Below are 144,179 nucleotides of genomic sequence, written 5' to 3'. Positions count from 1 at the left end.
CACCCGTCCCCTAATCCTAAGCCGTACGCTGACACTAACCCAGGCCCTCACACGTCCGCTCCCCCTAAAGCGTGGTCGTACCCTCACCTGGACCCTAAACCGTCCCCATCCCCTAACACTAACCCTAGCCCGAACCCTAACCCTAACCCTTCCCCGAAGCCTGACCCTCACCCGTCCCCTAATCCTAACCCGTACGCTGACACTAACCCGCGGCCTCACACGTCCGCTGCCCCTAAAGCGTTGTCGTACCCTCACCTGGACCCTAACCCGTCCCCGTCCCCTAACCCTAACCCTAGCCCGAACCCTAACCCTAACCCTTCCCCGAAGCCTGACCCTCACCCGTCCCCTAATCCTAACCCGTACGCTGACACTAACCCGCGCCCTCACACGTCCACTCCCCCTAAAGCGTGGTCGTACCCTCACCTGGACCCTAAACCGTCCCCGTCCCCTAACCCTAACCCTAGCCCGAACCCTAACCCTAACCCTTCCCCGAAGCCTGACCCTCACACGTCCCCTAATCCTAACCCGTACGCTGACACTAACCCGCGCCCTCACACGTCCGCTCCCCCTAAAGCGTTGTCGTACCCTCACCTGGACCCTAAACCGTCCCCGTCCCCTAACCCTAACCCTAGCCCGAACCCTAACCCTAACCCTTCCCCGAAGCCTGACCCTCACCCGTCCCCTAATCCTAACCCGTACGCTGACACTAACCCGCGCCCTCACACGTCCGCTCCCCCTAAAGCGTTGTCGTACCCTCACCTGGACCCTAAACCGTCCCCGTCCCCTAACCCTAACCCTAGCCCGAACCCTAACCCTAACCCTTCCCCGAAGCCTGACCCTCACCCGTCCCCTAATCCTAAGCCGTACGCTGACATTAACCCACGCCCTCACACGTCCGCTCCCCCTAAAGCGTTGTCGTACCCTCACCTGGACCCTAAACCGTCCCCGTCCCCTAACCCTAACTCTACCCCGAACCCTAACCCTAACCCTTCACCGAAGCCTGACCCTCACCCGTCCCCTAATCCTAACCCGTACGCTGACACTAACCCGCGCCCTCACACGTACCCTCCCCCTAAAGCATTGTCGTACCCTCACCTGGATCCTAAACCGTCCCCGACCCCTAACACTAACCCTAGCCCGAACCCTAACCCTAACCCTTCCCCGAAGCCTGACCCTCACCCGTCCCCTAATCCTAAGCCGTACGCTGACACTAACCCGCTCCCTCACACGTCCGCTCCCCCTAAAGCGTTGTCGTACCCTCACCTGGACCCTAAACCGTCCCCGTCCCCTAACCCTAACCCTAGCCCGAACCCTAACCCTAACCCTTCCCCGAAGCCTGACCCTCACCCGTCCCCTAATCCTAAGCCGTACGCTGACACTAACCCGCGCCCTCACACGTCCGCTCCCCCTAAAGCGTTGTCGTACCCTCACCTGGACCCTAAACCGTCCCCGTCCCCTAACCCTAACCCTAGCCCGAAACCTAACCCTAACACTTCCCCGAAGCCTGACCCTCACCCGTCCCCTAATCCTAACCCGTACGCTGACACTAACCCGCGCCCTCACACGTATGCTCCCCCTAAAGCGTTGTCGTACCCTCACCTGGACCCTAACCCGTCCCCGTCCCCTAACCCTAACCCTAGCCCGAACCCTAACCCTAACCCTTCCCCGAAGCCTGACCCTCACCCGTCCCCTAATCCTAACCCGTACGCTGACACTAACCCGCGCCCTCACACGTCCACTCCCCCTAAAGCGTTGTCGTACCCTCACCTGGACCCTAACCCGTCCCCGTCCCCTAACCCTAACCCTAGCCCGAACCCTAACCCTAACCCTTCCCCGAAGCCTGACCCTCACCCGTCCCCTAATCCTAACCCGTACGCTGACACTAACCCGCGCCCTCACACGTCCGCTCCCCCTAAAGCGTTGTCGTACCCTCACCTGGACCCTAAACCGTCCCTGTCCCCTAACCCTAACCCTAGCCCGAACCCTAACCCTAACCCTTCCCCGAAGCCTGACCCTCACCCGTCCCCTAATCCTAAGCCGTACACTGACACTAACCCGCTCCCTCACACGTCCGCTCCCCCTAAAGCGTTGTCGTACCCTCACCTGGACCCTAAACCGTCCCCGTCCCCTAACCCGAACCCTAACCCTAACCCTTCCCCGAAGCCTGACCCTCACCCGTCCCCTAATCCTAAGCCGTACGCTGACACTAACCCGCGCCCTCACACGTATGCTCCCCCTAAAGCGTTGTCGTACCCTCACCTGGACCCTAACCCGTCCCCATCCCCTAACCCTAACCCTAGTCCGAACCCTAACCCTAACCCTTCCCCGAAGCCTGACCCTCACCCGTCCCCTAATCCTAAGCCGTACGCTGACACTAACCCGCGCCCTCACACGTCCGCTCCCCCTAAAGCGTTGTCGTACCCTCACCTGGACCCTAACCCGTCCCCGTCCCCTAACCCTAACCCTAGCCCGAACCCTAACCCTAACCCTTCCCCGAAGCCTGACCCTCACCCGTCCCCTAATCCTAACCCGTACGCTGACACTAACCCGCGCCCTCACACGTCCACTCCCCCTAAAGCGTTGTCGTACCCTCACCTGGATCCTAAACCGTCCCCGTCCCCTAACCCTAACCCTAGCCCCAACCCTAACCCTAACCCTTCCCCGAAGCCTGACCCTCACCCGTCCCCTAATCCTAAGCCGTACGCTGACACTAACCCGCTCCCTCACACGTCCGCTCCCCCTAAAGCGTTGTCGTACCCTCACCTGGACCCTAAACCGTCCCCGTCCCCTAACCCTAACCCTAGCCCGAACCCTAACCCTAACCCTTCCCCGAAGCCTGACCCTCACCCGTCCCCTAATCCTAAGCCGTACGCTGACACTAACCCGCGCCCTCACACGTCCGCTCCCCCTAAAGCGTTGTCGTACCCTCACCTGGACCCTAAACCGTCCCCGTCCCCTAACCCTAACCCTAGCCCGAAACCTAACCCTAACACTTCCCCGAAGCCTGACCCTCACCCGTCCCCTAATCCTAACCCGTACGCTGACACTAACCCGCGCCCTCACACGTATGCTCCCCCTAAAGCGTTGTCGTACCCTCACCTGGACCCTAACCCGTCCCCGTCCCCTAACCCTAACCCTAGCCCGAACCCTAACCCTAACCCTTCCCCGAAGCCTGACCCTCACCCGTCCCCTAATCCTAACCCGTACGCTGACACTAACCCGCGCCCTCACACGTCCACTCCCCCTAAAGCGTTGTCGTACCCTCACCTGGACCCTAACCCGTCCCCGTCCCCTAACCCTAACCCTAGCCCGAACCCTAACCCTAACCCTTCCCCGAAGCCTGACCCTCACCCGTCCCCTAATCCTAACCCGTACGCTGACACTAACCCGCGCCCTCACACGTCCGCTCCCCCTAAAGCGTTGTCGTACCCTCACCTGGACCCTAAACCGTCCCTGTCCCCTAACCCTAACCCTAGCCCGAACCCTAACCCTAACCCTTCCCCGAAGCCTGACCCTCACCCGTCCCCTAATCCTAAGCCGTACGCTGACACTAACCCGCTCCCTCACACGTCCGCTCCCCCTAAAGCGTTGTCGTACCCTCACCTGGACCCTAAACCGTCCCCGTCCCCTAACCCGAACCCTAACCCTAACCCTTCCCCGAAGCCTGACCCTCACCCGTCCCCTAATCCTAAGCCGTACGCTGACACTAACCCGCGCCCTCACACGTATGCTCCCCCTAAAGCGTTGTCGTACCCTCACCTGGACCCTAACCCGTCCCCATCCCCTAACCCTAACCCTAGTCCGAACCCTAACCCTAACCCTTCCCCGAAGCCTGACCCTCACCCGTCCCCTAATCCTAAGCCGTACGCTGACACTAACCCGCGCCCTCACACGTCCGCTCCCCCTAAAGCGTTGTCGTACCCTCACCTGGACCCTAACCCGTCCCCGTCCCCTAACCCTAACCCTAGCCCGAACCCTAACCCTAACCCTTCCCCGAAGCCTGACCCTCACCCGTCCCCTAATCCTAACCCGTACGCTGACACTAACCCGCGCCCTCACACGTCCACTCCCCCTAAAGCGTTGTCGTACCCTCACCTGGACCCTAACCCGTCCCCGTCCCCTAACCCTAACCCTAGCCCCAACCCTAACCCTAACCCTTCCCCGAAGCCTGACCCTCACCCGTCCCCTAATCCTAACCCGTACGCTGACACTAACCCGCGCCCTCACACGTCCGCTCCCCCTAAAGCGTTGTCGTACCCTCACCTGGACCCTAAACCGTCCCCGTCCCCTAACCCTAACCCTAGCCCGAACCCTAACCCTAACCCTTCCCCGAAGCCTGACCCTCACCCGTCCCCTAATCCTAAACCGTACGCTGACACTAACCCGCGGCCTCACACGTCCGCTGCCCCTAAAGCGTTGTCGTACCCTCACCTGGACCCTAACCCTTCCCCGTCCCCTAACCCTAACCCTAGCCCGAACCCTAACCCTAACTCTTCCCCGAAGCCTGACCCTCACCCGTCCCCTAATCCTAACCCGTACGCTGACACTAACCCGCGCCCTCACACGTCCACTCCCCCTAAAGCGTGGTCGTACCCTCACCTGGACCCTAAACCGTCCCCGTCCCCTAACCCTAACCGTAGCCCGAACCCTAACCCTAACCCTTCCCCGAAGCCTGACCCTCACCCGTCCCCTAATCCTAACCCGTACGCTGACACTAACCCGCGCCCTCACACGTCCGCTCCCCCTAAAGCGTTGTCGTACCCTCACCTGGACCCTAAACCGTCCCCGTCCCCTAACCCTAACCCTAGCCCGAACCCTAACCCTAACCCTTCCCCGAAGCCTGACCCTCACCCGTCCCCTAATCCTAACCCGTACGCTGACACTAACCCGCGCCCTCACACGTCCGCTCCCCCTAAAGCGTTGTCGTACCCTCACCTGGACCCTAAACCGTCCCCGTACCCTAACCCTAACCCTAGCCCGAACCCTAACCCTAACCCTTCCCCGAAGCCTGACCCTCACCCGTCCCCTAATCCTAACCCGTACGCTGACACTAACCCACGCCCTCACACGTCCGCTCCCCCTAAAGCGTTGTCGTACCCTCACCTGGACCCTAAACCGTCCCCGTCCCCTAACCCTAACCCTAGCCCGAACCCTAACCCTAACCCTTCCCCGAAGCCTGACCCTCACCCGTCCCCTAATCCTAACCCGTACGCTGACACTAACCCGCGCCCTAACACGTCCGCTGCCCCTAAAGCGTTGTCGTTCCCTCACCTGGACCCTAAACCGTCCCCGTCCCCTAACCCTAACCCTAGCCCGAACCCTAACCCTAACCCTTCCCCGAAGCCTGACCCTCACCCGTCCCCTAATCCTAAGCCGTACGCTGACACTAACCCAGGCCCTCACACGTCCGCTCCCCCTAAAGCGTGGTCGTACCCTCACCTGGACCCTAAACCGTCCCCGTCCCCTAACCCTAACCCTAGCCCGAACCCTAACCCTAACCCTTCCCCGAAGCCTGACCCTCACCCGTCCCCTAATCCTAACCCGTACGCTGACACTAACCCGCGGCCTCACACGTCCGCTGCCCCTAAAGCGTTGTGGTACCCTCACCTGGACCCTAACCCGTCCCCGTCCCCTAACCCTAACCCTAGCCCGAACCCTAACCCTAACCCTTCCCCGAAGCCTGACCCTCACCCGTCCCCTAATCCTAACCCGTACGCTGACACTAACCCGCGCCCTCACACGGCCACTCCCCCTAAAGCGTGGTCGTACCCTCACCTGGACCCTAAACCGTCCCCGTCCCCTAACCCTAACCCTAGCCCGAACCCTAACCCTAACCCTTCCCCGAAGCCTGACCCTCACCCGTCCCCTAATCCTAACCCGTACGCTGACACTAACCCGCGCCCTCACACGTCCGCTCCCCCTAAAGCGTTGTCGTACCCTCACCTGGAGCCTAAACCGTACCCGTCCCCTAACCCTAACCCTAGCCCGAACCCTAACCCTAACCCTTCCCCGAAGCCTGACCCTCACCCGTCCCCTAATCCTAACCCGTACGCTGACACTAACCCGCGCCCTCACATGTCCGCTCCCCCTAAAGCGTTGTCGTACCCTCACCTGGACCCTAAACCGTCCCCGTCCCCTAACCCTAACCCTAGCCCGAACCTTAACCCTAACCCTTCCCCGAAGCCTGACCCTCACCCGTCCCCTAATCCTAAGCCGTACGCTGACATTAAGCCACGCCCTCAAACGTCCGCTCCCACTAAAGCGTTGTCGTACCCTCACCTGGACCCTAAACCATCCCCGTCCCCTAACCCTAACTCTAGCCCGAACCCTAACCCTAACCCTTCACCGAAGCCTGACCCTCACCCGTCCCCTAATCCTAACCCGTACGCTGACACTAACCCGCGCCCTCACACGTACCCTCCCCCTAAAGCATTGTCGTACCATTACCTGGACCCTAAACCGTCCCCATCCCCTAACACTAACCCTAGCCCGAACCCTAACCCTAACCCTTCCCCGAAGCCTGACACTCACCCGTCCCCTAATCCTAAGCCGTACGCTGACACTAACCCGCTCCCTCACACGTCCGCTCCCCCTAAAGCGTTGTCGTACCCTCACCTGGACCCTAAACCGTCCCCGTCCCCTAACCCTAACCCTAGCCCGAACCCTAACCCTAACCCTTCCCCGAAGCCTGACCCTCACCCATCCCCTAATCCTAACCCGTTCGCTGACACTAACCCGCGCCCTCACACGTCCGCTCCCCCTAAAGCGTTGTCGTACCCTCACCTGGACCCTAAACCGTCCCCGTCCCCTAACCCTAACCCTAGCCCGAACCCTAACCCTAACACTTCCCCGAAGCCTGACCCTCACCCGTCCCCTAATCCTAACCCGTACGCTGACACTAACCCGCGCCCTCACACGTATGCTCCCCCTAAAGCGTTGTCGTACCCTCACCTGGACCCTAAACCGTCCCCGTCCCCTAACCCTAACCCTAGCCCGAACCCTAACCCTAACCCTTCCCCGAAGCCTGACCCTCACCCGTCCCCTAATCCTAACCCGTACGCTGACACTAACCCGCGCCCTCACACGTCCACTCCCCCTAAAGCGTTGTCGTACCCTCACCTGGACCCTAACCCGTCCCCGTCCCCTAACCCTAACCCTAGCCCGAACCCTAACCCTAACCCTTCCCCGAAGCCTGACCCTCACCCGTCCCCTAATCCTAACCCGTACGCTGACACTAACCCGCGCCCTCACACGTCCGCTCCCCCTAAAGCGTTGTCGTACCCTCACCTGGACCCTAAACCGTCCCCGTCCCCTAACCCTAACCCTAGCACGAACCCTAACCCTAACCCTTCCCCGAAGCCTGACCCTCACCCGTCCCCTAATCCTAAGCCGTACGCTGACACTAACCCGCGCCCTCACACGTCCGCTCCCCTTAAAGCGTTGTCGTACCTTCACCTGGACCCTAAACCGTCCCCGTCCCCTAACCCTAACCCTAGCCCGAACCCTATCCCTAACACTTCCCCGAAGCCTGACCCTCACCCGTCCCCTAATCCTAACCCGTACGCTGACACTAACCCGCGCCCTCACACGTATGCTCCCCCTAAAGCGTTGTCGTACCCTCACCTGGACCCTAACCCGTCCCCGTCCCCTAACCCTAACCCTAGCCCGAACCCTAACCCTAACCCTTCCCCGAAGCCTGACCCTCACCCGTCCCCTAATCCTAAGCCGTACGCTGACACTAACCCGCGCCCTCACACGTCCGCTCCCCCTAAAGCGTTGTCGTACCCTCACCTGGACCCTAACCCGTCCCCGTCCCCTAACCCTAACCCTAGCCCGAACCCTAACCCTAAACCTTCCCCGAAGCCTGACCCTCACCCGTCCCCTAATCCTAACCCGTACGCTGACACTAACCCGCGCCCTCACACGTCCACTCCCCCTAAAGCATTGTCGTACCCTCACCTGGACCCTAACCCGTCCCCGTCCCCTAACCCTAACCCTAGCCCCAACCCTAACCCTAACCCTTCCCCGAAGCCTGACCCTCACCCGTCCCCTAATCCTAACCCGTACGCTGACACTAACCCGCGCCCTCACACGTACGCTACCCCTAAAGCGTTGTCGTACCCTCACCTGGACCCTAAACCGTCCCCGTCCCCTAACCCTAACCCTAGCCCGAACCCTAACCCTAACCCTTCCCCGAAGCCTGACCGTCACCCGTCCCCTAATCCTAACCCGTACGCTGACACTAACCCGCGCCCTCACACGTCCGCTGCCCCTAAAGCGTTGTCGTACCCTCACCTGGACCCTAAACCGTCCCCGTCCCCTAACCCTAACCCTAGCCCGAACCCTAACCCTAACACTTCCCCGAAGCCTGACCCTCACCCGTCCCCTAATCCTAACCCGTACGCTGACACTAACCCGCGCCCTCACACGTATGCTCCCCCTAAAGCGTTGTCGTACCCTCACCTGGACCCTAAACCGTCCCCGTCCCCTAACCCTAACCCTAGCCCGAACCCTAACCCTAACCCTTCCCCGAAGCCTGACCCTCACCCGTCCCCTAATCCTAACCCGTACGCTGACACTAACCCGCGCCCTCACACGTCCACTCCCCCTAAAGCGTTGTCGTACCCTCACCTGGACCCTAACCCGTCCCCGTCCCCTAACCCTAACCCTAGCCCGAACCCTAACCCTAACCCTTCCCCGAAGCCTGACCCTCACCCGTCCCCTAATCCTAACCCGTACGCTGACACTAACCCGCGCCCTCACACGTCCGCTCCCCCTAAAGCGTTGTCGTACCCTCACCTGGACCCTAAACCGTCCCCGTCCCCTAACCCTAACCCTAGCACGAACCCTAACCCTAACCCTTCCCCGAAGCCTGACCCTCACCCGTCCCCTAATCCTAAGCCGTACGCTGACACTAACCCGCGCCCTCACACGTCCGCTCCCCTTAAAGCGTTGTCGTACCTTCACCTGGACCCTAAACCGTCCCCGTCCCCTAACCCTAACCCTAGCCCGAACCCTATCCCTAACACTTCCCCGAAGCCTGACCCTCACCCGTCCCCTAATCCTAACCCGTACGCTGACACTAACCCGCGCCCTCACACGTATGCTCCCCCTAAAGCGTTGTCGTACCCTCACCTGGACCCTAACCCGTCCCCGTCCCCTAACCCTAACCCTAGCCCGAACCCTAACCCTAACCCTTCCCCGAAGCCTGACCCTCACCCGTCCCCTAATCCTAAGCCGTACGCTGACACTAACCCGCGCCCTCACACGTCCGCTCCCCCTAAAGCGTTGTCGTACCCTCACCTGGACCCTAACCCGTCCCCGTCCCCTAACCCTAACCCTAGCCCGAACCCTAACCCTAAACCTTCCCCGAAGCCTGACCCTCACCCGTCCCCTAATCCTAACCCGTACGCTGACACTAACCCGCGCCCTCACACGTCCACTCCCCCTAAAGCATTGTCGTACCCTCACCTGGACCCTAACCCGTCCCCGTCCCCTAACCCTAACCCTAGCCCCAACCCTAACCCTAACCCTTCCCCGAAGCCTGACCCTCACCCGTCCCCTAATCCTAACCCGTACGCTGACACTAACCCGCGCCCTCACACGTACGCTACCCCTAAAGCGTTGTCGTACCCTCACCTGGACCCTAAACCGTCCCCGTCCCCTAACCCTAACCCTAGCCCGAACCCTAACCCTAACCCTTCCCCGAAGCCTGACCGTCACCCGTCCCCTAATCCTAACCCGTACGCTGACACTAACCCGCGCCCTCACACGTCCGCTGCCCCTAAAGCGTTGTCGTACCCTCACCTGGACCCTAAACCGTCCCCGTCCCCTAACCCTAACCCTAGCCCGAACCCTAACCCTAACCCTTCCCCGAAGCCTGACCCTCACCCGTCCCCTAATCCTAAGCCGTACGCTGACACTAACCCAGGCCCTCACACGTCCGCTCCCCCTAAAGCGTGGTCGTACCCTCACCTGGACCCTAAACCGTCCCCGTCCCCTAACCCTAACCCTAGCCCGAACCCTAACCCTAACCCTTCCCCGAAGCCTGACCCTCACCCGTCCCCTAATCCTAAGCCGTACGCTGACACTAACCCGCGGCCTCACACGTCCGCTGCCCCTAAAGCGTTGTCGTACCCTCACCTGGACCCTAACCCGTCCCCGTCCCCTAACCCTAACCCTAGCCCGAACCCTAACCCTAACCCTTCCCCGAAGCCTGACCCTCACCCGTCCCCTAATCCTAACCCGTACGCTGACACTAACCCGCGCCCTCACACGTCCACTCCCCCTAAAGCGTGGTCGTACCCTCACCTGGACCCTAAACCGTCCCCGTCCCCTAACCCTAACCCTAGCCCGAACCCTAACCCTAACCCTTCCCCGAAGCCTGACCCTCACCCGTCCCCTAATCCTAACCCGTACGCTGACACTAACCCGCGCCCTCACACGTCCGCTCCCCCTAAAGCGTTGTCGTACCCTCACCTGGACCCTAAACCGTCCCCGTCCCCTAACCCTAACCCTAGCCCGAACCCTAACCCTAACCCTTCCCCGAAGCCTGACCCTCACCCGTCCCCTAATCCTAACCCGTACGCTGACACTAACCCGCGCCCTCACACGTCCGCTCCCCCTAAAGCATTGTCGTATCCTCACCTGGACCCTAAACCGTCCCCGTCCCCTAACCCTAACCCTAGCCCGAACCCTAACCCTAAACCTTCCCCGAAGACTGACCCTCACCCGTCCCCTAATCCTAACCCGTACCTGACACTAACCCGCGCCCTCACACGTACTCTCCCCCTAAAGCGTTGTCGTACCCTCACCTGGACCCTAAACCGTCCCCGTCCCCTAACCCTAACCCTAGCCCGAACCCTAACCCTAACACTTCCCCGAAGCCTGACCCTCACCCGTCCCCTAATCCTAAGCCGTACGCTGACACTAACCCAGGCCCTCACACGTCCGCTCCCCCTAAAGCGTGGTCGTACCCTGACCTGGACCCTAAACCGTCCCCGTCCCCTAACCCTAACCCTAGCCCGAACCCTAACCCTAACCCTTCCCCGAAGCCTGAACCTCACCCGTCCCCTAATCCTAACCCGTACGCTGACACTAACCCGCGGCCTCACACGTCCGCTGCCCCTAAAGCGTGGTCATACCCTCACCTGGACCCTAAACCGTCCCCGTCCCCTAACCCTAACCCTAGCCCGAACCCTAACCCTAAACCTTCCCCGAAGACTGACCCTCACCCGTCCCCTAATCCTAACCCGTACGCTGACACTAACCCGCGCCCTCACACGTACTCTACCCCTAAAGCGTTGTCGTACCCTCACCTGGACCCTAAACCGTCCCCGTCCCCTAACCCTAACCCTAGCCCGAACCCTAACCCTAACCCTTCCCCGAAGCCTGACCCTCACCCGTCCCCTAATCCTAAGCCGTACGCTGACACTAACCCAGGCCCTCACACGTCCGCTCCCCCTAAAGCGTGGTCGTACCCTCACCTGGACCCTAAACCGTCCCCGTCCCCTAACCCTAACCCTAGCCCGAACCCTAACCCTAACCCTTCCCCGAAGCCTGACCCTCACCCGTCCCCTAATCCTAACCCGTATGCTGACACTAACCCGCGGCCTCACACGTCCGCTGCCCCTAAAGCGTTGTCGTACCCTCACCTGGACCCTAACCCGTCCCCGTCCCCTAACCCTAACCCTAGCCCGAACCCTAACCCTAACCCTTCCCCGAAGCCTGACCCTCACCCGTCCCCTAATCCTAACCCGTACGCTGACACTAACCCGCGCCCTCACACGTCCGCTCCCCCTAAAGCGTTGTCGTACCCTCACCTGGACCCTAACCCGTCCCCGTCCCCTAACCCTAACCCTAGCCCAAACCCTAACCCTAACCCTTCCCCGAAGCCTGACCCTCACCCGTCCCCTAATCCTAACCCGTACGCTGACACTAAGACGCGCCCTCACACGTCCGCTCCCCCTAAAGCGTTGTCGTACCCTCACCTGGACCCTAACCCGTCCCCGTCCCCTAACCCTAACCCTAGCCCGAACCCTAACCCTAACCCTTCCCCGAAGCCTGACCCTCACCCGTCCCCTAATCCTAACCCGTACGCTGACACCAACCCGCGCCCTCACACGTCCACTCCCCCTAAAGCGTTGTCGTACCCTCACCTGGACCCTAACCCATCCCCGTCCCCTAACCCTAACCCTAGCCCGAACCCTAACCCTAACCCTTCCCCGAAGCCTGACCCTCACCCGTCCCCTAATCCTAACCCGTACGCTGACACTAACCCGCGCCCTCACACGTCCGCTCCCCCTAAAGCGTTGTCGTACCCTCACCTGGACCCTAAACCGTCCCCGTCCCCTAACCCTAACCCTAGCCCGAACCCTAACCCTAACCCTTCCCCGAAGCCTGACCCTCACCCGTCCCCTAATCCTAACCCGTACGCTGACACTAACCCGCGCCCTCACACGTCCGCTGCCCCTAAAGCGTTGTCGTTCCCTCACCTGGACCCTAAACCGTCCCCGTCCCCTAACCCTAACCCTAGCCCGAACCCTAACCCTAAACCTTCCCCGAAGCCTGACCCTCACCCGTCCCCTAATCCTAAGCCGTACGCTGACACTAACCCAGGCCCTCACACGTCCGCTCCCCCTAAAGCGTGGTCGTACCCTCACCTGGACCCTAAACCGTCCCCGTCCCCTAACCCTAACCCTAGCCCGAACCCTAACCCTAACCCTTCCCCGAAGCCTGACCCTCACCCGTCCCCTAATCCTAACCCGTACGCTGACACTAACCCGCGCCCTCACACGTCCGCTCCCCCTAAAGCGTTGTCGTACCCTCACCTGGACCCTAAACCGTCCCCGTCCCCTAACCCTAACCCTAGCCCGAACCCTAACCCTAAACCTTCCCCGAAGACTGACACTCACCCGTCCCCTAATCCTAACCCGTACCTGACACTAACCCGCGCCCTCACACGTACTCTCCCCCTAAAGCGTTGTCGTACCCTCACCTGGACCCTAAACCGTCCCCGTCCCCTAACCCTAACCCTAGCCCGAACCCTAAACCTAACCCTTCCCCGAAGCCTGACCCTCACCCGTCCCCTAATCCTAAGCCGTACGCTGACACTAACCCAGGCCCTCACACGTCCGCTCCCCCTAAAGCGTGGTCGTACCCTCACCTGGACCCTAAACCGTCCCCGTCCCCTAACCCTAACCCTAGCCCGAACCCTAACCCTAACCCTTCCCCGAAGCCTGACCCTCACCCGTCCCCTAATCCTAACCCGTACGCTGACACTAACCCGCGGCCTCACACGTCCGCTGCCCCTAAAGCGTGGTCGTACCCTCACCTGGACCCTAACAAGTCCCCGTCCCCTAACCCTAACCCTAGCCCGAACCCTAACACTAACCCTTCCCCGAAGCCTGACCCTCACCCGTCCCCTAATCCTAACCCGTACGCTGACACTAACCCGCGCCCTCACACGTCCGCTCCCCCTAAAGCGTTGTCGTACCCTCACCTGGACCCTAAACCGTCCCCGTCCCCTAACCCTAACCCTAGCCCGAACCCTAACCCTAAACCTTCCCCGAAGACTGACCCTCACCCGTCCCCTAATCCTAACCCGTACGCTGACACTAACCCGCGCCCTCACACGTACTCTACCCCTAAAGCGTTGTCGTACCCTCACCTGGACCCTAAACCGTCCCCGTCCCCTAACCCTAACCCTAGCCCGAACCCTAACCCTAACCCTTCCCCGAAGCCTGACCCTCACCCGTCCCCTAATCCTAAGCCGTACGCTGACACTAACCCAGGCCCTCACACGTCCGCTCCCCCTAAAGCGTGGTCGTACCCTCACCTGGACCCTAAACCGTCCCCGTCCCCTAACCCTAACCCTAGCCCGAACCCTAACCCTAACCCTTCCCCGAAGCCTGACCCTCACCCGTCCCCTAATCCTAACCCGTACGCTGACACTAACCCGCGGCCTCACACGTCCGCTGCCCCTAAAGCGTTGTCGTACCCTCACCTGGACCCTAACCCGTCCCCATCCCCTAACCCTAACCCTAGCCCGAACCCTAACCCTAACCCTTCCCCGAAGCCTGACCCTCACCCGTCCCCTAATCCTAACCCGTACGCTGACACTAACCCGCGCCCTCACACGTCCGCTCCCCCTAAAGCGTTGTCGTACCCTCACCTGGACCCTAACCCGTCCCCATCCCCTAACCGTAACCCTAGCCCAAACCCTAACCCTAACCCTTCCCCGAAGCCTGACCCTCACCCGTCCCCTAATCCTAACCCGTACGCTGACACTAAGCCGCGCCCTCACACGTCCGCTCCCCCTAAAGCGTTGTCGTACCCTCACCTGGACCCTAACCCGTCCCCGTCCCCTAACCCTAACCCTAGCCCGAACCCTAACCCTAACCCTTCCCCGAAGCCTGACCCTCACCCGTCCCCTAATCCTAACCCGTACGCTGACACTAACCCGCGCCCTCACACGTCCACTACCCCTAAAGCGTTGTCGTACCCTCACCTGGACCCTAACCCATCCCCGTCCCCTAACCCTAACCCTAGCCCGAACCCTAACCCTAACCCTTCCCCGAAGCCTGACCCTCACCCGTCCCCTAATCCTAACCCGTACGCTGACACTAACCCGCGCCCTCACACGTCCGCTCCCCCTAAAGCGTTGTCGTACCCTCACCTGGACCCTAAACCGTCCCCGTCCCCTAACCCTAACCCTAGCCCGAACCCTAACCCTAACCCTTCCCCGAAGCCTGACCCTCACCCGTCCCCTAATCCTAACCCGTACGCTGACACTAACCCGCGACCTCACACGTCCGCTGCCCCTAAAGCGTTGTCGTTCCCTCACCTGGACCCTAAACCGTCCCCGTCCCCTAACCCTAACCCTAGCCCGAACCCTAACCCTAAACCTTCCCCGAAGCCTGACCCTCACCCGTCCCCTAATCCTAAGCCGTACGCTGACACTAACCCAGGCCCTCAAACGTCCGCTCCCCCTAAAGCGTGGTCGTACCCTCACCTGGACCCTAAACCGTCCCCGTCCCCTAACCCTAACCCTAGCCCGAACCCTAACCCTAACCCTTCCCCGAAGCCTGACCCTCACCCGTCCCCTAATCCTAACCCGTACGCTGACACTAACCCGCGCCCTCACACGTCCGCTCCCCCTAAAGCGTTGTCGTACCCTCACCTGGACCCTAAACCGTCCCCGTCCCCTAACCCTAACCCTAGCCCGAACCCTAACCCTAAACCTTCCCCGAAGACTGACCCTCACCCGTCCCCTAATCCTAACCCGTACGCTGACACTAACCCGCGCCCTCACACGTACCCTCCCCCTAAAGCATTGTCGTACCCTTACCTGGACCCTAAACCGTCCCCGTCCCCTAACACTAACCCTAGCCCGAACCCTAACCCTAACCCTTCCCCGAAGCCTGACACTCACCCGTCCCCTAATCCTAAGCCGTACGCTGACACTAACCCGCTCCCTCACACGTCCGCTCCCCCTAAAGCGTTGTCGTACCCTCACCTGGACCCTAAACCGTCCCCGTCCCCTAACCCTAACCCTAGCCCGAACCCTAACCCTAACCCTTCCCCGAAGCCTGACCCTCACCCATCCCCTAATCCTAACCCGTTCGCTGACACTAACCCGCGCCCTCACACGTCCGCTCCCCCTAAAGCGTTGTCGTACCCTCACCTGGACCCTAAACCGTCCCCGTCCCCTAACCCTAACCCTAGCCCGAACCCTAACCCTAACACTTCCCCGAAGCCTGACCCTCACCCGTCCCCTAATCCTAACCCTTACGCTGACACTAACCCGCGCCCTCACACGTATGCTCCCCCTAAAGCGTTGTCGTACCCTCACCTGGACCCTAAACCGTCCCCGTCCCCTAACCCTAACCCTAGCCCGAACCCTAACCCTAACCCTTCCCCAAAGCCTGACCCTCACCCGTCCCCTAATCCTAACCCGTACGCTGACACTAACCCGCGACCTCACACGTCCACTCCCCCTAAAGCGTTGTCGTACCCTCACCTGGACCCTAACCCGTCCCCGTCCCCTAACCCTAACCCTAGCCCGAACCCTAACCCTAACCCTTCCCCGAAGCCTGACCCTCACCCGTCCCCTAATCCTAAGCCGTACGCTGACACTAACCCAGGCCCTCACACGTCCGCTCCCCCTAAAGCGTGGTCGTACCCTCACCTGGACCCTAAACCGTCCCCGTCCCCTAACCCTAACCCTAGCCCGAACCCTAACCCTAACCCTTCCCCGAAGCCTGACCCTCACCCGTCCCCTAATCCTAACCCGTATGCTGACACTAACCCGCGGCCTCACACGTCCGCTGCCCCTAAAGCGTTGTCGTACCCTCACCTGGACCCTAACCCGTCCCCGTCCCCTAACCCTAACCCTAGCCCGAACCCTAACCCTAACCCTTCCCCGAAGCCTGACCCTCACCCGTCCCCTAATCCTAACCCGTACGCTGACACTAACCCGCGCCCTCACACGTCCGCTCCCCCTAAAGCGTTGTCGTACCCTCACCTGGACCCTAACCCGTCCCCGTCCCCTAACCCTAACCCTAGCCCAAACCCTAACCCTAACCCTTCCCCGAAGCCTGACCCTCACCCGTCCCCTAATCCTAACCCGTACGCTGACACTAAGACGCGCCCTCACACGTCCGCTCCCCCTAAAGCGTTGTCGTACCCTCACCTGGACCCTAACCCGTCCCCGTCCCCTAACCCTAACCCTAGCCCGAACCCTAACCCTAACCCTTCCCCGAAGCCTGACCCTCACCCGTCCCCTAATCCTAACCCGTACGCTGACACCAACCCGCGCCCTCACACGTCCACTCCCCCTAAAGCGTTGTCGTACCCTCACCTGGACCCTAACCCATCCCCGTCCCCTAACCCTAACCCTAGCCCGAACCCTAACCCTAACCCTTCCCCGAAGCCTGACCCTCACCCGTCCCCTAATCCTAACCCGTACGCTGACACTAACCCGCGCCCTCACACGTCCGCTCCCCCTAAAGCGTTGTCGTACCCTCACCTGGACCCTAAACCGTCCCCGTCCCCTAACCCTAACCCTAGCCCGAACCCTAACCCTAACCCTTCCCCGAAGCCTGACCCTCACCCGTCCCCTAATCCTAACCCGTACGCTGACACTAACCCGCGCCCTCACACGTCCGCTGCCCCTAAAGCGTTGTCGTTCCCTCACCTGGACCCTAAACCGTCCCCGTCCCCTAACCCTAACCCTAGCCCGAACCCTAACCCTAAACCTTCCCCGAAGCCTGACCCTCACCCGTCCCCTAATCCTAAGCCGTACGCTGACACTAACCCAGGCCCTCACACGTCCGCTCCCCCTAAAGCGTGGTCGTACCCTCACCTGGACCCTAAACCGTCCCCGTCCCCTAACCCTAACCCTAGCCCGAACCCTAACCCTAACCCTTCCCCGAAGCCTGACCCTCACCCGTCCCCTAATCCTAACCCGTACGCTGACACTAACCCGCGCCCTCACACGTCCGCTCCCCCTAAAGCGTTGTCGTACCCTCACCTGGACCCTAAACCGTCCCCGTCCCCTAACCCTAACCCTAGCCCGAACCCTAACCCTAAACCTTCCCCGAAGACTGACACTCACCCGTCCCCTAATCCTAACCCGTACCTGACACTAACCCGCGCCCTCACACGTACTCTCCCCCTAAAGCGTTGTCGTACCCTCACCTGGACCCTAAACCGTCCCCGTCCCCTAACCCTAACCCTAGCCCGAACCCTAAACCTAACCCTTCCCCGAAGCCTGACCCTCACCCGTCCCCTAATCCTAAGCCGTACGCTGACACTAACCCAGGCCCTCACACGTCCGCTCCCCCTAAAGCATGGTCGTACCCTCACCTGGACCCTAAACCGTCCCCGTCCCCTAACCCTAACCCTAGCCCGAACCCTAACCCTAACCCTTCCCCGAAGCCTGACCCTCACCCGTCCCCTAATCCTAACCCGTACGCTGACACTAACCCGCGGCCTCACACGTCCGCTGCCCCTAAAGCGTGGTCGTACCCTCACCTGGACCCTAACAAGTCCCCGTCCCCTAACCCTAACCCTAGCCCGAACCCTAACACTAACCCTTCCCCGAAGCCTGACCCTCACCCGTCCCCTAATCCTAACCCGTACGCTGACACTAACCCGCGCCCTCACACGTCCGCTCCCCCTAAAGCGTTGTCGTACCCTCACCTGGACCCTAAACCGTCCCCGTCCCCTAACCCTAACCCTAGCCCGAACCCTAACCCTAAACCTTCCCCGAAGACTGACCCTCACCCGTCCCCTAATCCTAACCCGTACGCTGACACTAACCCGCGCCCTCACACGTACTCTACCCCTAAAGCGTTGTCGTACCCTCACCTGGACCCTAAACCGTCCCCGTCCCCTAACCCTAACCCTAGCCCGAACCCTAACCCTAACCCTTCCCCGAAGCCTGACCCTCACCCGTCCCCTAATCCTAAGCCGTACGCTGACACTAACCCAGGCCCTCACACGTCCGCTCCCCCTAAAGCGTGGTCGTACCCTCACCTGGACCCTAAACCGTCCCCGTCCCCTAACCCTAACCCTAGCCCGAACCCTAACCCTAACCCTTCCCCGAAGCCTGACCCTCACCCGTCCCCTAATCCTAACCCGTACGCTGACACTAACCCGCGGCCTCACACGTCCGCTGCCCCTAAAGCGTTGTCGTACCCTCACCTGGACCCTAACCCGTCCCCATCCCCTAACCCTAACCCTAGCCCGAACCCTAACCCTAACCCTTCCCCGAAGCCTGACCCTCACCCGTCCCCTAATCCTAACCCGTACGCTGACACTAACCCGCGCCCTCACACGTCCGCTCCCCCTAAAGCGTTGTCGTACCCTCACCTGGACCCTAACCCGTCCCCGTCCCCTAACCGTAACCCTAGCCCAAACCCTAACCCTAACCCTTCCCCGAAGCCTGACCCTCACCCGTCCCCTAATCCTAACCCGTACGCTGACACTAAGCCGCGCCCTCACACGTCCGCTCCCCCTAAAGCGTTGTCGTACCCTCACCTGGACCCTAACCCGTCCCCGTCCCCTAACCCTAACCCTAGCCCGAACCCTAACCCTAACCCTTCCCCGAAGCCTGACCCTCACCCGTCCCCTAATCCTAACCCGTACGCTGACACTAACCCGCGCCCTCACACGTCCACTCCCCCTAAAGCGTTGTCGTACCCTCACCTGGACCCTAACCCATCCCCGTCCCCTAACCCTAACCCTAGCCCGAACCCTAACCCTAACCCTTCCCCGAAGCCTGACCCTCACCCGTCCCCTAATCCTAACCCGTACGCTGACACTAACCCGCGCCCTCACACGTCCGCTCCCCCTAAAGCGTTGTCGTACCCTCACCTGGACCCTAAACCGTCCCCGTCCCCTAACCCTAACCCTAGCCCGAACCCTAACCCTAACCCTTCCCCGAAGCCTGACCCTCACCCGTCCCCTAATCCTAACCCGTACGCTGACACTAACCCGCGACCTCACACGTCCGCTGCCCCTAAAGCGTTGTCGTTCCCTCACCTGGACCCTAAACCGTCCCCGTCCCCTAACCCTAACCCTAGCCCGAACCCTAACCCTAAACCTTCCCCGAAGCCTGACCCTCACCCGTCCCCTAATCCTAAGCCGTACGCTGACACTAACCCAGGCCCTCACACGTCCGCTCCCCCTAAAGCGTGGTCGTACCCTCACCTGGACCCTAAACCGTCCCCGTCCCCTAACCCTAACCCTAGCCCGAACCCTAACCCTAACCCTTCCCCGAAGCCTGACCCTCACCCGTCCCCTAATCCTAACCCGTACGCTGACACTAACCCACGCCCTCACACGTCCGCTCCCCCTAAAGCGTTGTCGTACCCTCACCTGGACCCTAAACCGTCCCCGTCCCCTAACCCTAACCCTAGCCCGAACCCTAACCCTAAACCTTCCCCGAAGACTGACCCTCACCCGTCCCCTAATCCTAACCCGTACGCTGACACTAACCCGCGCCCTCACACGTACCCTCCCCCTAAAGCATTGTCGTACCCTTACCTGGACCCTAAACCGTCCCCGTCCCCTAACACTAACCCTAGCCCGAACCCTAACCCTAACCATTCCCCGAAGCCTGACACTCACCCGTCCCCTAATCCTAAGCCGTACGCTGACACTAACCCGCTCCCTCACACGTCCGCTCCCCCTAAAGCGTTGTCGTACCCTCACCTGGACCCTAAACCGTCCCCGTCCCCTAACCCTAACCCTAGCCCGAACCCTAACCCTAACCCTTCCCCGAAGCCTGACCCTCACCCATCCCCTAATCCTAACCCGTTCGCTGACACTAACCCGCGCCCTCACACGTCCGCTCCCCCTAAAGCGTTGTCGTACCCTCACCTGGACCCTAAACCGTCCCCGTCCCCTAACCCTAACCCTAGCCCGAACCCTAACCCTAACACTTCCCCGAAGCCTGACCCTCACCCGTCCCCTAATCCTAACCCTTACGCTGACACTAACCCGCGCCCTCACACGTATGCTCCCCCTAAAGCGTTGTCGTACCCTCACCTGGACCCTAAACCGTCCCCGTCCCCTAACCCTAACCCTAGCCCGAACCCTAACCCTAACCCTTCCCCAAAGCCTGACCCTCACCCGTCCCCTAATCCTAACCCGTACGCTGACACTAACCCGCGACCTCACACGTCCACTCCCCCTAAAGCGTTGTCGTACCCTCACCTGGACCCTAACCCGTCCCCGTCCCCTAACCCTAACCCTAGCCCGAACCCTAACCCTAACCCTTCCCCGAAGCCTGACCCTCACCCGTCCCCTAATCCTAACCCGTACGCTGACACTAACCCGCGCCCTCACACGTCCGCTCCCCCTAAAGCGTTGTCGTACCCTCACCTGGACCCTAAACCGTCCCCGTCCCCTAACCCTAACCCTAGCACGAACCCTAACCCTAACCCTTCCCCGAAGCCTGACCCTCACCCGTCCCCTAATCCTAAGCCGTACGCTGACACTAACCCGCGCCCTCACACGTCCGCTCCCCTTAAAGCGTTGTCGTACCTTCACCTGGACCCTAAACCGTCCCCGTCCCCTAACCCTAACCCTAGCCCGAACCCTATCCCTAACACTTCCCCGAAGCCTGACCCTCACCCGTCCCCTAATCCTAACCCGTACGCTGACACTAACCCGCGCCCTCACACGTATGCTCCCCCTAAAGCGTTGTCGTACCCTCACCTGGACCCTAAACCGTCCCCGTCCCCTAACCCTAACCCTAGCCCGAACCCTAACCCTAACCCTTCCCCGAAGCCTGACCCTCACCCGTCCCCTAATCCTAAGCCGTACGCTGACACTAACCCGCGCCCTCACACGTCCGCTCCCCCTAAAGCGTTGTCGTACCCTCACCTGGACCCTAACCCGTCCCCGTCCCCTAACCCTAACCCTAGCCCGAACCCTAACCCTAAACCTTCCCCGAAGCCTGACCCTCACCCGTCCCCTAATCCTAACCCGTACGCTGACACTAACCCGCGCCCTCACACGTCCACTCCCCATAAAGCATTGTCGTACCCTCACCTGGACCCTAACCCGTCCCCGTCCCCTAACCCTAACCCTAGCCCCAACCCTAACCCTAACCCTTCCCCGAAGCCTGACCCTCACCCGTCCCCTAATCCTAACCCGTACGCTGACACTAACCCGCGCCCTCACACGTACGCTACCCCTAAAGCGTTGTCGTACCCTCACCTGGACCCTAAACCGTCCCCGTCCCCTAACCCTAACCCTAGCCCGAACCCTAACCCTAACCCTTCCCCGAAGCCTGACCGTCACCCGTCCCCTAATCCTAACCCGTACGCTGACACTAACCCGCGCCCTCACACGTCCGCTGCCCCTAAAGCGTTGTCGTACCCTCACCTGGACCCTAAACCGTCCCCGTCCCCTAACCCTAACCCTAGCCCGAACCCTAACCCTAACCCTTCCCCGAAGCCTGACCCTCACCCGTCCCCTAATCCTAAGCCGTACGCTGACACTAACCCAGGCCCTCACACGTCCGCTCCCCCTAAAGCGTGGTCGTACCCTCACCTGGACCCTAAACCGTCCCCGTCCCCTAACCCTAACCCTAGCCCGAACCCTAACCCTAACCCTTCCCCGAAGCCTGACCCTCACCCGTCCCCTAATCCTAAGCCGTACGCTGACACTAACCCGCGGCCTCACACGTCCGCTGCCCCTAAAGCGTTGTCGTACCCTCACCTGGACCCTAACCCGTCCCCGTCCCCTAACCCTAACCCTAGCCCGAACCCTAACCCTAACCCTTCCCCGAAGCCTGACCCTCACCCGTCCCCTAATCCTAACCCGTACGCTGACACTAACCCGCGCCCTCACACGTCCACTCCCCCTAAAGCGTGGTCGTACCCTCACCTGGACCCTAAACCGTCCCCGTCCCCTAACCCTAACCCTAGCCCGAACCCTAACCCTAAACCTTCCCCGAAGCCTGACCCTCACCCGTCCCCTAATCCTAACCCGTACGCTGACACTAACCCGCGCCCTCACACGTCCGCTCCCCCTAAAGCGTTGTCGTACCCTCACCTGGACCCTAAACCGTCCCCGTCCCCTAACCCTAACCCTAGCCCGAACCCTAACCCTAACCCTTCCCCGAAGCCTGACCCTCACCCGTCCCCTAATCCTAACCCGTACGCTGACACTAACCCGCGCCCTCACACGTCCGCTCCCCCTAAAGCGTTGTCGTACCCTCACCTGGACCCTAAACCGTCCCCGTCCCCTAACCCTAACCCTAGCCCGAACCCTAACCCTAAACCTTCCCCGAAGACTGACCCTCACCCGTCCCCTAATCCTAACCCGTACCTGACACTAACCCGCGCCCTCACACGTACTCTCCCCCTAAAGCGTTGTCGTACCCTCACCTGGACCCTAAACCGTCCCCGTCCCCTAACCCTAACCCTAGCCCGAACCCTAACCCTAACACTTCCCCGAAGCCTGACCCTCACCCGTCCCCTAATCCTAAGCCGTACGCTGACACTAACCCAGGCCCTCACACGTCCGCTCCCCCTAAAGCGTGGTCGTACCCTGACCTGGACCCTAAACCGTCCCCGTCCCCTAACCCTAACCCTAGCCCGAACCCTAACCCTAACCCTTCCCCGAAGCCTGAACCTCACCCGTCCCCTAATCCTAACCCGTACGCTGACACTAACCCGCGGCCTCACACGTCCGCTGCCCCTAAAGCGTGGTCATACCCTCACCTGGACCCTAAACCGTCCCCGTCCCCTAACCCTAACCCTAGCCCGAACCCTAACCCTAAACCTTCCCCGAAGACTGACCCTCACCCGTCCCCTAATCCTAACCCGTACGCTGACACTAACCCGCGCCCTCACACGTACTCTACCCCTAAAGCGTTGTCGTACCCTCACCTGGACCCTAAACCGTCCCCGTCCCCTAACCCTAACCCTAGCCCGAACCCTAACCCTAACCCTTCCCCGAAGCCTGACCCTCACCCGTCCCCTAATCCTAAGCCGTACGCTGACACTAACCCAGGCCCTCACACGTCCGCTCCCCCTAAAGCGTGGTCGTACCCTCACCTGGACCCTAAACCGTCCCCGTCCCCTAACCCTAACCCTAGCCCGAACCCTAACCCTAACCCTTCCCCGAAGCCTGACCCTCACCCGTCCCCTAATCCTAACCCGTATGCTGACACTAACCCGCGGCCTCACACGTCCGCTGCCCCTAAAGCGTTGTCGTACCCTCACCTGGACCCTAACCCGTCCCCGTCCCCTAACCCTAACCCTAGCCCGAACCCTAACCCTAACCCTTCCCCGAAGCCTGACCCTCACCCGTCCCCTAATCCTAACCCGTACGCTGACACTAACCCGCGCCCTCACACGTCCGCTCCCCCTAAAGCGTTGTCGTACCCTCACCTGGACCCTAACCCGTCCCCGTCCCCTAACCCTAACCCTAGCCCAAACCCTAACCCTAACCCTTCCCCGAAGCCTGACCCTCACCCGTCCCCTAATCCTAACCCGTACGCTGACACTAAGCCGCGCCCTCACACGTCCGCTCCCCCTAAAGCGTTGTCGTACCCTCACCTGGACCCTAACCCGTCCCCGTCCCCTAACCCTAACCCTAGCCCGAACCCTAACCCTAACCCTTCCCCGAAGCCTGACCCTCACCCGTCCCCTAATCCTAACCCGTACGCTGACACTAACCCGCGCCCTCACACGTCCACTCCCCCTAAAGCGTTGTCGTACCCTCACCTGGACCCTAACCCATCCCCGTCCCCTAACCCTAACCCTAGCCCGAACCCTAACCCTAACCCTTCCCCGAAGCCTGACCCTCACCCGTCCCCTAATCCTAACCCGTACGCTGACACTAACCCGCGCCCTCACACGTCCGCTCCCCCTAAAGCGTTGTTGTACCCTCACCTGGACCCTAAACCGTCCCCGTCCCCTAACCCTAACCCTAGCCCGAACCCTAACCCTAACCCTTCCCCGAAGCCTGACCCTCACCCATCCCCTAATCCTAACCCGTACGCTGACACTAACCCGCGCCCTCACACGTCCGCTGCCCCTAAAGCGTTGTCGTTCCCTCACCTGGACCCTAAACCGTCCCCGTCCCCTAACCCTAACCCTAGCCCGAACCCTAACCCTAAACCTTCCCCGAAGCCTGACCCTCACCCGTCCCCTAATCCTAAGCCGTACGCTGACACTAACCCAGGCCCTCACATGTCCGCTCCCCCTAAAGCGTGGTCGTACCCTCACCTGGACCCTAAACCGTCCCCGTCCCCTAACCCTAACCCTAGCCCGAACCCTAACCCTAACCCTTCCCCGAAGCCTGACCCTCACCCGTCCCCTAATCCTAACCCGTACGCTGACACTAACCCGCGCCCTCACACGTCCGCTCCCCCTAAAGCGTTGTCGTACCCTCACCTGGACCCTAAACCGTCCCCGTCCCCTAACCCTAACCCTAGCCCGAACCCTAACCCTAAACCTTCCCCGAAGACTGACCCTCACCCGTCCCCTAATCCTAACCCGTACCTGACACTAACCCGCGCCCTCACACGTACTCTCCCCCTAAAGCGTTGTCGTACCCTCACCTGGACCCTAAACCGTCCCCGTCCCCTAACCCTAACCCTAGCCCGAACCCTAACCCTAACCCTTCCCCGAAGCCTGACCCTCACCCGTCCCCTAATCCTAAGCCGTACGCTGACACTAACCCAGGCCCTCACACGTCCGCTCCCCCTAAAGCGTGGTCGTACCCTCACCTGGACCCTAAACCGTCCCCGTCCCCTAACCCTAACCCTAGCCCGAACCCTAACCCTAACCCTTCCCCGAAGCCTGACCCTCACCCGTCCCCTAATCCTAACCCGTACGCTGACACTAACCCGCGGCCTCACACGTCCGCTGCCCCTAAAGCGTGGTCGTACCCTCACCTGGACCCTAACAAGTCCCCGTCCCCTAACCCTAACCCTAGCCCGAACCCTAACCCTAACCCTTCCCCGAAGCCTGACCCTCACCCGTCCCCTAATCCTAACCCGTACGCTGACACTAACCCGCGCCCTCACACGTCCGCTCCCCCTAAAGCGTTGTCGTACCCTCACCTGGACCCTAAACTGTCCCCGTCCCCTAACCCTAACCCTAGCCCGAACCCTAACCCTAAACCTTCCCCGAAGACTGACCCTCACCCGTCCCCTAATCCTAACCCGTACGCTGACACTAACCCGCGCCCTCACACGTACTCTACCCCTAAAGCGTTGTCGTACCCTCACCTGGACCCTAAACCGTCCCCGTCCCCTAACGCTAACCCTAGCCCGAACCCTAACCCTAACCCTTCCCCGAAGCCTGACCCTCACCCGTCCCCTAATCCTAAGCCGTACGCTGACACTAACCCAGGCCCTCACACGTCCGCTCCCCCTAAAGCGTGGTCGTACCCTCACCTGGACCCTAAACCGTCCCCGTCCCCTAACCCTAACCCTAGCCCGAACCCTAACCCTAACCCTTCCCCGAAGCCTGACCCTCACCCGTCCCCTAATCCTAACCCGTACGCTGACACTAACCCGCGGCCTCACACGTCCGCTGCCCCTAAAGCGTTGTCGTACCCTCACCTGGACCCTAACCCGTCCCCGTCCCCTAACCCTAACCCTAGCCCGAACCCTAACCCTAACCCTTCCCCGAAGCCTGACCCTCACCCGTCCCCTAATCCTAACCCGTACGCTGACACTAACCCGCGCCCTCACACGTCCGCTCCCCCTAAAGCGTTGTCGTACCCTCACCTGGACCCTAAACCGTCCCCGTCCCCTAACCCTAACCCTAGCCCGAACCCTAACCCTAACCCTTCCCCGAAGCCTGACCCTCACCCGTCCCCTAATCCTAACCCGTACGCTGACACTAACCCGCGCCCTCACACGTCCGCTGCCCCTAAAGCGTTGTCGTACCCTCACCTGGACCCTAAACCGTCCCCGTCCCCTAACCCTAACCCTAGCCCGAACCCTAACCCTAACCCTTCCCCGAAGCCTGACCCTCACCCGTCCCCTAATCCTAAGCCGTACGCTGACACTAACCCAGGCCCTCACACGTCCGCTCCCCCTAAAGCGTGGTCGTACCCTCACCTGGACCCTAAACCGTCCCCGTCCCCTAACCCTAACCCTAGCCCGAACCCTAACCCTAACCCTTCCCCGAAGCCTGACCCTCACCCGTCCCCTAATCCTAAACCGTACGCTGACACTAACCCGCGGCCTCACACGTCCGCTGCCCCTAAAGCGTTGTCGTACCCTCACCTGGACCCTAACCCTTCCCCGTCCCCTAACCCTAACCCTAGCCCGAACCCTAACCCTAACTCTTCCCCGAAGCCTGACCCTCACCCGTCCCCTAATCCTAACCCGTACGCTGACACTAACCCGCGCCCTCACACGTCCACTCCCCCTAAAGCGTGGTCGTACCCTCACCTGGACCCTAAACCGTCCCCGTCCCCTAACCCTAACCGTAGCCCGAACCCTAACCCTAACCCTTCCCCGAAGCCTGACCCTCACCCGTCCCCTAATCCTAACCCGTACGCTGACACTAACCCGCGCCCTCACACGTCCGCTCCCCCTAAAGCGTTGTCGTACCCTCACCTGGACCCTAAACCGTCCCCGTCCCCTAACCCTAACCCTAGCCCGAACCCTAACCCTAACCCTTCCCCGAAGCCTGACCCTCACCCGTCCCCTAATCCTAAGCCGTACGCTGACACTAACCCAGGCCCTCACACGTCCGCTCCCCCTAAAGCGTGGTCGTACCCTCACCTGGACCCTAAACCGTCCCCGTCCCCTAACCCTAACCCTAGCCCGAACCCTAACCCTAACCCTTCCCCGAAGCCTGACCCTCACCCGTCCCCTAATCCTAACCCGTACGCTGACACTAACCCGCGGCCTCACACGTCCGCTGCCCCTAAAGCGTTGTGGTACCCTCACCTGGACCCTAACCCGTCCCCGTCCCCTAACCCTAACCCTAGCCCGAACCCTAACCCTAACCCTTCCCCGAAGCCTGACCCTCACCCGTCCCCTAATCCTAACCCGTACGCTGACACTAACCCGCGCCCTCACACGGCCACTCCCCCTAAAGCGTGGTCGTACCCTCACCTGGACCCTAAACCGTCCCCGTCCCCTAACCCTAACCCTAGCCCGAACCCTAACCCTAACCCTTCCCCGAAGCCTGACCCTCACCCGTCCCCTAATCCTAACCCGTACGCTGACACTAACCCGCGCCCTCACACGTCCGCTCCCCCTAAAGCGTTGTCGTACCCTCACCTGGAGCCTAAACCGTACCCGTCCCCTAACCCTAACCCTAGCCCGAACCCTAACCCTAACCCTTCCCCGAAGCCTGACCCTCAGCCGTCCCCTAATCCTAACCCGTACGCTGACACTAACCCGCGCCCTCACATGTCCGCTCCCCCTAAAGCGTTGTCGTACCCTCACCTGGACCCTAAACCGTCCCCGTCCCCTAACCCTAACCCTAGCCCGAACCTTAACCCTAACCCTTCCCCGAAGCCTGACCCTCACCCGTCCCCTAATCCTAAGCCGTACGCTGACATTAAGCCACGCCCTCAAACGTCCGCTCCCACTAAAGCGTTGTCGTACCCTCACCTGGACCCTAAACCATCCCCGTCCCCTAACCCTAACTCTAGCCCGAACCCTAACCCTAACCCTTCACCGAAGCCTGACCCTCACCCGTCCCCTAATCCTAACCCGTACGCTGACACTAACCCGCGCCCTCACACGTACCCTCCCCCTAAAGCATTGTCGTACCCTTACCTGGACCCTAAACCGTCCCCATCCCCTAACACTAACCCTAGCCCGAACCCTAACCCTAACCCTTCCCCGAAGCCTGACACTCACCCGTCCCCTAATCCTAAGCCGTACGCTGACACTAACCCGCTCCCTCACACGTCCGCTCCCCCTAAAGCGTTGTCGTACCCTCACCTGGACCCTAAACCGTCCCCGTCCCCTAACCCTAACCCTAGCCCGAACCCTAACCCTAACCCTTCCCCGAAGCCTGACCCTCACCCATCCCCTAATCCTAACCCGTTCGCTGACACTAACCCGCGCCCTCACACGTCCGCTCCCCCTAAAGCGTTGTCGTACCCTCACCTGGACCCTAAACCGTCCCCGTCCCCTAACCCTAACCCTAGCCCGAACCCTAACCCTAACACTTCCCCGAAGCCTGACCCTCACCCGTCCCCTAATCCTAACCCGTACGCTGACACTAACCCGCGCCCTCACACGTATGCTCCCCCTAAAGCGTTGTCGTACCCTCACCTGGACCCTAAACCGTCCCCGTCCCCTAACCCTAACCCTAGCCCGAACCCTAACCCTAACCCTTCCCCGAAGCCTGACCCTCACCCGTCCCCTAATCCTAACCCGTACGCTGACACTAACCCGCGCCCTCACACGTCCACTCCCCCTAAAGCGTTGTCGTACCCTCACCTGGACCCTAACCCGTCCCCGTCCCCTAACCCTAACCCTAGCCCGAACCCTAACCCTAACCCTTCCCCGAAGCCTGACCCTCACCCGTCCCCTAATCCTAACCCGTACGCTGACACTAACCCGCGCCCTCACACGTCCGCTCCCCCTAAAGCGTTGTCGTACCCTCACCTGGACCCTAAACCGTCCCCGTCCCCTAACCCTAACCCTAGCACGAACCCTAACCCTAACCCTTCCCCGAAGCCTGACCCTCACCCGTCCCCTAATCCTAAGCCGTACGCTGACACTAACCCGCGCCCTCACACGTCCGCTCCCCTTAAAGCGTTGTCGTACCTTCACCTGGACCCTAAACCGTCCCCGTCCCCTAACCCTAACCATAGCCCGAACCCTATCCCTAACACTTCCCCGAAGCCTGACCCTCACCCGTCCCCTAATCCTAACCCGTACGCTGACACTAACCCGCGCCCTCACACGTATGCTCCCCCTAAAGCGTTGTCGTACCCTCACCTGGACCCTAACCCGTCCCCGTCCCCTAACCCTAACCCTAGCCCGAACCCTAACCCTAACCCTTCCCCGAAGCCTGACCCTCACCCGTCCCCTAATCCTAAGCCGTACGCTGACACTAACCCGCGCCCTCACACGTCCGCTCCCCCTAAAGCGTTGTCGTACCCTCACCTGGACCCTAAACCGTCCCCGTCCCCTAACCCTAACCCTAGCCCGAACCCTAACCCTAACCCTTCCCCGAAGCCTGACCGTCACCCGTCCCCTAATCCTAACCCGTACGCTGACACTAACCCGCGCCCTCACACGTCCGCTGCCCCTAAAGCGTTGTCGTACCCTCACCTGGACCCTAAACCGTCCCCGTCCCCTAACCCTAACCCTAGCCCGAACCCTAACCCTAACCCTTCCCCGAAGCCTGACCCTCACCCGTCCCCTAATCCTAAGCCGTACGCTGACACTAACCCAGGCCCTCACACGTCCGCTCCCCCTAAAGCGTGGTCGTACCCTCACCTGGACCCTAAACCGTCCCCGTCCCCTAACCCTAACCCTAGCCCGAACCCTAACCCTAACCCTTCCCCGAAGCCTGACACTCACCCGTCCCCTAATCCTAAGCCGTACGCTGACACTAACCCGCGGCCTCACACGTCCGCTGCCCCTAAAGCGTTGTCGTACCCTCACCTGGACCCTAACCCGTCCCCGTCCCCTAACCCTAACCCTAGCCCGAACCCTAACCCTAACCCTTCCCCGAAGCCTGACCCTCACCCGTCCCCTAATCCTAACCCGTACGCTGACACTAACCCGCGCCCTCACACGTCCACTCCCCCTAAAGCGTGGTCGTACCCTCACCTGGACCCTAAACCGTCCCCGTCCCCTAACCCTAACCCTAGCCCGAACCCTAACCCTAACCCTTCCCCGAAGCCTGACCCTCACCCGTCCCCTAATCCTAACCCGTACGCTGACACTAACCCGCGCCCTCACACGTCCGCTCCCCCTAAAGCGTTGTCGTACCCTCACCTGGACCCTAAACCGTCCCCGTCCCCTAACCCTAACCCTAGCCCGAACCCTAACCCTAACCCTTCCCCGAAGCCTGACCCTCACCCGTCCCCTAATCCTAACCCGTACGCTGACACTAACCCGCGCCCTCACACGTCCGCTCCCCCTAAAGCATTGTCGTATCCTCACCTGGACCCTAAACCGTCCCCGTCCCCTAACCCTAACCCTAGCCCGAACCCTAACCCTAAACCTTCCCCGAAGACTGACCCTCACCCGTCCCCTAATCCTAACCCGTACCTGACACTAACCCGCGCCCTCACACGTACTCTCCCCCTAAAGCGTTGTCGTACCCTCACCTGGACCCTAAACCGTCCCCGTCCCCTAACCCTAACCCTAGCCCGAACCCTAACCCTAACACTTCCCCGAAGCCTGACCCTCACCCGTCCCCTAATCCTAAGCCGTACGCTGACACTAACCCAGGCCCTCACACGTCCGCTCCCCCTAAAGCGTGGTCGTACCCTGACCTGGACCCTAAACCGTCCCCGTCCCCTAACCCTAACCCTAGCCCGAACCCTAACCCTAACCCTTCCCCGAAGCCTGACCCTCACCCGTCCCCTAATCCTAACCCGTACGCTGACACTAACCCGCGGCCTCACACGTCCGCTGCCCCTAAAGCGTGGTCATACCCTCACCTGGACCCTAAACCGTCCCCGTCCCCTAACCCTAACCCTAGCCCAAACCCTAACCCTAAACCTTCCCCGAAGACTGACCCTCACCCGTCCCCTAATCCTAACCCCTACGCTGACACTAACCCGCGCCCTCACACGTACTCTACCCCTAAAGCGTTGTCGTACCCTCACCTGGACCCTAAACCGTCCCCGTCCCCTAACCCTAACCCTAGCCCGAACCCTAACCCTAACCCTTCCCCGAAGCCTGACCCTCACCCGTCCCCTAATCCTAAGCCGTACGCTGACACTAACCCAGGCCCTCACACGTCCGCTCCCCCTAAAGCGTGGTCGTACCCTCACCTGGACCCTAAACCGTCCCCGTCCCCTAACCCTAACCCTAGCCCGAACCCTAACCCTAACCCTTCCCCGAAGCCTGACCCTCACCCGTCCCCTAATCCTAACCCGTATGCTGACACTAACCCGCGGCCTCACACGTCCGCTGCCCCTAAAGCGTTGTCGTACCCTCACCTGGACCCTAACCCGTCCCCGTCCCCTAACCCTAACCCTAGCCCGAACCCTAACCCTAACCCTTCCCCGAAGCCTGACCCTCACCCGTCCCCTAATCCTAACCCGTACGCTGACACTAACCCGCGCCCTCACACGTCCGCTCCCCCTAAAGCGTTGTCGTACCCTCACCTGGACCCTAACCCGTCCCCGTCCCCTAACCCTAACCCTAGCCCAAACCCTAACCCTAACCCTTCCCCGAAGCCTGACCCTCACCCGTCCCCTAATCCTAACCCGTACGCTGACACTAAGCCGCGCCCTCACACGTCCGCTCCCCCTAAAGCGTTGTCGTACCCTCACCTGGACCCTAACCCGTCCCCGTCCCCTAACCCTAACCCTAGCCCGAACCCTAACCCTAACCCTTCCCCGAAGCCTGACCCTCACCCGTCCCCTAATCCTAACCCGTACGCTGACACTAACCCGCGCCCTCACACGTCCACTCCCCCTAAAGCGTTGTCGTACCCTCACCTGGACCCTAACCCATCCCCGTCCCCTAACCCTAACCCTAGCCCGAACCCTAACCCTAACCCTTCCCCGAAGCCTGACCCTCACCCGTCCCCTAATCCTAACCCGTACGCTGACACTAACCCGCGCCCTCACACGTCCGCTCCCCCTAAAGCGTTGTCGTACCCTCACCTGGACCCTAAACCGTCCCCGTCCCCTAACCCTAACCCTAGCCCGAACCCTAACCCTAACCCTTCCCCGAAGCCTGACCCTCACCCGTCCCCTAATCCTAACCCGTACGCTGACACTAACCCGCGCCCTCACACGTCCGCTGCCCCTAAAGCGTTGTCGTTCCCTCACCTGGACCCTAAACCGTCCCCGTCCCCTAACCCTAACCCTAGCCCGAACCCTAACCCTAAACCTTCCCCGAAGCCTGACCCTCACCCGTCCCCTAATCCTAAGCCGTACGCTGACACTAACCCAGGCCCTCACACGTCCGCTCCCCCTAAAGCGTGGTCGTACCCTCACCTGGACCCTAAACCGTCCCCGTCCCCTAACCCTAACCCTAGCCCGAACCCTAACCCTAACCCTTCCCCGAAGCCTGACCCTCACCCGTCCCCTAATCCTAACCCGTACGCTGACACTAACCCGCGCCCTCACACGTCCGCTCCCCCTAAAGCGTTGTCGTACCCTCACCTGGACCCTAAACCGTCCCCGTCCCCTAACCCTAACCCTAGCCCGAACCCTAACCCTAAACCTTCCCCGAAGACTGACCCTCACCCGTCCCCTAATCCTAACCCGTACCTGACACTAACCCGCGCCCTCACACGTACTCTCCCCCTAAAGCGTTGTCGTACCCTCACCTGGACCCTAAACCGTCCCCGTCCCCTAACCCTAACCCTAGCCCGAACCCTAACCCTAACCCTTCCCCGAAGCCTGACCCTCACCCGTCCCCTAATCCTAAGCCGTACGCTGACACTAACCCAGGCCCTCACACGTCCGCTCCCCCTAAAGCGTGGTCGTACCCTCACCTGGACCCTAAACCGTCCCCGTCCCCTAACCCTAACCCTAGCCCGAACCCTAACCCTAACCCTTCCCCGAAGCCTGACCCTCACCCGTCCCCTAATCCTAACCCGTACGCTGACACTAACCCGCGGCCTCACACGTCCGCTGCCCCTAAAGCGTGGTCGTACCCTCACCTGGACCCTAACAAGTCCCCGTCCCCTAACCCTAACCCTAGCCCGAACCCTAACCCTAACCCTTCCCCGAAGCCTGACCCTCACCCGTCCCCTAATCCTAACCCGTACGCTGACACTAACCCGCGCCCTCACACGTCCGCTCCCCCTAAAGCGTTGTCGTACCCTCACCTGGACCCTAAACCGTCCCCGTCCCCTAACCCTAACCCTAGCCCGAACCCTAACCCTAAACCTTCCCCGAAGACTGACCCTCACCCGTCCCCTAATCCTAACCCGTACGCTGACACTAACCCGCGCCCTCACACGTACTCTACCCCTAAAGCGTTGTCGTACCCTCACCTGGACCCTAAACCGTCCCCGTCCCCTAACCCTAACCCTAGCCCGAACCCTAACCCTAACCCTTCCCCGAAGCCTGACCCTCACCCGTCCCCTAATCCTAAGCCGTACGCTGACACTAACCCAGGCCCTCACACGTCCGCTCCCCCTAAAGCGTGGTCGTACCCTCACCTGGACCCTAAACCGTCCCCGTCCCCTAACCCTAACCCTAGCCCGAACCCTAACCCTAACCCTTCCCCGAAGCCTGACCCTCACCCGTCCCCTAATCCTAACCCGTACGCTGACACTAACCCGCGGCCTCACACGTCCGCTGCCCCTAAAGCGTTGTCGTACCCTCACCTGGACCCTAACCCGTCCCCATCCCCTAACCCTAACCCTAGCCCGAACCCTAACCCTAACCCTTCCCCGAAGCCTGACCCTCACCCGTCCCCTAATCCTAACCCGTACGCTGACACTAACCCGCGCCCTCACACGTCCGCTCCCCCTAAAGCGTTGTCGTACCCTCACCTGGACCCTAACCCGTCCCCGTCCCCTAACCGTAACCCTAGCCCAAACCCTAACCCTAACCCTTCCCCGAAGCCTGACCCTCACCCGTCCCCTAATCCTAACCCGTACGCTGACACTAAGCCGCGCCCTCACACGTCCGCTCCCCCTAAAGCGTTGTCGTACCCTCACCTGGACCCTAACCCGTCCCCGTCCCCTAACCCTAACCCTAGCCCGAACCCTAACCCTAACCCTTCCCCGAAGCCTGACCCTCACCCGTCCCCTAATCCTAACCCGTACGCTGACACTAACCCGCGCCCTCACACGTCCACTCCCCCTAAAGCGTTGTCGTACCCTCACCTGGACCCTAACCCATCCCCGTCCCCTAACCCTAACCCTAGCCCGAACCCTAACCCTAACACTTCCCCGAAGCCTGACCCTCACCCGTCCCCTAATCCTAACCCGTACGCTGACACTAACCCGCGCCCTCACACGTCCGCTCCCCCTAAAGCGTTGTTGTACCCTCACCTGGACCCTAAACCGTCCCCGTCCCCTAACCCTAACCCTAGCCCGAACCCTAACCCTAACCCTTCCCCGAAGCCTGACCCTCACCCGTCCCCTAATCCTAACCCGTACGCTGACACTAACCCGCGCCCTCACACGTCCGCTGCCCCTAAAGCGTTGTCGTTCCCTCACCTGGACCCTAAACCGTCCCCGTCCCCTAACCCTAACCCTAGCCCGAACCCTAACCCTAAACCTTCCCCGAAGCCTGACCCTCACCCGTCCCCTAATCCTAAGCCGTACGCTGACACTAACCCAGGCCCTCACACGTCCGCTCCCCCTAAAGCGTGGTCGTACCCTCACCTGGACCCTAAACCGTCCCCGTCCCCTAACCCTAACCCTAGCCCGAACCCTAACCCTAACCCTTCCCCGAAGCCTGACCCTCACCCGTCCCCTAATCCTAACCCGTACGCTGACACTAACCCGCGCCCTCACACGTCCGCTCCCCCTAAAGCGTTGTCGTACCCTCACCTGGACCCTAAACCGTCCCCGTCCCCTAACCCTAACCCTAGCCCGAACCCTAACCCTAAACCTTCCCCGAAGACTGACCCTCACCCGTCCCATAATCCTAACCCGTACGCTGACACTAACCCGCGCCCTCACACGTACCCTCCCCCTAAAGCATTGTCGTACCCTTACCTGGACCCTAAACCGTCCCCGTCCCCTAACACTAACCCTAGCCCGAACCCTAACCCTAACCCTTCCCCGAAGCCTGACACTCACCCGTCCCCTAATCCTAAGCCGTACGCTGACACTAACCCGCTCCCTCACACGTCCGCTCCCCCTAAAGCGTTGTCGTACCCTCACCTGGACCCTAAACCGTCCCCGTCCCCTAACCCTAACCCTAGCCCGAACCCTAACCCTAACCCTTCCCCGAAGCCTGACCCTCACCCATCCCCTAATCCTAACCCGTTCGCTGACACTAACCCGCGCCCTCACACGTCCGCTCCCTCTAAAGCGTTGTCGTACCCTCACCTGGACCCTAAACCGTCCCCGTCCCCTAACCCTAACCCTAGCCCGAACCCTAACCCTAACACTTCCCCGAAGCCTGACCCTCACCCGTCCCCTAATCCTAACCCTTACGCTGACACTAACCCGCGCCCTCACACGTATGCTCCCCCTAAAGCGTTGTCGTACCCTCACCTGGACCCTAAACCGTCCCCGTCCCCTAACCCTAACCCTAGCCCGAACCCTAACCCTAACCCTTCCCCAAAGCCTGACCCTCACCCGTCCCCTAATCCTAACCCGTACGCTGACACTAACCCGCGACCTCACACGTCCACTCCCCCTAAAGCGTTGTCGTACCCTCACCTGGACCCTAACCCGTCCCCGTCCCCTAACCCTAACCCTAGCCCGAACCCTAACCCTAACCCTTCCCCGAAGCCTGACCCTCACCCGTCCCCTAATCCTAACCCGTACGCTGACACTAACCCGCGCCCTCACACGTCCGCTCCCCCTAAAGCGTTGTCGTACCCTCACCTGGACCCTAAACCGTCCCCGTCCCCTAACCCTAACCCTAGCACGAACCCTAACCCTAACCCTTCCCCGAAGCCTGACCCTCACCCGTCCCCTAATCCTAAGCCGTACGCTGACACTAACCCGCGCCCTCACACGTCCGCTCCCCTTAAAGCGTTGTCGTACCTTCACCTGGACCCTAAACCGTCCCCGTCCCCTAACCCTAACCCTAGCCCGAACCCTATCCCTAACACTTCCCCGAAGCCTGACCCTCACCCGTCCCCTAATCCTAACCCGTACGCTGACACTAACCCGCGCCCTCACACGTATGCTCCCCCTAAAGCGTTGTCGTACCCTCACCTGGACCCTAACCCGTCCCCGTCCCCTAACCCTAACCCTAGCCCGAACCCTAACCCTAACCCTTCCCCGAAGCCTGACCCTCACCCGTCCCCTAATCCTAAGCCGTACGCTGACACTAACCCGCGCCCTCACACGTCCGCTCCCCCTAAAGCGTTGTCGTACCCTCACCTGGACCCTAACCCGTCCCCGTCCCCTAACCCTAACCCTAGCCCGAACCCTAACCCTAAACCTTCCCCGAAGCCTGACCCTCACCCGTCCCCTAATCCTAACCCGTACGCTGACACTAACCCGCGCCCTCACACGTCCACTCCCCCTAAAGCATTGTCGTACCCTCACCTGGACCCTAACCCGTCCCCGTCCCCTAACCCTAACCCTAGCCCCAACCCTAACCCTAACCCTTCCCCGAAGCCTGACCCTCACCCGTCCCCTAATCCTAACCCGTACGCTGACACTAACCCGCGCCCTCACACGTACGCTACCCCTAAAGCGTTGTCGTACCCTCACCTGGACCCTAAACCGTCCCCGTCCCCTAACCCTAACCCTAGCCCGAACCCTAACCCTAACCCTTCCCCGAAGCCTGACCGTCACCCGTCCCCTAATCCTAACCCGTACGCTGACACTAACCCGCGCCCTCACACGTCCGCTGCCCCTAAAGCGTTGTCGTACCCTCACCTGGACCCTAAACCGTCCCCGTCCCCTAACCCTAACCCTAGCCCGAACCCTAACCCTAACCCTTCCCCGAAGCCTGACCCTCACCCGTCCCCTAATCCTAAGCCGTACGCTGACACTAACCCAGGCCCTCACACGTCCGCTCCCCCTAAAGCGTGGTCGTACCCTCACCTGGACCCTAAACCGTCCCCGTCCCCTAACCCTAACCCTAGCCCGAACCCTAACCCTAACCCTTCCCCGAAGCCTGACCCTCACCCATCCCCTAATCCTAAGCCGTACGCTGACACTAACCCGCGGCCTCACACGTCCGCTGCCCCTAAAGCGTTGTCGTACCCTCACCTGGACCCTAACCCGTCCCCGTCCCCTAACCCTAACCCTAGCCCGAACCCTAACCCTAAACCTTCCCCGAAGCCTGACCCTCACCCGTCCCCTAATCCTAACCCGTACGCTGACACTAACCCGCGCCCTCACACGTCCACTCCCCCTAAAGCGTGGTCGTACCCTCACCTGGACCCTAAACCGTCCCCGTCCCCTAACCCTAACCCTAGCCCGAACCCTAACCCTAACCCTTCCCCGAAGCCTGACCCTCACCCGTCCCCTAATCCTAACCCGTACGCTGACACTAACCCGCGCCCTCACACGTCCGCTCCCCCTAAAGCGTTGTCGTACCCTCACCTGGACCCTAAACCGTCCCCGTCCCCTAACCCTAACCCTAGCCCGAACCCTAACCCTAACCCTTCCCCGAAGCCTGACCCTCACCCGTCCCCTAATCCTAACCCGTACGCTGACACTAACCCGCGCCCTCACACGTCCGCTCCCCCTAAAGCGTTGTCGTACCCTCACCTGGACCCTAAACCGTCCCCGTCCCCTAACCCTAACCCTAGCCCGAACCCTAACCCTAAACCTTCCCCGAAGACTGACCCTCACCCGTCCCCTAATCCTAAGCCGTACCTGACACTAACCCGCGCCCTCACACGTACTCTCCCCCTAAAGCGTTGTCGTACCCTCACCTGGACCCTAAACCGTCCCCGTCCCCTAACCCTAACCCTAGCCCGAACCCTAACCCTAACACTTCCCCGAAGCCTGACCCTCACCCGTCCCCTAATCCTAAGCCGTACGCTGACACTAACCCAGGCCCTCACACGTCCGCTCCCCCTAAAGCGTGGTCGTACCCTGACCTGGACCCTAAACCGTCCCCGTCCCCTAACCCTAACCCTAGCCCGAACCCTAACCCTAACCCTTCCCCGAAGCCTGAACCTCACCCGTCCCCTAATCCTAACCCGTACGCTGACACTAACCCGCGGCCTCACACGTCCGCTGCCCCTAAAGCGTGGTCATACCCTCACCTGGACCCTAAACCGTCCCCGTCCCCTAACCCTAACCCTAGCCCGAACCCTAACCCTAAACCTTCCCCGAAGACTGACCCTCACCCGTCCCCTAATCCTAACCCGTACGCTGACACTAACCCGCGCCCTCACACGTACTCTACCCCTAAAGCGTTGTCGTACCCTCACCTGGACCCTAAACCGTCCCCGTCCCCTAACCCTAACCCTAGCCCGAACCCTAACCCTAAACCTTCCCCGAAGCCTGACCCTCACCCGTCCCCTAATCCTAAGCCGTACGCTGACACTAACCCAGGCCCTCACACGTCCGCTCCCCCTAAAGCGTGGTCGTACCCTCACCTGGACCCTAAACCGTCCCCGTCCCCTAACCCTAACCCTAGCCCGAACCCTAACCCTAACCCTTCCCCGAAGCCTGACCCTCACCCGTCCCCTAATCCTAACCCGTATGCTGACACTAACCCGCGGCCTCACACGTCCGCTGCCCCTAAAGCGTTGTCGTACCCTCACCTGGACCCTAACCCGTCCCCGTCCCCTAACCCTAACCCTAGCCCGAACCCTAACCCTAACCCTTCCCCGAAGCCTGACCCTCACCCGTCCCCTAATCCTAACCCGTACGCTGACACTAACCCGCGCCCTCACACGTCCGCTCCCCCTAAAGCGTTGTCGTACCCTCACCTGGACCCTAACCCGTCCCCGTCCCCTAACCCTAACCCTAGCCCAAACCCTAACCCTAACCCTTCCCCGAAGCCTGACCCTCACCCGTCCCCTAATCCTAACCCGTACGCTGACACTAAGCCGCGCCCTCACACGTCCGCTCCCCCTAAAGCGTTGTCGTACCCTCACCTGGACCCTAACCCGTCCCCGTCCCCTAACCCTAACCCTAGCCCGAACCCTAACCCTAACCCTTCCCCGAAGCCTGACCCTCACCCGTCCCCTAATCCTAACCCGTACGCTGACACTAACCCGCGCCCTCACACGTCCACTCCCCCTAAAGCGTTGTCGTACCCTCACCTGGACCCTAACCCATCCCCGTCCCCTAACCCTAACCCTAGCCCGAACCCTAACCCTAACCCTTCCCCGAAGCCTGACCCTCACCCGTCCCCTAATCCTAACCCGTACGCTGACACTAACCCGCGCCCTCACACGTCCGCTCCCCCTAAAGCGTTGTTGTACCCTCACCTGGACCCTAAACCGTCCCCGTCCCCTAACCCTAACCCTAGCCCGAACCCTAACCCTAACCCTTCCCCGAAGCCTGACCCTCACCCGTCCCCTAATCCTAACCCGTACGCTGACACTAACCCGCGCCCTCACACGTCCGCTGCCCCTAAAGCGTTGTCGTTCCCTCACCTGGACCCTAAACCGTCCCCGTCCCCTAACCCTAACCCTAGCCCGAACCCTAACCCTAAACCTTCCCCGAAGCCTGACCCTCACCCGTCCCCTAATCCTAAGCCGTACGCTGACACTAACCCAGGCCCTCACACGTCCGCTCCCCCTAAAGCGTGGTCGTACCCTCACCTGGACCCTAAACCGTCCCCGTCCCCTAACCCTAACCCTAGCCCGAACCCTAACCCTAACCCTTCCCCGAAGCCTGACCCTCACCCGTCCCCTAATCCTAACCCGTACGCTGACACTAACCCGCGCCCTCACACGTCCGCTCCCCCTAAAGCGTTGTCGTACCCTCACCTGGACCCTAAACCGTCCCCGTCCCCTAACCCTAACCCTAGCCCGAACCCTAACCCTAAACCTTCCCCGAAGACTGACCCTCACCCGTCCCCTAATCCTAACCCGTACCTGACACTAACCCGCGCCCTCACACGTACTCTCCCCCTAAAGCGTTGTCGTACCCTCACCTGGACCCTAAACCGTCCCCGTCCCCTAACCCTAACCCTAGCCCGAACCCTAACCCTAACCCTTCCCCGAAGCCTGACCCTCACCCGTCCCCTAATCCTAAGCCGTACGCTGACACTAACCCAGGCCCTCACACGTCCGCTCCCCCTAAAGCGTGGTCGTACCCTCACCTGGACCCTAAACCGTCCCCGTCCCCTAACCCTAACCCTAGCCCGAACCCTAACCCTAACCCTTCCCCGAAGCCTGACCCTCACCCGTCCCCTAATCCTAACCCGTACGCTGACACTAACCCGCGGCCTCACACGTCCGCTGCCCCTAAAGCGTGGTCGTACCCTCACCTGGACCCTAACAAGTCCCCGTCCCCTAACCCTAACCCTAGCCCGAACCCTAACCCTAACCCTTCCCCGAAGCCTGACCCTCACCCGTCCCCTAATCCTAACCCGTACGCTGACACTAACCCGCGCCCTCACACGTCCGCTCCCCCTAAAGCGTTGTCGTACCCTCACCTGGACCCTAAACCGTCCCCGTCCCCTAACCCTAACCCTAGCCCGAACCCTAACCCTAAACCTTCCCCGAAGACTGACCCTCACCCGTCCCCTAATCCTAACCCGTACGCTGACACTAACCCGCGCCCTCACACGTACTCTACCCCTAAAGCGTTGTCGTACCCTCACCTGGACCCTAAACCGTCCCCGTCCCCTAACGCTAACCCTAGCCCGAACCCTAACCCTAACCCTTCCCCGAAGCCTGACCCTCACCCGTCCCCTAATCCTAAGCCGTACGCTGACACTAACCCAGGCCCTCACACGTCCGCTCCCCCTAAAGCGTGGTCGTACCCTCACCTGGACCCTAAACCGTCCCCGTCCCCTAACCCTAACCCTAGCCCGAACCCTAACCCTAACCCTTCCCCGAAGCCTGACCCTCACCCGTCCCCTAATCCTAACCCGTACGCTGACACTAACCCGCGGCCTCACACGTCCGCTGCCCCTAAAGCGTTGTCGTACCCTCACCTGGACCCTAACCCGTCCCCGTCCCCTAACCCTAACCCTAGCCCGAACCCTAACCCTAACCCTTCCCCGAAGCCTGACCCTCACCCGTCCCCTAATCCTAACCCGTACGCTGACAGTAACCCGCGCCCTCACACGTCCGCTCCCCCTAAAGCGTTGTCGTACCCTCACCTGGACCCTAACCCGTCCCCGTCCCCTAACCCTAACCCTAGCCCAAACCCTAACCCTAACCCTTCCCCGAAGCCTGACCCTCACCCGTCCCCTAATCCTAACCCGTACGCTGACACTAAGCCGCGCCCTCACACGTCCGCTCCCCCTAAAGCGTTGTCGTACCCTCACCTGGACCCTAACCCGTCCCCGTCCCCTAACCCTAACCCTAGCCCGAACCCTAACCCTAACCCTTCCCCGAAGCCTGACCCTCACCCGTCCCCTAATCCTAACCCGTACGCTGACACTAACCCGCGCCCTCACACGTCCACTCCCCCTAAAGCGTTGTCGTACCCTCACCTGGACCCTAACCCATCCCCGTCCCCTAACCCTAACCCTAGCCCGAACCCTAACCCTAACCCTTCCCCGAAGCCTGACCCTCACCCGTCCCCTAATCCTAACCCGTACGCTGACACTAACCCGCGCCCTCACACGTCCGCTCCCCCTAAAGCGTTGTCGTACCCTCACCTGGACCCTAAACCGTCCCCGTCCCCTAACCCTAACCCTAGCCCGAACCCTAACCCTAACCCTTCCCCGAAGCCTGACCCTCACCCGTCCCCTAATCCTAACCCGTACGCTGACACTAACCCGCGCCCTCACACGTCCGCTGCCCCTAAAGCGTTGTCGTTCCCTCACCTGGACCCTAAACCGTCCCCGTCCCCTAACCCTAACCCTAGCCCGAACCCTAACCCTAAACCTTCCCCGAAGCCTGACCCTCACCCGTCCCCTAATCCTAAGCCGTACGCTGACACTAACCCAGGCCCTCACACGTCCGCTCCCCCTAAAGCGTGGTCGTACCCTCACCTGGACCCTAAACCGTCCCCGTCCCCTAACCCTAACCCTAGCCCGAACCCTAACCCTAACCCTTCCCCGAAGCCTGACCCTCACCCGTCCCCTAATCCTAACCCGTACGCTGACACTAACCCGCGCCCTCACACGTCCGCTCCCCCTAAAGCGTTGTCGTACCCTCACCTGGACCCTAAACCGTCCCCGTCCCCTAACCCTAACCCTAGCCCGAACCCTAACCCTAAACCTTCCCCGAAGACTGACCCTCACCCGTCCCCTAATCCTAACCCGTACCTGACACTAACCCGCGCCCTCACACGTACTCTCCCCCTAAAGCGTTGTCGTACCCTCACCTGGACCCTAAACCGTCCCCGTCCCCTAACCCTAACCCTAGCCCGAACCCTAACCCTAACCCTTCCCCGAAGCCTGACCCTCACCCGTCCCCTAATCCTAAGCCGTACGCTGACACTAACCCAGGCCCTCACACGTCCGCTCCCCCTAAAGCGTGGTCGTACCCTCACCTGGACCCTAAACCGTCCCCGTCCCCTAACCCTAACCCTAGCCCGAACCCTAACCCTAACCCTTCCCCGAAGCCTGACCCTCACCCGTCCCCTAATCCTAACCCGTACGCTGACACTAACCCGCGGCCTCACACGTCCGCTGCCCCTAAAGCGTGGTCGTACCCTCACCTGGACCCTAACAAGTGTCCGTCCCCTAACCCTAACCCTAGCCCGAACCCTAACCCTAACCCTTCCCCGAAGCCTGACCCTCACCCGTCCCCTAATCCTAACCCGTACGCTGACACTAACCCGCGCCCTCACACGTCCGCTCCCCCTAAAGCGTTGTCGTACCCTCACCTGGACCCTAAACCGTCCCCGTCCCCTAACCCTAACCCTAGCCCGAACCCTAACCCTAAACCTTCCCCGAAGACTGACCCTCACCCGTCCCCTAATCCTAACCCGTACGCTGACACTAACCCGCGCCCTCACACGTACTCTCCCCCTAAAGCGTTGTCGTACCCTCACCTGGACCCTAAACCGTCCCCGTCCCCTAACCCTAACCCTAGCCCGAACCCTAACCCTAACCCTTCCCCGAAGCCTGACCCTCACCCGTCCCCTAATCCTAAGCCGTACGCTGACACTAACCCAGGCCTTCACACGTCCGCTCCCCCTAAAGCGTGGTCGTACCCTCACCTGGACCCTAAACCGTCCCCGTCCCCTAACCTTAACCCTAGCCCGAACCCTAACCCTAACCCTTCCCCGAAGCCTGACCCTCACCCGTCCCCTAATCCTAACCCGTACGCTGACACTAACCCGCGGCCTCACACGTCCGCTGCCCCTAAAGCGTTGTCGTACCCTCACCTGGACCCTAACCCGTCCCCGTCCCCTAACCCTAACCCTAGCCCGAACCCTAACCCTAACCCTTCCCCGAAGCCTGACCGTCACCCGTCCCCTAATCCTAACCCGTACGCTGACACTAACCCGCGCCCTCACACGTACTCTCCCCCTAAAGCGTTGTCGTACCCTCACCTGGACCCTAAACCGTCCCCGTCCCCTAACCCTAACCCTAGCCCGAACCCTAACCCTAACCCTTCCCCGAAGCCTGACCCTCACCCGTCCCCTAATCCTAAGCCGTACGCTGACACTAACCCAGGCCCTCACACGTCCGCTCCCCCTAAAGCGTGGTCGTACCCTCACCTGGACCCTAAACCGTCCCCGTCCCCTAACCCTAACCCTAGCCCGAACCCTAACCCTAACCCTTCCCCGAAGCCTGACCCTCACCCGTCCCCTAATCCTAACCCGTACGCTGACACTAACCCGCGGCCTCACACGTCCGCTGCCCCTAAAGCGTGGTCGTACCCTCACCTGGACCCTAACAAGTGTCCGTCCCCTAACCCTAACCCTAGCCCGAACCCTAACCCTAACCCTTCCCCGAAGCCTGACCCTCACCCGTCCCCTAATCCTAACCCGTACGCTGACACTAACCCGCGCCCTCACACGTCCGCTCCCCCTAAAGCGTTGTCGTACCCTCACCTGGACCCTAAACCGTCCCCGTCCCCTAACCCTAACCCTAGCCCGAACCCTAACCCTAAACCTTCCCCGAAGACTGTCCCTCACCCGTCCCCTAATCCTAACCCGTACGCTGACACTAACCCGCGCCCTCACACGTACTCTCCCCCTAAAGCGTTGTCGTACCCTCACCTGGACCCTAAACCGTCCCCGTCCCCTAACCCTAACCCTAGCCCGAACCCTAACCCTAACCCTTCCCCGAAGCCTGACCCTCACCCGTCCCCTAATCCTAAGCCGTACGCTGACACTAACCCAGGCCTTCACACGTCCGCTCCCCCTAAAGCGTGGTCGTACCCTCACCTGGACCCTAAACCGTCCCCGTCCCCTAACCTTAACCCTAGCCCGAACCCTAACCCTAACCCTTCCCCGAAGCCTGACCCTCACCCGTCCCCTAATCCTAACCCGTACGCTGACACTAACCCGCGGCCTCACACGTCCGCTGCCCCTAAAGCGTTGTCGTACCCTCACCTGGACCCTAACCCGTCCCCGTCCCCTAACCCTAACCCTAGCCCGAACCCTAACCCTAACCCTTCCCCGAAGCCTGACCGTCACCCGTCCCCTAATCCTAACCCGTACGCTGACACTAACCCGCGCCCTCACACGTCCGCTCCCCCTAAAGCGTTGTCGTACCCTCACCTGGACCCTAAACCGTCCCCGTCCCCTAACCCTAACCCTAGCTCGAACCCTAACCCTAACACTTCCCCGAAGCCTGACCCTCACCCGTCCCCTAATCCTAACACGTACGCTGACACTAACCCGCGCCCTCACACGTCCGTTCCCCCTAAAGCGTTGTCGTACCCTCACCTGGACCCTAACCCGTCCCCGTCCCCTAACCCTAACCCTAGCCCAAACCCTAACCCTAACCCTTCCCCGAAGCCTGACCCTCACCCGTCCCCTAATCCTAACCCGTACGCTGACACTAACCCGCGCCCTCACACGTCCGCTGCCCCTAAAGCGTTGCCGTTCCCTCACCTGGACCCTAAACCGTCCCCGTCCCCTAACCCTAACCCTAGCCCGAACCCTAACCCTAAACCTTCCCCGAAGCCTGACCCTCACCCGTCCCCTAATCCTAAGCCGTACGCTGACACTAACCCAGGCCCTCACACGTCCGCTCCCCCTAAAGCGTGGTCGTACCCTCACCTGGACCCTAAACCGTCCCCGTCCCCTAACCCTAACCCTAGCCCGAACCCTAACCCTAACCCTTCCCCGAAGCCTGACCCTCACCCGTCCCCTAATCCTAACCCGTACGCTGACACTAACCCGCGCCCTCACACGTCCGCTCCCCCTAAAGCGTTGTCGTACCCTCACCTGGACCCTAAACCGTCCCCGTCCCCTAACCCTAACCCTAGCCCGAACCCTAACCCTAAACCTTCCCCGAAGACTGACCCTCACCCGTCCCCTAATCCTAACCCGTACCTGACACTAACCCGCGCCCTCACACGTACTCTCCCCCTAAAGCGTTGTCGTACCCTCACCTGGACCCTAAACCGTCCCCGTCCCCTAACCCTAACCCTAGCCCGAACCCTAACCCTAACCCTTCCCCGAAGCCTGACCCTCACCCGTCCCCTAATCCTAAGCCGTACGGTGACACTAACCCAGGCCCTCACACGTCCGCTCCCCCTAAAGCGTGGTCGTACCCTCACCTGGACCCTAAACCGTCCCCGTCCCCTAACCCTAACCCTAGCCCTAACCCTAACCCTAACCCTTCCCCGAAGCCTGACCCTCACCCGTCCCCTAATCCTAACCCGTACGCTGACACTAACCCGCGGCCTCACACGTCCGCTGCCCCTAAAGCGTGGTCGTACCCTCACCTGGACCCTAACAAGTCCCCGTCCCCTAACCCTAACCCTAGCCCGAACCCTAACCCTAACCCTTCCCCGAAGCCTGACCCTCACCCGTCCCCTAATCCTAACCCGTACGCTGACACTAACCCGCGCCCTCACACGTCCGCTCCCCCTAAAGCGTTGTCGTACCCTCACCTGGACCCTAAACCGTCCCCGTCCCCTAACCCTAACCCTAGCCCGAACCCTAACCCTAAACCTTCCCCGAAGACTGACCCTCACCCGTCCCCTAATCCTAACCCGTACGCTGACACTAACCCGCGCCCTCACACGTACTCTCCCCCTAAAGCGTTGTCGTACCCTCACCTGGACCCTAAACCGTCCCCGTCCCCTAACCCTAACCCTAGCCCGAACCCTAACCCTAACCCTTCCCCGAAGCCTGACCCTCACCCGTCCCCTAATCCTAAGCCGTACGCTGACACTAACCCAGGCCCTCACACGTCCGCTCCCCCTAAAGCGTGGTCGTACCCTCACCTGGACCCTAAACCGTCCCCGTCCCCTAACCTTAACCCTAGCCCGAACCCTAACCCTAACCCTTCCCCGAAGCCTGACCCTCACCCGTCCCCTAATCCTAACCCGTACGCTGACACTAACCCGCGGCCTCACACGTCCGCTGCCCCTAAAGCGTTGTCGTACCCTCACCTGGACCCTAACCCGTCCCCGTCCCCTAACCCTAACCCTAGCCCGAACCCTAACCCTAACCCTTCCCCGAAGCCTGACCCTCACCCGTCCCCTAATCCTAACCCGTACGCTGACACTAACCCGCGCCCTCACACGTCCGCTCCCCCTAAAGCGTTGTCGTACCCTCACCTGGACCCTAAACCGTCCCCGTCCCCTAACCCTAACCCTAGCTCGAACCCTAACCCTAACACTTCCCCGAAGCCTGACCCTCACCCGTCCCCTAATCCTAACACGTACGCTGACACTAACCCGCGCCCTCACACGTCCGTTCCCCCTAAAGCGTTGTCGTACCCTCACCTGGACCCTAACCCGTCCCCGTCCCCTAACCCTAACCCTAGCCCAAACCCTAACCCTAACCCTTCCCCGAAGCCTGACCCTCACCCGTCCCCTAATCCTAACCCGTACGCTGACACTAAGCCGCGCCCTCACACGTCCGCTCCCCCTAAAGCGTTGTCGTACCCTCACCTGGACCCTAACCCGTCCCCGTCCCCTAACCCTAACCCTAGCCCGAACCCTAACCCTAACCCTTCCCCGAAGCCTGACCCTCACCCGTCCCCTAATCCTAACCCGTACGCTGACACTAACCCGCGCCCTCACACGTCCACTCCCCCTAAAGCGTTGTCGTACCCTCACCTGGACCCTAACCCATCCCCGTCCCCTAACCCTAACCCTAGCCCGAACCCTAACCCTAACCCTTCCCCGAAGCCTGACCCTCACCCGTCCCCTAATCCTAACCCGTACGCTGACACTAACCCGCGCCCTCACACGTCCACTCCCCCTAAAGCGTGGTCGTACCCTCACCTGGACCCTAAACCGTCCCCGTCCCCTAACCCTAACCCTAGCCCGAACCCTAACCCTAACCCTTCCCCGAAGCCTGACCCTCACCCGTCCCCTAATCATAAGCCGTACGCTGACACTAACCCGCGCCCTCACACGTCCGCTCCCCCTAAAGCGTTGTCGTACCCTCACCTGGACCCTAAACCGTCCCCGTCCCCTAACCCTAACCCTAGCCCGAACCCTAACCCTAACCCTTCCCCGAAGCCTGACCCTCACCCGTCCCCTAATCCTAACCCGTACGCTTACACTAACCCGCGCCCTCACACGTCCGCTCCCCCTAAAGCGTTGTCGTACCCTCACCTGGACCCTAAACCGTCCCCGTCCCCTAACCCTAACCCTACCTCGAACCCTAACCCTAACACTTCCCCGAAGCCTGACCCTCACCCGTCCCCTAATCCTAACACGTACGCTGACACTAACCCGCGCCCTCACACGTCCGTTCCCTCTAAAGCGTTGTCGTACCCTCACCTGGACCCTAACCCGTCCCCGTCCCCTAACCCTAACCCTAGCCCAAACCCTAACCCTAACCCTTCCCCGAAGCCTGACCCTCACCCGTCCCCTAATCCTAACCCGTACGCTGACACTAAGCCGCGCCCTCACACGTCCGCTCCCCCTAAAGCGTTGTCGTACCCTCACCTGGACCCTAACCCGTCCCCGTCCCCTAACCCTAACCCTAGCCCGAACCCTAACCCTAACCCTTCCCCGAAGCCTGACCCTCACCCGTCCCCTAATCCTAACCCGTACGCTGACACTAACCCGCGCCCTCACACGTCCACTCCCTCTAAAGCGTTGTCGTACCCTCACCTGGACCCTAACCCATCCCCGTCCCCTAACCCTAACCCTAGCCCGAACCCTAACCCTAACCCTTCCCCGAAGCCTGACCCTCACCCGTCCCCTAATCCTAACCCGTACGCTGACACTAACCCGCGCCCTCACACGTCCGCTCCCCCTAAAGCGTTGTCGTACCCTCACCTGGACCCTAAACCGTCCCCGTCCCCTAACCCTAACCCTAGCCCGAAACCTAACCCTAACACTTCCCCGAAGCCTGACCCTCACCCGTCCCCTAATCCTAACCCGTACGCTGACACTAACCCGCGCCCTCACACGTATGCTCCCCCTAAAGCGTTGTCGTACCCTCACCTGGACCCTAACCCGTCCCCGTCCCCTAACCCTAACCCTAGCCCGAACCCTAACCCTAACCCTTCCCCGAAGCCTGACCCTCACCCGTCCCCTAATCCTAACCCGTACGCTGACACTAACCCGCGCCCTCACACGTCCACTCCCCCTAAAGCGTTGTCGTACCCTCACCTGGACCCTAACCCGTCCCCGTCCCCTAACCCTAACCCTAGCCCGAACCCTAACCCTAACCCTTCCCCGAAGCCTGACCCTCACCCGTCCCCTAATCCTAACCCGTACGCTGACACTAACCCGCGCCCTCACACGTCCGCTCCCCCTAAAGCGTTGTCGTACCCTCACCTGGACCCTAACCCGTCCCCGTCCCCTAACCCTAACCCTAGCCCGAACCCTAACCCTAACCCTTCCCCGAAGCCTGACCCTCACCCGTCCCCTAATCCTAAGCCGTACGCTGACACTAACCCGCTCCCTCACATGTCCGCTCCCCCTAAAGCGTTGTCGTACCCTCACCTGGACCCTAAACCGTCCCCGTCCCCTAACCCGAACCCTAACCCTAACCCTTCCCCGAAGCCTGACCCTCACCCGTCCCCTAATCCTAAGCCGTACGCTGACACTAACCCGCGCCCTCACACGTCCGCTCTCCTTAAAGCGTTGTCGTACCCTCACCTGGACCCTAAACCGTCCCCGTCCCCTAACCCTAACCCTAGCCCGAACCCTAACCCTAACCCTTCCCCGAAGCCTGACCCTCACCCGTGCCCTAATCCTAAGCCGTACGCTGACACTAACCCGCGCCCTCACACGTCCGCTCCCCCTAAAGCGTTGTCGTACCTTCACCTGGACCCGAAACCGTCCCCGTCCCCTAACCCTAACCCTAGCCCGAACCCTATCCCTAACACTTCCCCGAAGCCTGACCCTCACCCGTCCCCTAATCCTAACCCGTACGCTGACACTAACCCGCACCCTCACACGTATGCTCCCCCTAAAGCGTTGTCGTACCCTCACCTGGACCCTAACCCGTCCCCGTCCCCTAACCCTAACCCTAGTCCGAACCCTAACCCTAACCCTTCCCCGAAGCCTGACCCTCACCCGTCCCCTAATCCTAAGCCGTACGCTGACACTAACCCGCGCCCTCACACGTCCGCTCCCCCTAAAGTGTTGTCGTACCCTCACCTGGACCCTAACCCGTCCCCGTCCCCTAACCCTAACCCTAGCCCGAACCCTAACCCTAAACCTTCCCCGAAGCCTGACCCTCACCCGTACCCTAATCCTAACCCGTACGCTGACACTAACCCGCGCCCTCACACGTCCACTCCCCCTAAAGCGTTGTCGTACCCTCACCTGGACCCTAACCCGTCCCCGTCCCCTATCCCTAACCCTAGCCCCAACCCTAACCCTAACCCTTCCCCGAAGCCTGACCCTCACCCGTCCCCTAATCCTAACCCGTACGCTGACACTAACCCGCGCCCTCACACGTCCGCTCCCCCTAAAGCGTTGTCGTACCCTCACCTGGACCCTAAACCATCCCCGTCCCCTAACCCTAACCCTAGCCCGAACCCTAACCCTAACCCTTCCCCGAAGCCTGACCCTCACCCGTCCCCTAATCCTAACCCGTACGCTGACACTAACCCGCGCCCTCACACGTCCGCTGCCCCTAAAGCGTTGCCGTACCCTCACCTGGACCCTAAACCGTCCCCGTCCCCTAACCCTAACCCTAGCCCGAACCCTAACCCTAACCCTTCCCCGAAGCCTGACCCTCACCCGTCCCCTAATCCTAAGCCGTACGCTGACACTAACCCAGGCCCTCACACGTCCGCTCCCCCTAAAGCGTGGTCGTACCCTCACCTGGACCCTAAACCGTCCCCGTCCCCTAACCCTAACCCTAGCCCGAACCCTAACCCTAACCCTTCCCCGAAGCCTGACCCTCACCCGTCCCCTAATCCTAAACCGTACGCTGACACTAACCCGCGGCCTCACACGTCCGCTGCCCCTAAAGCGTTGTCGTACCCTCACCTGGACCCTAACCCTTCCCCGTCCCCTAACCCTAACCCTAGCCCGAACCCTAACCCTAACACTTCCCCGAAGCCTGACCCTCACCCGTCCCCTAATCCTAACCCGTACGCTGACACTAACCCACGCCCTCACACGTCCACTCCCCCTAAAGTGTGGTCGTACCCTCACCTGGACCCTAAACCGTCCCCGTCCCCTAACCCTAACCGTAGCCCGAACCCTAACCCTAACCCTTCCCCGAAGCCTGACCCTCACCCGTCCCCTAATCCTAACCCGTACGCTGACACTAACCCGCGCCCTCACACGTCCGCTCCCCCTAAAGCGTTGTCGTACCCTCACCTGGACCCTAAACCGTCCCCGTCCCCTAACCCTAACCCTAGCCCGAACCCTAACCCTAACCCTTCCCCGAAGCCTGACCCTCACCCGTCCCCTAATCCTAACCCGTACGCTTACACTAACCCGCGCCCTCACACGTCCGCTCCCCCTAAAGCGTTGTCGTACCCTCACCTGGACCCTAAACCGTCCCCGTCCCCTAACCCTAACCCTACCTCGAACCCTAACCCTAACACTTCCCCGAAGCCTGACCCTCACCCGTCCCCTAATCCTAACACGTACGCTGACACTAACCCGCGCCCTCACACGTCCGTTCCCTCTAAAGCGTTGTCGTACCCTCACCTGGACCCTAACCCGTCCCCGTCCCCTAACCCTAACCCTAGCCCAAACCCTAACCCTAACCCTTCCCCGAAGCCTGACCCTCACCCGTCCCCTAATCCTAACCCGTACGCTGACACTAAGCCGCGCCCTCACACGTCCGCTCCCCCTAAAGCGTTGTCGTACCCTCACCTGGACCCTAACCCGTCCCCGTCCCCTAACCCTAACCCTAGCCCGAACCCTAACCCTAACCCTTCCCCGAAGCCTGACCCTCACCCGTCCCCTAATCCTAACCCGTACGCTGACACTAACCCGCGCCCTCACACGTCCACTCCCTCTAAAGCGTTGTCGTACCCTCACCTGGACCCTAACCCATCCCCGTCCCCTAACCCTAACCCTAGCCCGAACCCTAACCCTAACCCTTCCCCGAAGCCTGACCCTCACCCGTCCCCTAATCCTAACCCGTACGCTGACACTAACCCGCGCCCTCACACGTCCGCTCCCCCTAAAGCGTTGTCGTACCCTCACCTGGACCCTAAACCGTCCCCGTCCCCTAACCCTAACCCTAGCCCGAAACCTAACCCTAACACTTCCCCGAAGCCTGACCCTCACCCGTCCCCTAATCCTAACCCGTACGCTGACACTAACCCGCGCCCTCACACGTATGCTCCCCCTAAAGCGTTGTCGTACCCTCACCTGGACCCTAACCCGTCCCCGTCCCCTAACCCTAACCCTAGCCCGAACCCTAACCCTAACCCTTCCCCGAAGCCTGACCCTCACCCGTCCCCTAATCCTAACCCGTACGCTGACACTAACCCGCGCCCTCACACGTCCACTCCCCCTAAAGCGTTGTCGTACCCTCACCTGGACCCTAACCCGTCCCCGTCCCCTAACCCTAACCCTAGCCCGAACCCTAACCCTAACCCTTCCCCGAAGCCTGACCCTCACCCGTCCCCTAATCCTAACCCGTACGCTGACACTAACCCGCGCCCTCACACGTCCGCTCCCCCTAAAGCGTTGTCGTACCCTCACCTGGACCCTAACCCGTCCCCGTCCCCTAACCCTAACCCTAGCCCGAACCCTAACCCTAACCCTTCCCCGAAGCCTGACCCTCACCCGTCCCCTAATCCTAAGCCGTACGCTGACACTAACCCGCTCCCTCACATGTCCGCTCCCCCTAAAGCGTTGTCGTACCCTCACCTGGACCCTAAACCGTCCCCGTCCCCTAACCCGAACCCTAACCCTAACCCTTCCCCGAAGCCTGACCCTCACCCGTCCCCTAATCCTAAGCCGTACGCTGACACTAACCCGCGCCCTCACACGTCCGCTCTCCCTAAAGCGTTGTCGTACCCTCACCTGGACCCTAAACCGTCCCCGTCCCCTAACCCTAACCCTAGCCCGAACCCTAACCCTAACCCTTCCCCGAAGCCTGACCCTCACCCGTGCCCTAATCCTAAGCCGTACGCTGACACTAACCCGCGCCCTCACACGTCCGCTCCCCCTAAAGCGTTGTCGTACCTTCACCTGGACCCGAAACCGTCCCCGTCCCCTAACCCTAACCCTAGCCCGAACCCTATCCCTAACACTTCCCCGAAGCCTGACCCTCACCCGTCCCCTAATCCTAACCCGTACGCTGACACTAACCCGCACCCTCACACGTATGCTCCCCCTAAAGCGTTGTCGTACCCTCACCTGGACCCTAACCCGTCCCCGTCCCCTAACCCTAACCCTAGTCCGAACCCTAACCCTAACCCTTCCCCGAAGCCTGACCCTCACCCGTCCCCTAATCCTAAGCCGTACGCTGACACTAACCCGCGCCCTCACACGTCCGCTCCCCCTAAAGTGTTGTCGTACCCTCACCTGGACCCTAACCCGTCCCCGTCCCCTAACCCTAACCCTAGCCCGAACCCTAACCCTAAACCTTCCCCGAAGCCTGACCCTCACCCGTACCCTAATCCTAACCCGTACGCTGACACTAACCCGCGCCCTCACACGTCCACTCCCCCTAAAGCGTTGTCGTACCCTCACCTGGACCCTAACCCGTCCCCGTCCCCTATCCCTAACCCTAGCCCCAACCCTAACCCTAACCCTTCCCCGAAGCCTGACCCTCACCCGTCCCCTAATCCTAACCCGTACGCTGACACTAACCCGCGCCCTCACACGTCCGCTCCCCCTAAAGCGTTGTCGTACCCTCACCTGGACCCTAAACCATCCCCGTCCCCTAACCCTAACCCTAGCCCGAACCCTAACCCTAACCCTTCCCCGAAGCCTGACCCTCACCCGTCCCCTAATCCTAACCCGTACGCTGACACTAACCCGCGCCCTCACACGTCCGCTGCCCCTAAAGCGTTGTCGTACCCTCACCTGGACCCTAAACCGTCCCCGTCCCCTAACCCTAACCCTAGCCCGAACCCTAACCCTAACCCTTCCCCGAAGCCTGACCCTCACCCGTCCCCTAATCCTAAGCCGTACGCTGACACTAACCCAGGCCCTCACACGTCCGCTCCCCCTAAAGCGTGGTCGTACCCTCACCTGGACCCTAAACCGTCCCCGTCCCCTAACCCTAACCCTAGCCCGAACCCTAACCCTAACCCTTCCCCGAAGCCTGACCCTCACCCGTCCCCTAATCCTAAACCGTACGCTGACACTAACCCGCGGCCTCACACGTCCGCTGCCCCTAAAGCGTTGTCGTACCCTCACCTGGACCCTAACCCTTCCCCGTCCCCTAACCCTAACCCTAGCCCGAACCCTAACCCTAACACTTCCCCGAAGCCTGACCCTCACCCGTCCCCTAATCCTAACCCGTACGCTGACACTAACCCACGCCCTCACACGTCCACTCCCCCTAAAGTGTGGTCGTACCCTCACCTGGACCCTAAACCGTCCCCGTCCCCTAACCCTAACCGTAGCCCGAACCCTAACCCTAACCCTTCCCCGAAGCCTGACCCTCACCCGTCCCCTAATCCTAACCCGTACGCTGACACTAACCCGCGCCCTCACACGTCCGCTCCCCCTAAAGCGTTGTCGTACCCTCACCTGGACCCTAAACCGTCCCCGTCCCCTAACCCTAACCCTAGCCCGAACCCTAACCCTAACCCTTCCCCGAAGCCTGACCCTCACCCGTCCCCTAATCCTAACCCGTACGCTTACACTAACCCGCGCCCTCACACGTCCGCTCCCCCTAAAGCGTTGTCGTACCCTCACCTGGACCCTAAACCGTCCCCGTCCCCTAACCCTAACCCTACCTCGAACCCTAACCCTAACACTTCCCCGAAGCCTGACCCTCACCCGTCCCCTAATCCTAACACGTACGCTGACACTAACCCGCGCCCTCACACGTCCGTTCCCTCTAAAGCGTTGTCGTACCCTCACCTGGACCCTAACCCGTCCCCGTCCCCTAACCCTAACCCTAGCCCAAACCCTAACCCTAACCCTTCCCCGAAGCCTGACCCTCACCCGTCCCCTAATCCTAACCCGTACGCTGACACTAAGCCGCGCCCTCACACGTCCGCTCCCCCTAAAGCGTTGTCGTACCCTCACCTGGACCCTAACCCGTCCCCGTCCCCTAACCCTAACCCTAGCCCGAACCCTAACCCTAACCCTTCCCCGAAGCCTGACCCTCACCCGTCCCCTAATCCTAACCCGTACGCTGACACTAACCCGCGCCCTCACACGTCCACTCCCTCTAAAGCGTTGTCGTACCCTCACCTGGACCCTAACCCATCCCCGTCCCCTAACCCTAACCCTAGCCCGAACCCTAACCCTAAACCTTCCCCGAAGCCTGACCCTCACCCGTCCCCTAATCCTAACCCGTACGCTGACACTAACCCGCGCCCTCACACGTCCGCTCCCCCTAAAGCGTTGTCGTACCCTCACCTGGACCCTAAACCGTCCCCGTCCCCTAACCCTAACCCTAGCCCGAAACCTAACCCTAACACTTCCCCGAAGCCTGACCCTCACCCGTCCCCTAATCCTAACCCGTACGCTGACACTAACCCGCGCCCTCACACGTATGCTCCCCCTAAAGCGTTGTCGTACCCTCACCTGGACCCTAACCCGTCCCCGTCCCCTAACCCTAACCCTAGCCCGAACCCTAACCCTAACCCTTCCCCGAAGCCTGACCCTCACCCGTCCCCTAATCCTAACCCGTACGCTGACACTAACCCGCGCCCTCACACGTCCACTCCCCCTAAAGCGTTGTCGTACCCTCACCTGGACCCTAACCCGTCCCCGTCCCCTAACCCTAACCCTAGCCCGAACCCTAACCCTAACCCTTCCCCGAAGCCTGACCCTCACCCGTCCCCTAATCCTAACCCGTACGCTGACACTAACCCGCGCCCTCACACGTCCGCTCCCCCTAAAGCGTTGTCGTACCCTCACCTGGACCCTAACCCGTCCCCGTCCCCTAACCCTAACCCTAGCCCGAACCCTAACCCTAACCCTTCCCCGAAGCCTGACCCTCACCCGTCCCCTAATCCTAAGCCGTACGCTGACACTAACCCGCTCCCTCACATGTCCGCTCCCCCTAAAGCGTTGTCGTACCCTCACCTGGACCCTAAACCGTCCCCGTCCCCTAACCCGAACCCTAACCCTAACCCTTCCCCGAAGCCTGACCCTCACCCGTCCCCTAATCCTAAGCCGTACGCTGACACTAACCCGCGCCCTCACACGTCCGCTCTCCCTAAAGCGTTGTCGTACCCTCACCTGGACCCTAAACCGTCCCCGTCCCCTAACCCTAACCCTAGCCCGAACCCTAACCCTAACCCTTCCCCGAAGCCTGACCCTCACCCGTGCCCTAATCCTAAGCCGTACGCTGACACTAACCCGCGCCCTCACACGTCCGCTCCCCCTAAAGCGTTGTCGTACCTTCACCTGGACCCGAAACCGTCCCCGTCCCCTAACCCTAACCCTAGCCCGAACCCTATCCCTAACACTTCCCCGAAGCCTGACCCTCACCCGTCCCCTAATCCTAACCCGTACGCTGACACTAACCCGCACCCTCACACGTATGCTCCCCCTAAAGCGTTGTCGTACCCTCACCTGGACCCTAACCCGTCCCCGTCCCCTAACCCTAACCCTAGTCCGAACCCTAACCCTAACCCTTCCCCGAAGCCTGACCCTCACCCGTCCCCTAATCCTAAGCCGTACGCTGACACTAACCCGCGCCCTCACACGTCCGCTCCCCCTAAAGTGTTGTCGTACCCTCACCTGGACCCTAACCCGTCCCCGTCCCCTAACCCTAACCCTAGCCCGAACCCTAACCCTAAACCTTCCCCGAAGCCTGACCCTCACCCGTACCCTAATCCTAACCCGTACGCTGACACTAACCCGCGCCCTCACACGTCCACTCCCCCTAAAGCGTTGTCGTACCCTCACCTGGACCCTAACCCGTCCCCGTCCCCTATCCCTAACCCTAGCCCCAACCCTAACCCTAACCCTTCCCCGAAGCCTGACCCTCACCCGTCCCCTAATCCTAACCCGTACGCTGACACTAACCCGCGCCCTCACACGTCCGCTCCCCCTAAAGCGTTGTCGTACCCTCACCTGGACCCTAAACCATCCCCGTCCCCTAACCCTAACCCTAGCCCGAACCCTAACCCTAACCCTTCCCCGAAGCCTGACCCTCACCCGTCCCCTAATCCTAACCCGTACGCTGACACTAACCCGCGCCCTCACACGTCCGCTGCCCCTAAAGCGTTGTCGTACCCTCACCTGGACCCTAAACCGTCCCCGTCCCCTAACCCTAACCCTAGCCCGAACCCTAACCCTAACCCTTCCCCGAAGCCTGACCCTCACCCGTCCCCTAATCCTAAGCCGTACGCTGACACTAACCCAGGCCCTCACACGTCCGCTCCCCCTAAAGCGTGGTCGTACCCTCACCTGGACCCTAAACCGTCCCCGTCCCCTAACCCTAACCCTAGCCCGAACCCTAACCCTAACCCTTCCCCGAAGCCTGACCCTCACCCGTCCCCTAATCCTAAACCGTACGCTGACACTAACCCGCGGCCTCACACGTCCGCTGCCCCTAAAGCGTTGTCGTACCCTCACCTGGACCCTAACCCTTCCCCGTCCCCTAACCCTAACCCTAGCCCGAACCCTAACCCTAACACTTCCCCGAAGCCTGACCCTCACCCGTCCCCTAATCCTAACCCGTACGCTGACACTAACCCACGCCCTCACACGTCCACTCCCCCTAAAGTGTGGTCGTACCCTCACCTGGACCCTAAACCGTCCCCGTCCCCTAACCCTAACCGTAGCCCGAACCCTAACCCTAACCCTTCCCCGAAGCCTGACCCTCACCCGTCCCCTAATCCTAACCCGTACGCTGACACTAACCCGCGCCCTCACACGTCCGCTCCCCCTAAAGCGTTGTCGTACCCTCACCTGGACCCTAAACCGTCCCCGTCCCCTAACCCTAACCCTAGCCCGAACCCTAACCCTAACCCTTCCCCGAAGCCTGACCCTCACCCGTCCCCTAATCCTAACCCGTACGCTTACACTAACCCGCGCCCTCACACGTCCGCTCCCCCTAAAGCGTTGTCGTACCCTCACCTGGACCCTAAACCGTCCCCGTCCCCTAACCCTAACCCTACCTCGAACCCTAACCCTAACACTTCCCCGAAGCCTGACCCTCACCCGTCCCCTAATCCTAACCCGTACGCTGACACTAACCCGCGCCCTCACACGTCCGTTCCCTCTAAAGCGTTGTCGTACCCTCACCTGGACCCTAACCCGTCCCCGTCCCCTAACCCTAACCCTAGCCCAAACCCTAACCCTAACCCTTCCCCGAAGCCTGACCCTCACCCGTCCCCTAATCCTAACCCGTACGCTGACACTAAGCCGCGCCCTCACACGTCCGCTCCCCCTAAAGCGTTGTCGTACCCTCACCTGGACCCTAACCCGTCCCCGTCCCCTAACCCTAACCCTAGCCCGAACCCTAACCCTAACCCTTCCCCGAAGCCTGACCCTCACCCGTCCCCTAATCCTAACCCGTACGCTGACACTAACCCGCGCCCTCACACGTCCACTCCCTCTAAAGCGTTGTCGTACCCTCACCTGGACCCTAACCCATCCCCGTCCCCTAACCCTAACCCTAGCCCGAACCCTAACCCTAACCCTTCCCCGAAGCCTGACCCTCACCCGTCCCCTAATCCTAACCCGTACGCTGACACTAACCCGCGCCCTCACACGTCCGCTCCCCCTAAAGCGTTGTCGTACCCTCACCTGGACCCTAAACCGTCCCCGTCCCCTAACCCTAACCCTAGCCCGAAACCTAACCCTAACACTTCCCCGAAGCCTGACCCTCACCCGTCCCCTAATCCTAACCCGTACGCTGACACTAACCCGCGCCCTCACACGTATGCTCCCCCTAAAGCGTTGTCGTACCCTCACCTGGACCCTAACCCGTCCCCGTCCCCTAACCCTAACCCTAGCCCGAACCCTAACCCTAACCCTTCCCCGAAGCCTGACCCTCACCCGTCCCCTAATCCTAACCCGTACGCTGACACTAACCCGCGCCCTCACACGTCCACTCCCCCTAAAGCGTTGTCGTACCCTCACCTGGACCCTAACCCGTCCCCGTCCCCTAACCCTAACCCTAGCCCGAACCCTAACCCTAACCCTTCCCCGAAGCCTGACCCTCACCCGTCCCCTAATCCTAACCCGTACGCTGACACTAACCCGCGCCCTCACACGTCCGCTCCCCCTAAAGCGTTGTCGTACCCTCACCTGGACCCTAACCCGTCCCCGTCCCCTAACCCTAACCCTAGCCCGAACCCTAACCCTAACACTTCCCCGAAGCCTGACCCTCACCCGTCCCCTAATCCTAAGCCGTACGCTGACACTAACCCGCTCCCTCACATGTCCGCTCCCCCTAAAGCGTTGTCGTACCCTCACCTGGACCCTAAACCGTCCCCGTCCCCTAACCCGAACCCTAACCCTAACCCTTCCCCGAAGCCTGACCCTCACCCGTCCCCTAATCCTAAGCCGTACGCTGACACTAACCCGCGCCCTCACACGTCCGCTCTCCCTAAAGCGTTGTCGTACCCTCACCTGGACCCTAAACCGTCCCCGTCCCCTAACCCTAACCCTAGCCCGAACCCTAACCCTAACCCTTCCCCGAAGCCTGACCCTCACCCGTGCCCTAATCCTAAGCCGTACGCTGACACTAACCCGCGCCCTCACACGTCCGCTCCCCCTAAAGCGTTGTCGTACCTTCACCTGGACCCGAAACCGTCCCCGTCCCCTAACCCTAACCCTAGCCCGAACCCTATCCCTAACACTTCCCCGAAGCCTGACCCTCACCCGTCCCCTAATCCTAACCCGTACGCTGACACTAACCCGCACCCTCACACGTATGCTCCCCCTAAAGCGTTGTCGTACCCTCACCTGGACCCTAACCCGTCCCCGTCCCCTAACCCTAACCCTAGTCCGAACCCTAACCCTAACCCTTCCCCGAAGCCTGACCCTCACCCGTCCCCTAATCCTAAGCCGTACGCTGACACTAACCCGCGCCCTCACACGTCCGCTCCCCCTAAAGTGTTGTCGTACCCTCACCTGGACCCTAACCCGTCCCCGTCCCCTAACCCTAACCCTAGCCCGAACCCTAACCCTAAACCTTCCCCGAAGCCTGACCCTCACCCGTACCCTAATCCTAACCCGTACGCTGACACTAACCCGCGCCCTCACACGTCCACTCCCCCTAAAGCGTTGTCGTACCCTCACCTGGACCCTAACCCGTCCCCGTCCCCTATCCCTAACCCTAGCCCCAACCCTAACCCTAACCCTTCCCCGAAGCCTGACCCTCACCCGTCCCCTAATCCTAACCCGTACGCTGACACTAACCCGCGCCCTCACACGTCCGCTCCCCCTAAAGCGTTGTCGTACCCTCACCTGGACCCTAAACCATCCCCGTCCCCTAACCCTAACCCTAGCCCGAACCCTAACCCTAACCCTTCCCCGAAGCCTGACCCTCACCCGTCCCCTAATCCTAACCCGTACGCTGACACTAACCCGCGCCCTCACACGTCCGCTGCCCCTAAAGCGTTGTCGTACCCTCACCTGGACCCTAAACCGTCCCCGTCCCCTAACCCTAACCCTAGCCCGAACCCTAACCCTAACCCTTCCCCGAAGCCTGACCCTCACCCGTCCCCTAATCCTAAGCCGTACGCTGACACTAACCCAGGCCCTCACACGTCCGCTCCCCCTAAAGCGTGGTCGTACCCTCACCTGGACCCTAAACCGTCCCCGTCCCCTAACCCTAACCCTAGCCCGAACCCTAACCCTAACCCTTCCCCGAAGCCTGACCCTCACCCGTCCCCTAATCCTAAACCGTACGCTGACACTAACCCGCGGCCTCACACGTCCGCTGCCCCTAAAGCGTTGTCGTACCCTCACCTGGACCCTAACCCTTCCCCGTCCCCTAACCCTAACCCTAGCCCGAACCCTAACCCTAACACTTCCCCGAAGCCTGACCCTCACCCGTCCCCTAATCCTAACCCGTACGCTGACACTAACCCACGCCCTCACACGTCCACTCCCCCTAAAATGTGGTCGTACCCTCACCTGGACCCTAAACCGTCCCCGTCCCCTAACCCTAACCGTAGCCCGAACCCTAACCCTAACCCTTCCCCGAAGCCTGACCCTCACCCGTCCCCTAATCCTAACCCGTACGCTGACACTAACCCGCGCCCTCACACGTCCGCTCCCCCTAAAGCGTTGTCGTACCCTCACCTGGACCCTAAACCGTCCCCGTCCCCTAACCCTAACCCTAGCCCGAACCCTAACCCTAACCCTTCCCCGAAGCCTGACCCTCACCCGTCCCCTAATCCTAACCCGTACGCTTACACTAACCCGCGCCCTCACACGTCCGCTCCCCCTAAAGCGTTGTCGTACCCTCACCTGGACCCTAAACCGTCCCCGTCCCCTAACCCTAACCCTACCTCGAACCCTAACCCTAACACTTCCCCGAAGCCTGACCCTCACCCGTCCCCTAATCCTAACACGTACGCTGACACTAACCCGCGCCCTCACACGTCCGTTCCCTCTAAAGCGTTGTCGTACCCTCACCTGGACCCTAACCCGTCCCCGTCCCCTAACCCTAACCCTAGCCCAAACCCTAACCCTAACCCTTCCCCGAAGCCTGACCCTCACCCGTCCCCTAATCCTAACCCGTACGCTGACACTAAGCCGCGCCCTCACACGTCCGCTCCCCCTAAAGCGTTGTCGTACCCTCACCTGGACCCTAACCCGTCCCCGTCCCCTAACCCTAACCCTAGCCCGAACCCTAACCCTAACCCTTCCCCGAAGCCTGACCCTCACCCGTCCCCTAATCCTAACCCGTACGCTGACACTAACCCGCGCCCTCACACGTCCACTCCCTCTAAAGCGTTGTCGTACCCTCACCTGGACCCTAACCCATCCCCGTCCCCTAACCCTAACCCTAGCCCGAACCCTAACCCTAACCCTTCCCCGAAGCCTGACCCTCACCCGTCCCCTAATCCTAACCCGTACGCTGACACTAACCCGCGCCCTCACACGTCCGCTCCCCCTAAAGCGTTGTCGTACCCTCACCTGGACCCTAAACCGTCCCCGTCTCCTAACCCTAACCCTAGCCCGAACCCTAACCCTAACCCTTCCCCGAAGCCTGACCCTCACCCGTCCCCTAATCCTAACCCGTACGCTGACACTAACCCGCGCCCTCACACGTCCGCTGCCCCTAAAGCGTTGTCGTTCCCTCACCTGGACCCTAAACCGTCCCCGTCCCCTAACCCTAACCCTAGCCCGAACCCTAACCCTAACCCTTCCCCGAAGCCTGACCCTCACCCGTCCCCTAATCCTAAGCCGTACGCTGACACTAACCCAGGCCCTCACACGTCCGCTCCCCCTAAAGCGTGGTCGTACCCTCACCTGGACCCTAAACCGTCCCCGTCCCCTAACCCTAACCCTAGCCCGAACCCTAACCCTAACCCTTCCCCGAAGCCTGACCCTCACCCGTCCCCTAATCCTAACCCGTACGCTGACACTAACCCGCGGCCTCACACGTCCGCTGCCCCTAAAGCGTTGTCGTACCCTCACCTGGACCCTAAACCGTCCCCGTCCCCTAACCCTAACCCTAGCCCGAACCCTAACCCTAACCCTTCCCCGAAGCCTGACCCTCACCCGTCCCCTAATCCTAACCCGTACGCTGACACTAACCCGCGCCCTCACACGTCCGCTCCCCCTAAAGCGTTGTCGTACCCTCACCTGGACCCTAAACCGTCCCCGTCCCCTAACCCTAACCCTAGCCCGAACCCTAACCCTAACCCTTCCCCGAAGCCTGACCCTCACCCGTCCCCTAATCCTAACCCGTACGCTGACACTAACCCGCGCCCTCACACGTCCGCTCCCCCTAAAGCGTTGTCGTACCCTCACCTGGACCCTAAACCGTCCCCGTCCCCTAACCCTAACCCTAGCCCGAACCCTAACCCTAACCCTTCCCCGAAGCCTGACTCTCACCCGTCCCCTAATCATAAGCCGTACGCTGACATTAACCCACGCCCTCACACGTCCGCTCCCCCTGAAGCGTTGTTGTACCCTCACCTGGACCCTAAACCGTCCCCGTCCCCTAACCCTAACTCTAGCCCGAACCCTAACCCTAACCCTTCACCGAAGCCTGACCCTCACCCGTCCCCTAATCCTAACCCGTACGCTGACACTAACCCGCGCCCTCACACGTACCCTCCCCCTAAAGCATTGTCGTACCCTCACCTGGACCCTAAACCGTCCCCGTCCCCTAACACTAACCCTAGCCCGAACCCTAACCCTAACCCTTCCCCGAAGCCTGACCCTCACCCGTCCCCTAATCCTAAGCCGTACGCTGACACTAACCCGCTCCCTCACACGTCCGCTCCCCCTAAAGCGTTGTCGTACCCTCACCTGGACCCTAAACCGTCCCCGTCCCCTAACCCTAACCCTAGCCCGAACCATAACCCTAACCCTTCCCCGAAGCCTGACCCTCACCCGTCCCCTAATCCTAAGCCGTACGCTGACACTAACCCGCGCCCTCACACGTCCGCTCCCCCTAAAGCGTTGTCGTACCCTCACCTGGACCCTAAACCGTCCCCGTCCCCTAACCCTAACCCTAGCCCGAAACCTAACCCTAACACTTCCCCGAAGCCTGACCCTCACCCGTCCCCTAATCCTAACCCGTACGCTGACACTAACCCGCGCCCTCACACGTATGCTCCCCCTAAAGCGTTGTCGTACCCTCACCTGGACACTAACCCGTCCCCGTCCCCTAACCCTAACCCTAGCCCGAACCCTAACCCTAACCCTTCCCCGAAGCCTGACCCTCACCCGTCCCCTAATCCTAACCCGTACGCTGACACTAACCCGCGCCCTCACACGTCCACTCCCCCTAAAGCGTTGTCGTACCCTCACCTGGACCCTAACCCGTCCCCGTCCCCTAACCCTAACCCTAGCCCGAACCCTAACCCTAACCCTTCCCCGAAGCCTGACCCTCACCCGTCCCCTAATCCTAACCCGTACGCTGACACTAACCCTCGCCCTCACACGTCCGCTCCCCCTAAAGCGTTGTCGTACCCTCACCTGGACCCTAAACCGTCCCCGTCCCCTAACCCTAACCCTAGCCCGAACCCTAACCCTAACCCTTCCCCGAAGCCTGACCCTCACCCGTCCCCTAATCCTAAGCCGTACGCTGACACTAACCCGCTCCCTCACATGTCCGCTCCCCCTAAAGCGTTGTCGTACCCTCACCTGGACCCTAAACCGTCCCCGTCCCCTAACCCGAACCCTAACCCTAACCCTTCCCCGAAGCCTGACCCTCACCCGTCCCCTAATCCTAAGCCGTACGCTGACACTAACCCGCGCCCTCACACGTCCACTCCCCCTAAAGCGTTGTCGTACCCTCACCTGGACCCTAAACCGTCCCCGTCCCCTAACCCTAACCCTAGCCCGAACCCTAACCCTAACCCTTCCCCGAAGCCTGACCCTCACCCGTGCCCTAATCCTAAGCCGTACGCTGACACTAACCCGCGCCCTCACACGTCCGCTCCCCCTAAAGCGTTGTCGTACCTTCACCTGGACCCTAAACCGTCCCCGTCCCCTAACCCTAACCCTAGCCCGAACCCTATCCCTAACACTTCCCCGAAGCCTGACCCTCACCCGTCCCCTAATCCTAACCCGTACGCTGACACTAACCCGCGCCCTCACACGTATGCTCCCCCTAAAGCGTTGTCGTACCCTCACCTGGACCCTAACCCGTCCCCGTCCCCTAACCCTAACCCTAGTCCGAACCCTAACCCTAACCCTTCCCCGAAGCCTGACCCTCACCCGTCCCCTAATCCTAAGCCGTACGCTGACACTAACCCGCGCCCTCACACGTCCGCTCCCCCTAAAGCGTTGTTGTACCCTCACCTGGACCCTAACCCGTCCCCGTCCCCTAACCCTAACCCTAGCCCGAACCCTAACCCTAACCCTTCCCCGAAGCCTGACCCTCACCCGTCCCCTAATCCTAACCCGTACGCTGACACTAACCCGCGCCCTCACACGTCCACTCCCCCTAAAGCGTTGTCGTACCCTCACCTGGACCCTAACCCGTCCCCGTCCCTTAACCCTAACCCTAGCCCCAACCCTAACCCTAACCCTTCCCCGAAGCCTGACCCTCACCCGTCCCCTAATCCTAACCCGTACGCTGACACTAACCCGCGCCCTCACACGTCCGCTCCCCCTAAAGCGTTGTCGTACCCTCACCTGGACCCTAAACCGTCCCCGTCCCCTAACCCTAACCCTAGCCCGAACCCTAACCCTAACCCTTCCCCGAAGCCTGACCCTCACCCGTCCCCTAATCCTAACCCGTACGCTGACACTAACCCGCGCCCTCACACGTCCGCTGGCCCTAAAGCGTTGTCGTACCCTCACCTGGACCCTAAACCGTCCCCGTCCCCTAACCCTAACCCTAGCCCGAACCCTAACCCTAACCCTTCCCCGAAGCCTGACCATCACCCGTCCCCTAATCCTAAGCCGTACGCTGACACTAACCCAGGCCCTCACACGTCCGCTCCCCCTAAAGCGTGGTCGTACCCTCACCTGGACCCTAAACCGTCCCCGTCCCCTAACCCTAACCCTAGCCCGAACCCTAACCCTAACCCTTCCCCGAAGCCTGACCCTCACCCGTCCCCTAATCCTAAACCGTACGCTGACACTAACCCGCGGCCTCACACGTCCGCTGCCCCTAAAGCGTTGTCGTACCCTCACCTGGACCCTAACCCTTCCCCGTCCCCTAACCCTAACCCTAGCCCGAACCCTAACCCTAACCCTTCCCCGAAGCCTGACCCTCACCCGTCCCCTAATCCTAACCCGTACGCTGACACTAACCCGCGCCCTCACACGTCCACTCCCCCTAAAGTGTGGTCGTACCCTCACCTGGACCCTAAACCGTCCCCGTCCCCTAACCCTAACCGTAGCCCGAACCCTAACCCTAACCCTTCCCCGAAGCCTGACCCTCACCCGTCCCCTAATCCTAACCCGTACGCTGACACTAACCCGCGCCCTCACACGTCCGCTCCCCCTAAAGCGTTGTCGTACCCTCACCTGGACCCTAAACCGTCCCCGTCCCCTAACCCTAACCCTAGCCCGAACCCTAACCCTAACCCTTCCCCGAAGCCTGACCCTCACCCGTCCCCTAATCCTAACCCGTACGCTGACACTAACCCACGCCCTCACACGTCCGCTCCCCCTAAAGCGTTGTCGTACCCTCACCTGGACCCTAAACCGTCCCCGTCCCCTAACCCTAACCCTAGCCCGAACCCTAACCCTAACCCTTCCCCGAAGCCTGACCCTCACCCGTCCCCTAATCCTAACCCGTACGCTGACACTAACCCGCGCCCTAACACGTCCGCTGCCCCTAAAGCGTTGTCGTTCCCTCACCTGGACCCTAAACCGTCCCCGTCCCCTAACCCTAACCCTAGCCCGAACCCTAACCCTAACCCTTCCCCGAAGCCTGACCCTCACCCGTCCCCTAATCCTAAGCCGTACGCTGACACTAACCCAGGCCCTCACACGTCCGCTCCCCCTAAAGCGTGGTCGTACCCTCACCTGGACCCTAAAACGTCCCCGTCCCCTAACCCTAACCCTAGCCCCAACCCTAACCCTAACCCTTCCCCGAAGCCTGACCCTCACCCGTCCCCTAATCCTAACCCGTACGCTGACACTAACCCGCGGCCTCACACGTCCGCTGCCCCTAAAGCGTTGTGGTACCCTCACCTGGACCCTAACCCGTCCCCGTCCCCTAACCCTAACCCTAGCCCGAACCCTAACCCTAACCCTTCCCCGAAGCCTGACCCTCACCCGTCCCCTAATCCTAACCCGTACGCTGACACTAACCCGCACCCTCACACGGCCACTCCCCCTAAAGCGTGGTCGTACCCTCACCTGGACCCTAAACCGTCCCCGTCCCCTAACCCTAACCCTAGCCCGAACCCTAACCCTAACCCTTCCCCGAAGCCTGACCCTCACCCGTCCCCTAATCCTAACCCGTACGCTGACACTAACCCGCGCCCTCACACGTCCGCTCCCCCTAAAGCGTTGTCGTACCCTCACCTGGACCCTAAACCGTACCCGTCCCCTAACCCTAACCCTAGCCCGAACCCTAAACCTAACCCTTCCCCGAAGCCTGACCCTCACCCGTCCCCTAATCCTAACCCGTACGCTGACACTAACCCGCGCCCTCACACGTCCGCTCCCCCTAAAGCGTTGTCGTACCCTCACCTGGACCCTAAACCGTCCCCGTCCCCTAACCCTAACCCTAGCCCGAACCCTAACCCTAACCCTTCCCCGAAGCCTGACCCTCACCCGTCCCCTAATCCTAAGCCGTACGCTGACATTAACCCACGCCCTCACACGTCCGCTCCCACTAAAGCGTTGTCGTACCCTCACCTGGACCCTAAACCATCCCCGTCCCCTAACCCTAACTCTAGCCCGAACCCTAACCCTAACCCTTCACCGAAGCCTGACCCTCACCCGTCCCCTAATCCTAACCCGTACGCTGACACTAACCCGCGCCCTCACACGTACCCTCCCCCTAAAGCATTGTCGTACCCTTACCTGGACCCTAAACCGTCCCCGTCCCCTAACACTAACCCTAGCCCGAACCCTAACCCTAACCCTTCCCCGAAGCCTGACCCTCACCCGTCCCCTAATCCTAAGCCGTACGCTGACACTAACCCGCTCCCTCACACGTCCGCTCCCCCTAAAGCGTTGTCGTACCCTCACCTGGACCCTAAACCGTCCCCGTCCCCTAACCCTAACCCTAGCCCGAACCCTAACCCTAACCCTTACCCGAAGCCTGACCCTCACCCGTCCCCTAATCCTAACCCGTTCGCTGACACTAACCCGCGCCCTCACACGTCCGCTCCCCCTAAAGCGTTGTCGTACCCTCACCTGGACCCTAAACCGTCCCCGTCCCCTAACCCTAACCCTAGCCCGAACCCTAACCCTAACACTTCCCCGAAGCCTGACCCTCACCCGTCCCCTAATCCTAACCCGTACGCTGACACTAACCCGCGCCCTCACACGTATGCTCCCCCTAAAGCGTTGTCGTACCCTCACCTGGACCCTAAACCGTCCCCGTCCCCTAACCCTAGCCCGAACCCTAACCCTAACCCTTCCCCGAAGCCTGACCCTCACCCGTCCCCTAATCCTAACCCGTACGCTGACACTAACCCGCGCCCTCACACGTCCACTCCCCCTAAAGCGTTGTCGTACCCTCACCTGGACCCTAACCCGTCCCCGTCCCCTAACCCTAACCCTAGCCCGAACCCTAACCCTAACCCTTCCCCGAAGCCTGACCCTCACCCGTCCCCTAATCCTAACCCGTACGCTGACACTAACCCGCGCCCTCACACGTCCGCTCCCCCTAAAGCGTTGTCGTACCCTCACCTGGACCCTAAACCGTCCCCGTCCCCTAACCCTAACCCTAGCACGAACCCTAACCCTAACCCTTCCCCGAAGCCTGACCCTCACCCGTCCCCTAATCCTAAGCCGTACGCTGACACTAACCCGCGCCCTCACACGTCCGCTCCCCTTAAAGCGTTGTCGTACCTTCACCTGGACCCTAAACCGTCCCCGTCCCCTAACCCTAACCCTAGCCCGAACCCTATCCCTAACACTTCCCCGAAGCCTGACCCTCACCCGTCCCCTAATCCTAACCCGTACGCTGACACTAACCCGCGCCCTCACACGTATGCTCCCCCTAAAGCATTGTCGTACCCTCACCTGGACCCTAACCCGTCCCCGTCCCCTAACCCTAACCCTAGCCCGAACCCTAACCCTAACCCTTCCCCGAACCCTGACCCTCACCCGTCCCCTAATCCTAAGCCGTACGCTGACACTAACCCGCACCCTCACACGTCCGCTCCCCCTAAAGCGTTGTCGTACCCTCACCTGGACCCTAACCCGTCCCCGTCCCCTAACCCTAACCCTAGCCCGAACCCTAACCCTAACCCTTCCCCGAAGCCTGACCCTCACCCGTCCCCTAATCCTAACCCGTACGCTGACACTAACCCGCGCCCTCACACGTCCACTCCCCCTAAAGCGTTGTCGTACCCTCACCTGGACCCTAACCCGTCCCCGTCCCCTAACCCTAACCTTAGCCCCAACCCTAACCCTAACCCTTCCCCGAAGCCTGACCCTCACCCGTCCCCTAATCCTAACCCGTACGCTGACACTAACCCGCGCCCTCACACGTCCGCTCCCCCTAAAGCGTTGTCGTACCCTCACCTGGACCCTAAACCGTCCCCGTCCCCTAACCCTAACCCTAGCCCGAACCCTAACCCTAACCCTTCCCCGAAGCCTGACCGTCACCCGTCCCCTAATCCTAACCCGTACGCTGACACTAACCCGCGCCCTCACACGTCCGCTGCCCCTAAAGCGTTGTCGTACCCTCACCTGGACCCTAAACCGTCCCCGTCCCCTAACCCTAACCCTAGCCCGAACCCTAACCCTAACCCTTCCCCGAAGCCTGACCCTCACCCGTCCCCTAATCCTAAGCCGTACGCTGACACTAACCCAGGCCCTCACACGTCCGCTCCCCCTAAAGCGTGGTCGTACCCTCACCTGGACCCTAAACCGTCCCCGTCCCCTAACCCTAACCCTAGCCCGAACCCTAACCCTAACCCTTCCCCGAAGCCTGACCCTCACCCGTCCCCTAATCCTAAGCCGTACGCTGACACTAACCCGCGGCCTCACACGTCCGCTGCCCCTAAAGCGTTGTCGTACCCTCACCTGGACCCTAACCCGTCCCCGTCCCCTAACCCTAACCCTAGCCCGAACCCTAACCCTAACCCTTCCCCGAAGCCTGACCCTCACCCGTCCCCTAATCCTAACCCGTACGCTGACACTAACCCGCGCCCTCACACGTCCACTCCCCCTAAAGCGTGGTCGTACCCTCACCTGGACCCTAAACCGTCCCCGTCCCCTAACCCTAACCCTAGCCCGAACCCTAACCCTAACCCTTCCCCGAAGCCTGACCCTCACCCGTCCCCTAATCCTAACCCGTACGCTGACACTAACCCGCGCCCTCACACGTCCGCTCCCCCTAAAGCGTTGTCGTACCCTCACCTGGACCCTAAACCGTCCCCGTCCCCTAACCCTAACCCTAGCCCGAACCCTAACCCTAACCCTTCCCCGAAGCCTGACCCTCACCCGTCCCCTAATCCTAACCCGTACGCTGACACTAACCCGCGCCCTCACACGTCCGCTCCCCCTAAAGCGTTGTCGTACCCTCACCTGGACCCTAAACCGTCCCCGTCCCCTAACCCTAACCCTAGCCCGAACCCTAACCCTAACCCTTCCCCGAAGCCTGACCCTCACCCGTCCCCTAATCCTAACCCGTACGCTGACACTAACCCACGCCCTCACACGTCCGCTCCCCCTAAAGCGTTGTCGTACCCTCACCTGGACCCTAAACCGTCCCCGTCCCCTAACCCTAACCCTAGCCCGAACCCTAACCCTAACCCTTCCCCGAAGCCTGACCCTCACCCGTCCCCTAATCCTAACCCGTACGCTGACACTAACCCGCGCCCTCACACGTCCGCTCCCCCTAAAGCATTGTCGTACCCTCACCTGGACCCTAAACCGTCCCCGTCCCCTAACACTAACCCTAGCCCGAACCCTAACCCTAACCCTTCCCCGAAGCCTGACCCTCACCCGTCCCCTAATCCTAAGCCGTACGCTGACACTAACCCGCTCCCTCACACGTCCGCTCCCCCTAAAGCGTTGTCGTACCCTCACCTGGACCCTAAACCGTCCCCGTCCCCTAACCCTAACCCTAGCCCGAACCCTAACCCTAACCCTTCCCCGAAGCCTGACCCTCACCCGTCCCCTAATCCTAAGCCGTACGCTGACACTAACCCACGCCCTCACACGTCCGCTCCCCCTAAAGCGGTGTCGTACCCTCACCTGGACCCTAAACCGTCCCCGTCCCCTAACCCTAACCCTAGCCCGAACCCTAACCCTAACACTTCCCCGAAGCCTGACCCTCACCCGTCCCCTAATCCTAACCCGTACGCTGACACTAACCCGCGCCCTCACACGTATGCTCCCCCTAAAGCGTTGTCGTACCCTCACCTGGACCCTAAACCGTCCCCGTCCCGTAACCCTAACCCTAGCCCGAACCCTAACCCTAACCTTTCCCCGAAGCCTGACACTCACCCGTCCCCTAATCCTAACCCGTACGCTGACACTAACCAGCTCCCTCACACGTCCGCTGCCCCTAAAGCGTTGTCGTACCCTCACCTGGACCCTAAACCGTCCCCGTCCCCTAACCCTAACCCTAGCCCGAACCCTAACCCTAACCCTTCCCCGAAGCCTGACCCTCACCCGTCCCCTAATCCTAACCCGTACGCTGACACTAACCCGCGCCCTCACACGTCCGCTCCCCCTAAAGCGTTGTCGTACCCTCACCTGGACCCTAAACCGTCCTCGTCCCCTAACCCTACCCCTAGCCCGAACCCTGACCCTAACCCTTCCCCGAAGCCTGACCCTCACCCGTCCCCTAATCCTAACCCGTACGCTGACACTAACCCGCGCCCTCACACGTACGCTCCCCCTAAAGCGTTGTCGTACCCTCACCTGGACCCTAACCCGTCCCCGTCCCCTAACCCTAACCCTAGCCCGAACCCTAACCCTAACCCTTCCCCGAAGCCTGACCCTCACCCGTCCCCTAATCCTAACCCGTACGCTGACACTAACCCACGCCCTCACACGTACGCTCCCCCTAAAGCGTTGTCGTACCCTCACCTGGACCCTAACCCGTCTCCGTCCCCTAACCCTAGCCCGAACCCTAACCCTAACCCTTCCCCGAAGCCTGACCCTCATCCGTCCCCTAATCCTAACCCGTACGCTGACACTAACCCGCGCCCTCACACGTACGCTCCCCCTAAAGCGTTGTCGTACCCTCACCTGGACCCTAACCCGTCCCCGTCCCCTAAACCTAACGCTAGCCCGAACCCTAACCCTAACCCTTCCCCGAAGCCTGACCCTCAGCCGTCCGCTAATCCTAACCCGTACGCTGACACTAACCCGCGCCCTCACACGTACGCTCCCCCTAAAGCGTTGTCGTACCCTCACCTGGACCCTAACCCGTCCCCGTCCCCTAACCCTAACCCTAGCCCTAACCCTAACCCTAACCCTTCCCCGAAGCCTGACACTCACACGTCCCCTAATCCTAACCCGTACGCTGACACTAACCCGCGCCCTCACACGTACGCTCCCCCTAAAGCGTTGTCGTACCCTCACCTGGACCCTAACCCGTCCCCGTCCCCTAACCCTAACCCTAGCCCGAACCCTAACCCTAACCCTTCCCTGAAGCCTGACCCTCACCCGTCCCCTAATCCTAACCCGTACGCTGACACTAACCCGCGCCCTCACACGTCCGCTCCCCCTAAAGCGTTGTCGTACCCTCACCTGGACCCTAAACCGTCCCCGTCCCCTAACCCTAACCCTAGCCCGAACCCTAACCCTAACCCTTCCCCGAAGCCTGACCCTCACCCGTCCCCTAATCCTAAGCCGTACGCTGACACTAACCCGCGCCCTCACACGTACCCTCCCCCTAAAGCATTGTCGTACCCTCACCTGGACCCTAAACCGTCCCCGTCCCCTAACCCTAACCCTAGCCCGAACCCTAACCCTAACCCTTCCCCGAAGCCTGACCCTCACCCTTCCCCTATCCTAACCCGTACGCTGACACTAACCCACGCCCTCACTCGTACGCTCCCTCTAAAGTGTTGTCGTACCCTCACCTGGACCCTAAACAGTCCCCGTCCAATAACCCTAACCCTAGCCCGAACCCTAAACCTAACCCTTCCCCGAAGCCTGACCCTCACCCGTCCCCTAATCCTAACCCGTACGCTGACACTAACCCGCGCCCTCACACGTCCGCTCCCCCTAAAGCGTTGTCGTACCCTCACCTGGACCCTAAACCGTCCCCGTCCCCTAACCCTAACCCTAGCCCGAACCCTAACCCTAACCCTTCCCCGAAGCCTGACCCTCACCCGTCCCCTAATCCTAACCCGTACGCTGACACTAACCCGCGCCCTCACACGTCCGCTCCCCCTAAAGCGTTGTCGTACCCTCACCTGGACCCTAAACCGTCCCCGTCCCCTAACCCTAACCCTCGCCCGAACCCTAACCCTAACCCTTCCCCGAAGCCTGACCCTCACCCGTCCCCTAATCCTAACCCGTACGCTGACACTAACCCGCGCCCTCACACGTACGCTCCCCCTAAAGCGTTGTCGTACCCTCACCTGGACCCTAACCCGTCCCCGTCCCCTAACCCTAACCCTAGCCCGAACCCTACCCTAACCCTTCCCCGAAGCCTGACCCTCACCCGTCCCCTAATCCTAACCCATACGCTGACACTAACCCGCGCCCTCACACGTACGCTCCCCCTAAAGCGTTGTCGTACCCTCACCTGGACCCTAAACCGTCCCCGTCCCCTAACCCTAACCCTAGCCCGAACCCTAAACCTAACCCTTCCCGGAAGCCTGAACCCTAACCATCCCCTAATCCTAAACCGTACGCTGACACTAACCCACGCCCTCACACGTACGCTCCCCCTAATGCGTTGTCGTACCCTCACCTGGACCCTAACCCGTCCCCGTCCCCTAACCCTAACCCTAGCCCGAACCCTAACCCTAACACTTCCCCGAAGCCTGACCCTCACCCGTCCCCTAATCCTAAACCGTACACTGACACTAACCCGCGCCCTCACACGTACGCTCCCCCTAAAGCGTTGTCGTACCCTCACCTGGACCCTAAACCGTCCCCGTCCCCTAACCCTAACCCTAGCCCGAACCCTAACCCTAACCCTTCCCCGAAGCATGACCCTCACCCGTCCCCTAATCCTAAGCCGTACGCTGACACTAACCCAGGCCCTCACACGTCCGCTCCCCCTAAAGCGTGGTCGTACCCTCACCTGGACCCTAAACCGTCCCCGTCCCCTAACCCTAACCCTAGCCCGAACCCTAACCCTAACCCTTCCCCGAAGCCTGACCCTCACCCGTCCCCTAATCCTAAGCCGTACGCTGACACTAACCCGCGGCCTCACACGTCCGCTGCCCCTAAAGCGTTGTCGTACCCTCACCTGGACCCTAACCCGTCCCCGTCCCCTAACCCTAACCCTAGCCCGAACCCTAACCCTAACCCTTCCCCGAAGCCTGACCCTCACCCGTCCCCTAATCCTAACCCGTACGCTGACACTAACCCGCGCCCTCACACGTCCACTCCCCCTAAAGCGTGGTCGTACCCTCACCTGGACCCTAAACCGTCCCCGTCCCCTAACCCTAACCCTAGCCCGAACCCTAACCCTAACCCTTTCCCGAAGCCTGACCCTCACCCGTCCCCTAATCCTAACCCGTACGCTGACACTAACCCGCGCCCTCACACGTCCGCTCCCCCTAAAGCGTTGTCGTACCCTCACCTGGACCCTAAACCGTCCCCGTCCCCTAACCCTAACCCTAGCCCGAACCCTAACCCTAACCCTTCCCCGAAGCCTGACCCTCACCCGTCCCCTAATCCTAACCCGTACGCTGACACTAACCCGCGCCCTCACACGTCCGCTCCCCCTAAAGCGTTGTCGTACCCTCACCTGGACCCTAAACCGTCCCCGTCCCCTAACCCTAACCCTAGCCCGAACCCTAACCCTAACCCTTCCCCGAAGCCTGACCCTCACCCGTCCCCTAATCCTAACCCGTACGCTGACACTAACCCACGCCCTCACACGTCCGCTCCCCCTAAAGCGTTGTCGTACCCTCACCTGGACCCTAAACCGTCCCCGTCCCCTAACCCTAACCCTAGCCCGAACCCTAACCCTAACCCTTCCCCGAAGCCTGACCCTCACCCGTCCCCTAATCCTAACCCGTACGCTGACACTAACCCGCGCCCTCACACGTCCGCTCCCCCTAAAGCATTGTCGTACCCTCACCTGGACCCTAAACCGTCCCCGTCCCCTAACACTAACCCTAGCCCGAACCCTAACCCTAACCCTTCCCCGAAGCCTGACCCTCACCCGTCCCCTAATCCTAAGCCGTACGCTGACACTAACCCGCTCCCTCACACGTCCGCTCCCCCTAAAGCGTTGTCGTACCCTCACCTGGACCCTAAACCGTCCCCGTCCCCTAACCCTAACCCTAGCCCGAACCCTAACCCTAACCCTTCCCCGAAGCCTGACCCTCACCCGTCCCCTAATCCTAAGCCGTACGCTGACACTAACCCACGCCCTCACACGTCCGCTCCCCCTAAAGCGGTGTCGTACCCTCACCTGGACCCTAAACCGTCCCCGTCCCCTAACCCTAACCCTAGCCCGAACCCTAACCCTAACACTTCCCCGAAGCCTGACCCTCACCCGTCCCCTAATCCTAACCCGTACGCTGACACTAACCCGCGCCCTCACACGTATGCTCCCCCTAAAGCGTTGTCGTACCCTCACCTGGACCCTAAACCGTCCCCGTCCCGTAACCCTAACCCTAGCCCGAACCCTAACCCTAACCTTTCCCCGAAGCCTGACACTCACCCGTCCCCTAATCCTAACCCGTACGCTGACACTAACCAGCTCCCTCACACGTCCGCTGCCCCTAAAGCGTTGTCGTACCCTCACCTGGACCCTAACCCGTCCCCGTCCCCTAACCCTAACCCTAGCCCGAACCCTAACCCTAACCCTTCCCCGAAGCCTGACCCTCACCCGTCCCCTAATCCTAACCCGTACGCTGACACTAACCCGCGCCCTCACACGTCCGCTCCCCCTAAAGCGTTGTCGTACCCTCACCTGGACCCTAAACCGTCCTCGTCCCCTAACCCTACCCCTAGCCCGAACCCTGACCCTAACCCTTCCCCGAAGCCTGACCCTCACCCGTCCCCTAATCCTAACCCGTACGCTGACACTAACCCGCGCCCTCACACGTACGCTCCCCCTAAAGCGTTGTCGTACCCTCACCTGGACCCTAACCCGTCCCCGTCCCCTAACCCTAACCCTAGCCCGAACCCTAACCCTAACCCTTCCCCGAAGCCTGACCCTCACCCGTCCCCTAATCCTAACCCGTACGCTGACACTAACCCACGCCCTCACACGTACGCTCCCCCTAAAGCGTTGTCGTACCCTCACCTGGACCCTAACCCGTCTCCGTCCCCTAACCCTAGCCCGAACCCTAACCCTAACCCTTCCCCGAAGCCTGACCCTCATCCGTCCCCTAATCCTAACCCGTACGCTGACACTAACCCGCGCCCTCACACGTACGCTCCCCCTAAAGCGTTGTCGTACCCTCACCTGGACCCTAACCCGTCCCCGTCCCCTAAACCTAACGCTAGCCCGAACCCTAACCCTAACCCTTCCCCGAAGCCTGACCCTCAGCCGTCCGCTAATCCTAACCCGTACGCTGACACTAACCCGCGCCCTCACACGTACGCTCCCCCTAAAGCGTTGTCGTACCCTCACCTGGACCCTAACCCGTCCCCGTCCCCTAACCCTAACCCTAGCCCTAACCCTAACCCTAACCCTTCCCCGAAGCCTGACACTCACACGTCCCCTAATCCTAACCCGTACGCTGACACTAACCCGCGCCCTCACACGTACGCTCCCCCTAAAGCGTTGTCGTACCCTCACCTGGACCCTAACCCGTCCCCGTCCCCTAACCCTAACCCTAGCCCGAACCCTAACCCTAACCCTTCCCTGAAGCCTGACCCTCACCCGTCCCCTAATCCTAACCCGTACGCTGACACTAACCCGCGCCCTCACACGTCCGCTCCCCCTAAAGCGTTGTCGTACCCTCACCTGGACCCTAAACCGTCCCCGTCCCCTAACCCTAACCCTAGCCCGAACCCTAACCCTAACCCTTCCCCGAAGCCTGACCCTCACCCGTCCCCTAATCCTAAGCCGTACGCTGACACTAACCCGCGCCCTCACACGTACCCTCCCCCTAAAGCATTGTCGTACCCTCACCTGGACCCTAAACCGTCCCCGTCCCCTAACCCTAACCCTAGCCCGAACCCTAACCCTAACCCTTCCCCGAAGCCTGACCCTCACCCTTCCCCTATCCTAACCCGTACGCTGACACTAACCCACGCCCTCACTCGTACGCTCCCTCTAAAGTGTTGTCGTACCCTCACCTGGACCCTAAACAGTCCCCGTCCAATAACCCTAACCCTAGCCCGAACCCTAAACCTAACCCTTCCCCGAAGCCTGACCCTCACCCGTCCCCTAATCCTAACCCGTACGCTGACACTAACCCGCGCCCTCACACGTCCGCTCCCCCTAAAGCGTTGTCGTACCCTCACCTGGACCCTAAACCGTCCCCGTCCCCTAACCCTAACCCTAGCCCGAACCCTAAACCTAACCCTTCCCCGAAGCCTGACCCTCACCCGTCCCCTAATCCTAACCCGTACGCTGACACTAACCCGCGCCCTCACACGTCCGCTCCCCCTAAAGCGTTGTCGTACCCTCACCTGGACCCTAAACCGTCCCCGTCCCCTAACCCTAACCCTCGCCCGAACCCTAACCCTAACCCTTCCCCGAAGCCTGACCCTCACCCGTCCCCTAATCCTAACCCGTACGCTGACACTAACCCGCGCCCTCACACGTACGCTCCCCCTAAAGCGTTGTCGTACCCTCACCTGGACCCTAACCCGTCCCCGTCCCCTAACCCTAACCCTAGCCCGAACCCTACCCTAACCCTTCCCCGAAGCCTGACCCTCACCCGTCCCCTAATCCTAACCCATACGCTGACACTAACCCGCGCCCTCACACGTACGCTCCCCCTAAAGCGTTGTCGTACCCTCACCTGGACCCTAAACCGTCCCCGTCCCCTAACCCTAACCCTAGCCCGAACCCTAAACCTAACCCTTCCCGGAAGCCTGAACCCTAACCATCCCCTAATCCTAAACCGTACGCTGACACTAACCCACGCCCTCACACGTACGCTCCCCCTAATGCGTTGTCGTACCCTCACCTGGACCCTAACCCGTCCCCGTCCCCTAACCCTAACCCTAGCCCGAACCCTAACCCTAACACTTCCCCGAAGCCTGACCCTCACCCGTCCCCTAATCCTAAACCGTACACTGACACTAACCCGCGCCCTCACACGTACGCTCCCCCTAAAGCGTTGTCGTACCCTCACCTGGACCCTAAACCGTCCCCGTCCCCTAACCCTAACCCTAGCCCGAACCCTAACCCTAACCCTTCCCCGAAGCATGACCCTCACCCGTCCCCTAATCCTAACCCGTACGCTGACACTAACCCGCGCCCTCACACGTCCGCTCCCCCTAAAACGTTGTCATACCCTCACCTGGACCCTAACCCGTCCCCGTCCCCTAACCCTAACCCTAGCCCGAACCCTACCCTAACCCTTCCCCGAAGCCTGACCCTCACCCGTCCCCTAATCCTAACCCATACGCTGACACTAACCCGCGCCCTCACACGTACGCTCCCCCTAAAGCGTTGTCGTACCCTCACCTGGACCCTAAACCGTCCCCGTCCCCTAACCCTAACCCTAGCCCGAACCCTAAACCTAACCCTTCCCGGAAGCCTGAACCCTAACCATCCCCTAATCCTAAACCGTACGCTGACACTAACCCACGCCCTCACACGTACGCTCCCCCTAATGCGTTGTCGTACCCTCACCTGGACCCTAACCCGTCCCCGTCCCCTAACCCTAACCCTAGCCCGAACCCTAACCCTAACACTTCCCCGAAGCCTGACCCTCACCCGTCCCCTAATCCTAAACCGTACACTGACACTAACCCCCGCCCTCACACGTACGCTCCCCCTAAAGCGTTGTCGTACCCTCACCTGGACCCTAAACCGTCCCCGTCCCCTAACCCTAACCCTAGCCCGAACCCTAACCCTAACCCTTCCCCGAAGCCTGACCCTCACCCGTCCCCTAATCCTAACCCGTACGCTGACACTAACCCGCGCCCTCACACGTACGGTCCCCCTAAAGCGTTGTCGTACCCTCATCTGGACCCTAAACCGTCCCCGTCCCCTAACCCTAACCCTAGCCCGAACCCTAACCCTAACCCTTCCCCGAAGCCTGACCCTCACCCGTCCCCTAATACTAAACCGTACGCTGACACTAACCCGCGCCCTCACACGTCCGCTCCCCCTAAAGCGTTGTCGTACCCTCACCTGGACCCTAACCCGTCCCCGTCCCCTAACCCTAACCCTAGCCCGAACCCTAACCCTAACCCTTCCCCGAAGCCTGAACCTCACCCCTTCCCTAATCCTAACCCGTACGCTGACACTAACCCGCGCCCTCACACGTACGCTCCCCCTAAAGCGTTGTCGTACCCTCACCTGGACCCTAAACCGTCCCCGTGCCCTAACCCTAACCCTAGCCCGAACCCTAACCCTAACCCTTCCCCGAAGCCTGACCCTCACCCGTCCCCTTATCCTAACCCGTACGCTGACACTAACCCGCGCCCTCACACGTCCGCTCCCACTAAAGCGTTGTCGTACCCTCACCTGGACCCTAAACCGTCCCCGTCCCCTAACCCTAACCCTAGCCCGAACCCTAACCCTAAACCTTCCCCGAAGCCTGACCCTCACCCGTCCCCTAATCCTAACCCCTACGCTGACACTAACCCGCGCCCTCACACGTCCGCTCCCCCTAAAGCGTTGTCGTACCCTCACCTGGACCCTAAAGCGTCCCCGTCCCCTAACCCGAACCCTAGCCCGAACCCTAACCCTAACCCTTCCCCGAAGCCTGACGCTCACCCGTCCCCTAATCCTAACCCGTACGCTGACACTAACCCGCGCCCTCACACGTACGCTCCCCCTAAAGCGTTGTCGTACCCTCACCTGGACCCTAACCCGTCCCCGTCCCCTAACCCTAACCCTAGCCCGAACCCTAACCCTAAATCTTTCCCGAAGCCTGACCCTCACCCGTCCCCTAATCCTAACCCGTACGCTGACACTAACCCGCGCCCTCACACGTACGCTCCCCCTAAAGCGTTGTCGTACCCTCACCTGGACCCTAACCCGTCCCCGTCCCCTAACCCTAACCCTAGCCCGAACCCTGACCCTAAACCTTCCCCGAAGCCTGACCCTCACCCGTCCCCTAATCCTAACCAGTACGCTGACACTAACCCGCGCCCTCACACGTACGCTCCCCCTAAAGCGTTGTCGTACCCTCACCTGGACCCTAAACCGTCCCCGTCCCCTAACCCTAACCCTAGCCCGAACCCTAACCCTAACCCTTCCCTGAAGCCTGACCCTCACCCGTCCCCTAATCCTAACCCGTACGCTGACACTAACCCGCGCCCTCACACGTCCGCTCCCCTTAAAGCGTTGTCGTACCCTCACCTGGACCCAAAACCGTCCCCTTCCCCTAACCCTAACCCTAGCCCGAACCCTAACCCTAACCCTTCCCTGAAGCCTGACCCTCACCCGTCCCCTAATCCTAACCCGTACGCTGACACTAACCCGCGCCCTCACACGTCCGCTCCCCCTAAAGCGTTGTCGTACCCTCACCCGGACCCTAAACCGTCCCCGTCCCCTAACCCTAACCCTAGCCCGAACCCTAACCCTAAACCTTCCCCGAAGCCTGACCCTCACCCGTCCCCTAATCCTAACCCGTACGCTGACACTAACCCGCGCCCTCACACGTACGCTCCCCCTAAAGCGTTGTCGTACCCTCACCTGGACCCTAACCCGTCCCCGTCCCCTAACCCTAACCCTAGCCCGAACCCTAACCCTAACCCTTCCCCGAAGCCTGACCCTCACCCGTCCCCTAATCGTAACCCGTACGCTGACACTAACCCGCGCCCTCACACGTACGCTCCCCCTAAAGCGTTGTCGTACCCTCACCTGGACCCTAAACCGTCCCCGTCCCCTAACCCTAACCCTAGCCCGAACCCTAACCCTAACCCTTCCCCGAAGCCTGACCCTCACCCGTCTCCTAATCCTAACCCGTACGCTGACACTAACCCGCGCCCTCACACGTACGCTCCCCCTAAAGTGTTGTCGTACCCTCACCTGGACCCTAACCCTTCCCCGTCCCCTAACCCTAACCCTAGCCCGAACCCTAACCCTAACCCTTCCCCGAAGCCTGACCCTCACCCGTCCCCTAATCCTAACCCGTACCATGACACTAACCCGCGCCCTCACCCGTACGCTCCCCCTAAAGCGTTGTCGTACCCTCACCTGGACCCTAAACCGTCCCCGTCTCCTAACCCTAACCCTAGCTCGAACCCTAACCCTAACCCTTCCCCGAAGCCTGACCCTCACCCGTCCCCTAATCCTAACCCGTACGCTGACACTAACACACGCCCTCACACGTCCGCTCCCCCTAAAGCGTTGTCGTACCCTCACCTGGACCCTAACCCGTCCCCGTCCCCTAACCCTAACCCTAGCCCAAACCCTAACCCTAACCCTTCCCCGAAGCCTGACCCTCACCCGTCCCCTAATCCTAACCCATACGCTGACACTAACCCGCGCCCTCACACGTACGCTCCCCCTAAAGCGTTGTCGTACCCTCACCTGGACCCTAAACCGTCCCCATCACCTAACCCTAACCCTAGCCCGAACCCTAACCCTAACCCTTCCCCGAAGCCTGACCCTCACCCGTCCCCTAATCCTAACCCGTACGCTGACACTAACCCGCGCCCTCACACGTCCGCTCCCCCTAAAGCGTTGTCGTACCCTCACCTGGACCCTAAACCGTCCCCGTCCCCTAACCCTAACCCTAGCCCGAACCCTAACCCTAACCCTTCCCCGAAGCCTGACCCTCACCCGTCCCCTAATCCTAACCCGTACGCTGACACTAACCCGCGCCCTCACACGTCCGCTGCCCCTAAAGCGTTGTCGTACCCTCACCTGGACCCTAAACCGTCCCCGTCCCCTAACCCTAACCCTAGCCCGAACCCTAACCCTAACCCTTCCCCGAAGCCTGACACTCACCCGTCCCCTAATCCTAACCCGTACGCTGACACTAACCCGCGCCCTCACACGTCCGCTCCCCCTAAAGCGTTGTCGTACCCTCACCTGGACCCTAAACCGTCCCCGTCCCCTAACCCTAACCCTCGCCCGAACCCTAACCCTAACCCTTCCCCGAAGCCTGACCCTCACCCGTCCCCTAATCCTAACCCGTACGCTGACACTAACCCGCGCCCACACACGTACGCTCCCCCTAAAGCGTTGTCGTACCCTCACCTGGACCCTAATCCGTCCCCGTCCCCTAACCCTAACCCTAGCCCGAACCCTAACCCTAACCCTTCCCCGAAGCCTGACCCTCACCCGTCCCCTAATCCTAACCCGTACGCTGACACTAACCCGCGCCCTCACACGTACGCTCCCCCTAAAGCGTTGTCGTACCCTCACCTGGACCCTAACCCGTCCCCGTCCCCTAACCCTAACCCTAGCCCGAACCCTGACCCTAACCCTTCCCCGAAGCCAGACCCTCACCCGTCCCCTAATCCTAACCCGTACGCTGACACTAACCCGCGCCCTCACACGTATGCTCCCCCTAAAGCGTTGTCGTACCCTCACCTGGACCCTAACCCTTCCCCGTCCCCTAACCCTAACCCTAGCCCGAACCCTAACCCTAACCCTTCCCCGAAGCCTGACCCTCACCCGTCCCCTAATCCTAACCCGTACGCTGACACTAACCCGCGCCCTCACACGTCCACTCCCCCTAAAGTGTGGTCGTACCCTCACCTGGACCCTAAACCGTCCCCGTCCCCTAACCCTAACCGTAGCCCGAACCCTAACCCTAACCCTTCCCCGAAGCCTGACCCTCACCCGTCCCCTAATCCTAACCCGTACGCTGACACTAACCCGCGCCCTCACACGTCCGCTCCCCCTAAAGCGTTGTCATACCCTCACCTGGACCCTAAACCGTCCCCGTCCCCTAACCCTAACCCTAGCCCGAACCCTAACCCTAACCCTTCCCCGAAGCCTGACCCTCACCCGTCCCCTAATCCTAACCCGTACGCTTACACTAACCCGCGCCCTCACACGTCCGCTCCCCCTAAAGCGTTGTCGTACCCTCACCTGGACCCTAAACCGTCCCCGTCCCCTAACCCTAACCCTACCTCGAACCCTAACCCTAACACTTCCCCGAAGCCTGACCCTCACCCGTCCCCTAATCCTAACACGTACGCTGACACTAACCCGCGCCCTCACACGTCCGTTCCCTCTAAAGCGTTGTCGTACCCTCACCTGGACCCTAACCCGTCCCCGTCCCCTAACCCTAACCCTAGCCCAAACCCTAACCCTAAACCTTCCCCGAAGCCTGACCCTCACCCGTCCCCTAATCCTAACCCGTACGCTGACACTAAGCCGCGCCCTCACACGTCCGCTCCCCCTAAAGCGTTGTCGTACCCTCACCTGGACCCTAACCCGTCCCCGTCCCCTAACCCTAACCCTAGCCCGAACCCTAACCCTAACCCTTCCCCGAAGCCTGACCCTCACCCGTCCCCTAATCCTAACCCGTACGCTGACACTAACCCGCGCCCTCACAGGTACGCTCCCCCTAAAGCGTTGTCGTACCCTCACCTGGACCCTAACCCGTCCCCGTCCCCTAACCCTAACCCTAGCCCGAACCCTGACCCTAACCCTTCCCCGAAGCCAGACCCTCACCCGTCCCCTAATCCTAACCCGTACGCTGACACTAACCCGCGCCCTCACACGTATGCTCCCCCTAAAGCGTTGTCGTACCCTCACCTGGACCCTAACCCTTCCCCGTCCCCTAACCCTAACCCTAGCCCGAACCCTAACCATAACCCTTCCCCGAAGCCTGACACTCACCCGTCCCCTAATCCTAACCCGTACGCTGACACTAACCCGCGCCCTCACACGTCCGTTCCCACTAAAGCGTTGTCGTACCCTCACCTGGACCCTAAACCGTCCCCGTCCCCTAACCCTAACCCTAGCCCGAACCCTAACCCTAAAACTTCCCCGAAGCCTGACCCTCACCCGTCCCCTAATCCTAACCCCTACGCTGACACTAACCCGCGCCCTCACACGTCCGCTCCCCCTAAAGCGTTGTCGTACCCTCACCTGGACCCTAAAGCGTCCCCGTCCCCTAACCCTAACCCTAGCCCGAACCCTAACCCTAACCCTTCCCCGAAGCCTGACGCTCACCCGTCCCCTAATCCTAACCCGTACGCTGACACTAACCCGCGCCCTCACACGTACGCTCCCCCTAAAGCGTGGTCGTACCCTCACCTGGACCCTAACCCGTCCCCGTCCTCTTACCCTAACCCTAGCCCGAACCCTAACCCTAAATCTTTCCCGAAGCCTGACCCTCACCCGTCCCCTAATCCTAACCCGTACGCTGACACTAACCCGCACCCTCACACGTACGCTCCCCCTAAAGCGTTGTCGTACCCTCACCTGGACCCTAACCCGTCCCCGTCCCCTAACCCTAACCCTAGCCCGAACCCTGACCCTAACACTTCCCCGAAGCCTGACCCTCACCCGTCCCCTAATCCTAACCCGTACGCTGACACTAACCCACGCCCTCACACGTACGCTCCCCCTAAAGCGTTGTCGTACCCTCACCTGGACCCTAAACCGTCCCCATCCCCTAATCCTAACCCTAGCCCGAACCCTGACCCTAACCCTTCCCCGAAGCCTGACCCTCACCCGTCCCCTAATCCTAACCCGTACGCTGACACTAACCCGCGCCCTCACACGTATGCTCCCCCTAAAGCTTTGTCGTACCCTCACCTGGACCCTAAACCTTCCCCGTCCCCTAACCCTAACCCTAGCCCGAACCCTAACCCTAACCCTTCCCCGAAGCCTGACCCTCACCCGTCCCCTAATCCTAACCCGTACGCTGACACTAACCCGTGCCCTCACACGTACGCTCCCCCTAAAGCGTTGTCGTACCCTCACCTGGACCCTAACCCGTCCCCGTCCCCTAACCCAAACCGTAGCCCGAACCCTGACCATAACCCTTCCCCGAAGCCTGACCCTCACCCGTCCCCTAATCCTAACCCGTACGCTGACACTAACCCGCGCCCTCACACGTACGCTCCCCCTAAAGCGTTGTCGTACCCTCACCTGGACCCTAACCCGTCCCCGTCCCCTAACCCTAACCCTAGCCCGAACCCTAACCCTAACCCTTCCCCGAAGCCTGACCCTCACCCGTCCCCTAATCCTAACCCGTACGCTGACACTAACCCGCGCCCTCACACGTACGCTCCCCCTAAAGCGTTGTCGTACCCTCACCTGGACCCTAACCCTTCCCCGTCCCTTAACCCTAACCCTAGCCCGAACCCTAACCCTAACCCTTCCCCGAAGCCTGACCCTCACCCGTCCCCTAATCCTAACCCGTACGCTGACACTAACCCGCACCCTCACACGTACGCTCCCACTAAAGCGTTGTCGTACCCTCACCTGGACCCTAAACCGTCCCCGTCCCCTAACCCTAACCCTAGCCCGAACCCTAACCCTAACCCTTCCCCGAAGCCTGACCCTCACCCGTCCCCTAATCCTAACCCGTACGCTGACACTAACCCGCGCCCTCACACGTCCGCTCCCCCTAAAGCGTTGTCGTACCCTCAACTGGACCCTAAACCGTCCCCGTCCCCTAACCCTAACCCTAGCCCGAACCCTAACCCTAACCCTTCCCCGAAGCCTGACGCTCACCCGTCCCCTAATCCTAACCCGTACGCTGACACTAACCCGCGCCCTCACACGTACGCTCCCCCTAAAGCGTTGTCGTACCCTCACCTGGACCCTAACCCGTCCCCGTCCCCTAACCCTTAACCTAGCCCGAACCCTAACCCTAACCCTTCCCCGAAGCCTGACCCTCACCCGTCCCCTAATCCTAACCCGTACGCTGACACTAACCCGCGCCCTCACACGTCCGCTCCCCCTAAAGCGTTGTCGTACGCTCACCTGGACCCTAACCCGTCCCCGTCCCCTAACCCTAACCCTAGCCCGAACCCTAACCCTAACCCTTCCCCGAAGCCTGACCCTCACCCGTCTCCTAATCCTAACCCGTACGCTGACACTAAGCCGCGCCCTCACACGTACGCTCCCCCTAAAGTGTTGTCGTACCCTCACCTGGACCCTAACCCTTCCCCGTCCCCTAACCCTTACCCTTGCCCGAACCCTAACCCTAACCCTTCCCCGAAGCCTGACCCTCACCCGTCCCCTAATGTTAACCCGTACACTGACACTAACCCGCGCCCTCACCCGTACGCTCCCCCTAAAGCGTTGTCGTACCCTCACCTGGACCCTAAACCGTCCCCGTCCCCTAACCCTAACCCTAGCTCGAACCCTAACCCTAACCCTTTCCCGAAGCCTGACCCTCACCCGTCCCCTAATCCTAACCCGTACGCTGACACTAACCCACGCCCTCACACGTCCGCTCCCCCTAAAGCGTTGTCGTACCCTCACCTGGACCCTAACCCGTCCCCGTCCCCTAACCCTAACCCTAGCCCAAACCCTAACCCTAACCCTTCCCCGAAGCCTGACCCTCACCCGTCCCCTAATCCTAACCCGTACGCTGACACTAAGCCACGCCCTCACACGTCTGCTCCCCCTAAAGCGTTGTCGTACCCTCACCTGGACCCTAAACCGTCCCCATCACCTAACCCTAACCCTAGCCCGAACCCTAACCCTAACACTTCCCCGAAGCCTGACCCTCACCCGTCCCCTAATCCTAACCCGTACGCTGACACTAACCCGCGCCCTCACACGTCCGCTCCCCCTAAAGCGTTGTCGTACCCTCACCTGGACCCTAAACCGTCCCCGTCCCCTAACCCTAACCCTAGCCCGAACCCTAACCCTAACCCTTCCCCGAAGCCTGACCCTCACCCGTCCCCTAATCCTAACCCGTACGCTGACACTAACCCGCGCCCTCACACGTCCGCTCCCCCTAAAGCGTTGTCGTACCCTCACCTGGACCCTAAACCGTCCCCGTCCCCTAACCCTAACCCTAGCCCGAACCCTAACCCTAACCCTTCCCCGAAGCCTGACCCTCACCCGTCCCCTAATCCTAACCCGTACGCTGACAGTAACCCGCGCCCTCACACGTACCCTCCCCCAAAAGCATTGTCGTACCCTCACCTGGACCCTAAACCGTCCCCGTCCCCTAACCCTAACCCTAGCCCGAACCCTAACCCTAACCCTTCCCCGAAGCCTGACCCTCACCCTTCCCCTATCCTAACCCGTACGCTGACACTAACCAACGCCCTCACACGTACGCTCCCTCTAAAGTGTTGTCGTACCCTCACCTGGACCCTAAACCGTCCCCGTCCCCTAACCCTAACCCTAGCCCGAACCCTAACCCTAACCCTTCCCCGAAGCCTGACCCTCACCCGTCCCCTAATCCTAACCCGTACGCTGACACTAACCCGCGCCCTCACACGTCCGCTCCCCCTAAAGCGTTGTCGTACCCTCACCTGGACCCTAACCCGTCCCCGTCCCCTAACCCTAACCCTAGCCCGAACCCTAACCCTAACCCTTCCCCGAAGCCTGACCCTCACCCGTCCCCTAATCCTAAGCCGTACGCTGACACTAACCCGCTCCCTCACATGTCCGCTCCCCCTAAAGCGTTGTCGTACCCTCACCTGGACCCTAAACCGTCCCCGTCCCCTAACCCGAACCCTAACCCTAACCCTTCCCCGAAGCCTGACCCTCACCCGTCCCCTAATCCTAAGCCGTACGCTGACACTAACCCGCGCCCTCACACGTCCGCTCCCCCTAAAGCGTTGTCGTACCCTCACCTGGACCCTAAACCGTCCCCGTCCCCTAACCCTAACCCTAGCCCGAACCCTAACCCTAACCCTTCCCCGAAGCCTGACCCTCACCCGTGCCCTAATCCTAAGCCGTACGCTGACACTAACCCGCGCCCTCACACGTCCGCTCCCCCTAAAGCGTTGTCGTACCTTCACCTGGACCCTAAACCGTCCCCGTCCCCTAACCCTAACCCTAGCCCGAACCCTATCCCTAACACTTCCCCGAAGCCTGACCCTCACCCGTCCCCTAATCCTAACCCGTACGCTGACACTAACCCGCACCCTCACACGTATGCTCCCCCTAAAGCGTTGTCGTACCCTCACCTGGACCCTAACCCGTCCCCGTCCCCTAACCCTAACCCTAGTCCGAACCCTAACCCTAACCCTTCCCTGAAGCCTGACCCTCACCCGTCCCCTAATCCTAAGCCGTACGCTGACACTAACCCGCGCCCTCACACGTCCGCTCCCCCTAAAGTGTTGTCGTACCCTCACCTGGACCCTAACCCGTCCCCGTCCCCTAACCCTAACCCTAGCCCGAACCCTAACCCTAACCCTTCCCCGAAGCCTGACCCTCACCCGTACCCTAATCCTAACCCGTACGCTGACACTAACCCGCGCCCTCACACGTCCACTCCCCCTAAAGCGTTGTCGTACCCTCACCTGGACCCTAACCCGTCCCCGTCCCCTATCCCTAACCCTAGCCCCAACCCTAACCCTAACCCTTCCCCGAAGCCTGACCCTCACCCGTCCCCTAATCCTAACCCGTACGCTGACACTAACCCGCGCCCTCACACGTCCGCTCCCCCTAAAGCGTTGTCGTACCCTCACCTGGACCCTAAACCGTCCCCGTCCCCTAACCCTAACCCTAGCCCGAACCCTAACCCTAACCCTTCCCCGAAGCCTGACCCTCACCCGTCCCCTAATCCTAACCCGTACGCTGACACTAACCCGCGCCCTCACACGTCCGCTGCCCCTAAAGCGTTGTCGTACCCTCACCTGGACCCTAAACCGTCCCCGTCCCCTAACCCTAACCCTAGCCCGAACCCTAACCCTAACCCTTCCCCGAAGCCTGACCCTCACCCGTCCCCTAATCCTAAGCCGTACGCTGACACTAACCCAGGCCCTCACACGTCCGCTCCCCCTAAAGCGTGGTCGTACCCTCACCTGGACCCTAAACCGTCCCCGTCCCCTAACCCTAACCCTAGCCCGAACCCTAACCCTAACCCTTCCCCGAAGCCTGACCCTCACCCGTCCCCTAATCCTAAACCGTACGCTGACACTAACCCGCGGCCTCACACGTCCGCTGCCCCTAAAGCGTTGTCGTACCCTCACCTGGACCCTAACCCTTCCCCGTCCCCTAACCCTAACCCTAGCCCGAACCCTAACCCTAACCCTTCCCCGAAGCCTGACCCTCACCCGTCCCCTAATCCTAACCCGTACGCTGACACTAACCCGCGCCCTCACACGTCCACTCCCCCTAAAGTGTGGTCGTACCCTCACCTGGACCCTAAACCGTCCCCGTCCCCTAACCCTAACCGTAGCCCGAACCCTAACCCTAACCCTTCCCCGAAGCCTGACCCTCACCCGTCCCCTAATCCTAACCCGTACGCTGACACTAACCCGCGCCCTCACACGTCCGCTCCCCCTAAAGCGTTGTCGTACCCTCACCTGGACCCTAAACCGTCCCCGTCCCCTAACCCTAACCCTAGCCCGAACCCTAACCCTAACCCTTCCCCGAAGCCTGACCCTCACCCGTCCCCTAATCCTAACCCGTACGCTTACACTAACCCGCGCCCTCACACGTCCGCTCCCCCTAAAGCGTTGTCGTACCCTCACCTGGACCCTAAACCGTCCCCGTCCCCTAACCCTAACCCTACCTCGAACCCTAACCCTAACACTTCCCCGAAGCCTGACCCTCACCCGTCCCCTAATCCTAACACGTACGCTGACACTAACCCGCGCCCTCACACGTCCGTTCCCTCTAAAGCGTTGTCGTACCCTCACCTGGACCCTAACCCGTCCCCGTCCCCTAACCCTAACCCTAGCCCAAACCCTAACCCTAAACCTTCCCCGAAGCCTGACCCTCACCCGTCCCCTAATCCTAACCCGTACGCTGACACTAAGCCGCGCCCTCACACGTCCGCTCCCCCTAAAGCGTTGTCGTACCCTCACCTGGACCCTAACCCGTCCCCGTCCCCTAACCCTAACCCTAGCCCGAACCCTAACCCTAACCCTTCCCCGAAGCCTGACCCTCACCCGTCCCCTAATCCTAACCCGTACGCTGACACTAACCCGCGCCCTCACACGTCCACTCCCTCTAAAGCGTTGTCGTACCCTCACCTGGACCCTAACCCATCCCCGTCCCCTAACCCTAACCCTAGCCCGAACCCTAACCCTAACCCTTCCCCGAAGCCTGACCCTCACCCGTCCCCTAATCCTAACCCGTACGCTGACACTAACCCGCGCCCTCACACGTCCGCTCCCCCTAAAGCGTTGTCGTACCCTCACCTGGACCCTAAACCGTCCCCGTCCCCTAACCCTAACCCTAGCCCGAACCCTAACCCTAACCCTTCCCCGAAGCCTGACCCTCACCCGTCCCCTAATCCTAACCCGTACGCTGACACTAACCCGCGCCCTCACACGTCCGCTGCCCCTAAAGCGTTGTCGTTCCCTCACCTGGACCCTAAACCGTCCCCGTCCCCTAACCCTAACCCTAGCCCGAACCCTAACCCTAACCCTTCCCCGAAGCCTGACCCTCACCCGTCCCCTAATCCTAAGCCGTACGCTGACACTAACCCAGGCCCTCACACGTCCGCTCCCCCTAAAGCGTGGTCGTACCCTCACCTGGACCCTAAACCGTCCCCGTCCCCTAACCCTAACCATAGCCCGAACCCTAACCCTAACCCTTCCCCGAAGCCTGACCCTCACCCGTCCCCTAATCCTAACCCGTACGCTGACACTAACCCGCGGCCTCACACGTCCGCTGCCCCTAAAGCGTTGTCGTACCCTCACCTGGACCCTAACCCGTCCCCGTCCCCTAACCCTAACCCTAGCCCGAACCCTAACCCTAACCCTTCCCCGAAGCCTGACCCTCACCCGTCCCCTAATCCTAACCCGTACGCTGACACTAACCCGCGCCCTCACACGTCCACTCCCCCTAAAGCGTGGTCGTACCCTCACCTGGACCCTAAACCGTCCCCGTCCCCTAACCCTAACCCTAGCCCGAACCCTAACCCTAACCCTTCCCCGAAGCCTGACCCTCACCCGTCCCCTAATCCTAACCCGTACGCTGACACTAACCCGCGCCCTCACACGTCCGCTCCCCCTAAAGCGTTGTCGTACCCTCACCTGGACCCTAAACCGTCCCCGTCCCCTAACCCTAACCCTAGCCCGAACCCTAACCCTAACCCTTCCCCGAAGCCTGACCCTCACCCGTCCCCTAATCCTAACCCGTACGCTGACACTAACCCGCGCCCTCACACGTCCGCTCCCCCTAAAGCGTTGTCGTACCCTCACCTGGACCCTAAACCGTCCCCGTCCCCTAACCCTAACCCTAGCCCGAACCCTAACCCTAACCCTTCCCCGAAGCCTGACCCTCACCCGTCCCCTAATCATAAGCCGTACGCTGACATTAACCCACGCCCTCACACGTGCGCTCCCCCTAAAGCGTTGTTGTACCCTCACCTGGACCCTAAACCGTCCCCGTCCCCTAACCCTAACTCTAGCCCGAACCCTAACCCTAACCCTTCACCGAAGCCTGACCCTCACCCGTCCCCTAATCCTAACCCGTACGCTGACACTAACCCGCGCCCTCACACGTACCCTCCCCCTAAAGCATTGTCGTACCCTCACCTGGACCCTAAACCGTCCCCGTCCCCTAACACTAACCCTAGCCCGAACCCTAACCCTAACCCTTCCCCGAAGCCTGACCCTCACCCGTCCCCTAATCCTAAGCCGTACGCTGACACTAACCTGCTCCCTCACACGTCCGCTCCCCCTAAAGCGTTGTCGTACCCTCACCTGGACCCTAAACCGTCCCCGTCCCCTAACCCTAACCCTAGCCCGAACCATAACCCTAACCCTTCCCCGAAGCCTGACCCTCACCCGTCCCCTAATCCTAAGCCGTACGCTGACACTAACCCGCGCCCTCACACGTCCGCTCCCCCTAAAGCGTTGTCGTACCCTCACCTGGACCCTAAACCGTCCCCGTCCCCTAACCCTAACCCTAGCCCGAAACCTAACCCTAACACTTCCCCGAAGCCTGACCCTCACCCGTCCCCTAATCCTAACCCGTACGCTGACACTAACCCGCGCCCTCACACGTATGCTCCCCCTAAAGCGTTGTCGTACCCTCACCTGGACACTAACCCGTCCCCGTCCCCTAACCCTAACCCTATCCCGAACCCTAACCCTAACCCTTCCCCGAAGCCTGACCCTCACCCGTCCCCTAATCCTAACCCGTACGCTGACACTAACCCGCGCCCTCACACGTCCACTCCCCCTAAAGCGTTGTCGTACCCTCACCTGGACCCTAACCCGTCCCCGTCCCCTAACCCTAACCCTAGCCCGAACCCTAACCCTAACCCTTCCCCGAAGCCTGACCCTCACCCGTCCCCTAATCCTAACCCGTACGCTGACACTAACCCTCGCCCTCACACGTCCGCTCCCCCTAAAGCGTTGTCGTACCCTCACCTGGACCCTAAACCGTCCCCGTCCCCTAACCCTAACCCTAGCCCGAACCCTAACCCTAACCCTTCCCCGAAGCCTGACCCTCACCCGTCCCCTAATCCTAAGCCGTACGCTGACACTAACCCGCTCCCTCACATGTCCGCTCCCCCTAAAGCGTTGTCGTACCCTCACCTGGACCCTAAACCGTCCCCGTCCCCTAACCCGAACCCTAACCCTAACCCTTCCCCGAAGCCTGACCCTCACCCGTCCCCTAATCCTAAGCCGTACGCTGACACTAACCCGCGCTCTCACACGTCCACTCCCCCTAAAGCGTTGTCGTACCCTCACCTGGACCCTAAACCGTCCCCGTCCCCTAACCCTAACCCTAGCCCGAACCCTAACCCTAACCCTTCCCCGAAGCCTGACCCTCACCCGTGCCCTAATCCTAAGCCGTACGCTGACACTAACCCGCGCCCTCACACGTCCGCTCCCCCTAAAGCGTTGTCGTACCTTCACCTGGACCCTAAACCGTCCCCGTCCCCTAACCCTAACCCTAGCCCGAACCCTATCCCTAACACTTCCCCGAAGCCTGACCCTCACCCGTCCCCTAATCCTAACCCGTACGCTGACACTAACCCGCGCCCTCACACGTATGCTCCCCCTAAAGCGTTGTCGTACCCTCACCTGGACCCTAACCCGTCCCCGTCCCCTAACCCTAACCCTAGTCCGAACCCTAACCCTAACCCTTCCCCGAAGCCTGACCCTCACCCGTCCCCTAATCCTAAGCCGTACGCTGACACTAACCCGCGCCCTCACACGTCCGCTCCCCCTAAAGCGTTGTTGTACCCTCACCTGGACCCTAACCCGTCCCCGTCCCCTAACCCTAACCCTAGCCCGAACCCTAACCCTAACCCTTCCCCGAAGCCTGACCCTCACCCGTCCCCTAATCCTAACCCGTACGCTGACACTAACCCGCGCCCTCACACGTCCACTCCCCCTAAAGCGTTGTCGTACCCTCACCTGGACCCTAACCCGTCCCCGTCCCTTAACCCTAACCCTAGCCCGAACCCTAACCCTAACCCTTCCCCGAAGCCTGACCCTCACCCGTCCCCTAATCCTAACCCGTACGCTGACACTAACCCGCGCCCTCACACGTCCGCTCCCCCTAAAGCGTTGTCGTACCCTCACCTGGACCCTAAACCGTCCCCGTCCCCTAACCCTAACCCTAGCCCGAACCCTAACCCTAACCCTTCCCCGAAGCCTGACCCTCACCCGTCCCCTAATCCTAACCCGTACGCTGACACTAACCCGCGCCCTCACACGTCCGCTGCCCCTAAAGCGTTGTCGTACCCTCACCTGGACCCTAAACCGTCCCCGTCCCCTAACCCTAACCCTAGCCCGAACCCTAACCCTAACCCTTCCCCGAAGCCTGACCATCACCCGTCCCCTAATCCTAAGCCGTACGCTGACACTAACCCAGGCCCTCACACGTCCGCTCCCCCTAAAGCGTGGTCGTACCCTCACCTGGACCCTAAACCGTCCCCGTCCCCTAACCCTAACCCTAGCCCGAACCCTAACCCTAACCCTTCCCCGAAGCCTGACCCTCACCCGTCCCCTAATCCTAAACCGTACGCTGACACTAACCCGCGGCCTCACACGTCCACTGCCCCTAAAGCGTTGTCGTACCCTCACCTGGACCCTAACCCTTCCCCGTCCCCTAACCCTAACCCTAGCCCGAACCCTAACCCTAACCCTTCCCCGAAGCCTGACCCTCACCCGTCCCCTAATCCTAACCCGTACGCTGACACTAACCCGCGCCCTCACACGTCCACTCCCCCTAAAGTGTGGTCGTACCCTCACCTGGACCCTAAACCGTCCCCGTCCCCTAACCCTAACCGTAGCCCGAACCCTAACCCTAACCCTTCCCCGAAGCCTGACCCTCACCCGTCCCCTAATCCTAACCCGTACGCTGACACTAACCCGCGCCCTCACACGTCCGCTCCCCCTAAAGCGTTGTCGTACCCTCACCTGGACCCTAAACCGTCCCCGTCCCCTAACCCTAACCCTAGCCCGAACCCTAACCCTAACCCTTCCCCGAAGCCTGACCCTCACCCGTCCCCTAATCCTAACCCGTACGCTGACACTAACCCGCGCCCTCACACGTCCGCTCCCCCTAAAGCGTTGTCGTACCCTCACCTGGACCCTAAACCGTCCCCGTCCCCTAACCCTAACCCTAGCCCGAACCCTAACCCTAACCCTTCCCCGAAGCCTGACCCTCACCCGTCCCCTAATCCTAACCCGTACGCTGACACTAACCCACGCCCTCACACGTCCGCTCCCCCTAAAGCGTTGTCGTACCCTCACCTGGACCCTAAACCGTCCCCGTCCCCTAACCCTAACCCTAGCCCGAACCCTAACCCTAACCCTTCCCCGAAGCCTGACCCTCACCCGTCCCCTAATCCTAACCCGTACGCTGACACTAACCCGCGCCCTAACACGTCCGCTGCCCCTAAAGCGTTGTCGTTCCCTCACCTGGACCCTAAACCGTCCCCGTCCCCTAACCCTAACCCTAGCCCGAACCCTAACCCTAACCCTTCCCCGAAGCCTGACCCTCACCCGTCCCCTAATCCTAAGCCGTACGCTGACACTAACCCAGGCCCTCACACGTCCGCTCCCCCTAAAGCGTGGTCGTACCCTCACCTGGACCCTAAACCGTCCCCGTCCCCTAACCCTAACCCTAGCCCGAACCCTAACCCTAACCCTTCCCCGAAGCCTGACCCTCACCCGTCCCCTAATCCTAACCCGTACGCTGACACTAACCCGCGGCCTCACACGTCCGCTGCCCCTAAAGCGTTGTGGTACCCTCACCTGGACCCTAACCCGTCCCCGTCCCCTAACCCTAACCCTAGCCCGAACCCTAACCCTAACCCTTCCCCGAAGCCTGACCCTCACCCGTCCCCTAATCCTAACCCGTACGCTGACACTAACCCGCACCCTCACACGGCCACTCCCCCTAAAGCGTGGTCGTACCCTCACCTGGACCCTAAACCGTCCCCGTCCCCTAACCCTAACCCTAGCCCGAACCCTAACCCTAACCCTTCCCCGAAGCCTGACCCTCACCCGTCCCCTAATCCTAACCCGTACGCTGACACTAACCCGCGCCCTCACACGTCCGCTCCCCCTAAAGCGTTGTCGTACCCTCACCTGGACCCTAACCCGTACCCGTCCCCTAACCCTAACCCTAGCCCGAACCCTAAACCTAACCCTTCCCCGAAGCCTGACCCTCACCCGTCCCCTAATCCTAACCCGTACGCTGACACTAACCCGCGCCCTCACACGTCCGCTCCCCCTAAAGCGTTGTCGTACCCTCACCTGGACCCTAAACCGTCCCCGTCCCCTAACCCTAACCCTAGCACGAACCCTAACCCTAACCCTTCCCCGAAGCCTGACCCTCACCCGTCCCCTAATCCTAACCCGTACGCTGACACTAACCCGCGCCCTCACACGTCCGCTCCCCTTAAAGCGTTGTCGTACCTTCACCTGGACCCTAAACCGTCCCCGTCCCCTAACCCTAACCCTAGCCCGAACCCTATCCCTAACACTTCCCCGAAGCCTGACCCTCACCCGTCCCCTAATCCTAACCCGTACGCTGACACTAACCCGCGCCCTCACACGTATGCTCCCCCTAAAGCGTTGTCGTACCCTCACCTGGACCCTAACCCGTCCCCGTCCCCTAACCCTAACCCTAGCCCGAACCCTAACCCTAACCCTTCCCCGAACCCTGACCCTCACCCGTCCCCTAATCCTAAGCCGTACGCTGACACTAACCCGCGCCCTCACACGTCCGCTCCCCCTAAAGCGTTGTCGTACCCTCACCTGGACCCTAACCCGTCCCCGTCCCCTAACCCTAACCCTAGCCCGAACCCTAACCCTAACCCTTCCCCGAAGCCTGACCCTCACCCGTCCCCTAATCCTAACCCGTACGCTGACACTAACCCGCGCCCTCACACGTCCACTCCCCCTAAAGCGTTGTCGTACCCTCACCTGGACCCTAACCCGTCCCCGTCCCCTAACCCTAACCTTAGCCCCAACCCTAACCCTAACCCTTCCCCGAAGCCTGACCCTCACCCGCCCCTAATCCTAACCCGTACGCTGACACTAACCCGCGCCCTCACACGTCCGCTCCCCCTAAAGCGTTGTCGTACCCTCACCTGGACCCTAAACCGTCCCCGTCCCCTAACCCTAACCCTAGCCCGAACCCTAACCCTAACCCTTCCCCGAAGCCTGACCGTCACCCGTCCCCTAATCCTAACCCGTACGCTGACACTAACCCGCGCCCTCACACGTCCGCTGCCCCTAAAGCGTTGTCGTACCCTCACCTGGACCCTAAACCGTCCCCGTCCCCTAACCCTAACCCTAGCCCGAACCCTAACCCTAACCCTTCCCCGAAGCCTGACCCTCACCCGTCCCCTAATCCTAAGCCGTACGCTGACACTAACCCAGGCCCTCACACGTCCGCTCCCCCTAAAGCGTGGTCGTACCCTCACCTGGACCCTAAACCGTCCCCGTCCCCTAACCCTAACCCTAGCCCGAACCCTAACCCTAACCCTTCCCCGAAGCCTGACCCTCACCCGTCCCCTAATCCTAAGCCGTACGCTGACACTAACCCGCGGCCTCACACGTCCGCTGCCCCTAAAGCGTTGTCGTACCCTCACCTGGACCCTAACCCGTCCCCGTCCCCTAACCCTAACCCTAGCCCGAACCCTAACCCTAACCCTTCCCCGAAGCCTGACCCTCACCCGTCCCCTAATCCTAACCCGTACGCTGACACTAACCCGCGCCCTCACACGTCCACTCCCCCTAAAGCGTGGTCGTACCCTCACCTGGACCCTAAACCGTCCCCGTCCCCTAACCCTAACCCTAGCCCGAACCCTAACCCTAACCCTTCCCCGAAGCCTGACCCTCACCCGTCCCCTAATCCTAACCCGTACGCTGACACTAACCCGCGCCCTCACACGTCCGCTCCCCCTAAAGCGTTGTCGTACCCTCACCTGGACCCTAAACCGTCCCCGTCCCCTAACCCTAACCCTAGCCCGAACCCTAACCCTAACCCTTCCCCGAAGCCTGACCCTCACCCGTCCCCTAATCCTAACCCGTACGCTGACACTAACCCGCGCCCTCACACGTCCGCTCCCCCTAAAGCGTTGTCGTACCCTCACCTGGACCCTAAACCGTCCCCGTCCCCTAACCCTAACCCTAGCCCGAACCCTAACCCTAACCCTTCCCCGAAGCCTGACCCTCACCCGTCCCCTAATCCTAACCCGTACGCTGACACTAACCCACGCCCTCACACGTCCGCTCCCCCTAAAGCGTTGTCGTACCCTCACCTGGACCCTAAACCGTCCCCGTCCCCTAACCCTAACCCTAGCCCGAACCCTAACCCTAACCCTTCCCCGAAGCCTGACCCTCACCCGTCCCCTAATCCTAACCCGTACGCTGACACTAACCCGCGCCCTCACACGTCCGCTCCCCCTAAAGCATTGTCGTACCCTCACCTGGACCCTAAACCGTCCCCGTCCCCTAACACTAACCCTAGCCCGAACCCTAACCCTAACCCTTCCCCGAAGCCTGACCCTCACCCGTCCCCTAATCCTAAGCCGTACGCTGACACTAACCCGCTCCCTCACACGTCCGCTCCCCCTAAAGCGTTGTCGTACCCTCACCTGGACCCTAAACCGTCCCCGTCCCCTAACCCTAACCCTAGCCCGAACCCTAACCCTAACCCTTCCCCGAAGCCTGACCCTCACCCGTCCCCTAATCCTAAGCCATACGCTGATACTAACCCACGCCCTCACACGTCCGCTCCCCCTAAAGCGGTGTCGTACCCTCACCTGGACCCTAAACCGTCCCCGTCCCCTAACCCTAACCCTAGCCCGAACCCTAACCCTAACACTTCCCCGAAGCCTGACCCTCACCCGTCCCCTAATCCTAACCCGTACGCTGACACTAACCCGCGCCCTCACACGTATGCTCCCCCTAAAGCGTTGTCGTACCCTCACCTGGACCCTAAACCGTCCCCGTCCCGTAACCCTAACCCTAGCCCGAACCCTAACCCTAACCTTTCCCCGAAGCCTGACACTCACCCGTCCCCTAATCCTAACCCGTACGCTGACACTAACCAGCTCCCTCACACGTCCGCTGCCCCTAAAGCGTTGTCGTACCCTCACCTGGACCCTAACCCGTCCCCGTCCCCTAACCCTAACCCTAGCCCGAACCCTAACCCTAACCCTTCCCCGAAGCCTGACCCTCACCCGTCCCCTAATCCTAACCCGTACGCTGACACTAACCCGCGCCCTCACACGTCCGCTCCCCCTAAAGCGTTGTCGTACCCTCACCTGGACCCTAAACCGTCCCCGTCCCCTAACCCTACCCCTAGCCCGAACCCTGACCCTAACCCTTCCCCGAAGCCTGACCCTCACCCGTCCCCTAATCCTAACCCGTACGCTGACACTAACCCGCGCCCTCACACGTACGCTCCCCCTAAAGCGTTGTCGTACCCTCACCTGGACCCTAACCCGTCTCCGTCCCCTAACCCTAGCCCGAACCCTAACCCTAACCCTTCCCCGAAGCCTGACCCTCATCCGTCCCCTAATCCTAACCCGTACGCTGACACTAACCCGCGCCCTCACACGTACGCTCCCCCTAAAGCGTTGTCGTACCCTCACCTGGACCCTAACCCGTCCCCGTCCCCTAAACCTAACGCTAGCCCGAACCCTAACCCTAACCCTTCCCCGAAGCCTGACCCTCAGCCGTCCGCTAATCCTAACCCGTACGCTGACACTAACCCGCGCCCTCACACGTACGCTCCCCCTAAAGCGTTGTCGTACCCTCACCTGGACCCTAACCCGTCCCCGTCCCCTAACCCTAACCCTAGCCCTAACCCTAACCCTAACCCTTCCCCGAAGCCTGACACTCACACGTCCCCTAATCCTAACCCGTACGCTGACACTAACCCGCGCCCTCACACGTACGCTCCCCCTAAAGCGTTGTCGTACCCTCACCTGGACCCTAACCCGTCCCCGTCCCCTAACCCTAACCCTAGCCCGAACCCTAACCCTAACCCTTCCCTGAAGCCTGACCCTCACCCGTCCCCTAATCCTAACCCGTACGCTGACACTAACCCGCACCCTCACACGTACGCTCCCCCTAAAGCGTTGTCGTACCCTCACCTGGACCCTAACCCGTCCCCGTCCCCTAACCCTAACCCTAGCCCGAACCCTAACCCTAACCCTTCCCCGAAGCCTGACACTCACCCGTCCCCTAATCCTAACCCGTACGCTGACACTAACCCGCGCCCTCACACGTATGCTCCCCCTAAAGCGTTGTCGTACCCTCACCTGGACCCTAACCCTTCCCCGTCCCCTAACCCTAACCCTAGCCCGAACCCTAACCCTAACCCTTCCCCGAAGCCTGACCCTCACCCGTCCCCTAATCCTAACCCGTACCCTGACACTAACCCGCGCAATCACACGTACGCTCCCACTAAAGCGTTGTCGTACCCTCACCTGGACCCTAAACTGTCCCCGTCCCCTAACCCTAACCCTAGCCCGAACCCTAACCCTAACCCTTCCCCGAAGCCTGACCCTCACCCGTCCCCTAATCCTAACCCGTACGCTGACACTAACCCGCGCCCTCACACGTACGCTCCCCCTAAAGCGTTGTCGTACCCTCACCTGGACCCTAACCCGTCCCCGTCCCCTAACCCTAACCCTAGCCCGAACCCTAACCCTAACCCTTTCCCGAAGCCTGACCCTCACCCGTCCCCTAATCCTAACCCGTACGCTGACACTAACCCGCGCCCTCACACGTACGCTCCCCCTAAAGCGTTGTCGTACCCTCACCTGGACCCTAACCCTTCCCCGTCCCCTAACCCTAACCCTAGCCCGAACCCTAACCCTAACCCTTCCCCGAAGCCTGACCCTCACCCGTCCCCTAATCCTAACCCGTACCCTGACACTAACTCGCGCCCTCACACGTACGCTCCCCCTAAAGCGATGTCGTACCCTCACCTGGACCCTAAACCGTCCCCGTCCCCTAACCCTAACCCTAGCTCGAACCCTAACCCTAACCCTTCCCCGAAGCCTGACCGTCACCCGTCCCCTGATCCTAACCCGTACGCTGACACTAACCCGCGCCCTCACACGTACGCTCCCCCTAAAGCGTTGTCGTACCCTCACCTGGACCCTAAACCGTCCCCGTCCCCTAACCCTAACCCTAGCTCGAACCCTAACCCTAAACCTTCCCCGAAGCCTGACCCTCACCCGTCCCCTAATCCTAACCCGTACGCTGACACTAACCCGCGCCCTCACACGTACGCTCCCCCTAAAGCGTTGTCGTACCCTCACCTGGACCCTAACCCGTCCCCGTCCCCTAACCCTAACCCTAGCCCGAACCCTAACCCTAACCCTTCCCCGAAGCCTGACCCTCACCCGTCCCCTAATCCTAAGCCGTACGCTGACACTAACCCAGGCCCTCACACGTCCGCTCCCCCTAAAGCGTGGTCGTACCCTCACCTGGACCCTAAACCGTCCCCGTCCCCTAACCCTAACCCTAGCCCGAACCCTAACCCTAACCCTTCCCCGAAGCCTGACCCTCACCCGTCCCCTAATCCTAAACCGTACGCTGACACTAACCCGCGGCCTCACACGTCCGCTGCACCTAAAGCGTTGTCGTACCCTCACCTGGACCCTAACCCTTCCCCGTCCCCTAACCCTAACCCTAGCCCGAACCCTAACCCTAACCCTTCCCCGAAGCCTGACCCTCACCCGTCCCCTAATCCTAACCCGTACGCTGACACTAACCCGCGCCCTCACACGTCCACTCCCCCTAAAGTGTGGTCGTACCCTCACCTGGACCCTAAACCGTCCCCGTCCCCTAACCCTAACCGTAGCCCGAACCCTAACCCTAACCCTTCCCCGAAGCCTGACCCTCACCCGTCCCCTAATCCTAACCCGTACGCTGACACTAACCCGCGCCCTCACACGTCCGCTCCCCCTAAAGCGTTGTCGTACCCTCACCTGGACCCTAAACCGTCCCCGTCCCCTAACCCTAACCCTAGCCCGAACCCTAACCCTAACCCTTCCCCGAAGCCTGACCCTCACCCGTCCCCTAATCCTAACCCGTACGCTTACACTAACCCGCGCCCTCACACGTCCGCTCCCCCTAAAGCGTTGTCGTACCCTCACCTGGACCCTAAACCGTCCCCGTCCCCTAACCCTAACCCTACCTCGAACCCTAACCCTAACACTTCCCCGAAGCCTGACCCTCACCCGTCCCCTAATCCTAACACGTACGCTGACACTAACCCGCGCCCTCACACGTCCGTTCCCTCTAAAGCGTTGTCGTACCCTCACCTGGACCCTAACCCGTCCCCGTCCCCTAACCCTAACCCTAGCCCAAACCCTAACCCTAAACCTTCCCCGAAGCCTGACCCTCACCCGTCCCCTAATCCTAACCCGTACGCTGACACTAAGCCGCGCCCTCACACGTCCGCTCCCCCTAAAGCGTTGTCGTACCCTCACCTGGACCCTAACCCGTCCCCGTCCCCTAACCCTAACCCTAGCCCGAACCCTAACCCTAACCCTTCCCCGAAGCCTGACCCTCACCCGTCCCCTAATCCTAACCCGTACGCTGACACTAACCCGCGCCCTCACACGTCCACTCCCTCTAAAGCGTTGTCGTACCCTCACCTGGACCCTAACCCATCCCCGTCCCCTAACCCTAACCCTAGCCCGAACCCTAACCCTAACCCTTCCCCGAAGCCTGACCCTCACCCGTCCCCTAATCCTAACCCGTACGCTGACACTAACCCGCGCCCTCACACGTACGCTCCCCCTAAAGCGTTGTCGTACCCTCACCTGGACCCTAAACCGTCCCCGTCCCCTAACCCTAACCCTAGCCCGAACCCTAACCCTAACCCTTCCCCGAAGCCTGACCCTCACCCGTCCCCTAATCCTAACCCGTACGCTGACACTAACCCGCGCCCTCACACGTCCGCTGCCCCTAAAGCGTTGTCGTTCCCTCACCTGGACCCTAAACCGTCCCCGTCCCCTAACCCTAACCCTAGCCCGAACCCTAACCCTAACCCTTCCCCGAAGCCTGACCCTCACCCGTCCCCTAATCCTAAGCCGTACGCTGACACTAACCCAGGCCCTCACACGTCCGCTCCCCCTAAAGCGTGGTCGTACCCTCACCTGGACCCTAAACCGTCCCCGTCCCCTAACCCTAACCCTAGCCCGAACCCTAACCCTAACCCTTCCCCGAAGCCTGACCCTCACCCGTCCCCTAATCCTAACCCGTACGCTGACACTAACCCGCGGCCTCACACGTCCGCTGCCCCTAAAGCGTTGTCGTACCCTCACCTGGACCCTAACCCGTCCCCGTCCCCTAACCCTAACCCTAGCCCGAACCCTAACCCTAACCCTTCCCCGAAGCCTGACCGTCACCCGTCCCCTAATCCTAACCCGTACGCTGACACTAACCCGCGCCCTCACACGTCCACTCCCCCTAAAGCGTGGTCGTACCCTCACCTGGACCCTAAACCGTCCCCGTCCCCTAACCCTAACCCTAGCCCGAACCCTAACCCTAACCCTTCCCCGAAGCCTGACCCTCACCCGTCCCCTAATCCTAACCCGTACGCTGACACTAACCCGCGCCCTCACACGTCCGCTCCCCCTAAAGCGTTGTCGTACCCTCACCTGGACCCTAAACCGTCCCCGTCCCCTAACCCTAACCCTAGCCCGAACCCTAACCCTAACCCTTCCCCGAAGCCTGACCCTCACCCGTCCCCTAATCCTAACCCGTACGCTGACACTAACCCGCGCCCTCACACGTCCGCTCCCCCTAAAGCGTTGTCGTACCCTCACCTGGACCCTAAACCGTCCCCGTCCCCTAACCCTAACCCTAGCCCGAACCCTAACCCTAACCCTTCCCCGAAGCCTGACCCTCACCCGTCCCCTAATCATAAGCCGTACGCTGACATTAACCCACGCCCTCACACGTGCGCTCCCCCTAAAGCGTTGTTGTACCCTCACCTGGACCCTAAACCGTCCCCGTCCCCTAACCCTAACTCTAGCCCGAACCCTAACCCTAACCCTTCACCGAAGCCTGACCCTCACCCGTCCCCTAATCCTAACCCGTACGCTGACACTAACCCGCGCCCTCACACGTACCCTCCCCCTAAAGCATTGTCGTACCCTCACCTGGACCCTAAACCGTCCCCGTCCCCTAACACTAACCCTAGCCCGAACCCTAACCCTAACCCTTCCCCGAAGCCTGACCCTCACCCGTCCCCTAATCCTAAGCCGTACGCTGACACTAACCCGCTCCCTCACACGTCCGCTCCCCCTAAAGCGTTGTCGTACCCTCACCTGGACCCTAAACCGTCCCCGTCCCCTAACCCTAACCCTAGCCCGAACCATAACCCTAACCCTTCCCCGAAGCCTGACCCTCACCCGTCCCCTAATCCTAAGCCGTACGCTGACACTAACCCGCGCCCTCACACGTCCGCTCCCCCTAAAGCGTTGTCGTACCCTCACCTGGACCCTAAACCGTCCCCGTCCCCTAACCCTAACCCTAGCCCGAAACCTAACCCTAACACTTCCCCGAAGCCTGACCCTCACCCGTCCCCTAATCCTAACCCGTACGCTGACACTAACCCGCGCCCTCACACGTATGCTCCCCCTAAAGCGTTGTCGTACCCTCACCTGGACACTAACCCGTCCCCGTCCCCTAACCCTAACCCTAGCCCGAACCCTAACCCTAACCCTTCCCCGAAGCCTGACCCTCACCCGTCCCCTAATCCTAACCCGTACGCTGACACTAACCCGCGCCCTCACACGTCCACTCCCCCTAAAGCGTTGTCGTACCCTCACCTGGACCCTAACCCGTCCCCGTCCCCTAACCCTAACCCTAGCCCGAACCCTAACCCTAACCCTTCCCCGAAGCCTGACCCTCACCCGTCCCCTAATCCTAACCCGTACGCTGACACTAACCCTCGCCCTCACACGTCCGCTCCCCCTAAAGCGTTGTCGTACCCTCACCTGGACCCTAAACCGTCCCCGTCCCCTAACCCTAACCCTAGCCCGAACCCTAACCCTAACCCTTCCCCGAAGCCTGACCCTCACCCGTCCCCTAATCCTAAGCCGTACGCTGACACTAACCCGCTCCCTCACATGTCCGCTCCCCCTAAAGCGTTGTCGTACCCTCACCTGGACCCTAAACCGTCCCCGTCCCCTAACCCGAACCCTAACCCTAACCCTTCCCCGAAGCCTGACCCTCACCCGTCCCCTAATCCTAAGCCGTACGCTGACACTAACCCGCGCTCTCACACGTCCACTCCCCCTAAAGCGTTGTCGTACCCTCACCTGGACCCTAAACCGTCCCCGTCCCCTAACCCTAACCCTAGCCCGAACCCTAACCCTAACCCTTCCCCGAAGCCTGACCCTCACCCGTGCCCTAATCCTAAGCCGTACGCTGACACTAACCCGCGCCCTCACACGTCCGCTCCCCCTAAAGCGTTGTCGTACCTTCACCTGGACCCTAAACCGTCCCCGTCCCCTAACCCTAACCCTAGCCCGAACCCTAACCCTAACACTTCCCCGAAGCCTGACCCTCACCCGTCCCCTAATCCTAACCCGTACGCTGACACTAACCCGCGCCCTCACACGTATGCTCCCCCTAAAGCGTTGTCGTACCCTCACCTGGACCCTAACCCGTCCCCGTCCCCTAACCCTAACCCTAGTCCGAACCCTAACCCTAACCCTTCCCCGAAGCCTGACCCTCACCCGTCCCCTAATCCTAAGCCGTACGCTGACACTAACCCGCGCCCTCACACGTCCGCTCCCCCTAAAGCGTTGTTGTACCCTCACCTGGACCCTAACCCGTCCCCGTCCCCTAACCCTAACCCTAGCCCGAACCCTAACCCTAACCCTTCCCCGAAGCCTGACCCTCACCCGTCCCCTAATCCTAACCCGTACGCTGACACTAACCCACGCCCTCACACGTCCGCTCCCCCTAAAGCGTTGTCGTACCCTCACCTGGACCCTAAACCGTCCCCGTCCCCTAACCCTAACCCTAGCCCGAACCCTAACCCTAACCCTTCCCCGAAGCCTGACCCTCACCCGTCCCCTAATCCTAACCCGTACGCTGACACTAACCCGCGCCCTCACACGTCCGCTCCCCCTAAAGCATTGTCGTACCCTCACCTGGACCCTAAACCGTCCCCGTCCCCTAACACTAACCCTAGCCCGAACCCTAACCCTAACCCTTCCCCGAAGCCTGACCCTCACCCGTCCCCTAATCCTAAGCCGTACGCTGACACTAACCCGCTCCCTCACACGTCCGCTCCCCCTAAAGCGTTGTCGTACCCTCACCTGGACCCTAAACCGTCCCCGTCCCCTAACCCTAACCCTAGCCCGAACCCTAACCCTAACCCTTCCCCGAAGCCTGACCCTCACCCGTCCCCTAATCCTAAGCCATACGCTGATACTAACCCACGCCCTCACACGTCCGCTCCCCCTAAAGCGGTGTCGTACCCTCACCTGGACCCTAAACCGTCCCCGTCCCCTAACCCTAACCCTAGCCCGAACCCTAACCCTAACACTTCCCCGAAGCCTGACCCTCACCCGTCCCCTAATCCTAACCCGTACGCTGACACTAACCCGCGCCCTCACACGTATGCTCCCCCTAAAGCGTTGTCGTACCCTCACCTGGACCCTAAACCGTCCCCGTCCCGTAACCCTAACCCTAGCCCGAACCCTAACCCTAACCTTTCCCCGAAGCCTGACACTCACCCGTCCCCTAATCCTAACCCGTACGCTGACACTAACCAGCTCCCTCACACGTCCGCTGCCCCTAAAGCGTTGTCGTACCCTCACCTGGACCCTAACCCGTCCCCGTCCCCTAACCCTAACCCTAGCCCGAACCCTAACCCTAACCCTTCCCCGAAGCCTGACCCTCACCCGTCCCCTAATCCTAACCCGTACGCTGACACTAACCCGCGCCCTCACACGTCCGCTCCCCCTAAAGCGTTGTCGTACCCTCACCTGGACCCTAAACCGTCCCCGTCCCCTAACCCTACCCCTAGCCCGAACCCTGACCCTAACCCTTCCCCGAAGCCTGACCCTCACCCGTCCCCTAATCCTAACCCGTACGCTGACACTAACCCGCGCCCTCACACGTACGCTCCCCCTAAAGCGTTGTCGTACCCTCACCTGGACCCTAACCCGTCTCCGTCCCCTAACCCTAGCCCGAACCCTAACCCTAACCCTTCCCCGAAGCCTGACCCTCATCCGTCCCCTAATCCTAACCCGTACGCTGACACTAACCCGCGCCCTCACACGTACGCTCCCCCTAAAGCGTTGTCGTACCCTCACCTGGACCCTAACCCGTCCCCGTCCCCTAAACCTAACGCTAGCCCGAACCCTAACCCTAACCCTTCCCCGAAGCCTGACCCTCAGCCGTCCGCTAATCCTAACCCGTACGCTGACACTAACCCGCGCCCTCACACGTACGCTCCCCCTAAAGCGTTGTCGTACCCTCACCTGGACCCTAACCCGTCCCCGTCCCCTAACCCTAACCCTAGCCCGAACCCTAACCCTAACCCTTCCCCGAAGCCTGACACTCACCCGTCCCCTAATCCTAACCCGTACGCTGACACTAACCCGCGCCCTCACACGTATGCTCCCCCTAAAGCGTTGTCGTACCCTCACCTGGACCCTAACCCTTCCCCGTCCCCTAACCCTAACCCTAGCCCGAACCCTAACCCTAACCCTTCCCCGAAGCCTGACCCTCACCCGTCCCCTAATCCTAACCCGTACCCTGACACTAACCCGCGCAATCACACGTACGCTCCCACTAAAGCGTTGTCGTACCCTCACCTGGACCCTAAACTGTCCCCGTCCCCTAACCCTAACCCTAGCCCGAACCCTAACCCTAACCCTTCCCCGAAGCCTGACCCTCACCCGTCCCCTAATCCTAACCCGTACGCTGACACTAACCCGCGCCCTCACACGTACGCTCCCCCTAAAGCGTTGTCGTACCCTCACCTGGACCCTAACCCGTCCCCGTCCCCTAACCCTAACCCTAGCCCGAACCCTAACCCTAACCCTTTCCCGAAGCCTGACCCTCACCCGTCCCCTAATCCTAACCCGTACGCTGACACTAACCCGCGCCCTCACACGTACGCTCCCCCTAAAGCGTTGTCGTACCCTCACCTGGACCCTAACCCTTCCCCGTCCCCTAACCCTAACCCTAGCCCGAACCCTAACCCTAACCCTTCCCCGAAGCCTGACCCTCACCCGTCCCCTAATCCTAACCCGTACCCTGACACTAACTCGCGCCCTCACACGTACGCTCCCCCTAAAGCGATGTCGTACCCTCACCTGGACCCTAAACCGTCCCCGTCCCCTAACCCTAACCCTAGCTCGAACCCTAACCCTAACCCTTCCCCGAAGCCTGACCGTCACCCGTCCCCTGATCCTAACCCGTACGCTGACACTAACCCGCGCCCTCACACGTACGCTCCCCCTAAAGCGTTGTCGTACCCTCACCTGGACCCTAAACCGTCCCCGTCCCCTAACCCTAACCCTAGCTCGAACCCTAACCCTAAACCTTCCCCGAAGCCTGACCCTCACCCGTCCCCTAATCCTAACCCGTACGCTGACACTAACCCGCGCCCTCACACGTACGCTCCCCCTAAAGCGTTGTCGTACCCTCACCTGGACCCTAACCCGTCCCCGTCCCCTAACCCTAACCCTAGCCCGAACCCTAACCCTAACCCTTCCCCGAAGCCTGACCCTCACCCGTCCCCTAATCCTAAGCCGTACGCTGACACTAACCCAGGCCCTCACACGTCCGCTCCCCCTAAAGCGTGGTCGTACCCTCACCTGGACCCTAAACCGTCCCCGTCCCCTAACCCTAACCCTAGCCCGAACCCTAACCCTAACCCTTCCCCGAAGCCTGACCCTCACCCGTCCCCTAATCCTAAACCGTACGCTGACACTAACCCGCGGCCTCACACGTCCGCTGCCCCTAAAGCGTTGTCGTACCCTCACCTGGACCCTAACCCTTCCCCGTCCCCTAACCCTAACCCTAGCCCGAACCCTAACCCTAACCCTTCCCCGAAGCCTGACCCTCACCCGTCCCCTAATCCTAACCCGTACGCTGACACTAACCCGCGCCCTCACACGTCCACTCCCCCTAAAGTGTGGTCGTACCCTCACCTGGACCCTAAACCGTCCCCGTCCCCTAACCCTAACCGTAGCCCGAACCCTAACCCTAACCCTTCCCCGAAGCCTGACCCTCACCCGTCCCCTAATCCTAACCCGTACGCTGACACTAACCCGCGCCCTCACACGTCCGCTCCCCCTAAAGCGTTGTCGTACCCTCACCTGGACCCTAAACCGTCCCCGTCCCCTAACCCTAACCCTAGCCCGAACCCTAACCCTAACCCTTCCCCGAAGCCTGACCCTCACCCGTCCCCTAATCCTAACCCGTACGCTTACACTAACCCGCGCCCTCACACGTCCGCTCCCCCTAAAGCGTTGTCGTACCCTCACCTGGACCCTAAACCGTCCCCGTCCCCTAACCCTAACCCTACCTCGAACCCTAACCCTAACACTTCCCCGAAGCCTGACCCTCACCCGTCCCCTAATCCTAACACGTACGCTGACACTAACCCGCGCCCTCACACGTCCGTTCCCTCTAAAGCGTTGTCGTACCCTCACCTGGACCCTAACCCGTCCCCGTCCCCTAACCCTAACCCTAGCCCAAACCCTAACCCTAAACCTTCCCCGAAGCCTGACCCTCACCCGTCCCCTAATCCTAACCCGTACGCTGACACTAAGCCGCGCCCTCACACGTCCGCTCCCCCTAAAGCGTTGTCGTACCCTCACCTGGACCCTAACCCGTCCCCGTCCCCTAACCCTAACCCTAGCCCGAACCCTAACCCTAACCCTTCCCCGAAGCCTGACCCTCACCCGTCCCCTAATCCTAACCCGTACGCTGACACTAACCCGCGCCCTCACACGTCCACTCCCTCTAAAGCGTTGTCGTACCCTCACCTGGACCCTAACCCATCCCCGTCCCCTAACCCTAACCCTAGCCCGAACCCTAACCCTAACCCTTCCCCGAAGCCTGACCCTCACCCGTCCCCTAATCCTAACCCGTACGCTGACACTAACCCGCGCCCTCACACGTCCGCTCCCCCTAAAGCGTTGTCGTACCCTCACCTGGACCCTAAACCGTCCCCGTCCCCTAACCCTAACCCTAGCCCGAACCCTAACCCTAACCCTTCCCCGAAGCCTGACCCTCACCCGTCCCCTAATCCTAACCCGTACGCTGACACTAACCCGCGCCCTCACACGTCCGCTGCCCCTAAAGCGTTGTCGTTCCCTCACCTGGACCCTAAACCGTCCCCGTCCCCTAACCCTAACCCTAGCCCGAACCCTAACCCTAACCCTTCCCCGAAGCCTGACCCTCACCCGTCCCCTAATCCTAAGCCGTACGCTGACACTAACCCAGGCCCTCACACGTCCGCTCCCCCTAAAGCGTGGTCGTACCCTCACCTGGACCCTAAACCGTCCCCGTCCCCTAACCCTAACCCTAGCCCGAACCCTAACCCTAACCCTTCCCCGAAGCCTGACCCTCACCCGTCCCCTAATCCTAACCCGTACGCTGACACTAACCCGCGGCCTCACACGTCCGCTGCCCCTAAAGCGTTGTCGTACCCTCACCTGGACCCTAACCCGTCCCCGTCCCCTAACCCTAACCCTAGCCCGAACCCTAACCCTAACCCTTCCCCGAAGCCTGACCGTCACCCGTCCCCTAATCCTAACCCGTACGCTGACACTAACCCGCGCCCTCACACGTCCACTCCCCCTAAAGCGTGGTCGTACCCTCACCTGGACCCTAAACCGTCCCCGTCCCCTAACCCTAACCCTAGCCCGAACCCTAACCCTAACCCTTCCCCGAAGCCTGACCCTCACCCGTCCCCTAATCCTAACCCGTACGCTGACACTAACCCGCGCCCTCACACGTCCGCTCCCCCTAAAGCGTTGTCGTACCCTCACCTGGACCCTAAACCGTCCCCGTCCCCTAACCCTAACCCTAGCCCGAACCCTAACCCTAACCCTTCCCCGAAGCCTGACCCTCACCCGTCCCCTAATCCTAACCCGTACGCTGACACTAACCCGCGCCCTCACACGTCCGCTCCCCCTAAAGCGTTGTCGTACCCTCACCTGGACCCTAAACCGTCCCCGTCCCCTAACCCTAACCCTAGCCCGAACCCTAACCCTAACCCTTCCCCGAAGCCTGACCCTCACCCGTCCCCTAATCATAAGCCGTACGCTGACATTAACCCACGCCCTCACACGTGCGCTCCCCCTAAAGCGTTGTTGTACCCTCACCTGGACCCTAAACCGTCCCCGTCCCCTAACCCTAACTCTAGCCCGAACCCTAACCCTAACCCTTCACCGAAGCCTGACCCTCACCCGTCCCCTAATCCTAACCCGTACGCTGACACTAACCCGCGCCCTCACACGTACCCTCCCCCTAAAGCATTGTCGTACCCTCACCTGGACCCTAAACCGTCCCCGTCCCCTAACACTAACCCTAGCCCGAACCCTAACCCTAACCCTTCCCCGAAGCCTGACCCTCACCCGTCCCCTAATCCTAAGCCGTACGCTGACACTAACCCGCTCCCTCACACGTCCGCTCCCCCTAAAGCGTTGTCGTACCCTCACCTGGACCCTAAACCGTCCCCGTCCCCTAACCCTAACCCTAGCCCGAACCATAACCCTAACCCTTCCCCGAAGCCTGACCCTCACCCGTCCCCTAATCCTAAGCCGTACGCTGACACTAACCCGCGCCCTCACACGTCCGCTCCCCCTAAAGCGTTGTCGTACCCTCACCTGGACCCTAAACCGTCCCCGTCCCCTAACCCTAACCCTAGCCCGAAACCTAACCCTAACACTTCCCCGAAGCCTGACCCTCACCCGTCCCCTAATCCTAACCCGTACGCTGACACTAACCCGCGCCCTCACACGTATGCTCCCCCTAAAGCGTTGTCGTACCCTCACCTGGACACTAACCCGTCCCCGTCCCCTAACCCTAACCCTAGCCCGAACCCTAACCCTAACCCTTCCCCGAAGCCTGACCCTCACCCGTCCCCTAATCCTAACCCGTACGCTGACACTAACCCGCGCCCTCACACGTCCACTCCCCCTAAAGCGTTGTCGTACCCTCACCTGGACCCTAACCCGTCCCCGTCCCCTAACCCTAACCCTAGCCCGAACCCTAACCCTAACCCTTCCCCGAAGCCTGACCCTCACCCGTCCCCTAATCCTAACCCGTACGCTGACACTAACCCTCGCCCTCACACGTCCGCTCCCCCTAAAGCGTTGTCGTACCCTCACCTGGACCCTAAACCGTCCCCGTCCCCTAACCCTAACCCTAGCCCGAACCCTAACCCTAACCCTTCCCCGAAGCCTGACCCTCACCCGTCCCCTAATCCTAAGCCGTACGCTGACACTAACCCGCTCCCTCACATGTCCGCTCCCCCTAAAGCGTTGTCGTACCCTCACCTGGACCCTAAACCGTCCCCGTCCCCTAACCCGAACCCTAACCCTAACCCTTCCCCGAAGCCTGACCCTCACCCGTCCCCTAATCCTAAGCCGTACGCTGACACTAACCCGCGCTCTCACACGTCCACTCCCCCTAAAGCGTTGTCGTACCCTCACCTGGACCCTAAACCGTCCCCGTCCCCTAACCCTAACCCTAGCCCGAACCCTAACCCTAACCCTTCCCCGAAGCCTGACCCTCACCCGTGCCCTAATCCTAAGCCGTACGCTGACACTAACCCGCGCCCTCACACGTCCGCTCCCCCTAAAGCGTTGTCGTACCTTCACCTGGACCCTAAACCGTCCCCGTCCCCTAACCCTAACCCTAGCCCGAACCCTAACCCTAACACTTCCCCGAAGCCTGACCCTCACCCGTCCCCTAATCCTAACCCGTACGCTGACACTAACCCGCGCCCTCACACGTATGCTCCCCCTAAAGCGTTGTCGTACCCTCACCTGGACCCTAACCCGTCCCCGTCCCCTAACCCTAACCCTAGTCCGAACCCTAACCCTAACCCTTCCCCGAAGCCTGACCCTCACCCGTCCCCTAATCCTAAGCCGTACGCTGACACTAACCCGCGCCCTCACACGTCCGCTCCCCCTAAAGCGTTGTCGTACCCTCACCTGGACCCTAACCCGTCCCCGTCCCCTAACCCTAACCCTAGCCCGAACCCTAACCCTAACCCTTCCCCGAAGCCTGACCCTCACCCGTCCCCTAATCCTAACCCGTACGCTGACACTAACCCGCGCCCTCACACGTCCACTCCCCCTAAAGCGTTGTCGTACCCTCACCTGGACCCTAACCCGTCCCCGTCCCTTAACCCTAACCCTAGCCCGAACCCTAACCCTAACCCTTCCCCGAAGCCTGACCCTCACCCGTCCCCTAATCCTAACCCGTACGCTGACACTAACCCGCGCCCTCACACGTCCGCTCCCCCTAAAGCGTTGTCGTAACCTCACCTGGACCCTAAACCGTCCCCGTCCCCTAACCCTAACCCTAGCCCGAACCCTAACCCTAACCCTTCCCCGAAGCCTGACCCTCACCCGTCCCCTAATCCTAACCCGTACGCTGACACTAACCCGCGCCCTCACACGTCCGCTCCCCCTAAAGCGTTGTCGTACCCTCACCTGGACCCTAAACCGTCCCCGTCCCCTAACCCTAACCCTAGCCCGAACCCTAACCCTAACCCTTCCCCGAAGCCTGACCCTCACCCGTCCCCTAATCATAAGCCGTACGCTGACATTAACCCACGCCCTCACACGTGCGCTCCCCCTAAAGCGTTGTTGTACCCTCACCTGGACCCTAAACCGTCCCCGTCCCCTAACCCTAACTCTAGCCCGAACCCTAACCCTAACCCTTCACCGAAGCCTGACCCTCACCCGTCCCCTAATCCTAACCCGTACGCTGACACTAACCCGCGCCCTCACACGTACCCTCCCCCTAAAGCATTGTCGTACCCTCACCTGGACCCTAAACCGTCCCCGTCCCCTAACACTAACCCTAGCCCGAACCCTAACCCTAACCCTTCCCCGAAGCCTGACCCTCACCCGTCCCCTAATCCTAAGCCGTACGCTGACACTAACCCGCTCCCTCACACGTCCGCTCCCCCTAAAGCGTTGTCGTACCCTCACCTGGACCCTAAACCGTCCCCGTCCCCTAACCCTAACCCTAGCCCGAACCATAACCCTAACCCTTCCCCGAAGCCTGACCCTCACCCGTCCCCTAATCCTAAGCCGTACGCTGACACTAACCCGCGCCCTCACACGTCCGCTCCCCCTAAAGCGTTGTCGTACCCTCACCTGGACCCTAAACCGTCCCCGTCCCCTAACCCTAACCCTAGCCCGAAACCTAACCCTAACACTTCCCCGAAGCCTGACCCTCACCCGTCCCCTAATCCTAACCCGTACGCTGACACTAACCCGCGCCCTCACACGTATGCTCCCCCTAAAGCGTTGTCGTACCCTCACCTGGACACTAACCCGTCCCCGTCCCCTAACCCTAACCCTAGCCCGAACCCTAACCCTAACCCTTCCCCGAAGCCTGACCCTCACCCGTCCCCTAATCCTAACCCGTACGCTGACACTAACCCGCGCCCTCACACGTCCACTCCCCCTAAAGCGTTGTCGTACCCTCACCTGGACCCTAACCCGTCCCCGTCCCCTAACCCTAACCCTAGCCCGAACCCTAACCCTAACCCTTCCCCGAAGCCTGACCCTCACCCGTCCCCTAATCCTAACCCGTACGCTGACACTAACCCTCGCCCTCACACGTCCGCTCCCCCTAAAGCGTTGTCGTACCCTCACCTGGACCCTAAACCGTCCCCGTCCCCTAACCCTAACCCTAGCCCGAACCCTAACCCTAACCCTTCCCCGAAGCCTGACCCTCACCCGTCCCCTAATCCTAAGCCGTACGCTGACACTAACCCGCTCCCTCACATGTCCGCTCCCCCTAAAGCGTTGTCGTACCCTCACCTGGACCCTAAACCGTCCCCGTCCCCTAACCCGAACCCTAACCCTAACCCTTCCCCGAAGCCTGACCCTCACCCGTCCCCTAATCCTAAGCCGTACGCTGACACTAACCCGCGCTCTCACACGTCCACTCCCCCTAAAGCGTTGTCGTACCCTCACCTGGACCCTAAACCGTCCCCGTCCCCTAACCCTAACCCTAGCCCGAACCCTAACCCTAACCCTTCCCCGAAGCCTGACCCTCACCCGTGCCCTAATCCTAAGCCGTACGCTGACACTAACCCGCGCCCTCACACGTCCGCTCCCCCTAAAGCGTTGTCGTACCTTCACCTGGACCCTAAACCGTCCCCGTCCCCTAACCCTAACCCTAGCCCGAACCCTAACCCTAACACTTCCCCGAAGCCTGACCCTCACCCGTCCCCTAATCCTAACCCGTACGCTGACACTAACCCGCGCCCTCACACGTATGCTCCCCCTAAAGCGTTGTCGTACCCTCACCTGGACCCTAACCCGTCCCCGTCCCCTAACCCTAACCCTAGTCCGAACCCTAACCCTAACCCTTCCCCGAAGCCTGACCCTCACCCGTCCCCTAATCCTAAGCCGTACGCTGACACTAACCCGCGCCCTCACACGTCCGCTCCCCCTAAAGCGTTGTTGTACCCTCACCTGGACCCTAACCCGTCCCCGTCCCCTAACCCTAACCCTAGCCCGAACCCTAACCCTAACCCTTCCCCGAAGCCTGACCCTCACCCGTCCCCTAATCCTAACCCGTACGCTGACACTAACCCGCGCCCTCACACGTCCACTCCCCCTAAAGCGTTGTCGTACCCTCACCTGGACCCTAACCCGTCCCCGTCCCTTAACCCTAACCCTAGCCCGAACCCTAACCCTAACCCTTCCCCGAAGCCTGACCCTCACCCGTCCCCTAATCCTAACCCGTACGCTGACACTAACCCGCGCCCTCACACGTCCGCTCCCCCTAAAGCGTTGTCGTAACCTCACCTGGACCCTAAACCGTCCCCGTCCCCTAACCCTAACCCTAGCCCGAACCCTAACCCTAACCCTTCCCCGAAGCCTGACCCTCACCCGTCCCCTAATCCTAACCCGTACGCTGACACTAACCCGCGCCCTCACACGTCCGCTGCCCCTAAAGCGTTGTCGTACCCTCACCTGGACCCTAAACCGTCCCCGTCCCCTAACCCTAACCCTAGCCCGAACCCTAACCCTAACCCTTCCCCGAAGCCTGACCATCACCCGTCCCCTAATCCTAAGCCGTACGCTGACACTAACCCAGGCCCTCACACGTCCGCTCCCCCTAAAGCGTGGTCGTACCCTCACCTGGACCCTAAACCGTCCCCGTCCCCTAACCCTAACCCTAGCCCGAACCCTAACCCTAACCCTTCCCCGAAGCCTGACCCTCACCCGTCCCCTAATCCTAAACCGTACGCTGACACTAACCCGCGGCCTCACACGTCCGCTGCCCCTAAAGCGTTGTCGTACCCTCACCTGGACCCTAACCCTTCCCCGTCCCCTAACCCTAACCCTAGCCCGAACCCTAACCCTAACCCTTCCCCGAAGCCTGACCCTCACCCGTCCCCTAATCCTAACCCGTACGCTGACACTAACCCGCGCCCTCACACGTCCACTCCCCCTAAAGTGTGGTCGTACCCTCACCTGGACCCTAAACCGTCCCCGTCCCCTAACCCTAACCGTAGCCCGAACCCTAACCCTAACCCTTCCCCGAAGCCTGACCCTCACCCGTCCCCTAATCCTAACCCGTACGCTGACACTAACCCGCGCCCTCACACGTCCGCTCCCCCTAAAGCGTTGTCGTACCCTCACCTGGACCCTAAACCGTCCCCGTCCCCTAACCCTAACCCTAGCCCGAACCCTAACCCTAACCCTTCCCCGAAGCCTGACCCTCACCCGTCCCCTAATCCTAACCCGTACGCTGACACTAACCCGCGCCCTCACACGTCCGCTCCCCCTAAAGCGTTGTCGTACCCTCACCTGGACCCTAAACCGTCCCCGTCCCCTAACCCTAACCCTAGCCCGAACCCTAACCCTAACCCTTCCCCGAAGCCTGACCCTCACCCGTCCCCTAATCCTAACCCGTACGCTGACACTAACCCACGCCCTCACACGTCCGCTCCCCCTAAAGCGTTGTCGTACCCTCACCTGGACCCTAAACCGTCCCCGTCCCCTAACCCTAACCCTAGCCCGAACCCTAACCCTAACCCTTCCCCGAAGCCTGACCCTCACCCGTCCCCTAATCCTAACCCGTACGCTGACACTAACCCGCGCCCTAACACGTCCGCTGCCCCTAAAGCGTTGTCGTTCCCTCACCTGGACCCTAAACCGTCCCCGTCCCCTAACCCTAACCCTAGCCCGAACCCTAACCCTAACCCTTCCCCGAAGCCTGACCCTCACCCGTCCCCTAATCCTAAGCCGTACGCTGACACTAACCCAGGCCCTCACACGTCCGCTCCCCCTAAAGCGTGGTCGTACCCTCACCTGGACCCTAAACCGTCCCTGTCCCCTAACCCTAACCCTAGCCCGAACCCTAACCCTAACCCTTCCCCGAAGCCTGACCCTCACCCGTCCCCTAATCCTAACCCGTACGCTGACACTAACCCGCGGCCTCACACGTCCGCTGCCCCTAAAGCGTTGTGGTACCCTCACCTGGACCCTAACCCGTCCCCGTCCCCTAACCCTAACCCTAGCCCGAACCCTAACCCTAACCCTTCCCCGAAGCCTGACCCTCACCCGTCCCCTAATCCTAACCCGTACGCTGACACTAACCCGCACCCTCACACGGCCACTCCCCCTAAAGCGTGGTCGTACCCTCACCTGGACCCTAAACCGTCCCCGTCCCCTAACCCTAACCCTAGCCCGAACCCTAACCCTAACCCTTCCCCGAAGCCTGACCCTCACCCGTCCCCTAATCCTAACCCGTACGCTGACACTAACCCGCGCCCTCACACGTCCGCTCCCCCTAAAGCGTTGTCGTACCCTCACCTGGACCCTAAACCGTACCCGTCCCCTAACCCTAACCCTAGCCCGAACCCTAAACCTAACCCTTCCCCGAAGCCTGACCCTCACCCGTCCCCTAATCCTAACCCGTACGCTGACACTAACCCGCGCCCTCACACGTCCGCTCCCCCTAAAGCGTTGTCGTACCCTCACCTGGACCCTAAACCGTCCCCGTCCCCTAACCCTAACCCTAGCCCGAACCCTAACCCTAACCCTTCCCCGAAGCCTGACCCTCACCCGTCCCCTAATCCTAAGCCGTACGCTGACATTAACCCACGCCCTCACACGTCCGCTCCCACTAAAGCGTTGTCGTACCCTCACCTGGACCCTAAACCATCCCCGTCCCCTAACCCTAACTCTAGCCCGAACCCTAACCCTAACCCTTCACCGAAGCCTGACCCTCACCCGTCCCCTAATCCTAACCCGTACGCTGACACTAACCCGCGCCCTCACACGTACCCTCCCCCTAAAGCATTGTCGTACCCTTACCTGGACCCTAAACCGTCCCCGTCCCCTAACACTAACCCTAGCCCGAACCCTAACCCTAACCCTTCCCCGAAGCCTGACCCTCACCCGTCCCCTAATCCTAAGCCGTACGCTGACACTAACCCGCTCCCTCACACGTCCGCTCCCCCTAAAGCGTTGTCGTACCCTCACCTGGACCCTAAACCGTCCCCGTCCCCTAACCCTAACCCTAGCCCGAACCCTAACCCTAACCCTTACCCGAAGCCTGACCCTCACCCGTCCCCTAATCCTAACCCGTTCGCTGACACTAACCCGCGCCCTCACACGTCCGCTCCCCCTAAAGCGTTGTCGTACCCTCACCTGGACCCTAAACCGTCCCCGTCCCCTAACCCTAACCCTAGCCCGAACCCTAACCCTAACACTTCCCCGAAGCCTGACCCTCACCCGTCCCCTAATCCTAACCCGTACGCTGACACTAACCCGCGCCCTCACACGTATGCTCCCCCTAAAGCGTTGTCGTACCCTCACCTGGACCCTAAACCGTCCCCGTCCCCTAACCCTAACCCTAGCCCGAACCCTAACCCTAACCCTTCCCCGAAGCCTGACCCTCACCCGTCCCCTAATCCTAACCCGTACGCTGACACTAACCCGCGCCCTCACACGTCCACTCCCCCTAAAGCGTTGTCGTACCCTCACCTGGACCCTAACCCGTCCCCGTCCCCTAACCCTAACCCTAGCCCGAACCCTAACCCTAACCCTTCCCCGAAGCCTGACCCTCACCCGTCCCCTAATCCTAACCCGTACGCTGACACTAACCCGCGCCCTCACACGTCCGCTCCCCCTAAAGCGTTGTCGTACCCTCACCTGGACCCTAAACCGTCCCCGTCCCCTAACCCTAACCCTAGCACGAACCCTAACCCTAACCCTTCCCCGAAGCCTGACCCTCACCCGTCCCCTAATCTTAAGCCGTACGCTGACACTAACCCGCGCCCTCACACGTCCGCTCCCCTTAAAGCGTTGTCGTACCTTCACCTGGACCCTAAACCGTCCCCGTCCCCTAACCCTAACCCTAGCCCGAACCCTATCCCTAACACTTCCCCGAAGCCTGACCCTCACCCGTCCCCTAATCCTAACCCGTACGCTGACACTAACCCGCGCCCTCACACGTATGCTCCCCCTAAAGCGTTGTCGTACCCTCACCTGGACCCTAACCCGTCCCCGTCCCCTAACCCTAACCCTAGCCCGAACCCTAACCCTAACCCTTCCCCGAACCCTGACCCTCACCCGTCCCCTAATCCTAAGCCGTACGCTGACACTAACCCGCGCCCTCACACGTCCGCTCCCCCTAAAGCGTTGTCGTACCCTCACCTGGACCCTAACCCGTCCCCGTCCCCTAACCCTAACCCTAGCCCGAACCCTAACCCTAACCCTTCCCCGAAGCCTGACCCTCACCCGTCCCCTAATCCTAACCCGTACGCTGACACTAACCCGCGCCCTCACACGTCCACTCCCCCTAAAGCGTTGTCGTACCCTCACCTGGACCCTAACCCGTCCCCGTCCCCTAACCCTAACCTTAGCCCCAACCCTAACCCTAACCCTTCCCCGAAGCCTGACCCTCACCCGCCCCTAATCCTAACCCGTACGCTGACACTAACCCGCGCCCTCACACGTCCGCTCCCCCTAAAGCGTTGTCGTACCCTCACCTGGACCCTAAACCGTCCCCGTCCCCTAACCCTAACCCTAGCCCGAACCCTAACCCTAACCCTTCCCCGAAGCCTGACCGTCACCCGTCCCCTAATCCTAACCCGTACGCTGACACTAACCCGCGCCCTCACACGTCCGCTGCCCCTAAAGCGTTGTCGTACCCTCACCTGGACCCTAAACCGTCCCCGTCCCCTAACCCTAACCCTAGCCCGAACCCTAACCCTAACCCTTCCCCGAAGCCTGACCCTCACCCGTCCCCTAATCCTAAGCCGTACGCTGACACTAACCCAGGCCCTCACACGTCCGCTCCCCCTAAAGCGTGGTCGTACCCTCACCTGGACCCTAAACCGTCCCCGTCCCCTAACCCTAACCCTAGCCCGAACCCTAACCCTAACCCTTCCCCGAAGCCTGACCCTCACCCGTCCCCTAATCCTAAGCCGTACGCTGACACTAACCCGCGGCCTCACACGTCCGCTGCCCCTAAAGCGTTGTCGTACCCTCACCTGGACCCTAACCCGTCCCCGTCCCCTAACCCTAACCCTAGCCCGAACCCTAACCCTAACCCTTCCCCGAAGCCTGACCCTCACCCGTCCCCTAATCCTAACCCGTACGCTGACACTAACCCGCGCCCTCACACGTCCACTCCCCCTAAAGCGTTGTCGTACCCTCACCTGGACCCTAACCCGTCCCCGTCCCCTAACCCTAACCCTAGCCCGAACCCTAACCCTAACCCTTCCCCGAAGCCTGACCCTCACCCGTCCCCTAATCCTAACCCGTACGCTGACACTAACCCGCGCCCTCACACGTCCGCTCCCCCTAAAGCGTTGTCGTACCCTCACCTGGACCCTAAACCGTCCCCGTCCCCTAACCCTAACCCTAGCACGAACCCTAACCCTAACCCTTCCCCGAAGCCTGACCCTCACCCGTCCCCTAATCTTAAGCCGTACGCTGACACTAACCCGCGCCCTCACACGTCCGCTCCCCTTAAAGCGTTGTCGTACCTTCACCTGGACCCTAAACCGTCCCCGTCCCCTAACCCTAACCCTAGCCCGAACCCTATCCCTAACACTTCCCCGAAGCCTGACCCTCACCCGTCCCCTAATCCTAACCCGTACGCTGACACTAACCCGCGCCCTCACACGTATGCTCCCCCTAAAGCGTTGTCGTACCCTCACCTGGACCCTAACCCGTCCCCGTCCCCTAACCCTAACCCTAGCCCGAACCCTAACCCTAACCCTTCCCCGAACCCTGACCCTCACCCGTCCCCTAATCCTAAGCCGTACGCTGACACTAACCCGCGCCCTCACACGTCCGCTCCCCCTAAAGCGTTGTCGTACCCTCACCTGGACCCTAACCCGTCCCCGTCCCCTAACCCTAACCCTAGCCCGAACCCTAACCCTAACCCTTCCCCGAAGCCTGACCCTCACCCGTCCCCTAATCCTAACCCGTACGCTGACACTAACCCGCGCCCTCACACGTCCACTCCCCCTAAAGCGTTGTCGTACCCTCACCTGGACCCTAACCCGTCCCCGTCCCCTAACCCTAACCTTAGCCCCAACCCTAACCCTAACCCTTCCCCGAAGCCTGACCCTCACCCGCCCCTAATCCTAACCCGTACGCTGACACTAACCCGCGCCCTCACACGTCCGCTCCCCCTAAAGCGTTGTCGTACCCTCACCTGGACCCTAAACCGTCCCCGTCCCCTAACCCTAACCCTAGCCCGAACCCTAACCCTAACCCTTCCCCGAAGCCTGACCGTCACCCGTCCCCTAATCCTAACCCGTACGCTGACACTAACCCGCGCCCTCACACGTCCGCTGCCCCTAAAGCGTTGTCGTACCCTCACCTGGACCCTAAACCGTCCCCGTCCCCTAACCCTAACCCTAGCCCGAACCCTAACCCTAACCCTTCCCCGAAGCCTGACCCTCACCCGTCCCCTAATCCTAAGCCGTACGCTGACACTAACCCAGGCCCTCACACGTCCGCTCCCCCTAAAGCGTGGTCGTACCCTCACCTGGACCCTAAACCGTCCCCGTCCCCTAACCCTAACCCTAGCCCGAACCCTAACCCTAACCCTTCCCCGAAGCCTGACCCTCACCCGTCCCCTAATCCTAAGCCGTACGCTGACACTAACCCGCGGCCTCACACGTCCGCTGCCCCTAAAGCGTTGTCGTACCCTCACCTGGACCCTAACCCGTCCCCGTCCCCTAACCCTAACCCTAGCCCGAACCCTAACCCTAACCCTTCCCCGAAGCCTGACCCTCACCCGTCCCCTAATCCTAACCCGTACGCTGACACTAACCCGCGCCCTCACACGTCCACTCCCCCTAAAGCGTGGTCGTACCCTCACCTGGACCCTAAACCGTCCCCGTCCCGTAACCCTAACCCTAGCCCGAACCCTAACCCTAACCCTTCCCCGAAGCCTGACCCTCACCCGTCCCCTAATCCTAACCCGTACGCTGACACTAACCCGCGCCCTCACACGTCCGCTCCCCCTAAAGCGTTGTCGTACCCTCACCTGGACCCTAAACCGTCCCCGTCCCCTAACCCTAACCCTAGCCCGAACCCTAACCCTAACCCTTCCCCGAAGCCTGACCCTCACCCGTCCCCTAATCCTAACCCGTACGCTGACACTAACCCGCGCCCTCACACGTCCGCTCCCCCTAAAGCGTTGTCGTACCCTCACCTGGACCCTAAACCGTCCCCGTCCCCTAACCCTAACCCTAGCCCGAACCCTAACCCTAACCCTTCCCCGAAGCCTGACCCTCACCCGTCCCCTAATCCTAACCCGTACGCTGACACTAACCCACGCCCTCACACGTCCGCTCCCCCTAAAGCGTTGTCGTACCCTCACCTGGACCCTAAACCGTCCCCGTCCCCTAACCCTAACCCTAGCCCGAACCCTAACCCTAACCCTTCCCCGAAGCCTGACCCTCACCCGTCCCCTAATCCTAACCCGTACGCTGACACTAACCCGCGCCCTCACACGTCCGCTCCCCCTAAAGCATTGTCGTACCCTCACCTGGACCCTAAACCGTCCCCGTCCCCTAACACTAACCCTAGCCCGAACCCTAACCCTAACCCTTCCCCGAAGCCTGACCCTCACCCGTCCCCTAATCCTAAGCCGTACGCTGACACTAACCCGCTCCCTCACACGTCCGCTCCCCCTAAAGCGTTGTCGTACCCTCACCTGGACCCTAAACCGTCCCCGTCCCCTAACCCTAACCCTAGCCCGAACCCTAACCCTAACCCTTCCCCGAAGCCTGACCCTCACCCGTCCCCTAATCCTAAGCCATACGCTGACACTAACCCACGCCCTCACACGTCCGCTCCCCCTAAAGCGGTGTCGTACCCTCACCTGGACCCTAAACCGTCCCCGTCCCCTAACCCTAACCCTAGCCCGAACCCTAACCCTAACACTTCCCCGAAGCCTGACCCTCACCCGTCCCCTAATCCTAACCCGTACGCTGACACTAACCCGCGCCCTCACACGTATGCTCCCCCTAAAGCGTTGTCGTACCCTCACCTGGACCCTAAACCGTCCCCGTCCCGTAACCCTAACCCTAGCCCGAACCCTAACCCTAACCTTTCCCCGAAGCCTGACACTCACCCGTCCCCTAATCCTAACCCGTACGCTGACACTAACCAGCTCCCTCACACGTCCGCTGCCCCTAAAGCGTTGTCGTACCCTCACCTGGACCCTAACCCGTCCCCGTCCCCTAACCCTAACCCTAGCCCGAACCCTAACCCTAACCCTTCCCCGAAGCCTGACCCTCACCCGTCCCCTAATCCTAACCCGTACGCTGACACTAACCCGCGCCCTCACACGTCCGCTCCCCCTAAAGCGTTGTCGTACCCTCACCTGGACCCTAAACCGTCCCCGTCCCCTAACCCTACCCCTAGCCCGAACCCTGACCCTAACCCTTCCCCGAAGCCTGACCCTCACCCGTCCCCTAATCCTAACCCGTACGCTGACACTAACCCGCGCCCTCACACGTACGCTCCCCCTAAAGCGTTGTCGTACCCTCACCTGGACCCTAACCCGTCTCCGTCCCCTAACCCTAGCCCGAACCCTAACCCTAACCCTTCCCCGAAGCCTGACCCTCATCCGTCCCCTAATCCTAACCCGTACGCTGACACTAACCCGCGCCCTCACACGTACGCTCCCCCTAAAGCGTTGTCGTACCCTCACCTGGACCCTAACCCGTCCCCGTCCCCTAAACCTAACGCTAGCCCGAACCCTAACCCTAACCCTTCCCCGAAGCCTGACCCTCAGCCGTCCGCTAATCCTAACCCGTACGCTGACACTAACCCGCGCCCTCACACGTACGCTCCCCCTAAAGCGTTGTCGTACCCTCACCTGGACCCTAACCCGTCCCCGTCCCCTAACCCTAACCCTAGCCCTAACCCTAACCCTAACCCTTCCCCGAAGCCTGACACTCACACGTCCCCTAATCCTAACCCGTACGCTGACACTAACCCGCGCCCTCACACGTACGCTCCCCCTAAAGCGTTGTCGTACCCTCACCTGGACCCTAACCCGTCCCCGTCCCCTAACCCTAACCCTAGCCCGAACCCTAACCCTAACCCTTCCCTGAAGCCTGACCCTCACCCGTCCCCTAATCCTAACCCGTACGCTGACACTAACCCGCACCCTCACACGTACGCTCCCCCTAAAGCGTTGTCGTACCCTCACCTGGACCCTAACCCGTCCCCGTCCCCTAACCCTAACCCTAGCCCGAACCCTAACCCTAACCCTTCCCCGAAGCCTGACACTCACCCGTCCCCTAATCCTAACCCGTACGCTGACACTAACCCGCGCCCTCACACGTATGCTCCCCCTAAAGCGTTGTCGTACCCTCACCTGGACCCTAACCCTTCCCCGTCCCCTAACCCTAACCCTAGCCCGAACCCTAACCCTAACCCTTCCCCGAAGCCTGACCCTCACCCGTCCCCTAATCCTAACCCGTACCCTGACACTAACCCGCGCAATCACACGTACGCTCCCACTAAAGCGTTGTCGTACCCTCACCTGGACCCTAAACTGTCCCCGTCCCCTAACCCTAACCCTAGCCCGAACCCTAACCCTAACCCTTCCCCGAAGCCTGACCCTCACCCGTCCCCTAATCCTAACCCGTACGCTGACACTAACCCGCGCCCTCACACGTACGCTCCCCCTAAAGCGTTGTCGTACCCTCACCTGGACCCTAACCCGTCCCCGTCCCCTAACCCTAACCCTAGCCCGAACCCTAACCCTAACCCTTTCCCGAAGCCTGACCCTCACCCGTCCCCTAATCCTAACCCGTACGCTGACACTAACCCGCGCCCTCACACGTACGCTCCCCCTAAAGCGTTGTCGTACCCTCACCTGGACCCTAACCCTTCCCCGTCCCCTAACCCTAACCCTAGCCCGAACCCTAACCCTAACCCTTCCCCGAAGCCTGACCCTCACCCGTCCCCTAATCCTAACCCGTACCCTGACACTAACTCGCGCCCTCACACGTACGCTCCCCCTAAAGCGATGTCGTACCCTCACCTGGACCCTAAACCGTCCCCGTCCCCTAACCCTAACCCTAGCTCGAACCCTAACCCTAACCCTTCCCCGAAGCCTGACCGTCACCCGTCCCCTGATCCTAACCCGTACGCTGACACTAACCCGCGCCCTCACACGTACGCTCCCCCTAAAGCGTTGTCGTACCCTCACCTGGACCCTAAACCGTCCCCGTCCCCTAACCCTAACCCTAGCTCGAACCCTAACCCTAAACCTTCCCCGAAGCCTGACCCTCACCCGTCCCCTAATCCTAACCCGTACGCTGACACTAACCCGCGCCCTCACACGTACGCTCCCCCTAAAGCGTTGTCGTACCCTCACCTGGACCCTAACCCGTCCCCGTCCCCTAACCCTAACCCTAGCCCGAACCCTAACCCTAACCCTTCCCCGAAGCCTGACCCTCAACCGTCCCCTAATCCTAACCCGTACGCTGACACTAACCCACGCCCTCACACGTCCGCTCCCCCTAAAGCGTTGTCGTACCCTCACCTGGACCCTAACCCGTCCCCGTCCCCTAACCCTAACCCTAGCCCGAACCCTAACCCTAACCCTTCCCCGAAGCCTGACCCTCACCCGTCCCCTAATCCTAACCCGTACGCTGACACTAACCCACGCCCTCACACGTACGCTCCCCCTAAAGCGTTGTCGTATCCTCACCTGGACCCTAACCCGTCCCCGTCCCCTAACCCTACCCCTAGCCCGAACCCTGACCCTAACCCTTCCCCGAAGCCTGACCCTCACCCGTCCCCTAATCCTAACCCGTACGCTGACACTAACCCGCGCCCTCACACGTACGCTCCCCCTAAAGCGTTGTCGTACCCTCACCTGGACCCTAACCCGTCCCCGTCCCCTAACCCTAACCCTAGCCCGAACCCTAACCCTAACCCTTCCCCGAAGCCTGACCCTCACCCGTCCCCTAATCCTAACCCGTACGCTGACACTAACCCGCGCCCTCACACGTACGCTCCCCCTAAAGCGTTGTCGTACCCTCACCTGGACCCTAACCCGTCTCCGTCCCCTAACCCTAACCCTAGCCCGAACACTAACCCTAACACTTCCCCGAAGCCTGACCCTCAGCCGTCCGCTAATCCTAACCCGTACGCTGACACTAACCCGCGCCCTCACACGTACGCTCCCCCTAAAGCGTTGTCGTACCCTCACCTGGACCCTAACCCGTCCCCGTCCCCTAACCCTAACCCTAGCCCTAACCCTAACCCTAACCCTTCCCCGAAGCCTGACCCTCACACGTCCCCTAATCCTAACCCGTACGCTGACACTAACCCGCGCCCTCACACGTACACTCCCCCTAAAGCGTTGTCGTACCCTCACCTGGACCCTAACCCGTCCCCGTCCCCTAACCCTAACCTTAGCCCGAACCCTAACCCTAACCCTTCCCTGAAGCCTGACCCTCACCGGTCCCCTAATCCTAACCCGTACGCTGACACTAACCCGCGCCCTCACACGTACGCTCCCCCTAAAGCGTTGTCGTACCCTCACCTGGACCCTAACCCGTCCCCGTCCCCTAACCCTAACCCTAGCCCGAACCCTAACCCTAACCCTTCCCCGAAGCCTGACCCTCACCCGTCCCCTAATCCTAACCCGTACGCTGACACTAACCCGCGCCCTCACACGTACGCTCCCCCTAAAGCGTTGTCGTACCCTCACCTGGACCCTAACCCTTCCCCGTCCCCTAACCCTAACCCTAGCCCGAACCCTAACCCTAACCCTTCCCCGAAGCCTGACCCTCACCCGTCCCCTAATCCTAACCCGTACCCTGACACTAACCCGCGCCCTCACACGTCCGCTCCCCCTAAAGCGTTGTCGTACCCTTACCTGGACCCTAAACTGTCCCCGTCCCCTAACCCTAACCCTAGCCCGAACCCTAACCCTAACCCTTCCCCGAAGCCTGACGCTCACCCTTCCCCTGATCCTAACCCGTACGCTGACACTAACCCGCGCCCTCACACGTACGCTCCCCCTAAAGCGTTGTCGTACCCTCACCTGGACCCTAACCCGTCCCGGTCCCCTAACCCTAAACCTAGCCCGAACCCTAACCCTAACCCTTCCCCGAAGCCTGACCCTCACCCGTCCCCTAATCCTAACCCGTACGCTGACACTAACCCGCGCCCTCACACGTCCGCTCCCCCTAAAGCGTTGTCGTACCCTCACCTGGACCCTAACCCGTCCCCGTCCCCTAACCCTAACCCTAGCCCGAACCCTAACCCTAACCCTTCCCCGAAGCCTGACCCTCACCCGTCCCCTAATCCTAAGCCGTACGCTGACACTAACCCGCGCCCTCACACGTACCCTCCCCCTAAAGCATTGTCGTACCCTCACCTGGACCCTAAACCGTCCCCGTCCCCTAACCCTAAACCTAGCCCGAACCCTAACCCTAACCCTTCCCCGAAGCCTGACCCTCACCCTTCCCCTATCCTAACCCGTACGCTGACACTAACCCACGCCCTCACTCGTACGCTCCCTCTAAAGTGTTGTCGTACCCTCACCTGGACCCTAAACAGTCCCCGTCCAATAACCCTAACCCTAGCCCGAACCCTAAACCTAACCCTTCCCCGAAGCCTGACCCTCACCCGTCCCCTAATCCTAACCCGTACGCTGACACTAACCCGCGCCCTCACACGTCCACTCCCCCTAAAGCGTTGTCGTACCCTCACCTGGACCCTAAACCGTCCCCGTCCCCTAACCCTAACCCTAGCCCGAACCCTAACCCTAACCCTTCCCCGAAGCCTGACCCTCACCCGTCCCCTAATCCTAACCCGTACGCTGACACTAACCCGCGCCCTCACACGTACGCTCCCCCTAAAGCGTTGTCGTACCCTCACCTGGACCCTAAACCGTCCCCGTCCCCTAACCCTAACCCTCGCCCGAACCCTAACCCTAACCCTTCCCCGAAGCCTGACCCTCACCCGTCCCCTAATCCTAACCCGTACGCTGACACTAACCCGCGCCCTCACACGTACGCTCCCCCTAAAGCGTTGTCGTACCCTCACCTGGACCCTAACCCGTCCCCGTCCCCTAACCCTAACCCTAGCCCGAACCCTACCCTAACCCTTCCCCGAAGCCTGACCCTCACCCGTCCCCTAATCCTAACCCATACGCTGACACTAACCCGCGCCCTCACACGTACGCTCCCCCTAAAGCGTTGTCGTACCCTCACCTGGACCCTAAACCGTCCCCGTCCCCTAACCCTAACCCTAGCCCGAACCCTAAACCTAACCCTTCCCGGAAGCCTGAACCCTAACCATCCCCTAATCCTAAACCGTACGCTGACACTAACCCACGCCCTCACACGTACGCTCCCCCTAATGCGTTGTCGTACCCTCACCTGGACCCTAACCCGTCCCCGTCCCCTAACCCTAACCCTAGCCCGAACCCTAACCCTAACACTTCCCCGAAGCCTGACCCTCACCCGTCCCCTAATCCTAAACCGTACACTGACACTAACCCGCGCCCTCACACGTACGCTCCCCCTAAAGCGTTGTCGTACCCTCACCTGGACCCTAAACCGTCCCCGTCCCCTAACCCTAACCCTAGCCCGAACCCTAACCCTAACCCTTCCCCGAAGCCTGACCCTCACCCGTCCCCTAATCCTAACCCGTACGCTGACACTAACCCGCGCCCTCACACGTCCGCTCCCCCTAAAACGTTGTCGTACCCTCACCTGGACCCTAACCCGTCCCCGTCCCCTAACCCTAACCGTAGCCCGAACCCTACCCTAACCCTTCCCCGAAGCCTGACCCTCACCCGTCCCCTAATCCTAACCCATACGCTGACACTAACCCGCGCCCTCACACGTACGCTCCCCCTAAAGCGTTGTCGTACCCTCACCTGGACCCTAAACCGTCCCCGTCCCCTAACCCTAACCCTAGCCCGAACCCTAAACCTAACCCTTCCCGGAAGCCTGAACCCTAACCATCCCCTAATCCTAAACCGTACGCTGACACTAACCCACGCCCTCACACGTACGCTCCCCCTAATGCATTGTCGTACCCTCACCTGGACCCTAACCCGTCCCCGTCCCCTAACCCTAACCCTAGCCCGAACCCTAACCCTAACACTTCCCCGAAGCCTGACCCTCACCCGTCCCCTAATCCTAAACCGTACACTGACACTAACCCGCGCCCTCACACGTACGCTCCCCCTAAAGCGTTGTCGTACCCTCACCTGGACCCTAAACCGTCCCCGTCCCCTAACCCTAACCCTAGCCCGAACCCTAACCCTAACCCTTCCCCGAAGCCTGACCCTCACCCGTCCCCTAATCCTAACCCGTACGCTGACACTAACCCGCGCCCTCACACGTACGGTCCCCCTAAAGCGTTGTCGTACCCTCATCTGGACCCTAAACCGTCCCCGTCCCCTAACCCTAACCCTAGCCCGAACCCTAACCCTAACCCTTCCCCGAAGCCTGACCCTCACCCGTCCCCTAATACTAAACCGTACGCTGACACTAACCCGCGCCCTCACACGTCCGCTCCCCCTAAAGCGTTGTCGTACCCTCACCTGGACCCTAACCCGTCCCCGTCCCCTAACCCTAACCCTAGCCCGAACCCTAACCCTAACCCTTCCCTGAAGCCTGACCCTCATCCGTCCCCTAATCCTAACCCGTACGCTGACACTAAGCCGAGCCCTCACACGTACGCTCCCCCTAAAGCGTTGTCGTACCCTCACCTGGACCCTAACCCTTCCCCGTCCCCTAACCCTAACCCTAGCCCGAACCCTATCCCTAACCCTTCCCCGAAGCCTGACCCTCACCCGTCCCCTAATCCTAACCCGTACGCTGACACTAACCCGCGCCCTCACACGTCCGCTCCCCTTAAAGCGTTGTCGTACCCTCACCTGGACCCTAAACCGTCCCCGTCCCCTAACCCTAACCCTAGCCCGAACCCTAACCCTAACCCTTCCCCGAAGCCTGACCCTCACCCGTCCCCTAATCCTAACCCGTACGCTGACACTAACCCGCGCCCTCACACGTACGCTCCCCCTAAAGCGTTCTCGTACCCTCACCAGGACCCTCACCCGTCCCCGTCCCCTAACCCTAACCCTAGCCCGAACCCTAAGCCTAACCCTTCCCCGAAGCCTGACCCTCACCCGTCCCCTAATCCTAACCCGTACGCTGACACTAACCCGCGCCCTCACACGTACGCTCCCCCTAAAGCGTTGTCGTACCCTCACCTGGACCCTAACCCGTCCCCGTCCCCTAACCCTAACCCTAGCCCGAACCCTGACCCTAACCCTTCCCCGAAGCCTGACCCTCACCCGTCCCCTAATCCTAACCCATACGCTGACACTAACCCGCGCCCTCACACGCATGCTCCCCCTAAAGCGTTGTCGTACCCTCACCTGGACCCTAACCCTTCCCCGTCCCCTAACCCTAACCCTAGCCCGAACCCTAACCCTAACCCTTCCCTGAAGCCTGACCCTCACCCGTCCCCTAATCCTAACCCGTACCCTGACACTAACCCGCGCCCTCACACGTACGCTCCCACTAAAGCGTTGTCGTACCCTCACCTGGACCCTAAACCGTCCCCGTCCCCTAACCCTAACCCTAGCCTGAACCCTAACCCTAACCCTTCCCCGAAGCCTGACCCTCACCCGTCCCCTAATCCTAACCCGTACGCTGACACTAACCCGCACCCTCACACGTCCGATCCCCCTAAAGCGTTGTCGTATCCTCACCTGGACCCTAAACCGTCCCCGTCCCCTAACCCTAACCCTAGCCCGAACCCTAACCCTAACCCTTCCCCGAAGCCTGACGCTCACCCGTCCCCTAATCCTAACCCGTACGCTTACACTAACCCGCGCCCTCACACGTACGCTCCCCCTAAAGCGTTGTCGTACCCTCACCTGGACCCTAACCCGTCCCCGTCCCCTAACCCTAACCCTAGCCCGAACCCTAACCCTAACCCTTCCCCGAAGCCTGAACCTCACCCGTCCCCTAATCCTAAGCCGTACGCTGACACTAACCCGCGCCCTCACACGTACGCTCCCCCTAAAGCGTTGTCGTACCCTCACCTGGACCCTAACCCGTCCCCGTCCCCTAACCCTAACCCTAGCCCGAACCCTAACCCTAACCCTTCCCCGAAGCCTGAACCTCACCCCTTCCCTAATCCTAACCCGTACGCTGACACTAACCCGCGCCCTCACACGTACGCTCCCCCTAAAGCGTTGTCGTACCCTCACCTGGACCCTAAACCGTCCCCGTGCCCTAACCCTAACCCTAGCCCGAACCCTAACCCTAACCCTTCCCCGAAGCCTGACCCTCACCCGTCCCCTTATCCTAACCCGTACGCTGACACTAACCCGCGCCCTCACACGTCCGCTCCCACTAAAGCGTTGTCGTACCCTCACCTGGACCCTAAACCGTCCCCGTCCCCTAACCCTAACCCTAGCCCGAACCCTAACCCTAAACCTTCCCCGAAGCCTGACCCTCACCCGTCCCCTAATCCTAACCCCTACGCTGACACTAACCCGCGCCCTCACACGTCCGCTCCCCCTAAAGCGTTGTCGTACCCTCACCTGGACCCTAAAGCGTCCCCGTCCCCTAACCCGAACCCTAGCCCGAACCCTAACCCTAACCCTTCCCCGAAGCCTGACGCTCACCCGTCCCCTAATCCTAACCCGTACGCTGACACTAACCCGCGCCCTCACACGTACGCTCCCCCTAAAGCGTTGTCGTACCCTCACCTGGACCCTAACCCGTCCCCGTCCCCTAACCCTAACCCTAGCCCGAACCCTAACCCTAAATTTTTCCCGAAGCCTGACCCTCACCCGTCCCCTAATCCTAACCCGTACGCTGACACTAACCCGCGCCCTCACACGTACGCTCCCCCTAAAGCGTTGTCGTACCCTCACCTGGACCCTAACCCGTCCCCGTCCCCTAACCCTAACCCTAGCCCGAACCCTGACCCTAAACCTTCCCCGAAGCCTGACCCTCACCCGTCCCCTAATCCTAACCAGTACGCTGACACTAACCCGCGCCCTCACACGTACGCTCCCCCTAAAGCGTTGTCGTACCCTCACCTGGACCCTAAACCGTCCCCGTCCCCTAACCCTAACCCTAGCCCGAACCCTAACCCTAACCCTTCCCTGAAGCCTGACCCTCACCCGTCCCCTAATCCTAACCCGTACGCTGACACTAACCCGCGCCCTCACACGTCCGCTCCCCTTAAAGCGTTGTCGTACCCTCACCTGGACCCAAAACCGTCCCCTTCCCCTAACCCTAACCCTAGCCCGAACCCTAACCCTAACCCTTCCCTGAAGCCTGACCCTCACCCGTCCCCTAATCCTAACCCGTACGCTGACACTAACCCGCGCCCTCACACGTCCGCTCCCCCTAAAGTGTTGTCGTACCCTCACCCGGACCCTAAACCGTCCCCGTCCCCTAACCCTAACCCTAGCCCGAACCCTAACCCTAAACCTTCCCCGAAGCCTGACCCTCACCCGTCCCCTAATCCTAACCCGTACGCTGACACTAACCCGCGCCCTCACACGTACGCTCCCCCTAAAGCGTTGTCGTACCCTCACCTGGACCCTAACCCGTCCCCGTCCCCTAACCCTAACCCTAGCCCGAACCCTAACCCTAACCCTTCCCCGAAGCCTGACCCTCACCCGTCCCCTAATCGTAACCCGTACGCTGACACTAACCCGCGCCCTCACACGTACGCTCCCCCTAAAGCGTTGTCGTACCCTCACCTGGACCCTAAACCGTCCCCGTCCCCTAACCCTAACCCTAGCCCGAACCCTAACCCTAACCCTTCCCCGAAGCCTGACCCTCACCCGTCTCCTAATCCTAACCCGTACGCTGACACTAACCCGCGCCCTCACACGTACGCTCCCCCTAAAGTGTTGTCGTACCCTCACCTGGACCCTAACCCTTCCCCGTCCCCTAACCCTAACCCTAGCCCGAACCCTAACCCTAACCCTTCCCCGAAGACTGACCCTCACCCGTCCCCTAATCCTAACCCGTACCATGACACTAACCCGCACCCTCACCCGTACGCTCCCCCTAAAGCGTTGTCGTACCCTCACCTGGACCCTAAACCGTCCCCGTCCCCTAACCCTAACCCTAGCTCGAACCCTAACCCTAACCCTTCCCCGAAGCCTGACCCTCACCCGTCCCCTAATCCTAACCCGTACGCTGACACTAACACACGCCCTCACACGTCCGCTCCCCCTAAAGCGTTGTCGTACCCTCACCTGGACCCTAACCCGTCCCCGTCCCCTAACCCTAACCCTAGCCCAAACCCTAACCCTAACCCTTCCCCGAAGCCTGACCCTCACCCGTCCCCTAATCCTAACCCGTACGCTGACACTAACCCGCGCCCTCACACGTCCGCTGCCCCTAAAGCGTTGTCGTACCCTCACCTGGACCCTAAACCGTCCCCGTCCCCTAACCCTAACCCTAGCCCGAACCCTAACCCTAACCCTTCCCCGAAGCCTGACACTCACCCGTCCCCTAATCCTAACCCGTACGCTGACACTAACCCGCGCCCTCACACGTCCGCTCCCCCTAAAGCGTTGTCGTACCCTCACCTGGACCCTAAACCGTCCCCGTCCCCTAACCCTAACCCTCGCCCGAACCCTAACCCTAACCCTTCCCCGAAGCCTGACCCTCACCCGTCCCCTAATCCTAACCCGTACGCTGACACTAACCCGCGCCCTCACACGTATGCTCCCCCTAAAGCGTTGTCGTACCCTCACCTGGACCCTAATCCGTCCCCGTCCCCTAACCCTAACCCTAGCCCGAACCCTAACCCTAACCCTTCCCCGAAGCCTGACCCTCACCCGTCCCCTAATCCTAACCCGTACGCTGACACTAACCCGCGCCCTCACACGTACGCTCCCCCTAAAGCGTTGTCGTACCCTCACCTGGACCCTAACCCGTCCCCGTCCCCTAACCCTAACCCTAGCCCGAACCCTGACCCTAACCCTTCCCCGAAGCCAGACCCTCACCCGTCCCCTAATCCTAACCCGTACGCTGACACTAACCCGCGCCCTCACACGTATGCTCCCCCTAAAGCGTTGTCGTACCCTCACCTGGAACCTAAACCTTCCCCGTCCCCTAACCCTAACCCTAGCCTGAACCCTAACCCTAACCCTTCCCCGAAGCCTGACCCTCAACCGTCCCCTAATCCTAACCCGTACCCTGACACTATCCCGCGCCCTCACACGTACGCTCCCACTAAAGCGTTGTCGTACCCTCACCTGGACCCTAAACCGTCCCCGTCCCCTAACCCTAACCCTAGCCCGAACCCTAACCCTAACCCTTCCCCGAAGCCTGACCCTCACCCGTCCCCTAATCCTAACCCGTACGCTGACACTAACCCGCGCCCTCACACGTCCGATCCCCCTAAAGCGTTGTCGTACCCTCACCTGGACCCTAAACCGTCCCCGTCCCCTAACCCTAACCCTAGCCCGAACCCTAACCCTAACCCTTCCCCGAAGCCTGACCCTCACCCGTCCCCTAATCCTAACCCGTACGCTTACACTAACCCGCGCCCTCACACGTACGCTCCCCCTAAAGCGTTGTCGTACCCTCACCTGGACCCTAACCCGTCCCCGTCCCCTAACCCTAACCCTAGCCCGAACCCTAACCCTAACCCTTCCCCGAAGCCTGACCCTCACCCGTCCCCTAATCGTAACCCGTACGCTGACACTAACCCGCGCCCTCACACGTACGCTCCCCCTAAAGCGTTGTCGTACCCTCACCTGGACCCTAATCCGTCCCCGTCCCCTAACCCTAACCCTAGCCCGAACCCTAACCCTAACCCTTCCCCGAAGCCTGACCCTCACCCGTCCCCTTATCCTAACCCGTACGCTGACACTAACCCGCGCCCTCACACGTACGCTCCCCCTAAAGCGTTGTCGTATCCTCACCTGGACCCTAACCCGTCCCCGTCCCCTAACCCTAACCCTAGCCCGAAACCTAACCCTAACCCTTCCCCGAAGCCTGACCCTCACCCGTCCCCTAATCCTAACCCGTACGCTGACACTAACCCGCGCCCTCACAGTTACGCTCCCCCTAAAGCGTTGTCGTACCCTCACCTGGACCCTAACCCGTCCCCGTCCCCTAACCCTAACCCTAGCCCGAACCCTGACCCTAACCCTTCCCCGAAGCCAGACCCTCACCCGTCCCCTAATCCTAACCCGTACGCTGACACTAACCCGCGCCCTCACACGTATGCTCCCCCTAAAGCGTTGTCGTACCCTCACCTGGACCCTAACCCTTCCCCGTCCCCTAACCCTAACCCTAGCCCGAACCCTAACCATAACCCTTCCCCGAAGCCTGACACTCACCCGTCCCCTAATCCTAACCCGTACGCTGACACTAACCCGCGCCCTCACACGTACGTTCCCCCTAAAGCGTTGTCGTACCCTCACCTGGACCCTAACCCATCCCCGTCCCCTAACCCTAACCCTAGCCCGAACCCTAACCCTAACCCTTCCCTGAAGCCTGACCCTCACCCGTCCCCTAATCCTAACCCGTACGCTGACACTAACCCGCGCCCTCACACGTACGCTCCCCCTAAAGCGTTGTCGTACCCTCACCTGGACCCTAAACCGTCCCCGTCCCCTAACCCTAACCCTAGCCCGAACCCTAACCCTAACCCTTCCCCGAAGCCTGACCCTCACCCGTCCCCTAATCCTAACCCGTACGCTGACACTAACCCGCGCCCTCACACGTCCGTTCCCACTAAAGCGTTGTCGTACCCTCACCTGGACCCTAAACCGTCCCCGTCCCCTAACCCTAACCCTAGCCCGAACCCTAACCCTAAAACTTCCCCGAAGCCTGACCCTCACCCGTCCCCTAATCCTAACCCCTACGCTGACACTAACCCGCGCCCTCACACGTCCGCTCCCCCTAAAGCGTTGTCGTACCCTCACCTGGACCCTAAAGCGTCCCCGTCCCCTAACCCTAACCCTAGCCCGAACCCTAACCCTAACCCTTCCCCGAAGCCTGACGCTCACCCGTCCCCTAATCCTAACCCGTACGCTGACACTAACCCGCGCCCTCACACGTACGCTCCCCCTAAAGCGTTGTCGTACCCTCACCTGGACCCTAACCCGTCCCCGTCCTCTTACCCTAACCCTAGCCCGAACCCTAACCCTAAATCTTTCCCGAAGCCTGACCCTCACCCGTCCCCTAATCCTAACCCGTACGCTGACACTAACCCGCACCCTCACACGTACGCTCCCCCTAAAGCGTTGTCGTACCCTCACCTGGACCCTAACCCGTCCCCGTCCCCTAACCCTAACCCTAGCCCGAACCCTGACCCTAACACTTCCCCGAAGCCTGACCCTCACCCGTCCCCTAATCCTAACCCGTACGCTGACACTAACCCACGCCCTCACACGTACGCTCCCCCTAAAGCGTTGTCGTACCCTCACCTGGACCCTAAACCGTCCCCATCCCCTAATCCTAACCCTAGCCCGAACCCTGACCCTAACCCTTCCCCGAAGCCTGACCCTCACCCGTCCCCTAATCCTAACCCGTACGCTGACACTAACCCGCGCCCTCACACGTATGCTCCCCCTAAAGCTTTGTCGTACCCTCACCTGGACCCTAAACCTTCCCCGTCCCCTAACCCTAACCCTAGCCCGAACCCTAACCCTAACCCTTCCCCGAAGCCTGACCCTCACCCGTCCCCTAATCCTAACCCGTACGCTGACACTAACCCGTGCCCTCACACGTACGCTCCCCCTAAAGCGTTGTCGTACCCTCACCTGGACCCTAACCCGTCCCCGTCCCCTAACCCAAACCCTAGCCCGAACCCTGACCATAACCCTTCCCCGAAGCCTGACCCTCACCCGTCCCCTAATCCTAACCCGTACGCTGACACTAACCCGCGCCCTCACACGTACGCTCCCCCTAAAGCGTTGTCGTACCCTCACCTGGACCCTAACCCGTCCCCGTCCCCTAACCCTAACCCTAGCCCGAACCCTAACCCTAACCCTTCCCCGAAGCCTGACCCTCACCCGTCCCCTAATCCTAACCCGTACGCTGACACTAACCCGCGCCCTCACACGTACGCTCCCCCTAAAGCGTTGTCGTACCCTCACCTGGACCCTAACCCTTCCCCGTCCCTTAACCCTAACCCTAGCCCGAACCCTAACCCTAACCCTTCCCCGAAGCCTGACCCTCACCCGTCCCCTAATCCTAACCCGTACGCTGACACTAACCCGCACCCTCACACGTACGCTCCCACTAAAGCGTTGTCGTACCCTCACCTGGACCCTAAACCGTCCCCGTCCCCTAACCCTAACCCTAGCCCGAACCCTAACCCTAACCCTTCCCCGAAGCCTGACCCTCACCCGTCCCCTAATCCTAACCCGTACGCTGACACTAACCCGCGCCCTCACACGTCCGCTCCCCCTAAAGCGTTGTCGTACCCTCAACTGGACCCTAAACCGTCCCCGTCCCCTAACCCTAACCCTAGCCCGAACCCTAACCCTAACCCTTCCCCGAAGCCTGACGCTCACCCGTCCCCTAATCCTAACCCGTACGCTGACACTAACCCGCGCCCTCACACGTACGCTCCCCCTAAAGCGTTGTCGTACCCTCACCTGGACCCTAACCCGTCCCCGTCCCCTAACCCTAACCCTAGCCCGAACCCTAACCCTAACCCTTCCCCGAAGCCTGACCCTCACCCGTCCCCTAATCCTAACCCGTACGCTGACACTAACCCGTGCCCTCACACGTACGCTCCCCCTAAAGCGTTGTCGTACCCTCACCTGGACCCTAACCCGTCCCCGTCCCCTAACCCAAACCCTAGCCCGAACCCTGACCATAACCCTTCCCCGAAGCCTGACCCTCACCCGTCCCCTAATCCTAACCCGTACGCTGACACTAACCCGCGCCCTCACACGTACGCTCCCCCTAAAGCGTTGTCGTACCCTCACCTGGACCCTAACCCGTCCCCGTCCCCTAACCCTAACCCTAGCCCGAACCCTAACCCTAACCCTTCCCCGAAGCCTGACCCTCACCCGTCCCCTAATCCTAACCCGTACGCTGACACTAACCCGCGCCCTCACACGTACGCTCCCCCTAAAGCGTTGTCGTACCCTCACCTGGACCCTAACCCTTCCCCGTCCCTTAACCCTAACCCTAGCCCGAACCCTAACCCTAACCCTTCCCCGAAGCCTGACCCTCACCCGTCCCCTAATCCTAACCCGTACGCTGACACTAACCCGCACCCTCACACGTACGCTCCCACTAAAGCGTTGTCGTACCCTCACCTGGACCCTAAACCGTCCCCGTCCCCTAACCCTAACCCTAGCCCGAACCCTAACCCTAACCCTTCCCCGAAGCCTGACCCTCACCCGTCCCCTAATCCTAACCCGTACGCTGACACTAACCCGCGCCCTCACACGTCCGCTCCCCCTAAAGCGTTGTCGTACCCTCAACTGGACCCTAAACCGTCCCCGTCCCCTAACCCTAACCCTAGCCCGAACCCTAACCCTAACCCTTCCCCGAAGCCTGACGCTCACCCGTCCCCTAATCCTAACCCGTACGCTGACACTAACCCGCGCCCTCACACGTACGCTCCCCCTAAAGCGTTGTCGTACCCTCACCTGGACCCTAACCCGTCCCCGTCCCCTAACCCTTAACCTAGCCCGAACCCTAACCCTAACCCTTCCCCGAAGCCTGACCCTCACCCGTCCCCTAATCCTAACCCGTACGCTGACACTAACCCGCGCCCTCACACGTCCGCTCCCCCTAAAGCGTTGTCGTACGCTCATCTGGACCCTAACCCGTCCCCGTCCCCTAACCCTAACCCTAGCCCGAACCCTAACCCTAACCCTTCCCCGAAGCCTGACCCTCACCCGTCTCCTAATCCTAACCCGTACGCTGACACTAAGCCGCGCCCTCACACGTACGCTCCCCCTAAAGTGTTGTCGTACCCTCACCTGGACCCTAACCCTTCCCCGTCCCCTAACCCTTACCCTTGCCCGAACCCTAACCCTAACCCTTCCCCGAAGCCTGACCCTCACCCGTCCCCTAATGTTAACCCGTACCCTGACACTAACCCGCGCCCTCACCCGTACGCTCCCCCTAAAGCGTTGTCGTACCCTCACCTGGACCCTAAACCGTCCCCGTCCCCTAACCCTAACCCTAGCTCGAACCCTAACCCTAACCCTTTCCCGAAGCCTGACCCTCACCCGTCCCCTAATCCTAACCCGTACGCTGACACTAACCCACGCCCTCACACGTCCGCTCCCCCTAAAGCGTTGTCGTACCCTCACCTGGACCCTAACCCGTCCCCGTCCCCTAACCCTAACCCTAGCCCAAACCCTAACCCTAACCCTTCCCCGAAGCCTGACCCTCACCCGTCCCCTAATCCTAACCCGTACGCTGACACTAAGCCACGCCCTCACACGTCTGCTCCCCCTAAAGCGTTGTCGTACCCTCACCTGGACCCTAAACCGTCCCCATCACCTAACCCTAACCCTAGCCCGAACCCTAACCCTAACACTTCCCCGAAGCCTGAACCTCACCCGTCCCCTAATCCTAACCCGTACGCTGACACTAACCCGCGCCCTCACACGTCCGCTCCCCCTAAAGCGTTGTCGTACCCTCACCTGGACCCTAAACCGTCCCCGTCCCCTAACCCTAACCCTAGCCCGAACCCTAACCCTAACCCTTCCCCGAAGCCTGACCCTCACCCGTCCCCTAATCCTAACCCGTACGCTGACACTAACCCGCGCCCTCACACGTCCGCTCCCCCTAAAGCGTTGTCGTACCCTCACCTGGACCCTAAACCGTCCCCGTCCCCTAACCCTAACCCTAGCCCGAACCCTAACCCTAACCCTTCCCCGAAGCCTGACCCTCACCCGTCCCCTAATCCTAACCCGTACGCTGACAGTAACCCGCGCCCTCACACGTACCCTCCCCCAAAAGCATTGTCGTACCCTCACCTGGACCCTAAACCGTCCCCGTCCCCTAACCCTAACCCTAGCCCGAACCCTAACCCTAACCCTTCCCCGAAGCCTGACCCTCACCCTTCCCCTATCCTAACCCGTACGCTGACACTAACCCACGCCCTCACACGTACGCTCCCTCTAAAGTGTTGTCGTACCCTCACCTGGACCCTAAACCGTCCCCGTCCCCTAACCCTAACCCTAGCCCGAACCCTAACCCTAACCCTTCCCCGAAGCCTGACCCTCACCCGTCCCCTAATCCTAACCCGTACGCTGACACTAACCCGCGCCCTCACACGTCCGCTCCCCCTAAAGCGTTGTCGTACCCTCACCTGGACCCTAAACCGTCCCCGTCCCCTAACCCTAACCCTCGCCCGAACCCTAACCCTAACCCTTCCCCGAAGCCTGACCCTCACCCGTCCCCTAATCCTAACCCGTACGCTGACACTAACCCGCGCCCTCACACGTACGCTCCCCCTAAAGCGTTGTCGTACCCTCACCTGGACCCTAAACCGTCCCCGTCCCCTAACCCTAACCCTCGCCCGAACCCTAACCCTAACCCTTCCCCGAAGCCTGACCCTCACCCGTCCCCTAATCCTAACCCGTACGCTGACACTAACCCGCGCCCTCACACGTACGCTCCCCCTAAAGCGTTGTCGTACCCTCACCTGGACCCTAACCCGTCCCCGTCCCCTAACCCTAACCCTAGACCGAACCCTGACCCTAACCCTTCCCCGAAGCCTGACCCTCACCCGTCCCCTAATCCTAACCCGTACGCTGACACTAACCCGCGCCCTCACACGTCCGCTCCCCCTAAAGCGTTGTCGTACCCTCACCTGGACCCTAACCCGTCCCCGTCCCCTAACCCTAACCCTAGCCCGAACCCTGACCCTAACCCTTCCCCGAAGCCTGACCCTCACCCTTCCCCTAATCCTAACCCATACGCTGACACTAACCCGCGCCCTCACACGTACGCTCCCCCTAAAGCGTTGTCGTACCCTCACCTGGACCCTAAACCGTCCCCGTCCCCTAACCCTAACCCTAGCCCGAACCCTAACCCTAACCCTTCCCCGAAGCCTGAACCCTAACCATCCCCTAATCCTAAACCGTACGCTGACACTAACCCACGCCCTCACACGTACGCTCCCCCTAATGCGTTGTCGTACCCTCACCTGGACCCTAACCCGTCCCCGTCCCCTAACCCTAACCCTAGCCCGAACCCTAACCCTAACACTTCCCCGAAGCCTGACCCTCACCCGTCCCCTAATCCTAAACCGTACACTGACACTAACCCGCGCCCTCACACGTACGCTCCCCCTAAAGCGTTGTCGTACCCTCACCTGGACCCTAAACCGTCCCCGTCCCCTAACCCTAACCCTAGCCCGAACCCTAACCCTAACCCTTCCCCGAAGCCTGACCCTCACCCGTCCCCTAATCCTAACCCGTACGCTGACACTAACCCGCGCCCTCACACGTACGGTCCCCCTAAAGCGTTGTCGTACCCTCATCTGGACCCTAAACCGTCCCCGTCCCCTAACCCTAACCCTAGCCCGAACCCTAACCCTAACCCTTCCCCGAAGCCTGACCCTCACCCGTCCCCTAATACTAAACCGTACGCTGACACTAACCCGCGCCCTCACACGTCCGCTCCCCCTAAAGCGTTGTCGTACCCTCACCTGGACCCTAACCCGTCCCCGTCCCCTAACCCTAACCCTAGACCGAACCCTAACCCTAACCCTTCCCCGAAGCCTGACCCTCACCCATCCCCTAATCCTAACCCGTACGCTGACACTAACCCGCGCCCTCACACGTACGCTCCCCCTAAAGCGTTCTCGTACCCTCACCAGGACCCTCACCCGTCCCCGTCCCCTAACCCTAACCCTAGACCGAACCCTAACCCTAACCCTTCCCCGAAGCCTGACCCTCACCCGTCCCCTAATCCTAACCCGTACGCTGACACTAACCCGCGCCCTCACACGTACGCTCCCCCTAAAGCGTTGTCGTACCCTCACCTGGACCCTAACCCGTCCCCGTTCCCTAACCCTAACCCTAGCCCGAACCCTGACCCTAACCCTTCCCCGAAGCCTGACCCTCACCCGTCCCCTAATCCTAACCCCTACGCTGACACTAACCCGCGCCCTCACACGTATGCTCCCCCTAAAGCGTTGTCGTACCCTCACCTGGACCCTAACCCTTCCCCGTCCCCTAACCCTAACCCTAGCCCGAACCCTAACCCTAACCCTTCCCTGAAGCCTGACCCTCACCCGTCCCCTAATCCTAACCCGTACCCTGACACTAACCCGCGCCCTCACACGTACGCTCCCACTAAAGCGTTGTCGTACCCTCACCTGGACCCTAAACCGTCCCCGTCCCCTAACCCTAACCCTAGCCTGAACCCTAACCCTAACCCTTCCCCGAAGCCTGACCCTCACCCGTCCCCTAATCCTAACCCGTACGCTGACACTAACCCGCGCCCTCACACGTCCGATCCCCCTAAAGCGTTGTCGTACCCTCACCTGGACCCTAAACCGTCCCCGTCCCCTAACCCTAACCCTAGCCCGAACCCTAACCCTAACACTTCCCCGAAGCCTGACGCTCACCCGTCCCCTAATCCTAACCCGTACACTTACACTAACCCGCGCCCTCACACGTACGCTCCCCCTAAAGCGTTGTCGTACCCTCACCTGGACCCTAAACCGTCCCCTTGCCCTAACCCTAACCCTAGCCCGAACCCTAACCCTAACCCTTCCCCGAAGCCTGACCCTCACCCGTCCCCTTATCCTAACCCGTACGCTGACACTAACCCGCGCCCTCACACGTCCGCTCCCACTAAAGCGTTGTCGTACCCTCACCTGGACCCTAAACCGTCCCCGTCCCCTAACCCTAACCCTAGCCCGAACCCTAACCCTAAACCTTCCCCGAAGCCTGACCCTCACCCGTCCCCTAATCCTAACCCCTACGCTGACACTAACCCGCGCCCTCACACGTCCGCTCCCCCTAAAGCGTTGTCGTACCCTCACCTGGACCCTAAAGCGTCCCCGTCCCCTAACCCGAACCCTAGCCCGAACCCTAACCCTAACCCTTCCCCGAAGCCTGACGCTCACCCGTCCCCTAATCCTAACCCGTACGCTGACACTAACCCGCGCCCTCACACGTACGCTCCCCCTAAAGCGTTGTCGTACCCTCACCTGGACCCTAACCCATCCCCGTCCCCTAACCCTAACCCTAGCCCGAACCCTAACCCTAAACCTTTCCCGAAGCCTGACCCTCACCCGTCCCCTAATCCTAACCCGTACGCTGACACTAACCCGCGCCCTCACACGTACGCTCCCCCTAAAGCGTTGTCGTACCCTCACCTGGACCCTAACCCGTCCCCGTCCCCTAACCCTAACCCTAGCCCGAACCCTGACCCTAAACCTTCCCCGAAGCCTGACCCTCACCCGTCCCCTAATCCTAACCCGCACGCTGACACTAACCCGCGCCCTCACACGTACGCTCCCCCTAAAGCGTTGTCGTACCCTCACCTGGACCCTAAACCGTCCCCGTCCCCTAACCCTAACCCTAGCCCGAACCCTAAACCTAACCCTTCCCTGAAGCCTGACCCTCACCCGTCCCCTAATCCTAACCCGTACGCTGACACTAACCCGCGCCCTCACACGTCCGCTCCCCTTAAAGCGTTGTCGTACCCTCACCTGGACCCAAAACCGTCCCCGTCCCCTAACCCTAACCCTAGCCCGAACCCTAACCCTAACCCTTCCCTGAAGCCTGACCCTCACCCGTCCCCTAATCCTAACCCGTACGCTGACACTAACCCGCGCCCTCACACGTCCGCTCCCCCTAAAGC

The sequence above is a fragment of the Pseudorca crassidens genome, chromosome 21, assembly GCF_039906515.1.
Source record: "Pseudorca crassidens isolate mPseCra1 chromosome 21, mPseCra1.hap1, whole genome shotgun sequence".
In the NCBI taxonomy this organism is placed as follows: Eukaryota; Metazoa; Chordata; class Mammalia; order Artiodactyla; family Delphinidae; genus Pseudorca; species Pseudorca crassidens.
Note: the sequence above shows the minus strand (reverse complement) of the source record.